Below are 144179 nucleotides of genomic sequence, written 5' to 3' on the forward strand. Positions count from 1 at the left end.
AATCAACTTCCTGTAAAAGTGCAGAAAATTCTCGCTTGTGAAGGGGTCGAGAAGCTATAAAATTCACAATTTTTGTTACAACTGACATTAAATAATTCAATCCTGAGAATCCCGATTTGGCACACAACACCTCCTGATGGATAATGCAATGAAAAGGTACAAGTGGATGTCTAAATAGCTTCCATAAACAATTTCAGGAATCCCACATTTTTTCCCACCATATTTGGTGCCCCATCTGTCATGACTGACACAATTTTAGAGATATCAATAGTTAGGTCACTGAATGTTTTTATAACAACCTTACATATTTTGTTTCCTGATGTACTTATTGGCACTGATTCCAACTTTATCAACTCTTCTCTCATTGTGAGACCATCAGAATATCTAGCAATAATGGCCAACCGAGCATTTGATGTGACATCAGTAGTTTCATCAAGAGACAACTATTTAAGTCTTTTTTTAATTGATGTACGTTTTTTTAAGATCTAGTATTCTGTCTTTGATAGTATTTCTACTGAGTGGTAACTCAGAAATTCTTTTAATAATATCATCTTTATTTTTCATATCATGAAATAGAGCTGGTACACATCTTAGAAATGTTTCCTTAATAAATTCTCCGTCACTGAGGGCTTTTTCATGCTGAGCTATGGAGTGAGCAATACAATAACTTGCTGATGTTAACTTTGTAGAGCATCTTACAAATTTAATAATGGAATTTGATTGACTTTTATAGAGGTGTAGCTGCCTAGAAATGTATTCCTTCCTTTCATCGATACTTTTTTTCAAGAGCTGACAATGATTAGTTTCAAAATGTCTCTTTACATTCCACGTTCTGCTTACTACCATTTCATTACACAGTATGAACAATGATCTGTTGTTTCTGTCAACAATCCCGTACATCTCGGTCCCTATGTCTTGAAAGGGTCGGCTACTGCTACTTCCAATTCCTTTATCATTCAATCTTGCTTTTTTATTTTTTTGATTCTCCATCATAAGGCTGCAAAAATAAATAAATATAAATCACGGCTTTCTTTTTTTTTTTTTTTATAAAAGGTTGATAGGTTTCTTACCTATTAACTTTTTGCAGTGTTGTTGCACTGACTCCTGGTGCAAAACAATTCAAAGATAGTATGTATAACCAACAAATATATGGTGCTGTAATCAATTATCCGACATGCAGAATGTCTCGTCGAGCACTGTTGCACTGTATATCTTTTTCTTCTAACCCTCCCACTCCTGTCTCCTAATGAACATGGCGATCAAGTGCGTCCGTTTGCCAAATGCACCCGAACGCACGGGAAGCTTACCCAAGGCACATGTTGACAATAATGAGGCTGTTTCCAGAACTGGACATTTTGTCACTCAAGTAAAATAAAATGTCATTAGTAAAGATTAATCTCTTTCTAGTGCAATTCTTAACCTTTTTATATTAATGTCAATATTGGAACAATGTATCTTGGATGTTTTCACTATGTATCTTTGCTACGCAACACCGATGTACATGTTTACATCTGGTTTTAGAATTGCATTATTGATCACGAGTAATGTGAGTAATAATATTACTCGAGTGATGTCCAACTCTGGCCGTTGTGAGAGACAAATATTTGAATTATGCAATTTTTTGTCTCTGTCGATGTGTGTCACCCAAAATGAGTTTGCGTGTCACCTCTGACACGCGTGTCGTAGGTTCTCCATCACTGTCCTAAGGCCTTCACCACACTATTGTCTGCGTACATAGGTTATGCATGTATGCATATAAGTTCTTAGGTTAAGGGCATTGGGCTGTTTCCAGATTTTTTTTTTTTTTTAGCCATTAAAAATTGTGCTTCTATGAACATAGTGGTGCATATATTCTCTCTATTTGGTTTCTCTGGTTTCTTAGGGTATATTCCCAAAAGTTGGATCACTGGGTCAAATGGTATTTCCATATTTATTGTTCTGATGACACTCCATACTGTTTTCCATAGTGGTTGCACCAATCTTCTTTCTCACCAGCAGTGTACCAGTGTTCCTTTTTCTCCACATTCTTGCCAGCACTTGTCATTTGTTTATGGTAGCCATTCTTACAGGTATGAGATGATACAGGTGTATAGATCAATGGAACAGAACAGAGACCCCAGAAATTGACCCAATCCATTACACTAAATTAATATTTGACAAAAGAAGCAAAAGTATAAAATGGAATTAAGATAGTCTCTTCAATAAATGGTGTTGCGGAAAATTGGACGGGAAATGCAAAAAAATTAAACTAGACCTCCAACTTACACCATACACAAGAATCAACTCAAAATGGATAAAAGTCTTAAATGTAAATTGTGAAACTATAAAAATCCTAGAAGAAAACATAGGCAGCAAAGTATCAGACATCTCTTGTAGCAATGTTTTTTTACAGATACATCTCCTAGAGCAAAGGAAACTAAGGAGAAAATAAACAAATGGGACTACATCAAAATTAAAAAAAAATGTTTGCACAGCAAAAGAAACAATCAACAAAATGAAAACAGAGCTAACTCTACAGGAGAGCATATGTGCCAATGATATATCTGAGAAGGGGTTGATATCCAAAATATATAAGGAACTCATACAACTTAACAAAAGGAAGACAAACAATCCAAATTTAAAAATGGACAAAGGGCCTAAATAGACATTTCTCAAAAGTGGACATACAGGTGACCAAGAGACATATGAAAACATTCTCAAAGTCACTAATCATCGGAGAGACATAAATTAAAACAAGTTAAAATAATAAGCATTTTTCAGAATACTCCTTTATTTAAGTTCTAAGTTAAATACATGTAAAATAGATAAAAATTGAAAACAAAATTTTAAAATAATTAAGGAAACTAGAGAAGGGACTTGGGAACTTGGCAAGAAAATTAAACCATTTATTTTATGTTGAAGTAAATTGTTGAAATAAAAAAAAGAGATGACACAGAGGAAATCAGTAATTAAATGGTAGAAAAATCCAGCTTTATTGACAATTACACTAAATGTTAATAAAATAAACATGAGTTCTGTAAGGCAGAACTTGAAACCATGAATTAAAAACAACAATATCGGAAATCAGCTTTCCAGGAGAACCAAGATGGCGGCATAGGTTAATGCCGGAGTTTGCTGCTTTGAACAACTACTTCAAAAGTGAAACCAAAAAACGGAAGGGACATCACCCAGAACCACAGGAACGCTGGCTGAGTGGAAGTCCTACAACTAGGAGGAAAGAGAAACGCACACGGACACTCAGAGGAGGCGCAGTACTGAAGTCAAATTCTGAGGTGCGGAGTGAGCGGAGCTGGCTGGCGGCGGAGGGCGCGGTCATTGTTTTCAATCGGGAGGGAGTCGCAGACTCTGAGCACCAGATCTGGGCGAGTCTTTAGGGACCCAGACTCAAACGGGAGAAGTGGGACTGTCTGGATTCGGTCAGAGCGAGTGCAGCTTTCTCTCCGAGCTTTGCAGCGGGTGCTGGGACTCAGAGAGGCAGAGCCCCTGGGGACAGGACTGAGAGCCGCCATAACTGCTCTCTCCGGCCCACCCTGTTGATCCTGTGCGACCCGCCCCTCCCAAGCCCTGCACAGAGGCATTTGCCAGATAGCCTCAGGCAAAGGCTAGATTAGCAGCTCCCTAGAGGACAGAAGTTCTCTCACCGCTGACACAACTGATTCTCATAGCCACTTGGCCTGGAGGTCAAACCCTCCCTGGAATTAGCTACAACAATCAAGATTTAACTATAAGACTGCGAACAAAGACCACTAGGGGGTGCACCAAGGAAGCATAACAAAATGCGGAGACAAAGAAACAGGACAAAATTGTCAAAGGAAGATATAGAGTTCAGAACCACACTTTTAAGGTCTCTCAAGAACTGTTTAGAAGCTGCCGATAAACTTAATGAGATCTACACGAAAACTAATAAGACCCTCGATCTTATATTGGGGAACCAACTAGAAATTAAGCATACACGGACTGAAATAACGAATATTATACAGATGCCCGACAGCAGACCAGAGGAGCGCAAGAATCAAGTCAATGATTTGAAATGCGAGGAAGCAAAAAACATCCAACCGGAAAAGCAAAATGAAAAAAGAATCCAAAAATGCGAGGATAGTGTAAGGAGCCTCTGGGACAGCTTCAAGCGTACCAACATCAGAATTATAGGGGTGCCAGAAGATGAGAGAGAGCAAGATATTGAAAACCTATTTGAAGAAATAATGACAGAAAACTTCCCCCACCTGGTGAAAGAAATGGACTTACAGGTCCAAGAAGCGTGGAGAACCCCAAACAAAAGGAATCCAAAGAGGACCACACCAAGACACATCATAATTAAAATGCCAAGAGCAAAAGATAAAGAGAGCATCTTAAAAACAGCAAGAGAAAGAAACTCAGTTACCTACACGGGAGTACCCATACGACTGTCAGCTGATTTCTCAACAGAAACTTTGCAGGCCAGAAGGGAGTGGCAAGAAATATTCAAAGTGATGAATACCAAGAACCTACAACCAAGATTACTTTATCCAGCAAAGTTATCATTCAGAATTGAAGGTCAGATGAAGAGCTTCACAGATAAGGAAAAGCTAAAGGAGTTCATCACCACCAAACCAGGATTATATGAAATGCTGAAAGGTATCCTTTAAGAAGAGGAAGAGGAAGAAAAAGGTAAAGATACAAATTATGAACAACAAATATGCATCTATCAACAAGTGAATCTAAGAATCAAGTGAATAAATAATCTGATGAACAGAATGAACTGGTGATTATAATAGAATCAGGGACATAGAAAGGGAATGGACTGACTATTCTTGGGGGGGAAAGGAGTGTGGGAGATGTGGGAAGAGACTGGACAAAAATCATGCACCTATGGATGAGGACAGTGGGTGGGGAGTGAGGGCGGAGGGTGGGGCGGGAACTGGGAGGAGGGGAGTTATGGGGGGGAAAAAAAGAGGAATAAATGTAATAATCTGAACAATAAAGATTTAATTAAAAAAAAAAGAAAAAAAACAACAATATCAACTCAATATGGTTTCTAAATAAATAAACTTTATTATTTTTTTTATTTTTTAGAATGGATGCGGTGTTATACACCCAAATTTACACAACTGAAAATGTGTTTCTTCTTTTTCTAAATTTTATTTTATTTTTTAAGGTATTACAAATAGTAGTACATATGTCTCTTTTTGTTCCCCACTGACCTCCCCCAAGCATCCCTTACCCCGGCACTTGCCCTCGTCCCCTTGGCCCCAGTATCTGTCCCCTTGCCCCCAGTATCTTGCGTCTGTTGGTTGTGCTTATATGCTTGCATACAAGTCCTTCGGTTGATCTTTTACCGCCCCTCCCCCCAAACCTCCCTTACATTCCTCTGTAATTTGACAGTCTGTTCAATGCCTCTTTGCTTCTATTTTTGTGCAACAGTTTGTAATGTTCTTTGTTATCCAAAAACGAGTGAGATCATGTGCTATTTATCTTTCACTGACTGGCTTATTTCACTTAGCATAATGCTCTCCAGGTCCACTCATGCTGTTGCAAATGGTAAAAGTTTCTTCTTTTTATGGCAGCATAGTATTCCATTGTGTAGATGTGCCACAATTTTTTAATCTACTCATTTGCTGATGGGCATTTAGGCTGTTTCCAAATCTTAGCTATTGTAAATTGTGCTGTTATGAACATAGGGTGCATGTATCCTTTCTGATTGGTGTTTCTGTTTTCTTGGGATATAGTCCTAGAGGTGGGATTACTGGGCCAAATGGCAGCTGCATTTTTAATTTTTTGAGGAAACACCATATTGTTTTCCACAGTGCCTGCACCAGTCTGCATTCCCACCAGCAGTGAAGGATTCTTTTTTCTCCACATCCTTTCCAGCACTTGTCATTTGTTGATTTGTTCATGATAGCCATTCTCACAAGTGTGAGATGATACCTCGTTGTTTTGATTTGCATCTCTCAGATGATTAATGACTTTGAGCACATTTCCATATGTCTCTTGGCTTTCTAAATGTCTTCTTTTAAAAGGTGTCTATTTAGGTCTGTTGCCCACTTTTTGATTGTGTTGTTTCTTTTGTTAAGTTGTATGCGTTCCTTGTAAATGTTGGAGATTAAACCCGTATCAGAGATAACATTGGCAAGTATGTTTTCCCATGCAGTGGGCTTTCTTGTCGTTTTTGTTGATGGTTTCTTTTGCTATGCAGAAGCTTTTTATTTTGATGTAGTCCTATTTGTTTATTTTCTCTTTAGTTCCCATTGCCCTAGGAGCTGTATCGGTAAAAATATTGCCATGACAAATGTCTGCTATTTTGTTGCCTATGGCTTCTTCTAAGATTTTTATGGTTTCCCCTCTTATTTTTAAGTCCTTTATCCATTTTGAGTTTATTTTTGTACATTGTGTAAGTTGGTGGTCTAGTTTCCTTTTTTTGCAAGTATCTGTCCAGTTTTCCCAAAACCATTTATTGAAGAAACAGTCTTGTCTCCATTGTATGTTCTTGCCTCCTTTGTCAAGTATTAATTGAGCATACTGGCTTGTGTCAATTTCTGGGTTCTCTGTTCTGTTCCACTGGTCTATATGTCTGTTCTTGTGCCAGTACCAGACAGTTTTGAGAACAATGGCTTTGTAGTATAGCTTGATATCTGGTATTGTGATCCCTCCAACATTGTTCTTCTTTCTCAAGATTGCTGCAGCTATTATTAGGGGTATTTTTTTTTTAATTCTAGATGAATTTTTGGAGAATTTTTCTAGGTCTTTGAGGTATGTCATTGGTATAATGGGGATCGCTTGTTACGGTCTTCACTTTGAGGTCTATTTTGTCAGATATAAGTATTGCTACCCCAGCTTTTTTTCATTTCCATTTGCCTGATAGACGTTTTCCCATCTCTTCACTTCCAGTCTGTGTGAGTCCCTTATTCTGAGGTGGGTCTCCTATAGAGAGTATATATATATATATATATATATATATATATATATATATATATATATATATCATGTTTTCTTATCCATTCACTCACTTGATGTCTTTTGATTTGAGCATTTAATCCATTTACATTTAATGTTATTATTGATAGGTACTTGTTTGTAGCCATTTCTGTACTTTATGCCTGTGTTCCCTCCTCCCTTTCTATTTCTTATTTTTACAGCATTCTGTTTAGCATTTCTTGCATTGCTGGCTTGGTAGTGATAAACTCCCTTAGTTGTTGTTGTTGTTGTTGTTGTTTTTTGTCTGCGAAGCTCCTCATTTCCCCTTCAATTTTGATTGATAGTCTTGTTGGATAGAGTATTCTTGAATTCAATCCTTTGCTTTGCATCACTTTGTATACCTCCGTCCATTCCCTTCTAGCTTGATGTGTTTCTGTTGAGAAATCATTTGATAATCTGATGGGGGATCCTTTGTAGGTAACTCTGCCTCTCTTGAAGCCTTTAAGATTCTCCTTTTGTCGTTAACATTTGCCATTGTAATTATGAGGTGTCTTGGTGTGGGTCTTTTGGGATTCATCTTGCTTGGGACTCTCTGTACTTGTGTAACTTTTTTCTTCCCCATATCTGGGAAGTTTTCTTTCATTATTTCTTCAAATACATTTTCTAATCCTTGCTGCTCTTCTTGTCCTTCTGGCAGCTCTATTATACGTATATTACTTTGTTTTGTGTTGCCCCAAAGCTCCCTTAGGTTCTCCTCCTGATTTTTAATTTTTTTCTCCAGTTGCTGTTCAGATTGAGCTTGTTTCTCTACCTTATCTTCTAACTTACTAATTTGGTACTCTGCTTCTTCTAGTTTACTGTTGAAACCTTCCATGGTGGTTTTGACTATAGCTATATCACTTTTGATTTCTTCCTGATTTTTGCATAAGTTGATTTTGTCATCCATCCTGTGTATGAACTTTATATCCATGAATTCTTTTTCTGTCATGTTGCATGCTTCCACTCCACTTATTTCCTTTCTTAGTGACTCCTCATTTTCTTTCCTCTGAAGATTGTGTCATCTCCCCATTCTGACTATCACCAGAAGGTTCAAATGCCGAGTTGCATGGGCCTGGGCCATGTGCAGTGGGAGCTTTGCACCAACCGAGTGTCACTGAGGAGCTCCTACACCAAAACGTGTGGCTGCTGTGTGTTGGTGGGAGCCATGTTTGCCCAGGATCAGAGTCACCGGTGCTCAGTGTGGCCTGGTGCATGCACCTAGAATCAGGGACCCTGCCTGCGGCATGCTTAAACAGAGACCCTGCCTGCGTGTGTCAAAAATCAGAGTCCCCAGTGAGGGTCAAGAGTCAGAGTTCCCCTCTGCCCGCACCAAGAATTGAGGCCTTGCTAGGTGAGGCCTTGAGCCAAGAATCAGGGTCCCTGTGTGTACATGCACCAAGAATTGTAGTCACTGGCTCTTAGTGTGAATGCACTAGGAATCTGGGATCCCAGGCGCACAATAGGAGAAAGAGAGTCAAGTCACTGGTGCTCAGTGCTGCCTCTCGTGTGCAGAGAATCAGGGTCCCCGGTCTACTTGGGGGACCAGGTTTCCCAGTAGCACTGTGTCAGCAGGAGGTCCACTCCTATGCTGTGGAAAACAGACTTCCATGTGCGCTTGCCCAGAATCGAAGTCAGGTGACACTGCCGCCCTGCGTTGGTGTGGGGTTTGGTCACCGATTGCCTTGTGGGAAACTGATTCCTAGTGTCTGCTCAAGCCCAGGCTCAAATTCCTGTAGCAGCACTGTGGCCCTGTGCAAGGGTTGGGTCTAGCAGTTCCTATGGTGCTGCAGCCAGCCTGCGGGGAGGGAGATGCGCTCTGTGACTCACAGAAATCCATGGCTGGGATGTCTGTATTCTTGGTGTATCTGGGTGTGCAACTGTGGTCACAGGTCTCTGTCCCTCAGTGGCTATAGGGACCCAGTTTGCATCTGAGACCAGACTGGGTGGTGCTGAGGCCGGGATCCAGGTCTCAAGCAGCTCTGTTTTTCAAGATGGCATGGCATGGTTAAATAAATGAACTTTAAATATAAATTCACAGAGCAGTTGAAAGTACTATCAACAAAAATATATGAAGAATGAAAAAATATATATTTGGATGATAACCTTGCCAGGTAGAGTATTCTTGGTTGTAGGGTTTTCCTTTCATCATGTTGAATATATCATGCCAATGCCTTCTGGCCTACAAAGTTTCTGTTGAAAAATCAGCTCATAATCTTATGGTCAAGCCCTCGTATGTAACTAGTTATTTTTTGTTTGCTGCTTTTAAGATTCTCTCTTTAAATTTTCACATTTTAATTATGTTGTATCTTGGTATGGATCTCTATAGGTTCATTTTGCTCTGTACTTCCTGGACTAGGATGTCTGTTTCCTTCTCCAGGTTGGAAAAGTTTTCAACCATTATTTCTTCAAAAAGATTTTCTGTCCTTTTCTCTGTCTCTTTCTTTGTGGGACTCCTATGATGTGAATGTAGTACATTTTATGACATCCCAGACTTCCCTTATGCTATCCTCATTCTATTGAATTATTTTTTCTTTGATCATCCAATTGGGTGATTTCCTCACTGATCAGAAGCAACCTGATTTTTCAGCATCATCTGCTCTGATGTTGATTTCTTCTCATGTATTTTTATTTTAGCTTCAGTTCTGGTAGGTTCTTTTTAAAATAATTTCTATCTCTTTGTTGAAGTTTTCATCAAGTTTATCTATTTGCCTGCAGTTTGATAAGCATCTTTGTGACTAGTACTTGAACTTTTAATCTATTAGACAGCTTATTTCTGTTTATTTTATTTATTTTTCTGGGGTTTTGCCTTTTTCTTGGAACATGTTCTTTGTCTCCTCATTTTACCTGTTGGTTTGTTTCTAAATATTATTTAGGTTGGCTATATCTCCTGGTTGTAAAATATTGGCAATATTTAGAAGGTGTCCTGTGGGGCCTAGGGATGAAATCACAAAAATCACCAGTGTCTGATGCTCCAGAGGTATTCCCTGTGTGGACTAGTGTGTCCTCTTGTTGTGGTTGGGCCACAGCTGCTATGACACACTGAACCTGATTGATTGTGAGGCCTGGATGCAACTGTTGCTGGTGTTCAGGTCAGGCTTTTAGTATGGCTGTACATTTGTGTGTGGCAAGGCTCAGTCTGGACTATTTCAGACACAGCACTATGTACTGGTGCTGACTGAGGTTTCTCACCAGGTGTGGCAGTGCAGTAACCACTTTCAAGGGGCGCCACTTTGGTGATTTCCTTAGGGAAACTCCAGGGTTGGGTAAAGAGTGTTAGCAAGGCTAATAAAGAGTGTCAGAAATGGAGCCTGCCAGTGTAAGACCAGCTAGGTTAAAGGTGGGGGGAAATGGCACCCTCCAGCATCTCTGACTCTGAAGAAAGTTTCAACAGATCCCTATCGCTCCAGCATATGCCCTAAAATTAGTCAATGTATCATGCTCATGTATGACCCAGGTGCTTTTAAAACTGTTGCCTCTGCTCTGAGACTTGGAAAGAATACAACCTTGTATTCCTATAGCCCTTTGGTTCTCCCAGGCATAAGCCCACTGGTTTTCAAAGGAAGGTTAATGGAGTTTTTCTTCCTGGTGCAGGTCGCACAGGCTTGAGCTTGGACACACCACTCTTTGAAGGGGTCCTCTGTGGTTATGCTATCCTTTCCCCTTATAGGTTACCACACAGGGAGTGGGGGATACAGTGGGTCTTGACTAGACTGAATCTCTGACCATCTCAAAGTAGATTTTTCTTTATATTTGTAGTTCCAAAGATTCTTTTCTGCTTGGATATATCTGTTCCTTATGTAGTTTTGGTTTTGGTATCAATGAGAAGAGATGAACTCATGATCTTCCTACTCTACTGAGTTAATGAACTCATGGCCAGGGTCCTTGCTCTAGAATTCCAATTTAGTTTGTCAGTGAAATGTTGTTCCCTGCAGTTGGTACAATGTCTCCACAACAAACGTGTCTTTAGATCACCAAATCCCTGCCTGCCCTCTAAACCTAGTAAATGTATTTATAAATATCAAAATTATTTTTAAGCCATTCAGATTTTTAAGCCATTTTTATAGTCTCATAACAAGTTAGTGAAAAATGTATTTTATGCACTTCAATAGACTTCAAATTGAAAATGATTTTTGTGAACTGTTTTCTTCAGTCATGCATTCATACCATTTACAAATGGATTTACTTTGGGTAAAACTTTGTTGCCACTTTCATGTAAGAAATATTTAGTATTTCCAAAGGAGCAAGCAAGATGTATTTTAATTACACCATAGCTTCAACTAATAAAAAATCTCTTCCAGTTTTAAAGATTAACCATTCTACTAAAAGGGAGTAAATGGGTTCCATCTGTGGCTAATGGAGCTGATTTGATTTAAAGTGGACAAAGTTCACCATACAAACACTTTAATAATGATCATATTATAAGACTACAGCATGAGAATTAGAATATCTTAGAGATGGAAACAGGCTTAGGAAGCATATCTAAACAAATCTGTGCAAGCAAGAGATTCTGTTTGCAACATCACATGAATGTTTATTCATTTATCAAACTAAATTAATAGCTTTTGTTCAATTCAAACATATTTTAAAATATGGTATAGTAATATATAAACCAAATAATAAAAATTAGAAGTGTATTAAATTAAATATTTCTAGGCTTGATTTTAGGGTTATACAGCATAAAATAAAATTTCTCTATGGTAGAACATGTACACAAATTACTCTGACATTCTTTCTTTGGAATTATGATGCTACATGGCAACTAGTTATTTATTGTAAATGATAAATAGTTTTATAATTAATAAAACTAAGCATTGCTTCTACAAAATCCAGATTTTAGTAGACTAATGCATCAATTAATGACTAGATATGTTTTGAGAAATGCATCATTAAGCAATTTTGCCAAGCAAACATAGAATATGCCTACACAAGCCTAGATGGTAAAGCCTACTGCACACCTAGACTATATGTTATAGACCAATGCTCCTAGGCTACAAAACTGTACAGCATGCTACTGTACTGTATACTGTAGGCAATTGCAACACAACCTAAACATTAAGTTGTATGAGTTCCTTGTATATTTTGGATATTAACCCCTTATAAGATGTATCATTGGCAATATGTTCTCCTGTAGAGTAGGCTCTCTTTTCATTTTGTTGGTTCCTTTTGCTGGGAAGAAGCTTTTTATTTTTATACTAGAGGCCCGGTGCACAAAATTTGTGCACTGGGGGATCCCTCAGCTTGGCCTGTGCCATCTCGCCATCCGGGATACCTTGGGGGATGTCTGCCTGCCAACTCTTAGTAGCCTCCCAGAGTGTGGCTACTATTATTTTCTTTATTTCTGTAGCCTTGGCCTGGTCTCTCTTGTTTCTCCTCTCTTCTTCCTCCTGGCCTTTATTATAGAACACAGAGGTGGCAACTCTCAAGAGGTTCTTTCAGGACTAATAGCCAATTTTTGTAACTTTCTCCTGATGGCTGGGGTCATATGAGTGATAAATTTGTCTTTTAAATTTAGTTGTCCCTCTTCTGTACCTGGGGTCATGTTAGTGTGCTTAACCAATGCCTCCCTGAGCCTCACTAAAAAAAAACACCAAGGAGTTTTCATCAGCCCCTTGATTAATGGTGTTTAGTTTAGAGTAATTAACAGGCTTTGTTTTACTACATCTGAGGCCTTCTATAATACAGAACTGGTAGTGCTTTATCTTCCACCTCTCAGTTTTAGGGTTCTATCAAGGGTCTACAGGAGGGACTGCCTCCTGTCCTATTAAGAAACTCCCTATCCTTCCCTCAATGTCCTCTACTTCCCCGAGCATAAGTAATAAAACATTCATTCCAAAATTCTCTTGCTTTTTCTAATACAACTTGCTTTTAGTGGCTGAGAGGATCAGGTCTAATATGAGCTTGATGTGTCTGTATGAGAGATCAAACATTTGAATCAGGCTTTGGAAGACCTCAATATATATCTTCAATAAATGTTTTTTACTTAACAAAATTCATCAAAAAGTTGTCTCTCTTTATGAACCTTTGAAATGTTTTACCAAATTTAGATGATGCAAAATGATATCCTTTATTTTATTCTATTAAGGTACAAAATGTAAATTTATCCAATAAAACAGGTAATCCATCAATAAAATCCAAATCAAGACACCTCAAAGTGCAATTAGAGAATTAGAGAATTTCAAAATTAAAACTTTCACACAGTTTGAGCTGCCATTATTTAATTCAGTCCCATCGTTCTTCTGTAATAATAAATTTTAACATCTTCCTGTTTTTAGTCATTGTAATTCATTAAAAGCTTGCAAAGAAAAATAAAAAATAAAATGGATGTAGCTGAACACAAACTGAAGCAAATCTGCATGGAGACATAAGAAAACCTGCAAATGGAGGATTTTTGTCATACCATATAATATACTAAATTAACATTTCCAAATATAAGAAACCTATGTTGTTATTGTCATAATTATTTATAGTCCATTATTGTAATCTGAAAGACACTTTCTAAAACTAATTCTAAAATCCTGAATCCCCCACTGACTGAAATTACAGAAGTATTTAAAAATACACAAGTTTTTGTGTCTGTGTGTATTGTGTATATATTTGAAGTAAATTTAGTAAAGTATCAATCATAGAAGGAATATTTAAGTAATTTACATTAAATTTATACACTAAAGTAAAAGATATATATTAAAATAACTACATTTTGTTTACCTGAAAAATGTCTAGGATGCTTTAGTAAAAACATTATTTTAATTAATCCAATAAAAATGACTGGATACAAAAATATGTGTGTGTGTCTGTGTGTGTGTTACAGAAACAAAGAGAAAATTTATTTGAAAAGTAATCTAAAATATTTATGTTTCAAGTTTTTATTGAAAAAGTCCCAAATTTGATTCAAAATGAACATATATAAAAACTTCATTATATACTTCATATATAATACTTCATATATATTAATAAGGGTATTAAAATAAGTGTATTATGATATAGTTTCCTTTAAGTTCTAGTTGTAGATTTTTTACTAAGTATTCAGAAAATCAGGTTTAAACAACACTTGCAAAGTTACTGAGATGATTAATTACACACAAATTATATTTTTCTTTGTGTGCAACTCAATAGATAGTTATACTTCATTGTATTGTGAGAGAATAGGAGTTGCATGACTAGAAATAGAAGCTCCTATTACATGAAATTAGAAATTTAGAAAGGTTTCAAAAATAATTTTTAAAATATTTGACTTGTAAAGATTCCAAATTAGCCAGAAAATGTTTCATTAGCTCTATCCACATTTACTAGTAATAATAATAAACATCTGCTCTTTAATTTTATCTCTGCTGAATGTTCTCTGTTAGCAAAACAGAATTTGCATGATGTAAAGGAATTTAATTAATTTTTCCAACCATCCCTATACCCAGAAAATAACCCTGTGTATTATTTTTCTCAATAATTTCTCCTTTAATTGTTTTATTTTACTCTAAGTATTAATTTACTTTAGGTCATTCATAATTTATTTTCTAGTATTTTCTTGATCTATAGACAAGTTTTAAACTTGACATTTTAGAGTCAATTTCAGAATAAATTTTGCTTCTTTCTATTAATGTGAAATAAAACAGCTTATCTGGTCTTGTGACAGAGCTCTGATTAAACTATGAAATAACTGATATTTACCTTCAAAGTCCTCATCTGAAAATTACCTTTACCTTTAGATAAAAGCATATATAAGCTAAGTTGTTGATGGAGTGGTAGGGGTGATGTAGACAGGAGGATTTTTTTTTCTACCTTTAAATATATATATATATATATATATATATATATATATATATATATATATATTTATTTATTTAGGAATACCTAAATATATTTTGGACCTTGATTAAACTGTAAATCCTGAATTAGACAAAGAAATAAACCTCATTATACAATTAATATTTTCACTCAAATTACCAGTTATTACAGAAAGTGCATCTTTCCAAATGAAGCTTTTTTACATGCAGGGTTTAACAGGGTAGTATCTGTCCCATTATCCCAATTGTCTTTATGAAATATATGCAGCCTGCTACCTAGGAAACTTGAGTGTAGGAGGAGATGTTCTGACTGCACATGGCTCCAGTTTCCAAGGAAACTCATGCCCTTTTTTTCCCCCTGTAAATGTCCAAAGCAGTTGTTTATTAGGAACTGGATTAACAGTCTTTTCAAAGGAGACTCTTTTCATACATATAAACTAAATTGTAAATTGTATTTTCTGTGTTTAATTTTTTTCAGCATGTAGGTTTCAGGTATAAAGTAAAGTCTTATGGATTATCACATATGGGTTTAATATGATGTAATTTAAAATATTAAGAATGCAAAAGCTTGCCCTTTAATAAAAATAAACCATAAATGTATAAGAAAATGTTTTTTTCTGAAAAATAACTAGCAGATACTGAATGTATACTTATCCAAATCCATATGTGTTGAATATGCACTTTTTAATTGATGCTAATGAAAATATTTTCCCTTGAATGCTTTCATATATAATAACTAGAGGCCCGGTGCACAAAAATGTGTGCACTCGGGGGGGGGGGGAAGGGAAGGTCCCTCAGCCTGGCCTGTGCCCTCTTGCAGTCTGGGACCCCTCAGGAGATAACGACCTGCTGGCTTAGGCCCGCTCCCTGGTGGCAGAGGGCAGGCCCAATCCCTATGTGCAGCGCCTGGTCAGGCTCAGAGCAGGACTGATTGGGGAGTTGGGGCACCGCCCCCTGTCATGCACAGAGCAGGGCGATTGGGAGGTTGTGATGCCACCCTCAGTCACACTCAGGGTAGGGCCGATAGGGGGTTGGGGCACCGTCCCCTGTCACACTCAAGGCAGGGTCGATGGGGAGGTTGTGGCGCCACCCTCTGTCATGCACAGAGCAGGGCCAATCAGGGGGTTGGGGAGGTCCACCCTGTCATGCACAGAGCAGGGCCGATCAGGTGGTTGAGGAGCTCCCCTCTGTCACTCACAGAGTAGGGCCGATAGGGGAGTTGGGGCACCACCCTCTGTCACACAGAGAGCAGGGCGGATCAGGGGGTTGGGGTGATGCCACTGTCACACTCAGGGCAGGGCCGATGGGGAGGTTATGGCTCTACATCACACACAGAGCAGGGCCCGTGGGGTGGGGGTTGAGGCGCTGCCCTCTATCATTCACAGAGCAGGGCCAATCAGGGGGTTGGGGCGCCGCCACTCTCACACTCAGGGCAGGGCCGATGGGGAGGTTATGGCTCTACCCTGGAACACACAGAGCAGGGCCTGTGGGGTGGGGGTTTGGGGCACCGCACCCTGTCACACACAGAGCAGGGCCGATCAGGGGGTTGGGGTGCCACACCCTGTCACACACAGAGCCGCAGGGCAATCAGGGGGTTGGGGAGCTCCCCCCTATCAGGCACAGAGCAGGGCTGATCAGGGGGTTGGGGCGCATTCTCCTGTCATGAACAGAGCAGAGTGGATAGGGAGGTTGTGGCCCCGCCCCCTGTCACACACAGAGCCACAGGGTGATCAGGGGGTTTGGGCACTGCCCCCTGTCATGCTGATCCTGGTGTCGGGAGGCCTTGCGGCTCCGCTGATCCCGGTGCTGGGAGGCATATTACCCTTTTACTATATAGGGTAGAGGCCTGGTGCACAGGTGGGTGCCGGCTGGTTTGCCCTGAAGGGTGTCCTGGATCAGGGTGGGGGTCACACTGGGGTGCCTGGCCAGCCTGGGTGAGGGGCTGAGGGCTGTTTGCAGCTGGTCACACACCCTTCAGGGTGGGGGTCCCCACTGGGGTGCCTGGCCAGTCTGGGTGAAGGGCTGAGGGCTATTTTCAGGCTGGGGGTGACTGAAGCTCCCAACCGCTCCTTTTTTTTTTTTTTTTTTTTTTTTTTTTTATTCTGGGCCAGCTTTAGCTTTGAGGCTTGGCTCCAGCTCTTAGGCCTCCGCTGCTGAAAGTAGGTTTCTGGCCTTTGCTTACAATGTTGCAATCCTGCTGACTGAAGCCCGGGACTAAAGCAGGTTTCTGGGGTTTTGTTTAGCTTCTATATTTGTTACATAGTTGCTTAGAGTTGCAGCTCAGAGGCCTGCAGCGGCAGGCGGGGCATTGGAGTCCTCCGTCACTGAAGCAAGCAAGCCTCATGTTAGTTTCAAGCTGCCTGGCTTCCGGCCACCATCTTGGCTGGCAGTTAATTTGCATATCGCCCTGATTAGCTAATGGGAAGGGTAGCGGTCGTACGCCAATTACCATGTTTCTCTTTTATTACATAGGACTAGAGGCCCAGTGCATGAAAGTCCTGCGGCGTGTGTGTGTGTGTGTGTGTGTGTGTGTCCCTCAGCCCAGCCTGCACCCTCTCCAACCTGGGGCTGCTGGCTCCCAACTGCTCACCTGCCTGCCTGCCTGATTGCCCCTAACAACTTCTGCCTGTCAGCCTGATCACCCCCTAACAACTCCCTTGCCAACCTGATCAACATTTAACTGTCCCCCTGCTGGCCCGATTGTCCCTAACTTCCCTCCCCTGTGAGTCTGATTGCCCCTACCTGAGCTCCTCTGCAGCCTGGTTGCTCCCAACTGCCCTCCCCTGATGGCTGGCCCAGTCATGCCTAACTGCTCTCCCTTGCCAGCCTGGTCACCCCTAACTTCCCTCCCCTGCCAGCCCGGTCACCCCCAACTGCCCCCCCTGCAGGCCCAGTGGCCCCCAACTGCCCCCCACTGCTGGCCTGGTCCCCCCCAACTGCCCTCCCCTGCAGGCCTGGTCACCCTAACTGCCCTCCCCTGCTGGCCATCATTGACCACATGGGGGCAGCCATTTTGTGTGTTGAAGTGATGGTCAATTTGCATATTGCCTCTTTATTAGATAGGATCAAATTACATTTTTATGCTGAATCCTCTTTATTTTCTATCACTCGATTTTATTGTGCTAAAATATCACATATTACATCTTCTACTAATATACTCCAAAATATAAAATCTTAAATCTACAAATTTCAAGATGGCTACAGAGTAGGTGAAAGCTACACTTGCCTGCTCCTGGCCCCAAACCAGATTTACAGCTGAATTATAGAGCACTCAACTGAATAATAAATTGAAAGCTAATTGAAATATTACAACCAAGGATTTACAGAAGAAGCCATATAGCCATATATACTGGTAAGAAGGGTTGAGAGGCAGAAAGGGCTAGCCCCTACACATATATGCCACACTGAGAAGCCAGAGGGATATCTCAGCTGCAAAACTTCTTCCCTCCTGGAGCATGGGGGGTCTCAACCTTATTCAGGGATCCCCAACCCAGAACAACAGAGATAAAAAGAGGAGCCCCCATAGCATCTGATGGTGAAAATCAGTGGGGATTTAGGTTGCCTGGGAGAAAAAGAAGTTGGCTAGAGACCCAAACACTAATGTCTCAGGGTTGAAAACTCCTATTGTTACAATATCAGCCTGGGGAGTGCACTGTCTGGTCTGTCAACTATTGGCAATACCACCCTGCCATAATGGTCTGCTGCATAATGCTCTGCTGACTGTACACAACAAGGACCTTTGCTGCACTCATTTTTTGGAGAAGCTCTTAGCAGAAATTTAAACAATGATTGAACTGTATAGCTTTAGAAAGGGGACGATTCATCCACCTTGAGGGCACAGCCCTCACACCACCTGTCAAATCACTTGGCCTGCTCTATGACCCTGTGGTCCTGCCCAGCTAAGTTCAGATCTGCAGGGGGAATCTGAGTGACACCCAGAGCTGGGACTTTTAAAATTCATTTCCTGGGGAAGCTTTTGTTCAGGAATCAGATGGGCAGGAACTGGGTTGTGTGGCTATATCACCACTCCTACCTCTCTTGTGAGCTTGGCATACACCATTCTGCCAATGAGATATTCATTTGACATGTCTTTCTGGCACCAGGGGCCCAGCCCTGTAGAGCTCTGTCCCTGAAGGGGACCTAAGAGGTGATCAGAGCTTGGACCTTTGGTGCTCATCTAAGACTTTTGCCTAGGAAAAGAAAGAAGTGCCCACCACCTCCTATAGGCTTTCTGGCACCACCGCCAATGGAAGACAGTTTGGATCTGCTATTCCAAGTCCTGGTGGTCCCATACTGAAGAGCTCAGCTCCATGGGGAGAAGAGAGTGCTTCTCAGAACTGGAATATTCTAGTGTGCTTAGCACATTCTGAGGGCTTGTCTAATACCACCTACCCCCAATGGAAGGCTCTTTTGACTTGTCCTTTTGAGTCCAGGTGGCTCCACCCTCCTGATCTTGCTCCTGCAGAGGGGACAACTGGATGCACCCAACTGGAACATGCAGCACACTAGTTCTTGGGGAGAAAGAGTTGGAGACTCTGGCAAGGACTGAGTGGATATGGCTTTGGAGTATGGGCCAATTTCTCCTCATTGAGTGCCTGACGGTATATCCCTTAAGTAGGGGATCCACTAATCTGTACACCTGACCCAGATTGCCTTACACTATTGAGATTGCAACCTGTGGAAGGGGCTATGAGTGGCAGCTAGCCTAGGGACACTGTAAAATTTTTATTTTTTAAATTTATATTTATTGTTGAAAGTATTAAAGATGTCCCCCTTTTTCTCCCCATTGACCCTATCCACCCCACACCCACCATTTTAGGCCTTCACCTCATAATTGTCTGTGTCCATGGATGATGCATACATGCATGTAAGTTCCCCAGTTAATCTCTCTTCCACACCCCTACCTTTCTTCTGAGATTCCTCAGTCTGTTTCATGCGTCAATCAACCTGTACCAAAATCCTGTCCAAGTGGACCCAAAATAAACACAACCAGTGGCGGGCTTCAGACCAGAGCTTGTCCCAACTAGCCACACAAGCAGCACTCCTAAAGGGGGATTGCAGAAGGCATCAGACCCTACTGGGAACAACTCTGCCTTGGGAGGTAGCTACTGCACAGCACTCATACATTGATTGAAGTTTATCTGTATCATCATTTATCTTAATCATCAGCCAGCCTGAAGAGTTAACTCCAATCAGGAAGGGACCAGCAGAATTCAAGACTCAACTACAACAGAAGAGTGCACAAAAACACATGTAACATTCCTGGAGTACCGAGCTTAAGTGATCTGGAAGATTGTGGCACTGAGCCCAACACAACACCTATATTATAAAGCCATAATAATAAGTTTTGGAATAATAGCAGATATACCTAATGCTCCAAATAAAGAAATAAGAGAAATCCACAGAAAAAAAAATTGAAATGAAGTAGAGAAAACAAAAATATCAGATGCAGAGTTTAAAACGATGGTAATAAAGATGCTCAATGACTTTAGGGAAACAATGAATAATCTTAGTGAGAACTTAAAGAGATAGGAAACATTTAAAAGGACATAAAATCATTAAAAAGAATCAATAAAAATGAAGAATATAATATGTGAAATGAAGAATACACTAGAAATCAACAGCAGGTTAAATGAAACAGAGAATTGAATAAGCAATTTAGAGAAAAAGATAACACTAAGCACCTAGGCAGAACATCAAAAAGAATAGATATTTTTTTAATTGAGGAAAGTCTAAGGGCCCTCTGAAACAGCAAGCATAACAACATCTACATAACAGGGATAATAGAAGGAGAAAAGAGTAAGCAAAGTTTGAGGCCCTGTTTGAAGAAATAATGGCTGAAAACTTCCCTAATCTTCAAAAGGAAAAAGCATATAAGTTCAGGAAATGTAGAGTTTAAATCAAGATGAACCCAAAGATGCCCGCACCAAGGTACATCATAGCTAAAATGTCAAAGGTAAAAGAGAGAGAATCTTAAAGACAGCAAATTGGTTACTTACAACAAAGCTCACATAAAACTTTCAGCTGATTTATCAACAGAAACATTTCAGGCCAGAAGTGAATGGCATAAAATATCCCAAGAGAGGAAAGCAAGGACCTACAAGCTAGACTATTCTATGTAGCAAACTTACCATTTAAAACTGAAGGCAAGATCTTGAAGAGGAGAGCAGTGGAGGCCAGGAGTGTGACCACCCCAATACCCATACTGCCTGAGGACACCACCCTGAACCCAAGCAGTGAGTCACTTACCATCCATAACTCATGAGGGACCACATCTGGGTCCCTGTAGTGAGTACCATCCTACCTTGCCACTGGCTCTGAGATACCTGCAGTGACTGCAGGCCAGAGAGATTTCTCACACTGAACCTCCCTACCAAGATCCTGGACCTTGCACTTCTGGACCCGGCACTCCTCCACCCTGTGCTCCCAGACATGGTGTGGTGAGTGCAAGTCAGAGGGACCATACACCCCACCTCACTCACCCGTAAGGATTGGGCCCAAAGTGCAGGTTGGGGACCTCCAACCTGATGCCCCACCCAGTCCCAAGGACTGTGTGGAACAGTGCTATCTGGGGTCACTCAGCCCGGCTCCCATTCAGCTCCAAAGACTGGCATAGAGGGAAAGCCAGAGAGTGCTAGGGCACAAACTTGTCATGAACACTAGGGTGACACTGAGTTGCATGCCAGAGAGCTCTTGGACCTCAAAGAAGTCACACACCAGAGGATCTGTGCAGGTGCCCTCACCAACTCCGTGTACCTTCAGTGGACAAAGGTGGAACCAGAACCATGAAGGAAGGGAATACAACTCAGAGCAGAGACATTAAAGACATGAGACTCAAGGGAGACTCAATCTTTGGGATAAGGAGTACCAGACCATTAGACCACTAGAGGCTTCAATTTCTCAGAACTCAAGCAGGTTGCCAAGAACCAAAAAGTTTCAGCAACTCACATTACATAGAAACAAATACAAAGAGACAGTGATAATGGGAAGACAAAAAAACAATGCCCTAAGGAAAGAAGATAAGGCATCACTAGAGATAAAACTAAATGAAATGGAGACAAGCAATTTGAAGGGGAAGAATTCAGAGTAATGGTTATAAGGATGCTCAAACATCTGACTGAGAAATTCACCAACATGTGTAAGAATCAAGAGGAAATGAAGAATGACATAGTTGCAATAGGGCACACAATGGAAATTTCAACAGTAGACTAGAAGAAGCTGAGGATTCAATCAGCAAGTTAGAAGACAATGTAGAAAAATAAAACACTCAATACGAACAGCAATAGGAAAAAATAAATAAAAATCAGGAAGAAAGTTTAAGGGAGATTTGAGACAACATGAAACAAGGAAACATCTGAATAATAGGGGTGGAAGAAGAGGTTGAAGTTGAGCAAGGAATAGAAAACCTATTTGAAGAAATATTGACAGAAAAATTCACTGACTTGTGGAAAACAATAGTCACACAAGCACAGAGAGTCCCAAACAAGAAGAACCCATAAGGCCCATAACAAGATAAGTTGTTATTACAATGGCAAATGTTAATGAAAAATAAATAATCTTAAGAGCTGCAAGATAGAGACAGAAAGTTACCTAAGCCTTAGGTATCTCCCATTAGACTATCAAATGCTTTTCAACAGAAACACTTTGGCCCAAAGGGAATTGAATGAAGTATACAAAGTAATGAAAAGCAAGGGACTGAATCCAAGAATACTCTATCCAGCAAGGCTATTATTCAAAATTGAAGGGGAAATCAGGAGCTTCACAAATAAAAAAAAGGCTAAGGGAAATTATTACCATCAAGCCAGCAATGCAAGAAATCCTAAAGGAATTGATGTAAGAAATAGGAATGGAAGGAGATGGAGAAACAGACATAAAGAATAAAAATGGCAACAAACAATAATTATCAATAATAACCCTAAATGTAAATTGATTAAATGCTCCAATCAAAAGACATATGGGGGCTGAATGGATAAAAATAGATGACCCATATATATGCTGTCTACAAGAGACCCACATCAGAACAAAGCACTCACACAGACTGAAAGTGAAGGGATGTGAAAAATAGTTTCAAGCAAATGAAAAAAAAGCTAGGGTAGAGATACTTAGATTGGAAAAAACGACCTCAAAGAGAAGACCATAACAAGAGATAAGGAAGGCCACTTCATAATACTAAAGGGATTGACATACAAGAGGCTATAACTCTGGTACACATATATGCCCCCAATACAGGAGCACCCAAATACATAGAAAAGCTTCTGGGAGATATCAAGAGATTGACGGCAATACAATCACAGTAGGGGACTTTAATACCCCATTGACATCACTGGATAAATCTTCTAGACAAAAAATCAGCAAAGAAACAGCAATCCTAAATGACTCACTAGATCAGATGGAACTAATTGACATCTTCAGAATATTTCACCCCAAAGCTATGGAATATACGTTCCTCTCAAGTGCACATGGTACATTTTCAAAGATAGACCAAATATTAGGACACAGGCTAAGGCACTACAAATTCAAGAAGATTGAAATCATTTTAAGCATCTTCTCAGATCACAATAGCATAAAGTTAGAAATCAACTACATTAAAAACAATAAAAAATGATAAAATACTTTGAGGATAAATAGCATGCTATTAAACAATGAGTAGATTACAAAAGAGATAAAAGAAGAAATACAAAACACCCTGGAAAAAAATGACAAAGAAGTTAATCATGCAGTCATCTGTGGCTGCAGGCGCTGTAACCCAGCACTAACTGCTGAGGGGGCTGCATATCAGGCCTGGAGAGAGACCAGAAGAGAGAAGCAGGGTCTGATCCATAGCCTGTGTGGCAGATGTTGATCAGCAATTGTCTATCTTTCTCTCCCAGTGGGGCCAGCAGCCATGCCTTCATTTCTCTCCAAGCCTACACCAGGGTTGCTGATCAGCCCCGCCTTTCTGAACAGGCCCCCTTGATAGGCTCAGAGATGCTGACTGGCATAGAAACTGACCAATCATAACCAAATCTGGGTGAAGTGTGAGGAGCCAATGGCTGCCTAAGGGGCAGAGCTTTTGACATTGACTGGCATAGAAACTGACAAATCAGAACAAAATCTGGGTCAATTGTGAGGAGCCAATAGCTGCCTAGGAGGCGAAACTTTTGACGCTGATTGGATAGAAACCGACCAATCAGAACCAAATTAGCCAGCAAAGGCGGGCAGTTGGGGGTGATCAGGAAGGCAAAGGTAGTTAGGGGCGATCAGGCTGGCAGGGAAGGGCAGTTAGAGGTGATCAGGAAGGCAGAGGCAGTTAGAGGCCATCAGGCCAGCAGGGGAGGGCCGTTGGGGGTGAGATCAGGCTAGCAAGGGAGGGCAGTTGGCAACCAGGCCAACAGGGAAGGGCAGTTTGTGGCAAGGTCAGGCTGGCAGGGGAGGGCATTTTGGGGCAACCAGGCCAACAGGGGAGAACAGTTAGGGCATCCCCCACGGGGTCCCCAATTAGAGAGGTGCAGGCTGGTCTGAGGAAACACGCCCCCTCCATGCACAAATTTTGTGCACCAGGCCACTAGTCCTATCTAATAAAAGAGAAACATGGTAATTAGCATACGTCCACTACCCTTCCCATTGGCTAATCAGTGAGATATGCAAATAAACTGCCAGCCAAGATGGCGACCGGCAGCTAGGCAGCTTGACGCTAACATGAGGCTTGCTTGCTTCAGTGACGGAGGAAACCAACATTCCCCTCCTGCCTTGCTGGCCTCTGAGCTTGAAGTTTGAAACATTGTTACAAATATAGAAGCTAAACAAAACCCCAGAAACCTGCTTTCAGCCCGCAGGGATCTCAGAGCTGGAGTTGATACAGTGTTTCGATTATAGAACCCAAACAAACCAGATACCTGCTTTCAGCAGCCGAGGCCTCAGAGCTGGAGCCAGAGCTAAAGCTGGCCCAGAATAAAAAATAAGAAAAAAAGGAGCAGTTGGGAGCCTCAGTCACCCGCCAGCCTGAAAAGAGCCCTCAGACCCTCACTCAGACTAGCCAGGCACCCCAGTGGGGACCCCCACCCTGAAGGGTATGTGACCAGCTGCAAATAGCCATCATCCCCTCACCCAGACTGGCCAGGCACCCCAGTGGGGACCCCCACCCTGATCCAGGACACCCTTCAGGGCAAACCAGATGGCCCCCACCCATGCACCAGGCCTCTATCCTATGTAGTAAAAGGGTAATATGCCTCCCGGCACCCGAATCAGTGTGACAGGGGAGCACCCAAACCCCTGATCGCCCTGCAGCTCTGTGTGTGACGGGGCAGGGCCAAAACCTCCCTATTGGCCCTGCTCTGTTCCTGACAGGGGAAGGTGCCCCAACCCCCTGATCAGCCCTGCTCTGTGCCTGATAGGGGGGAGCTCCCCAACCCCCTGATCGCCTTGTGGCTCTGTGTGTGACAGGGTGCGGTGCCCCAACCCCCTACCCCCCACAGTCCCTGCTCTGTGTGTGATGGGGTAGAGCCATAACCTCCCCGTCGGTGCTGCCCTGATTGTGAGAGTGGCGGTGCCCCAACCCCCTGATCGGCCCTGCTCTGTGGGTGATAGAGGGTGGTGCCCCAACCCACTGATCCGCCCTGCTCTGTGTGTGACAGGGGGTGGCGCCACAACCTCCCTATCGACCCTGCCTTGAGTGTGACAGGGGGCGGTGCCCCAACCCCCCTATCGGCCCTACCCTGAGCGTGACTGAGGGTGGCATTGCAACCTCCCTATCGCCCTGCTCTGTGCATGACAGGGGGCGGTGCCCCAACTCCCCAATCAGCCCTGCTCTGAGCCCAACCAGGGGCTGCACCTAGGGATAGGGCCTGCCCTCTGCCACCCCGGAGCAGGCCTAAGCCAGCAGCTCGTTATCTCCCAAGGGGTCCCAGACTACGAGAGGGCACAGGCCAGGCTGAGGGACCTCCCCTCCCTCCTGAGTGCACAAATTTTTGTGCACCAGGCCTCTAGTATACTAATAAAAGGGTAATATTTTAATTAGACTGGATAGATCATATATCTTCCGGACATCACCAGACGTCCTTCTGGACTAAGCCGCAGTGGCAGGGGCCTAGGCAGAGGAAGTTAGGGGCCATCAGGTAGGTAGGCCAGTGGTTAGGGGCGATGAGGCAGGCAGGCAGAGCCTCATGATCCATTGCTTCAAAATGGGAGACCCAGGCCGCCTGTCACAGCCTTTGGGAGGGACACTTGGTGGCTGGTGGCTGGGAGGTGGTGGCTGCGACGGGAGACGCTAGCAGCAGTGGATGCTGCAGGGTGGAGCTGGTGCCATGGAGGCTTCTTAGCAGGCATGGTGCCTGCAGCCTCTGTCCATGGCTTCTGCAGGGCTGGACTGCCACTCCTCCTGCTATAATGCCTGGGCAGATCCATGACCCTTCCATGAATGTGGGCTCTCTGCCAGGGCTTGGCCCCCTGACCACACTCCCCAGCTCAGCCCTGACTGTAGAGGAGCTGAAATATGCTGACATCCACAACATTGTTGCCATGATCACCCCTTTGCACTTCCTGGAGGTGAAACTGGGCAAGAGGCCTCATCCTGTGAAAAGTGAGCTAGATGAGGAAGAGGAGTGGAGGAAAAGGCACCAGGAAAAGAACAAAGTGGCGGCAGCCCCATGCCAGAACAAGAAGAAGGAGCAGAAGGCGTTTCTGCAGCGGGAATCTGAGTGGCTGGAGCTCATGAATGCTGAGCTGAAAAACGCAGGTGGAGGAGCTGAAGCAGGAGCAGTAGCAGCTCATCCTGATGCTCAGCTGACATTGCTCCACATTCATGTCAGGACCAATAGCATTAAGATCCCCAACTCAGAAGGCAACCCACCACTGGAGCAGCTGGAGAAGAAGTCACCATGGGCTGGGAGGAGGAAGAAGAGGAGAAGGAGATGAGCAGAGGGAGGAAGAGCAGAGTCCCAGAGGGCTCTTCCTTGCTACATGGAAAACTCTTCAATGAGGCTCAGCACAGCCAGCATTGGCCAGGCTTTTTTGTGAAACTCAGATCAGCCACACCAGGGGAAGAAACCCAGGCTGATGAAACCCAGGACCAAGTGTTGAGACCAAAGTATTCCTGAGGGTGGGCTGTTCTGCCTGGGGCCAGGATTGCAAGAGGCATCACAGAGGCTTTGGGTCAGAGAGACGCCCAACCTGGTAGCTTCTCTGGCCTCTCTGCCAGGGCACCCCCCAAAGAATCTCCAAGCAGCCAGGAAAAGCCATGACTTGCAGCCAAAATTAGGCTGAGTATGGAACTCAGAGTGAAACTGCAATCTGCCTTCCCCCAGCCCTGACCCTGATCCTGATGCAAGGCTGGAGAAGGGCATAGTGATGGACTCTGCTGTACCCACCCACCATGGTCCAGCTAAGTCCCGCCTGGAGTGGCAGCCATGGCACACCCTCACTGGCCCTGCTGGAGCTGCTGTGGGCACGAGGCACTGGTGCCCTGCCAAAGCACATATTCACTGAATGTTTACAGACTGGCTGTCCTGGCAGGGCTTTCAACTGCACAAGTTTTTTATACTTTCTTTTTTTAAAAATATTTTTTACAAAAAAAGAGTTTAGCCCTAGCCGGCTTGGCTCAGTGGATAGAGCGTCAGCCTGCAGACTGAAGGGTCCCAGGTTCGATTCCGGCCGAGGGCACATGCCTGGGTTGCGGGCTCGTTCCCCAGTAGGGGGTGTGCAGGAGGCAGCCATTCGATGATTTTCTCTCATCATTGATGTTTCTATCTCTCTCTCTCCTTCTCCCTTCCTCTCTGAAATCAATAAAGAAATGTGTTTTTTTTAAAAGAGCTTATACAAGCAATACATAAATGGATTTCTATAATTACTCAATGTGATACAGTATAAATATCCTATGGTTTGTTTGTTATGACCAGATATTCAGCAGTTATGGCCATTGCGTGTAACTTCTAAGTACTGTAGTCTCTGAGTGTTGGGGGTGGCAGAGGTGGAGGTGCAGTGCGTTTCCAACCTGGTAAACCCTTCATAGTACTCAGTTCTGTATCGTTCAGTAAACGTTACACTTACTTAAAAAGAAAACAAAGAGAGAGGGAGGCCCAGGCTACCCATCCAGTGGCACTGCAGTGGGTGGGTGGGGCCTCCCTCTGTAAGGTGATTGATCTGGACCCTCCCTCCCCCTCCATGGATTGCCCCAGAGAGGGAGGCCCAGGCCACTGTCCAGCAACACTGTGGCAGGTGTGCGGGGCTGGTCAGTGACCACCCTGCAAAGAGAGGCTCAGGCCAGCCAAGAGATCACACCCCATGCCTGTCGCCTGCAGAGTGAGGTGAGTGGGGGAAGGGGAAGGGGGGGACAGCACTGCACAGATGGCAAGCAGTGGCAGCAGTGGGGGCAGGACCAGCTGCCAGCAGCCAGGGGAAGAAAATCCCTGATAGCCCCTGATCTCAGGCCAGGCCTAGGGACTGGGTCCTTGATTGCGAGAGGGTGCAGGCTGGGCTGAGGGACACCCCCCACCCCCCACCAGTGCACGAATTTTAGTGCATCTGGCCTCTAGTATATATATATATATATATATATATATATATATATATATATATATATATATATATATATATATAATTTCCAGAGGGAAATTGGTTGATTGGTTGGGAGTAGTTGGAGGTAGACAAAGGGAATACAAATGTATACATAAAGAGACCTTTGGGTAATAGGTGTACAATGGCGTGTGCAGATAATGTTTTATTCAGTTATGCACTCAAAATCTGCATGGCACTCCAATGAGTTCAATTAAAATTAATCTTACCTAATAATAGACAAACATGTAAATTGACCATCCCTCTGCTACGCTCACCAGCCAATCAGGAGAGTATGCAAATTAACCCAACAAAGATGGCAGTTAATTTGCGTACATAGGTGCCCAGCGGCCTGGGTCCCAGGAACATCATCAGGTACCCAGGTCATTCCAAGGTAGAGCAGCCTAGGAAGGGCCTGAGCCAGGGGGCTCCTGAGCCTGTGATCAGAGCCGAGAGGTGGAGCCCACAATCAGAGGAAGAAGTGGGGGAGCTGGCATTTGGAGGGAGCTTGGGGTCCCCTGCCCAGGCCCCGAGGCTTTAGGCCTGGGCAGGGGCTGAGCCAGGGATTGGTATGAACAACAGAGGAAACACCTTTTCTGACCTCTCATTGGCTAAGCTCCCTGTATGCCACTGGTAATATTCTTAGTAACTTGGGGACTAAAAATCCAAAATGGTGATCTAGGGTTTTTCCACCACACTTCTTGAGAAAAAAAAGCAAGTCCACTGCTGGAGGGCTAAGAAATGTTATATCCTGTCCTAGCCAGTTTTGCTCAGTGGATAGAGCCTCAGCCTGCTGACCGCAGGGTCTGGGTTCAATTCTGATAAGTATATGTACCTAAGTTGCAGGATCCTCCCTGGCCAGGGCCCAGGTCAGGGCTCATGCAGGAGGCAACCAATCAAAGTGTTCCTCTCAATTTGATGTTCCTGTCTGTCTTTCCCTTTCTCTTCCACATTCTCTAAAAATCAATGGAAACATATCCTTAGGTGAGGATAAAAACAATAATAAAGAAAGAAATGTCATATCCTATGAAAGACACATCTTGAAAATGCCTAAAGAAAGTTGTCATTTTTTCATGGTGAAGGGACTGGAGTCCGTGTTGATGAAAACACCTTGGTGGCTGCAGTGACTGGCAGTGGCTGCAGCAGCAGGGTAATGGGTCTGGTGCCTTCCCCTGATCAGCCTGGTCACCTCCCACAAAGGGAGGCCAGACTGTGGTTTAGGCTCACTCCCAAAGGGGAGCAGGGAGCAGGCCTAAGCCTTCAGTAGGATATCCCCTGAGGGCTCCCAGTATGTCAGAGGGGGAATGCTGGGCTGAGGGATCCCTCCCCTCCAAGTGCACGAATTTTGTGCACTGGGCCCCTAGTAACTAAATAAAACTTATGAATTGTTAAAAATTCTATATCACATATCACAAGTATTACATCAACATGATCTATCATACTTTGTCATCATTTATTAAGCCATCAACTAACTATACTAATAAAAGAGAATCATGCAAATTAACCATCACTCCACCACTCCATCACACCCACAAGCCACGCCCACCAGCCAATTAGGAGTGAGCATGCAAATTAACCTAACTAAGATGGTGGCAGCCATGGAGCTGGAACGAGCAAGGGGCTTGGGTTGCCCCCGGTGATGGAGGAACCTAAGCTTCTCACCTGCCCTGGCTGGCCCTGGGCTCTGCTCAAGGCTACAGAATTTCATTTATAGAACATAAATAAATCCCAGATACCTGCTTCCAGCCTGCCTTGGCCTCTGCTCAAGGAGGCACTGAAAAAAAAAAAGAAAAAAGGAGAGGCTGGGAGCTTGGATCTCTGGGGGGTGTGGCCAGCCTGAAAACAGCCATCAGCCCCTCACCTAGGCTGGCCAGGCACTGCAGGAGGACTCCCACCCTATTCCGAGACACCCTTCAGGGCAAACCAGCGGGCCTCCACCCATGCACCAGGCCTCTATCCAATATAATAAAAGGGTAATATACAAATTGACCCTAAGAGCAGAATGACTGATAATGACTGCTCACTGTGACACACTCTGATCACCAGGGGGCAGATGCTCAATGCAGGAGCTGCCCCCTGGTGGTCAGTGTGATTCCACAGGGGGAGCTCTGCTCAGCCACAGCCAGGCTGACAGCTGCCAACACAGCGCTAGTGGCGGGAGCCTCTCCCACCTCCTCAGCAGTGCTAAGGATGTCCAACTGCAGCTTAGGCCGGCTCCCCACTGGCAAGTGGACATCCCCCGAGGGCTCCCAGGCTGCCAGAGGGATGTCTGGCTGCCAGCTTAGGCCTGATCCCCGGGGGAGCAGACCTAAGCCAGCAGGTGAACATCCCCTGAGGGGTCCCAGACTGCGAGAGGGCACAGGCCCCGCTGAGGGACCTCCCTGAGTGCACAAATTTTTGTGCACCAGGCCTCTAGTCAACTACATAAAACAACTTTGGTGTAAATTTACTAATAATATTCTTCAAAGAACCAAAGAAAAGAATATAATCTGAGGGGGACCAAAAATGTGAGAATATTTGCATATTTAGCAAGGAGGCCATTTCTTGGAAATACTAGCTTGTCTATATTAAAATAATAGCACTATATTCTTAGGCATCCAACCTAAATGCAGACAGTGTTTTTTCTTTTTTTTAATTAAATCTTTATTGTTCAGATTATTACATTTGTTCCTCTTCCCCCCCCCATAACTCCCTTCCTCCCAGTTCCCGCCCCACCCTCCACCCTCACTCCCCACCCACTGTCCTCATCCCTAGGTGCACGATTTTTGTCCAGTCTCTTCCCGAATCTCCCACACCCCTTTCCCCCCCAAGAATAGTCCATTCATTCCCTTTCTATGTCCCTGATTCTATTATAATCACCAGTTCATTCTGTTCATCAGATTATTTATTCACTTGATTCTTAGATTCACTTGTTGATAGATGCATATTTGTTGTTCATAATTTGTATCTTTACCTTTTTCTTCCTCTTCCTCTTCTTAAAGGATACCTTTCAGCATTTCATATAATCCTGGTTTGGTGGTGATGAACTCCTTTAGCTTTTCCTTATCTGTGAAGCTCTTTATCTGACCTTCAATTCTGAATGATAGCTTTGCTGGATAAAGTAATCTTGGTTGTAGGTTCTTGGTATTCATCACTTTGAATATTTCTTGCCACTCCCTTCTGGCCTGCAAAGTTTCTGTTGAGAAATCCGCTGACAGTCGTATGGGTATTCCCTTGTAGGTAACTGAGTTACTTTCTCTTGCTGTTTTTAAGATTCTCTCTTTATCTTTTGCTCTTGGCATTTTAATTATGATGTGTCTTGGTGTGGTCCTCTTTGGATTCCTTTTGTTTGGGGTTCTCCACGCTTCTTGGACCTGTAAGTCCATTTCTTTCACCAGGTGGGGGAAGTTTTCTGTCATTATTTCTTCAAATAGGTTTTCAATATCTTGCTCTCTCTCATCTTCTGGCACCCCTATAATTCTGATGTTGGTGCGCTTGAAGCTGTCCCAGAGGCTCCTTACACTATCCTCGCATTTTTGGATTCTTTTTTCATTTTGCTTTTCCGGTTGGGTGTTTTTTGCTTCCTCGCATTTCAAATCATTGACTTGATTCTTGCGCTCTTCTGGTCTGCTGTCGGGAGTCTGTATAATATTCGTTATTTCAGTCCGTGTATGCTTAATTTCTAGTTGGGTCCCCAACATATCATCGAGGGTCTCATTAGTTTTCTTGTAGATCTCATTAAGTTTATTGGCGGCTTCTAAACAGTTCTTGAGAGACCTTAAAAGTGTGGTTCTGAACTCTATATCTTCCATTGACAATTTTGTCCTGTTTCTTTGTCTCCGCATTTTGTTATGCTTCCTTGGTGAACCCTCTAGTGGTCTTTGTTCGCAGTCTTATAGTTAAGCCTTGATTGTTGTAGCTAATCCCAGGGAGGGTTTGACCTCCAGGCCAAGTGGCTATGAGAATCAGCTGTGTCAGCAGTGAGAGAACTTCTGTCCTCTAGGGAGGTGCTAATCTAGCCTTTGCCTGAGGCTATCCGGCAAATGCCTCTGTGCAGGGCTTGGGAGGGGCGGGTCGCACAGGATCAACAGGGTGGGCCGGAGAGAGCAGTTATGGCGGCTCTCAGTCCTGTCCCCAGGGGCTCTGCCTCTCTGAGTCCCAGCACCCGCTGCAAAGCTCGGAGAGAAAGCTGCACTCGCTCTGACCGAAGCCAGACAGTCCCGCTTCTCCTGTTTGAGTCTGGGTCCCTAAAGACTCGCCTGTATCTGGAGCTCAGAGTCTGCAACTCCCTCCCGATTGAAAACAACAACCGCACCCTCCGCCGCCAGCCCGCTCCGCGCACTCCGCACCTCAGAATTTGACTTCAGCACTGCGCCTCCTCTGAGTGTCCGTATGCGTTTCTCTTTCCTCCTAGTTGTAGGACTTCCACTCAGCCAGCGTTCCTGTGGTTCTGGGTGATGTCCGTTCTGTCTTTTAGTTTCACTTTTGAAGTAGTTGTTCAAAGCAGCAAACTCCGGCGTTAACCTATGCCGCCATCTTCGTTCTCCGCAGGCAGTGTTAATGGAAGTATTTTATTGCAAAATAAGTCAAAATGTATAAGTTTCTCTCTCTTTGGAAATAATTCATGAAGAACTATAATTATTTGTGTTGTTTGTTGGGCAGCCAAAGTATATAAAAGTAGGCACCTTCATGTATCACCAATGGAGTGCATATCTTATCAGCCTGTATAGGAAGCAATTTGGCAAAGTACTTTAAATGCCTTACAAGGTCATTAATTTTCATTGAACTCAGTAATATAATTTTAAGGCAACTTTCTGAAAAACTATATGTATAAGGAAAATCATCACAATTTTTAATTTAAAAAATCTAAATTCTAACACGTGATCATTGATAAAGTTATGGCAAAAGTGAGCAATAGATACTCTGATGATATTCTAATATTAAAAATAATCATAGTGAGAAAAATACAAAATGACATGAAAGTGTTCATTATACAATGATAAATGAAAAGTAAAAGATATGAAAAATATGATAAGAAAATACTGAAAATATAGATGTCAAGGTTTTAGAGTAGATGATTTTGTGTGTTACTTTATCTTTGCATTATCTATTTCTAAGTTATTCATATTGAATGTTTATTACTTCAGTATTTAAAAATGTTTTAAAGTATTAAAAAGAACAATATTTATGAAGAGTTTAAATGACATAGAGGATACTTATGATGTAAAATCAAATGGAGAAAGCAGGTTTGCACAATTTATAGACACAACATTACAATGATAAGAGTACCATTGTGCACCCCTATCTTGGAACAGCTGAGCAACACATTCTTCTTCTCAGCCATTATTTCCCAGAGATAAGTGGGATGCCTATAGGAAGACATTGACCTGGCTCTTAATACCAACTATAGGGCAACTACAGGAAGTTAATAAAATGGAGGCACTAAAAGTAAAGAACACAGAATCAAAGTCTAAGAAATAAACCTCCTGAAACCTCCAGTTGCGAATAAAAACTAAATGAGAAACACCCAAATTTTATTACTTGCAGATCTCCATAAAGAGGATGTCTGCATGGAAAATTCAAAAAATCAAAAGGCAGGTTTATGCTTTAGAACTTGGGGAATTATTATGTAATTTCTTATGGTACCCAACTATCACGTTGATAGATGACCCTGCTTTAGTTCTTGCAAGTGCCTTTCTCCTGAAGACTCACTCCTCACCTATCTCAAGCCACTGTTCATAAATCACCTTGAAAGCCTTCCCCAACCTCTTCCAATTTACCTTACCCTCACACTCCCTGCTACAACCCCCGTTCTACTCTGTTTCTATCAGTTTGATTTTTTTTTGAGATTTCACATATAAGTGAAACATGAAGTTCTTTCTCTGGCTTGTTATATTTAGCACTATGACCTCCAGGTCCATTCATATTTTCTTTTTTTTTAAAGTATATTTTTATTGATTTCAGAGGGGATGGAAAGAGAGAGAGAGGTAGACACATCAATGATGAGAGAGAACCATCGAGTGGCTGTCTCCTGCATGCACCCACCGGGATCAAACCTGCAACATTTGCCCTGACTGGGAATCAAACTGTGACCTCCTGGTTCATAGGTCAACGTTAAACTACTGAGTCATGCTATCTGGGCCATCCATATTTTTGCAAAGGGCAAGATTTCCTTTGTTTTTAAGGCTGATAATATTCCATTATATATAATCACATTTTATTTTATACATTTACATTCCCACAAACAATGTACAAGTATTCTCTTTTATCCATATCCTTGCCAACATTTAATTTTTTTTCTTTTTGATAATAGCCATCCTAAAAAGTGTTAGGTGATATTTAATTGGTATTAATGATTGATAAGGTTGAGCACCTTTTCATATACCTCTTTGCCATTGTACATGTTTTTAGAAAATGTCTATTCAAATAAAATTAAAAAACATTCATTCTGAAAACCAACAGAAGACTAGTTGAAGAGGAGTCTTATAATCAAGGATTTACAGAAACTGCATTGAGACTATATTAAACTGAGGATCAGGAACAGAAAGCATCTAACATTAGCCTGAATCAGAACCCTCCCTAGGATCCCCAAACAAACCTATCAAGTGGCCAGCTTCAGAAAACATCAGAGCAGAATCCAGTAATTTCACAAATAGCATATTAAAAGAGAAATTGTAGCAGGCACTAAACTCTGCTGAGGCAAATTCTTTTTTATTTTTTTCCATTTTTTCTTTCCTTTTTCTTTTTCCTCTTATTCTCCTTTCTTTGCATATTTATTTTCATTCTTTTTCTTATTATTTATTTTTTTTGGTCTGCACAGCTATTTGCACACTGTGGTTGGGATTGAGCCTCTGAGTCAAAGGAGGTAAAGCATAAAATAAATGTTACTGGGGAAATTAGACAGGTATTGTTGTAACGTACCCTGCGAATCATAGAAGGATGCCTCAAGAAGTCGAATTAGGAGAAACCAAGATGGCGGCATAGGTAAACACCAGAGTTTGCTGCCTCGAACAACCACTTCAAAAATACAACTAAAAGACGGAACGGACATCATCCAGAACCACAGGAAGGCTTGCTGAGTGGAAATTCTACAACTAGAAGGAAAGAGAAAAGCATACTGAGACTCAGAGGAGGCGCAGTACGGAAGTAATATACTAAGGTACAGAGGCGCACACGGAGCAGGCTGGCGGCTGAGGGTGTGGTTGCCGTTTACAATTCGGAGGGAGTCTCAGGCTCTGAGCTCCAGTTCCGGGCGGGTCTCTGGGGACCTAGACTCATACGGGAGAAGCGGGACTGTCTGGCATCTGTCAGAACTCGAGGGCACCTTTCTCTCGGAGGGGCTTACAGCAATTGAGAAGTGGGGCCTCTGAGAGCAGCCATAACTGCTAACCCTGCCCTGTTGATCCCATGGTACCCACCCAACCCAAGCCCTGCAGGGAGGCTTTTGCTGGATAGCCTAAGGCAGAGGCTAGATTAGCACCTCCCTAGAGATCCAGGAGCCGTGTACCCAGAGGTCAGGGTGGAACCATAAAGGACACACTCAGGGGCAGACTCAGTGAGCACCAAAGCCCCATTGAAGCAAGTCTTGCACCGGAGGGGTGTCTCCAGCACAGAAGTTCTCCCACTGCAGACACAGCTGATTCTCACAGCCAATTGGCCTTGAGGTCAATTCCTCCCAGTGATAACTACAACAATCAAGGCTTAACTACAACAAGACTGTGCACAAAGACCACAAGGGGGTGCACCAAAAGTGTCCTCCTCAGGTAATTGGGGAGGCTGAACCACTGGGCCCTAGAGGACACTTAGCACAGAAAACCACTTTATCAACACAGGGAAGCATAAAAAATGGATAGACAAAGAAAAAGGACACAAATGACAGAAATGGAGGAAAGCAAACGACTGGATATAGAGTTCAAAACTACACTTTTAAGAATTTTCTAGAAACTGCCAATAAACTTAATGAGACCTACAAGAAATCTAATGAGACCCTCGAGGTTGTGATAAAGGACCAACTAGAAATTAAGCATACACTGACTGAAATAAAGAATATTATACAGACTCCCAACAGCAGACTAAAGGATTGCAAGAATCAAGTCAAAGATTTGAAATACAAAGAAGCAAAAAACACCCAACCGGAAAAGCAAAATGAAAAATGAATCCAAAAATACGAAGATAGTGTAAGGAGCCTCTGGGACAGCTTCAAGTGTACCAACATCTGAATTATAGGGGTGCCAGAAGAAGAAAGAGAGCAAGATATTGAAAACCTATTTGAAGAAATAATGACAGAAAACTTCCCCTACCTGGTGAAAGAAATAGACTTACAAGTCCAGGAATCACAGAGAACCCCAAACAAAAGGAATCCAAAGAGGACCACACCAAGACACATCATAATTAAAATGCCAAGAGCAAAAGACAAAGAGAGAATCTTAAAAGCAGAAAGAGAAAGACACTCAGTTACCTACAAGGGAGTACCCATATGACTGTCAGCTGATTTCTCAACAGAAACTTTGCAGGCCAGAAGGGAGTGGCAAGAAACATTCAAAGTGATGAAAGCCAAGAACCTACAACCAAGATTACTTTACCCAGCAAAGCTATCATTCAGAATTGAAGGTCAGATAAAGAGCTTCACAGATAAGGAAAAGCTAAAGGAGTTCATCACCACCAAACCAGGATTATATGAAATGCTGAAAGGTATCCTTTAAGAAGAGGAAGAAGAAGAAAAAGGTAAAGATACAAATTATGAACAACAAATGCACATCTATCAACAAGTGAATCTGAAAATCAAGTGAATAATCTGATGAACAGAATGAACTAGTGATTATAATAGAATCAGGGGCATAGAAAAGGAATGGACTGAGTATTCTTGAGGGGGACAGGAGTGAGGGAGATGCAGGAAGAGACTGGACAAAAATCGTGCACCTATGGATGAGGACAGTGGGTGGGGACTGAGGGAGGAGGGTGGGGTGTGAACTGGGTAGAGGGGAGTTATCGGGGGTAAAAAGAGGAACAAATGTGATAATCTTAACAATAAAGATTTAATTAATAAAAAAAGGACAAAAAAAAAGAAGTTGAATTAAAGAGTCACATTTATTGCAATCCGGGACTATGAGGGGTCATTACTAAATCTCATAGTAGTTATTTGGACACAGTTCCAGGGTTATATAGGCAAAAAATCACAAAGTTATTGATTACATCTCAGGGTTTGGAATGAGGAACCTGGTTTGCAAAAAAAGCAGTTTGCAGAAGCAGAAATTAAGCATGTCAATTACAGTTTTGGGTCTCCAGATCACTGAATTGACAGAAAAACATCATCTGGGACCACTGGGTTGACAGAAACACATTATCTAGAGCCCTCAGGTCTCGAACCACTGAGTTGGCAGGAAATCATTAGCTAGAGCCATCGAGGCAATTTAGAGTAATTATACTGTCCTGGTCTTAGGACCACTGAGTTGACTGAAACACATTATCTGGAACCCTCGGGTCTTGGGATAATTGTGCTGTCCTGGTTCCCAGGTACAGAGGAATGTGCTTTCTAAAACCAGTAAGGTAACAATCAATGGGATAGTCATTCAATCGAATGGGATGATTTATACAATTCATAAAATCAAAGTAATTTTTCTATTGTTAAGCCAAACAACAGGGTTAGGGTTAAACTACAGTTTCAATCTGAAATGATTGCTACCATACTTCAGTATATGCAAAAAAGTGAAACTAGACCACCAACTTACACCATACACAAGAATAATCTCCAAATGGATAAAATACTTAACTATTAGTTAAAAAAAATTCTCAAAAAAATCTTAGAAGAAGCCATAGGCAGTAAAATCTCAGATATCACTGGTAGCAATATTTTGTGATGATATATTTTGTAGGACAAAGGAAACAAAGGAAAATAAACAAATGGTACTACATCAAACTAAAAACTTATGCACAGCCAAGGAAACCTTCAACAAAATGAAATGGGAGCCCATACTATGGGAGAACATATTTGCCACTGAGACATCTGATAATGAGTTAATTTTAAAAAAATATAAAGAACTTATATAACTCAATACCAGGAACAGAAACAATCCAATTTAAAAATGAGCAAAGGACCTGAATAGACACTTCTCCAAAGACAATATACAGATGTACAATAGATGTATGAAAAAAAATGCTCAACTTCACTAATCATCAGAGAGCTGCAAGCTAAAACCACAAAGACATATTACCGCATACCTGTCAGAATGGCTACTACCAATAAATAAACAGACAACAAGTGCTGGTGAGGATGTGAAGAGTTGGGAACCCTAGTTTACTGTTGGTGGAAATGTAGACTGATGCAGCCACTGTGGAAAACAGTATGGAATTTCAAAAAAAAAAAAAAAAAGGAGCTGTCTTTTGACCCAGTGATATCACCTTGAGGAATATATCCTAAGAAGCCTAAAACACCAATCACAAAGAATATATGCACAGCAGTGTTATTTACAATAGATATAGAAACAGCCCAAGTGCCCATCAGTAGATGACTGGATAAGAACAGCTGTGGTACATTTACATAATGTAAAAAAAAAAAAGGAACTCATCTTTCGCCACAGCATGAATGGACCTGGAGATTATCATGAAATAAGCCAGACATAAAAAAGACAAATACCATATTATCTCACTTATATGTGGAATCTAATAAACAAATTCAACTGATGAACAAAATAGAAACAGAGGCATGGATACATAGAGTAGACTGACAGAAGTCAGAGGTGAGGTGGGAGGGGTGACTAGATAAAAGAAGGTAAAGTAATTAGCCAAAGAACATATATGCATAACCCATATACCCAGACAATAGTTTGGTGCTGGCTAGAGCAAAGTGGGGACAAGGACCTGGTAGAGGTATGCAAAGGTGCAAAAAAAAAAAAAAAAAAAAAAAGAAAGAAAGAAAAAAAAAGGAGACATTTGTAATAGTGTCAACCATAAAAATAAGGATTGAAAAATGTCTAAGTTCTTTGCCCATTTTTAATTGGATTATTTTTGTGCTGTTGAGTTTTAAAAATTCATTGTATATTTTTTATACTAACCCCTTGTTAGATATATGGTTTGAAAACATTTCTCCCATTCCACAGATCACCTTTTTGTTAGGTTTGATCAAATAATTGAATCAATACCCCCTACCCTGGGAACTGACCTTTAGGCCACTCACAACAGACATTCCCTTTCACATAGACCACATTCCACTTGCTAAGACAATTATACTTCCCCTCTGAACCTTCCCAGGATCCAGACCTGAACAGAGAATTCAATGCCCAGAAAAAATCTGTGACTCCTCAGCCCTGGGAGCTGGCACCATTTTGGGACAGCCCATTGGTATCCAGATGACCTAATAAATTCATAATCACTCATCACTTCGGCCTCATGCATTCCTCCTTCAACAACCCTAACATTTGGTGCTGAAACTCAGGAGAGTTCCATGGGGAAGGGATGCCATCTCCTTGGCTTTGGTCACCCCAAGTTTGCTACTCAGAGAGCAGTAGGCAGCGCTAGCTGGTCCTGGGCTTACCTCCGAATCCTACTCTGGTGACTTGATTGACAGCCTCGATTAGGCCTCGCTCCCTAGTGGGCCCTCCCGAACCAGCCAAGGGGGACTCTGGATCAGGAATCTCTCCTTCTCCATTGCTGACCCTCCATTCCACACTGGCCAATCTTCTCTAGGTGAGTGACATTCTAAAATTTTCCTTGTCTTGAGTCTTCTGCCCACTCTTTCTCACTGACTTCTCAAAGGTCTCTCATCTCGAAAGTCCTAGGGCTAGGCCAGAAGATTCCTCAGACATTTGGCTGTGGGTCCTTCTGGATTGGGGATGCTCAGTTCAGAGGGTCACCCCTTCATTTTTTATGGTGATTTGTTTAGCAGTGGAAATGCCTGTCCTAAACAGTCACCTTTGGATTTGTGGTCTGTCACTCAATCTATCTCTCTCTCATGGGCCATTTTATACTCCCTCTACACCAGTGGTTCTCAAATTTCCTAATGCTGCAACCCTTTAATACAGTTCCTCATGTTGTGGTGACCCCCAATTTCATTGTTACAAATTGAGCATAATTAAAGCATAGTGATTAATCACAAACAGTATTTAATTATATATGTGTTTTCCGATGGTCTTAGGCGACCCCTGTGAAAGGGTCGTTCGACCCCCGAAGGGGTTGCAACCCACAGGTTGAGAACCGCTGCTCTACACACTTACAGGGAGATCAGGCCCAAGTACCTCATTTTCTTTTGTAATACTGTTTTGTCACAATATAAACTAAATAATAAGTCTCAATAGCCTGAAAACTGCACTTTCAATTTTAGCACATTGTACAATTTAGATAATTGCTGTCACTACAATGGAAAATGTCAGATTCCCTATATCCAGGCCTTTTTAACCTTTTGGTCCTGACCCTCTCTCAGTCAGTCCTACTCTACCCATCACATCCTTCTTCTTCATGCAAAACATCATACCCCCAACACTTCTGATTCTGCATCTACTTTGACCCAGTAGACCACCGATCTCCACTCCCTTATGCACCTCTTCCCTCACCTGCAGTAGATTCTCAAAACCGAGACCCTACTAATTAGCAACCACCTTCTACCCTAGCCCCTGAGGGCCCAAATCCTGAGAGCTCGAGCTTCAATACAGACTTTTACCACCTAACATTTGCTCTCAGACCACTGAAAGACTGCCTTCCTCAAAAGACTCTTCTATTCCCAAGCCCATTCTACCCCTGAGAGAGGTAGCAGGAACCAAGGGTATTTTCTGGGTACACATCCCAGTTTCCATGTCTGACCTCACACAGATTGTGAGGCATCTCAGCTCTTTTTCCACCAACTCATAACCTTTACTAAGAAATTTGAGTACCTGACCCAGTCCTATGACCTGACCTTGCATGACATCTAGGTCATTCTGTCCTCCTCTCTCACCCCAGAGGAGAAGGAGCTCATTTGGCTATCATCTCAGGACCATGCCCATGACCTCTCATAGACAGGACACGGCAGTCTACCTGGTTGGCACTGATGCAGTCCCCTGAACTAACCTGAGATGGGACTATCAGATTCATGCTCCAGGGTGAGGTCTCTGTAGCCATATAATCACCTGTCTCATTGCTAGACCCAAAAAGGCTGCCCATAAGGCGGTCAACTATGACAAACTTAATAAAATCACTCAGGGCCTGACAAAAACCCAGCTCTCTTCCTCTTCTGCTTCACAGATGCCTTACAGAAATTTACCACCTTAGACCCCACCTCCCCAGAGGGAATCCTTCTTCTAAACACCTATTTTATATCCCAATCAGTCCCCAACATACATCGCAAACTTCAAAAAATAGACATAGGTCCACAAACTCCTCAAAAAGACCTTTTTAACCTTGCCTTTAAAGTCTGTGATAATAGAGATGAGGAGACCAAAATCCAAAAACAATGGGGAGTTCAGGCCAAAATATGGTCATAAAAGTAGGGTTCTCAGCTCAGCCACTTCTCTCAGAAACCCCAAACAAAGTGCCAGACCCCCAACCAAGGGGAAGTCAAAGGCTAAGCTGCCTTCAGGCCCATGCTTCAAATGCAACAAAGGACACTGGACCAACTCCTGTCCAATCCTGAGATCTCTTCCTGGGCCCTGGCCAAGGTGTGGAAGGGAAGGCCACTAGAAATCAAACTGTAGTCTGCCCTCTCCAGGTAGGACTTTAGTCAGTTCTACAAGGCCACACTGTGGATGTGGTTTCAAGCCTCCATACCTCCTGTGACTGGCCACTGAGGACTGAAGCTGCCCAGTTCCTGACAAGGCCCTGCAGACTTAGATCACCAGGACAGAGCTTTGGGTAATGATTGGAGTGGCAGGTAAGCTGATCTCCTTTTAATGGACACTGTGGCCACTTATTCTGCCCTCTCCAAATTTGCTGGGACCCTTGTTCCCTCTTCAGTCTCTATTATGGGGGTTGGTGGACTAGTCTCACAACCATTAGTCACCTCACCTCAGCACTGCATTTTACTAAACACCCCCTTTATCCACCTTTCTCATTCCACCTGAGTGCCCAACCAGAGCTACTGCACATCCCCTCATAAAGCCCAGTTGCCCCAAACCGCAGTCATTTACCTCATTTTAACTCTCACCCCACAAAGCCGAGCCATTACTTTGGACCATGAATGCCTTATCTCCTCCATGACTGTCCCCTCCTCTAGTCAAGAAATATTATCCTTTCTTGGGCTTGCTGGGTACTTTTGCCTCTGGATTCCAAACTTCAGTCTTCTCACAAAGCCCCTCTATGATGAATGAAAGGATCCCTCAGTGAGCCTTTAGATCTCAAAGCCAGCATTCTCATCCCCTTTAATGCTCTGAAAACTACTCTCACCTCAGCACCTTCTTACCCGCCCTTCCCAAAGAACAACTTTCTTTACTACAAAACTGCAAACCCTTACTTACCAGTCCTGCTACTATCATAAGCTGAACTCATTATCACCCAAACCTTAGCATGTTATCTCTAAGGGAAAATGTGGCAGTTTTAAATGCAAGCTGCTGCAGTCTTAGAACAGGCTGCAGGGCCTGCTCCTTCCTTCCTCTGCCTTTTCTCCACCCTTATAGGCCATTACATAATTTTCCAAAGTCTTTGATAACTTGGAGCATTGCTGAAAACATCTAAATGTTTTAAAATAACATAAAATACTGAAACATTGATAGCTAGACAAGTTTTAAATTTGCCTGCTCTTAGCTTTTATGACAGATGGTCTCTTGTACTTCGTTGAAGATATATTTTCTTGAAAGTAAGAGTGTATTTAAAGTGTGTTCATTAATGTAAATGCTGGTTGTTTACTAAACTGGTTATTTGTGAATGGATAGATTTGTGAAACTTGTAGACAATTTTGTCCAGTGAGCCAGTACCTGATCACCCCTGATATCTGAAGGGATCCCTTCTCTCCTAGTAAGCTAAAGCAACCCTGCCCAGGCTCTCTCCTGTTGCTTATATCCTTAGATTGGAGTCTAGACTTTCTTTATTTCCAATGCTCATTCACAGTCCTTGACACTATCATTGAAAGCCTCAACAGGTCTTCTTGCTTGGTATTTAGGAACTTCTCTCCCCTTTTCTAGCCTTCTTAAAAGTCAGACACTGTAAAGGACACCAAGTAGGGAAAGATCCCATAATACAGGGATATAACAAAGCAGACCAAGAGGCCAAGGCAGTGACTCAGAGGAAGCCTCTATCTCCCCAACTCTTAGCTCTGCCTTATACAACACCCAAATAAACTCCAGAGGAACTTAAGGCCATATTAGCTCTTGAGACCACTTTTGAAGATCCATGGTTAAAATTTCAGGAAAAATATATCCTTCCCAAAGGACAGGCCCGCAATATCTTACAGGCTACTCACAATTCCTTACATATAGGATACAGACCACATGTACAACTCCTAAAGCCCCTCATAATATGGCCTACCCTAGCCTCCCTACTGCAAGATATATCAAAACCTGTTCTACTTGTTACTCAATATCTCCCTAAGGACAGGTTAGACCTCCTTCTTTCCCCACTCCTTAGACAAGGGGCCAAAGCCTTGGACAAGACTTTACTTTCCTGTTCTTTATTAAAAGAACCAAATATCTCTCTTTTATTTTATTTTATTATTTTACTAGAGGCCCGGTGCACGAATTCGGGCACCAGTGGAGTCCCTAGGCCTGGCCTTCAGGATTGGGCCAAAACCAGCTCTCCAACATCCCCTGAGGATTGTGAGAGGGTGCAGGCCAGGCTGAGGGACCCCACCAGTGCACGATAGGGGCCAGGGAGGTATTTGGGAGCTTGGCTAGCTGGGGAGGAACCATGGGAGGGCTCCAGGGTGTGCCTGGCCCGTCTAGCTCAGTCCTGATCAGCCAGACCCCAGCAGCAAGCTAACCTACCGGTTGGAGCGTCTGCCCATTGGTGGTCAGTGCACATCATAACAAGTGGTTGAGCAGCCTTAGCATATCATTAGCATATTACACTTTGATTGGTTGAATGGCCAACTGGACGACTGGACACTTAGCATATTAGGCTTTTATTATGTAGGATTTTTTAATTGTTTAAAGTATTACATATGTCTCCTTTTTCTCTGATTTAACCCTCCAACACTCCCACACCACAGGACAAGCCCTCTCCACCCCAGTGTCCATGTCCATTGGTTATACTAATATGCATGCATACAAGTACTTTGATTGATCTCTTACTTCCCATCCTGCCTTCTCTCTGAGGTTGGAAGGTCTATTCAGTGTTTCTTTATCTCTGAATCTATTTTTGTTCATCAGTTTGTGTGGTTCATTATATCCCACATATGAGTGAGATCATGTGATATTTATCTTTCTCTGACTGGCTTATTTTGCTTAGCATAATGCTCTCCAGTTCATCCATGCTGTTGCAAAGGATAAAAGTTCTTTCTTTTTTATAGCAGCACTAGAGGCCTTGTGCATGAATTCGTGCATGGGTGGGGTCTGGCCAGCCTGTCCCAATTGGGGCCGATTGGACAGGGCTGGCTAGGGAGGTGGCCACAGACGGTTGGCCTGTTGGCCCTACACCCTGGTCAAACACTTGGGCGAGGGGACACTTTGCATATTAGCTTTTTATTATATAGGATAGTATTCCATTGTGTAGATGTACCACCGTTTTCTAATCTACTCATCTGTTGATGGGCACTTAGGTTGTTTGCAAATCTTAGCTATTATAAATTGTGCTGCTATGGACATAGGTGTGCATATGTTCTTTCTGATTGGTGTTTCTGACTTCTTGGGATATATTCATAGCAGTGGGATTACTGGGTTGAATGAGAGTTACATTTCCAATTTTTTGAGGAATCTCCATATAGTTTTCCACAGTGGCTGTACCAGTCTGCAATCCCACCAGCAGTGCACAAGGATTCCTTTTTCTCCACTTCTTCTCCAGCACTTGTAGTTTGTTGATTTGTTGATGATAGCTATTATGACAATTGTGAGATGTACGTAATTGTTGTTTTGATTTGCATCTCTTGGATGATTAGTGACTTTGAGCATGTTTTGATATGTCTCTGGGCCTTCTGTATGTCCTCTTTCAAAAACTGTCTATTTAGGTCTTTTGCCAATTTTTTTTATTGGATTGTTTATCTTTTGTTAAGTTGTAAGAGTTCTCTGTAAATTTTGGAGATTAAACCATTATCTGAGATGCATTGGAAAATATGTTCTCCCATGCAGTGGGCTTTCTTCTTGTTTTTTTGATGGTTTCTTTTGCTGTGCAGAAGTTTTTATGTTGATGTAGTTTATTTTCTCCTTAGTTTCCATTGCCCTAGGAGCAGTATTGGTAAAGATATTTCTTTCTTTATTTTGCTGCCTATAGAGTCTTCTAAGATTTTTATGGTTTCCCATCTTACATTTAAGTCCTTTATTCATTTTGAGTTTATTTTTGTGTATGGTGTAAGTTGGTGATCTAGTTTCATTGTTTTGCATGTATCTGTCCAATTTTCTCAACACTTTATTAAAGAGACTGTCTCGAGTCCATTGTTTTCTTCTTTGTCAGATATTAATTAAGCATAATGGCTTGGGTGTGTTTCTGGGTTCTCTATTCTGTTCCGTTGGTCTATATGTCTGTTTTTGTGCCAGTAACAGGCAGTTTTGAGAAGAGTGGCTTTGTGATATAGCTTGATATCTGGTATTGTGATCTTTCCAACTTTGTTCTTTTTCAGAGTTGCTGTGGCTATTTGGGGTCCTTTTTTATTCCAGATGAATTTTTGGAGAGTTTGTTCTAGGTCTGTGAAATATGCAGCTGGTATTTTAATGTGGATTAAATTGAATCTATAAATTGCTTTGGATAGTATGGACATTTTAATTATGTTGATTCTACCAATCCAAAACACGGTATGTTCTTCCATTTGTTTATGTCTTCTGCTATCTTTTTTTTAATGGCCTGTATTTTTCTGAGTACAGGTCTTTTACCTCCTTAGTTAAGTTTATTCCTTGGTACCTAATTTTTTTGGTGCATGGGATTGTTTTGTAGTTTCTGTTCCTGTGAGTTCATTTTTGGTGTATAAAAAAGCCATAGGTTTCTGGGTGTTAATTTTGTATCCTAGTACATTGCCAAATTCGTTTATTTAGTCTAGTAGTTTTTGATGGGGTCTTTAGGATTTTCTATGTACAATATCATGTCATCTGCAAATAATGACAGTTTTATCTCTTCTTTTCCAATTTGGATGCCTTTTATTTCTTCTTCTGGTCTGATTGCTATGACTAGCACTTCTAGTACTATATTGAATAGGAGTGGTGAAAGTGGGCATCCTTGTCTTGTTCCTGTTCTTAGGGGAAATGGTTTTAGTTTTTGATCATTGAGTATGATGTTGGCTATATAAGGCTTTTCATATAAGGCTTTTATTATGTTGAGGTATGATTTCTCTATTCTCACTTTGCTGAGAGATTTTGTCAAGAAAGGATGTTGGATTTTGTCAAATGCTTTTTATGAATTGATTGATATGATTAAGTGAATTTTGTCTCTCAAGTTGTTTATATGATGTATCACGTTTATTGATTTGTGGATATTGTACCATCCTTGCATCTCTGGATAAATCCCACTTGGTCATAGTGTATGTCTTACTAATCTAATGCTGGATCTGATTTGCTTTAATTTTGTTGAGGATTTTAGCATCTATGTTCAAATTTTAGCATCTGTAGTTTTCTTTCTTTGTGGTGTCTTTATCTGGTTTTGGAATTAGCGTAATGCTGGCTTCATAGAAAGAGCTTGGAAGTGTGCCTCCCTCATGAATTTTTTGGAATAGTCTGAGGAGGATAGGTTTTAGTTCTTTGAAAGTTTGGTAGAACTCCCCTGTAAAGCCTTACAGACCAGGGCTTTTGTTTGCTAGAAGATTTTTGATTACAGCTTCAATATCAACAGTAGTTATCTGCCTATTCATGTTTTCTTCCTCTTCCTGATTCTGTTTTGGGACCTTTATTTTTCTAAGAATATGCCCATTTCTCTAGGTTTTCCAGTTTGTTGGAATAAAGTTGTTTATAGTATTTTTTTTACAATACTTTTTATTTTTGTGGGATCTGTTGTTACTTCAACTCTTTCAGTTCTGATTTTGTTTATTATGGTCCTCTTTCTTTGTTTCTTGGTGAGCCTGGCTAGAGGTTCATCAATCTTGTTTATCCTTTCAAAGAACCAGATCTTGGTGTTTTTGTTCTTTTGTATTTTTTTTTTTTGCTCCTATGTCATTTATTTCTGCTCTGATCTTTATTATTCCCTTCCTTCTACTTACTCTCAGTTGTTCTTGTTTCTTTCTTTCTAATTCTTTAAGTTGTAGGGTTAGATAATTTATTACCATTTTTCTTATTTTTTGAGGTAGGCCTGTAGAGCTGTGAGCTTCGCTCTCAGGACTGCTTTCACTGTGTCCCATAGGTTTTGGATTGTTGTATTTTCATTGTCATTTGTTACCAGGATGCTTTTTATTTCTTCTTTAATCTCTTTGGTAACCCAATCATTGTTTAATAGCATGCTATTTGACTCCCAGTGTTTGATTTATTTTCATTGATTTTATTGTAGTTAATTTCTAATTTTATTCAATTGTGATCTGAGAAGATGCTTGTTAGGATTTTAATCTACTTAAATTTGAAAAGACTTTGGCTGTGTCCGAATATGTAGTTTATCTTTGAAAATATCCCATGTGTACTTGAGGAGAATGCATATTCTGTAGCTTTGGGGTGAAATGTTCTGAAGATGTGAATTTCATTAGATCTAGTTAGTCATTTAGCATTGCTGTCCATTTGTTGAATTTTTGTTTAGAGGATTTATCCAATGGTGTCAATGGGGTATTAAAGTCCATGACTATGATTGTATTGCTGTTGATCTCTCCCTTGATATATTCCAGAAGATTTTTTAAGTATTTATGTGCTCCTGTATTGGGTGCATATAAGTTTACAAGAGTTATATCCTCCTGTTGAATTGCTCCCTTTGGTATTATGAAGTGGTCTTCCTTATCTCTTGTTATGGCCTTCACTTTGAGGTCTATTTTGTCTTATATAAGTATTGCTACCCCAGGTTTTTTTTTTTTTTACTTTACATTCTCCTGGAAAGTTTTTTCCCATTCCTTCACTATCAGTCTGTGTGAGTCCTTTGTTTTGAGTTGAGTCTCTTGTAGATAGCAGATAAATGGGTATTTTTTTTCTCATTCATTTAGCTTCCCTATGTCTTTTGTTTGGAGCATTTAATTCAATTATGTTTAAGGTTATTATTGATAGGTACTGGTTTGTCACCATTTTTATTCTTTATGCCTGTCTTTCTTCTTCCCTTCTTATTTCTTCTTTTTTACATCAGTCCCTTTAGCATTTCTTGCATTGCTTGCTTGGTGGTAATAAACCCCCTTAGCCTTAGCCCTTTTTTGTCTGTGAAGATTCTGATTTCACCTTCAATTTTGAATGATAGCCTTATTGGATATAGTATTCTTTGATTCAGTCCCTTGGTTTGCATCACTTTGTATATTTCATTCCATTTCCTTCTGGGCTGATGTGTTTCTGTTAAGAAATAAATTGATAATCTAATTGTAGATCCCTTGTAGGTAACTTTCTGTCTCTCTCTGGCAGCCTTTAAGATTCTTACTTTTCCATTGGTGTTTGCCAATTTAATTATATGGTGTTTTGGTGTCGGTATTTTTGGGTTCATCTTGTTTGGGACTCAGTGTGCTCCTTGAACTTGGGTGATATTTTTCTTTCCAATATCAGGGAAGTTTTCTGTCATTATTTCTTAAAACAGCTTTTCTCTTCCTTTCTCAGATTCCTCTCCTCTGGCACCCCTGTTATACAAATGTTGTTTTGTTTTGTGTTGATCCAAAGCTCCTTTGGCACTCCTCCTTCTTTTAGGTTTTATTTTTAGTTGTTGCTCTACTTAGGTGTTTTTCCCATCTTGTCTTCTAGCTCGCTGATGCGTTCCTCAGCTTCTTCTAGTCTACTGTTGATGCTTTTTATTGTGTTCTTTGTTGCAGCTATGTCTTTCTTCATTTCTTCCTGATTCTTCTTCATTTCCTCTTTATTCTTACACGTGTTGTTGAATTTGTCTTCCATCCTTTTCAGCATCCTTATGACCATTGCTCTTTATTTTTCCTCTGACAAATTGCTTACCTCCATTTTATTTACTTCCTATTCTGGTGATTCCTCTTTTTCTTTCATATAGGGACTATTTCTTTATCGTCCCATTTTTGCTCCTCTCAGGTTTTTTGGTTACATGGCTCATTCTCTACCATGTTGACCAAAAGTCACAAAATAACACTTGACAAGACACAACACAGAGGGAACAGACTAGGAATGTATTCATGACATCAATAACCCCAATAAAAGTGACCACCAGAGAAAAGAGATTGGGGGAAAGAAAAGAGTGCAAAAATGATATTGAGAAAAGGAAAAAAAAATAAGAGATAAAAAAAGAAGAAAAAAATAAGGGTAGAATGTATGTATATGGGGAGAAAACTCCAAAAAACCAATAAATAAACCAAAAAATGCAAACAACAAACACCCAGAAAAGAAGGTGGGCGGGGACTAAATCTGAAGAGGCAGAGCTTATTTCCAGAAAGTAAGGTAAAGGAATTGAATGAGTGAGGGAATAGCCATTGTTAAGTATAGAGGAGATATAAAGAGAATGAGTGAATAAGAAGAAAAGTAAAAAAAAAAATGAAATAATCAATAAAAATTCCCTTTTCTTTAGTCTATCTATCTATATATTCATCTATTTTTGGAAAAGGAGAATAGAGTAGAGAGCAAATAGGTTTCAGTTTGGTGTGTGAAACTGATTAAGCAATTAGGAGAAGAAGAGAGCAAGCAAAGAGATGGAAAAAAGCATAAAAAATTGGCTAGCGAAGAAAGAGAAAAGAAAAGGGTGCATTTTAGATATATGAGTAAGCCAACTGAGACTACTATAACAGTAATGCATCAATAAAGCAGATAAAGAAGATCAATTTTTAACAAGGAGTAAAAAGAAAGGAGAGAGAAAAAAACTAAAGCAGGAACAGGAGAAGAAAAGCAGGATGAAAAAGGGAGAAGTAATGAAGGGTTGGCAAAAAGGATAAAATTATATAAAATAAAATAATGATAACAAAAATAAAAATAGAATGTATAACAGTAATGCAAGAAAAATAAAATGTTAAAAAAATAAGATAAAATAAATTTTTTTGAAGTAAAAGTTAAAAAAAAGTGAAGTAATGAAGTGTCGTTCACTTCAGCTGTGTTTTAATGTCCCATGGGGGCTGGTTTAAAACCCTTCTTTACTATTCTCTCTGCCACTTCTCAGTTTCCTGTTTTGGTATTCAGCACTTTGTTGAAGTTCCCAGTGATCCATCACTCCTCTGTGTCTGTCTCCACGGCCTTGATTTCCAGCAGGCAGGACCAATCTGCCCACTTGTTTGTCTGCCTGCTTTTAGTCATATTTACACAAGTGTCTTTTTCTGACACAAGCTCTAGTTGGGGATGTTGCTGTATTAGTTTCTGGGACCAAATGACCCCTCAACCCAGTCCCGAAGAGCTCCCTGGGGTATTCAGAATGCTTCTTTTCCTGCAGAGCTTGAGGCTGGATGTGGCTGCGCTGCTAGGAGGGGTTGGCTCTTTGGGAGAAAAGTGGCTGTTTAAGGTTGGAGGGACTGAACTGTCCCTGAGCTGGATTCCTGGTTGCCTCTTGCTGTTTTGCTCCCCAGCCTCCACAAAACCAGCTCCACCTGCACCACAGCCTCAGTGAGTGTTTGTTATCGAAAGATCCTATGTACTGGGTTTAGCAAGTAAAAGCAAGAAAAATATAAAGACAGGGCAACTTTGCCACTGCATGTTTCTCTCCCCCTGGCACTGCATGGTCAATGCAAAACTTCAGGCTGCCTTTCTGGTTGCAGCCTCCCACAGCTGTGGACATAGATCTGGATTTCTGACTGCCAGCAGCCCTGTGGACCCCATTCTATATTTGAGTGTTAGGTGTGTTCCCAAGGAACGCAGACTTGGTATAGTACCTTTTCCTTCTGACCTTCTAGTCCCAGTTGCATATGTCTCTATCTCCAGCCCAGATCCCTGATCCTACCATTTTCCAGGCATCCTCTGTCCTTTCCAGCCACAGCTTGTCTCACCAGCTGTGTTTAATTTTCCAATTCCAGGTGGATGTTATTCCATTTAGTTGTTTCTTTTATCTGCTCCATGAGAAGCTGCAGGACACATCTGCCTATCCGGCTGCCATTATGTCTCCCCCCCCCCCCCAGACAAACTTTAGGAGACAGTGTCTAGGGAGGATGGAGTCTCAGTGTTCATGGGTTCACAGCCGAGGCAGCAGGTCCCCAGCTGGTGTGGCTGTAGTGTCCTGGTTGGTGTCTGAGGGCTCCCAGGATGGAGGTGAGGCTGGGCTCCCCATGACAGCAGCTCTCCCCTTCAAAATGGCACAGCCTCTGCAGCAGAGCCAGCTGCTTCAGGAGAGATTGCAGCGGTAGCGGAGGATACCTGGCTAGGGGAGCCTGGTCTGCCAGGCCAATAGTCCTGTGGAATATAACTGTCACACACACACACACACACACACATACACACACACACCACACGTCCACACACTCCCCTTTCACTCCTTCACTCACTCACACTCTCTTCCTCAGTGCTGTCTTGTCAGCTGCCATCTTGGATCTCTCCTTGTCCCAAATATCTCTTAACCCTAGTAGATACCTTTTCAGGCTGGGTAGAAGCATTCCCTGGTATGTCTGTAAAATCCTCTGAGGTCACTCAAACTCTCATTCTTCATTTCATTCCCAGATTCTACTTCCCCACCTCATTACATTCAGATAATGGACCTTCTTTCATATCTCAAATAACTTAACAGGTCTCCTCCACTCTGAACACCCAGTGAAACTTAAACCCCCTACCGGCCCCAACCTTAAGACAAGGTAGCAAATACAAATTTCTTAATTAAGTCTCACCTAACTAAATTAACTCTTGAAACTAAAGAACTTTGAACTACTCTCCTACCTCTAGCCCTTATGCATATCAGGGAAACCCCTCCCCTCATGCACCCTTTTTTCTTAGTCATTTTGAACTCATGTATAGAAGGCCTTTCTTATTAGGAAATATTCTTTCCACAGAGACCCCTTTAGGTTACTATGTCCCCATTTTTAAATCTCATTTGAAAATTATTGAGAGAACATGCAGATCAGGTCCTCCCTCAATCTTTTTATGGGAGACATCCCCGTACTCTTCTTTAGCCAGGGGACTGGGTCCTCCTAAAGGAAATCCATCTGTTAAATAATTTATAGTCCCAATGACAAAGCCTAACTACTCCAACTACAGCTAAATTATCAGAGAAAACTCCATGGTTCCACCTTTCCAAATTAAAAACTGTCCCAGGAATACCTCCATCACATGAACTGGAGTCCCCTAAATATTACAGCCATCAGATCAGGCTCATCAGACTCTTCCTTACCGGCATCCCAGAAGAAGAGGATGAATAAATGATCATCTCTGCATGTGCTCCCTGTATACTGAGCCTATCAACCCTGACTTCCCTGAAAGCCCATCTCCTCTCCCAATATCAATCCTCAAGGTCCAAGCTACTGCCCCATCTCCCTTTGCATTAGGATTCTCACCTTTAGTCAAAAGTAAACAACCAGCATTTCTATGAGCACACCCACTTTAAACACACTCTTACTTTTAAGAAAATATATATTCAACAAAGTACAAGAGGAGACCATCCTACATAATAATAGACAAACATTGTAATTAACTGTAGCTACAACATGCTTCCCATTGGCTAATCAGGGCGATATGCAAATTAACTGCTAACCAAGATGGTGGCCGGCAGCCAGGCAGCTGAAGCGAACAGGAGGCTTGCTTGCTCTAGTGATGGAGGAAGCCAAGGTTCCTCGCCTGCCACTGCTGGCCTCTGAGCTTGCACTTTAAGAAACAATGTTGCAATTATAGAAGTTAAACAAAACCCAGAAACCTGCTTTCAGCCAGCCGGGCTTCAGCCAGCAGGATCGCAAAAGGTGTTTCAATTATAGAATCCAAACAAACCCAGATCCCTGCTTTCAGCAGCCAAGGTCTCAGAGCTGCAGCTGGGCCTCAGAGCTAAAGCTGGCTCTCAGCTTCAGTGACAGCCATAGAAGCTAAATACATCTCAGAATAAAAGAAAAAAAGGAGAAGTTGGGAGCTTCAGTCACCCGCCAGCCTGAAAACGGCCCTCAGCCCCTCACCCAGACTGGCCAGGCACCCCAGTGGGGACCCCCACCCTGAAGGGGGTGCGTCCAGCTGCAAACAGCCATCATCCCCTCATCCAGGTTGGCCAGGCACCCCAGTGGGGACCCCCACCCTGAAGGGGGTGCAGGCAGCCTAAAAACGGCTCACAGCCCCTCACCCAGACTGGCCAGGCACCCCAGTGGGGACCCCCACCATGAAGCAACAAGATGGTGGCTAATTTGCATACTGAAGGAGGCTGCAGCGGGCAAGGCTGTCTGAGGTCTGGGACCAGATCTGTGACCCTGCCAGGCGGGGGGCAGTGCTTGAGGCTGTCCGCAGTCTGGGACCTGGATCCATGACCTGGCTGGCGGGGGGCAGCGCTTGTGGCTGTCCGTGATCTGGGACTCAGATTCGTGACCTGGCAGGCGGGGGGCAGCGCTTGAGGCTGTCCACAGGACCAAGACACAGATCTGTCACCCTGCTGGGCGGGGTCAGTGCTTGAGGCTGTCCGCGGGACCAAGACACGGATCTGTGACCCTGCCGGGTGGGGGGCAGTGCTTGAGGCTGTCTGTGGTCCCAGGACTTGGATCCATGACCCTTCCCTGCGGGGCGGCAGCTCGCACAGGGGCAGATAGGCCGGGGTTGGGCAGGGCAGGACGACTGCCTTCCACCCAGCCCCAGTCACTTTGGGCAGGTGAACAGCGCAGAGAGCCTCTGGATAGGGGAGGCATGCTGGCGGAGGACAGCCTGTACTCTCCAAATGGCGGTGATGACAGCTGTGAGCGCACCAAGCGGAGCCTGCAGGCTGAGCTGAAGTAGCGCCTGCAGGCCATCAGCGCTCAGGAGTGGCTGCACAAGATCCGCCTCCTGGTCAAGAAGGTGCAGGATCGCAGGGACAGCCACCGTGGCAGGCCAGACTGATGTCCTCCTGGCCGCACCACAAGGGTTTGCGGATCTGCAAAGCCAGAGGCCTCCGGTGTGCACATCCCCCCCTGGCGTGTGAACATCCCCCAGCACACTGTCACCCTCCCGCACCTGCAACAGTTGCAAACCAAGGCGTGCACAAGTTCCCCCTGCCTCTCCACCACACTTCCATCAACTCAGCATGCCTAACACCCCCACAGGATGTGCACACATCCCCTCTGATGCGCTCACGTCCTTTGGAGAGTGTCTGGGTGTTCTGGGTGCTGAGGGTGGGCACCTGTGAGATGACAGTGAGAGGGCGGAGTGGTGATGCCCTGTTCCCATGGAGGCCAGTGCAGCTATGAGATAACCTCTAGGGGGTTAATGCAGGTGCTGAGGTGGGAGCAGATGAAGGCAGACATACCTGGTAGGCGAGGGCAGCTCTCGCTGAGGTGCCTTCGGTCAGCATTCAAGATCAAGAACCCAGAGGTGGAGAGGAATTCCATCCTCTCAGTGAAACAGTGGGATAGTCGGGGCAACTGTAGAGGAGGAATGTGCACTTTGGGTGCCAGCACCCATGAGAGAAGGCTGCCCTGACTGAGCCTCGCTTGCTTGGGGCCTAGTGCACTCCTGCTGGGCAGCGGGTGATAGGACGTGCTTTTCCAAATTAATGAGAAAAAACGTTGATTCTCCTGCTGCCCACGAAGGTGGAAAGTGAAGTGGGGAGACATGTGGGGAATGAGCAAGGTTCCCTGTCTGGGGGTTCCAAATATGCTGTTGGTTTCTTTCACCGCTGACTAGAGATATACAGGGTGTCCCCCCCAAAATGTATACACACTCTGAATACCTACTAATTCCAATGGTTTTAAGCATAAGAAAGAAACAACAATGGAGCTGTTATCTGTTAAAAGTGTGGGCACAAACAGGTAGTTGGACATTCCCTGAGGGGTCTCAGATTGGAGAGGGTGAAGGCCAGACTGAGGGGCCCATCCCCCCCCACCCCAGTGCATGAATTTTGTGCACCGGGCTACTAGTCTATAATAAAAGCTAAGAGCAGAAAATTTTAAAACTTTTCTTGCTATCAATGTTTCAGTATTTTATGTTATTTAAGTCTTTCTACAAGGGGACTTTGATTACCCATGGGACAAAATTTTCTTCTTTCTAGATCCCAAACATACCCTTTCTCCCCTTGGGACAATCCCAATCCTAGAAGTGGGGATTAGCTCTCCTTCTCATCCTATTCCAGCCCTCCTCTCCTACACCCATAAGCTACACCCATAAGCAACTTTCTCACCTCTACTCATCTCAAACAAACACTTAACCTCACCCATTCCCTCCTAAACCAGAAATTTCTGGCTCTGTCTTTACCACACCTCTTTAGCATATACCACCATTCTTATACCAATCAAGAGATGGAATCAGGCAAAAATCTCTCTACCTTGAAAAAAGGGTTTCTCAAAAAGCAGACACACTTCTAGGTAATTATCTTACAGCACAGGAAAATAAAGCTTCCCCTCTTTTTTGTCTCTATAATCAGGGAATTTTCTTTCTCTGTGGGGAGAAAACATACATCTGCCCCTGACCAAATGAAGAGCAGCCTGTACTCTCATCTATCTCTCACCCAATAGATATAGCCCCTAATAATAAATCTTTACCTGTCCCCATACCCCGTCATATCCGACATAAAAGGGCAGTCCAGATAATTCCTCTCCTAATAACCCTTGGCATCAAAACAAGGGTTGGAACTGGCATAGGGGGCCTAACCACTGCAACATCCTATTTTGAAATCCTGTCTCAGTACCTACAGGAAAGCTCTGGATGCCTAGCAAGGGGAAAAACTGGTTAAACAAGAACCTCATCCCCAGAGTAACCTATCCTCCCCTTTCATATCACTAGTCAGGAAACTCAGACCCCTGATCTTTTTCTCCCTAAAGATAACTTCTACAAGATCCAAGATAGTGGCCAATGGGATGGCAGTAAGCAAGATAGTGTGAATGAGTGAAAGAGCGAAGGATAGTGAGTGGATGTGTGGGGAGTGTGTGTATTTGTGAGTGATGGACAGTTATATTCCACAGGACTGTCGGGGACTGGTGGACCAGATTTATACTATCACTGAAATCTCTCCTGGAGTGGCTGGCTATGCCACAGAGATCATGCCATCTTGAAGGGGAGAGTGGCTGTGATCAGAAGCCCAGCCTTACCTTAACCTGGGGAGACGTCAGATACCTCCCAGGACTCTATAGCCACAACGTTCAGGGACCAGCTGCCTCAGCATGAACCCACGAACACTGAGACTCCAGCCTCCCCAGCCATGGGCGCATAAAAAGTTTGTCCAGGGGGAGACAAGGTGGCGGCCAAATATGCAAATGGGTCCTGCACCTTCACACAGAGCAGATAGAAGAAACAGCTGAATCCAATAACATCCACCAGGAATTTGCAAGTTAAACACAGCTGGTGAGGCAATCCATGTATGGAAAGGTCAGAGATTGCCTGGAGAGAGGTGGGATCTGGGATCCAGGTGGAGGGAGAAACATACCCAGAGGGGACTAGAATCTCAGAGGGGAGACTGTGCTGCACCAAATCCGCAGCCCTTGCGGTCAGTGTAGCCCTCGAATGTGGAAAGGGATCCACCTTGCTGCTGGCAGTGAGAGACTCTAGATCTAAGCTGTGGGACTGTGCTCAGAAAGGCAGCCTGAAGTTCTATACCAGCCATGCAGTGCTGGGGGAAAAAGACGAGAGATGGTGTGGTTGCATTGTCTTTATAATTTCATTGCTTTTATTTGCTAAACCCAGTGCATGGGCTTTTTCAATGAAAAACACTCACCAAGACTGAAGAGAAGATGGTTTTTGTGGAGACTGGGGAGCAGAATAGGGAGAGATGAGCAGGAAACCAACTCTGGGACAGTCCATTCCTCCAACCCAGTCCTGAGTGTGGCAGGGAAAGGAAGAGTCTATACACCCCCAGGGAGCCCTGGGGGGATGGATTAACAGGCCATTTGGTTCTGGAAACTAATACAGAAACACCACCATCCAGGGGATGTGTCAGAAATAGACACTTGTGTAAATACAGTACAACTGAAGGCAGGAAGAGAAACACACTGAGCAGAGTGATCACACCTGCTTGAAACCAAGGTTGTGGTTTGTGACACAGAGGAGCAGTGGATTGCTGGGAACTTCAACACTGTGCTGACTATCTGACAGGAAACAGACATGCCAGGTAGAACAGTAGAGATGGGTCTTAAACCATTCACCATGGGTCATTGGAGCTCTGCTGAAATGAACAAATTTCACTACTTCACATTTTTATTTTTTATCTTTTACTTAAGAAACTAAACATTTTTCTCACTTTATTTTACTATTTATTATTATATTTTTATTTTACTACTATTATTTTACATTTTTAACTTTTATTTTGTTTTCTTTTATTAGTGTTCTACATTCTATTTTATTTTTTAACATTATTTTACTCTCTCTTAATTTTTCCTTTATGCCAACACTTCCTTACTCACATTTTCCCTTTTTCATCCTGTTTCTCTTCCCCTGTTCCTGCTTTAGTTTTTCACTATCCTTTTTTACTCCCTTTTAAAAATTGATCTTACTCATATACCTAATTTCCTCTCCCCTTATCCAAGTCCATGCACACTTCTCTTTTTCTCTTTCCTCACCAGCCAATTTTTTCCTTTTTTTCCTTTATGGTTGTTGTTTGATTGTTTGTTAGCTTGTTATTTTCTATGCTTCTGTTTTTCCTCTCCTCACTTTTTCTCTTCTTCTACTAATAGCTTAATTAGTGTCAATCCCCAACTCAGGCCTGTCTGCTCTGTATTCTCCTTTTCCAAAAATAGATGAATACATAGATAAATTAAAGAAAGGGAAAATTATATATGTGTATATATATTCTTTTATATATATTAATATATATTTTTTCAATTATTTTTAATTTTTTATCTATTTTATTTTTAGTATTTTGGTTTTTTTACTTTTCTTCTTATACACTCATTCTCTTTCTATCTCCTCTATATTGAATCATGGTCATTTACCCATTCATTCAATACCTTGACCTTACATTCAGAAATAAGCTCTGCCCCTTCTGATTTAGCTTCCCTCCTAATCTTTTCTGGGTGTTTGTTTTTTGCATTAGTTGCTTCTTTTTTGGAGTTTTCTCCCCATATACATATCTATTTTTACCCTTCTATTTTCTTCTCTTTCTTTTCTCTCTTACCTTTTTTACTTCTCTCAATATCATTTTTGCACTCTTTTCTCTCTCCTAAACATTTTTCTCTAGTGGCCACATTTATTTGGGATTATTGGTATCATGAACACATTTGTGTTTGGTACACTCTGGGTGTGTCTTTTCATGTATTTTGTGCCTTTAAGTCAATGCAGTAGAGAGTGAGCTACAAAACCAGACACCATGACAGGAGCGAAAATGGGGAGACAAAGAAACAGCCTCCATATGAAAGAAAAGGAGGAATCACCAGAAAAGGAAGCAAAGAAAATAAAGGTAAGAAATATCTCAGAGAAATAATTCAGAGCAATGGCCATAAGGACGCTGAAAAGGATAGAGGACAAATTCAACAACATGTGTAAGAACCAAGAAGAAATGAAGAAAAACCATGAAGAAATGAAGAATGACATAGATGCAACAGAAAGCATCAAGAGTAGACTAGAAGAAGTGGAAGACCACATCAGTGAGCTAGAAAACAATGTAGAACAGAATACCCAAGCAGAGCAGCAACTGGGAAAAAAACCCCAACAACTTAAAAATCAGGTGGAGCCAAAACTGCTTTGGCTCAGTGGATGTAGCGTCAGTCTGCAGACTGAAGGGTCCCAGGTTCGATTCCGGTCAAGGGCATGTACCTGGGTTGCGGGCACATTCCCAGTGGGAGATGTGCAGGAGGCAGCTGATCAATGTTTCTCTCTCATCGATGCTTCTAACTCTCTATCTCTCTCCCTTCCTCTCTGTAAAAAATCAATAAAATATATTTTTAAAAAATCAGGTGGAGAACATAAGGAAGCTTTAGATCAACATGAAACAAAACAACACCCACAAAATATGGGTTCCAGAAGGAGAGGAATCTGAGCAAGGAACAGAAACCCTGTTTGAATAAACAATGACAGAAGGAGGGTGCGCTGATATTGGGAAGAAAAAACTACACAAGTTCATGAAGCTCATGGAGTCCCAAATAAGATGAGCCCCAAAAGACCAACACCAAGACACATCATAATTAAATTGGCAAACATCAATGACAAAGTAAGAATCTTAAAGGCTTCCAGAGAGAGACAGACAGTTACCTACAAGTGATCTATAATTAGACTGTAAACTTATTTCTCAACAGAAACACACCAGGCCAGAAGGGAATGGAATGAAATATACAAAGTCATGTAAAACAAAGGTCTGAATCCAAGAATAATTCACTCAGCAAGGCTATAATTCAAAATTAAAGGTGAAATCAGGAGCTTCACAGACAAAAAAGGAGCAAGGGAGTTTATTACCACCAAACCAGTAATGCAAGAAATTGCCCCGACCCGCGGGACAACAACGGGGGAACGAAGAGACACCCTAGGAGAATGAAACAAACAAGGGACACGAAAGAATGGAGGCAAGACAAGTCCTGATCAAGCCTCCAACTTTATTCTCACCACGGCAGAATATATACTGTTTTAGGGAAGGGGGGTGGGTAAAGGGGTCTATGGGCAGTAACCTATTACTAGAGATTTATTAGGCTCCTGATGGCTGTGCTTATCAGCGGGTGATATAGCAGGCTCCGGATGGCTGTGTGCTTATCAGTGGAGATGTGTGATTTAGCGGCTGTGGGAGGGTAGTTTATCTTTAACTGCTGGCCAATTTGCAAGACACAGGTGGTTTCTGGTAATTAGGAGTTTCTGGAGGAACCAGAAACTTATAGTTTTTAAGATGGCTTTGTCTAAGCCAATATCTCTAATGGCTCCCAACAAGAAATCATAAAGGGACTGTTGTAAAAGAATAAATAGGAAGGGAAGAAGGAACACAGGCATAAAAATTAAAAATTGCGACAAACATGTACCTATCAATAATAACTTAAATTGTAAAAGAATTAAATGCCCCAATCAAAAGATATAGGGTACTTCAATGAATAAAAAAATGACCAATATATCTGCTGTCTACAGGAGACCCACTTCAGAACAAAGAACTAACACAGTCTGATAGTGAAGAAATGAAAAAAAAATTTTTTTCAGGCGAACGAAAATGAAAATAAATCTGGGGTAGCAATACTTGTACCTGACAAAATAGACCTCAAAGTGAAAGCCATAACAAGAGATAGCAAAGACCACTTCATAAGAATAAAGGGAGCATTCAACAAGAAGACATAACTCTGGTAAATACATATGCACACAATATAGGAGCACCCAAATACATAAATAAACTTCTGGAAGATATAAAGGAAGAGGTAGACAGAAATACAGTCATAGCAGGGGACTTTAAAACCCCACTAACACCACTGAATAAATCCTCTAAACAAAAAATTAGCAAAGAAACAGCAAACCTAAATGACACACTATATGAGATGGAATTAATTATTATCTTCAGAACATTTCCTCCCAAAGCCACAGAATATATATCTTCTGAAGTGCACATGGTTAATTTTAAAAGAATGACAACATATTGGGACACAGGCAAAGTCTCTTCAAATTCAAGAAGATAGAAATCATATCAAGCATCTCAGATCACAATGATATAAAATAAGAAATTAACAACAATAAAAGCAATGAAAAAAATCAAACACTTGGAGGGTAAATATCATGCTATTAAAAAATGTTTGGGTTACCAAAGAGATCAAAGAAGAAATAAAAAGCATCCTGGTAACAAACGACAATGAAAACATAATAATCCAAAATCTATGGGACAAATGAAAGCAGTCTTGAGAGCAAACTTCATAGCTCTCCAGGCCTACCTCAAACAACAAGAAATAATGGTAATAAATTATCTAACCCTACAACTCAAAGAGTTAGAAAAAGAGCAACAAGAAAGCCCAGTGTAAGCAGAAGGAAGGAAATAATAAAGATCAGAGCAGAAATAAACAACATAGATACAAAAAACCAAACGCAATACAAAAGATCAACAAAGCCTAGAGTTAGTTCTTTGAAAGGATAAGCAATATTGATGAACCTCTAGCCAAGAAACCAAGAAACAAAGAGAGAGGACCGTAATAAACAAAATCAGATGAAAGAGGATTCCATAAATATACAAAGTATTGTAAAAACATACTATGAACAACTCTATTCCAACAAAATGAACAACCTAGACAAAATGGACATATTCCTAGAAAAATAAAGATTGCAAAACAGAATCAGGAAGAATAAAGAAACCTGAATGGGCCAATAACTACCAAATAAATTAAAGCATTAATCAGAAGTCTTTCAGCAAACAAAAGGCCTAGTCTGGATGCTTTACAGGGGATTTCTACCAAGCATTCAAAGAAGGACTAAAACCTATCCTCCTCAGACTATTCCAAAAAATTCAAGAGGAAAGCACATTCCCAAGCTCTTTCCCTGAAGCCAGCATTACCCTAATTCCAAAACCAGTTAAAGACAATACAAAGAAAGAGAATTACAGGCCAATATCCCTCATGAATATAGATCACAAAATCCTCAACAAAATACAGGCAAATCAGACTCAGCATTACATCAGAAAGATTATACATCATGACCAAGTGAAATTTATTCCAGGGATGCAAGATTGGTACAATATCCACAAATCAATAAACATGATACATCACATAAACAATGTGAAATCCAAAAATCACGTAAACATATCAATCTATGAGAAAAAAGCATTTGACAAAATCCAACACCATTTCTTGGTAAAAACCCTCAGAAAATGGGAATAGAGGGATCATACCTCAACACAATAAAAGCCTTATATGACAAACCTACAGCCAATATCATACTCAATGGGCAAAAACTAAATCCATTTCCCCTAAGAACAGGAACAAGACAGGGATGCCCACTGTCACCACTCCTGTTCGATATAGTACAGGAAGTGCTAGCCATACCAATAACACAAGAAGAAGAAATAAAAGGCATTCAAATGGGAAAAGACAAAGTAAAGCTGTCAATATTCACAGATGACATGATTCTGTATTTTGAAAACCCCAAAGACTCCATCAAAAAACTACTTGACCTAATAAATGAATTTGGAAATGTAGCAGGATACAAAATTAATACCCAGGAATCTATGGCCTTTTTATACACCACTAATGGACTCACAGAAAGAATAGAAGAACATACCATTTTCAAGGATTGGTGGAATCAATATCATTAAAATGTCCATACTATCCAAAGCAATCAACAGGTTCAATACAATCCCCATTAAAATACCAAAATCATATTTCAAAGATCTAGAACAAACTGTCCAAAAATTTATCTGGAATAAAAAAAGACTCCGAATAGCTCCAGCAATCCTGAGAAAGAAGGAAAAAGTTGGAGGGATCACATACCTGATATCAAGGTATATTACCAAGCCATGGTTCTGAAAACTGCCTGGAATTGGCACAAGAACAGACATATAGACCAATGGAACAGAACAGAGAACCCAGAAATCAACACAAACCATTATGCTCAATTAATATTTGACAAAGGAGGCAATAGCATACAATGGACTCAAGACAGTCTCTTCAATAAATGGTGCTGGGAAATTTGGTCATATACATGCAAAAAAATGAAACTAGATCACCAACTTACACCATACACAAAAACAAACTCAAAATGGCTAACGGACTTGAATGTAAGATGGGAAACCATGACAATCCATAGACAGCTAAATAGCAGACGTATGTCATAGCAATATCTTTGCTGATACAACTGCTAGGGCAATGGAGACTAAGGAGAAAATAAACAAATGTGACTACATCAAAATAAAAATCTTCTGGGAAATGAAGATGGCGACATAGGTAAACACCTGAAATTGCTGCCTCGCACAACCACTTAAAAACTGCAACTAAAATACAAAACAGACATCATCCAAAACCACAGGAAGGCTGGCTGAGTGGAAATTCTACAACCAGAAGGAAAGAGAAAAGCACACTGAGACTCAGAGGAGTTGCGGAAGTAAAGTGCAGAGGTATGGAGGTGCACTCGGAAAGGGCTGGCAACTGAGGATGTGGTTATCTTTTTCAATAGGGAGGGAGACACAAGCTCCTGACTGCTCTGAACTGCAGTTCCGGGTGAGTCTCTGGAGACCCAGACTCATACAGGGAGAAACTAGACTGGCATTGGCAGAACTCGAGGACGGCTTTCTCTCAGAGGTGCTTGCAGTGATTACCACAGGACACTGAGACCTGGGGCCTCTTAGGGCAGGGCTGAGGATCAGCCATAGCTGTTTGCTCCACTTGGTTGATTCCCTGAAACCTTGCCCCACCCAAGATGTGTGCAGAGACTTTTGCATATGAATGGCCTGGCCCTTTGCAATCTAAAATTACCTAACAAGCTGCAGCTGGGTCAGAGAGACCCAGAACATCCAAAAGAAGGCCCAAAGCCCCACAGCAGCTTGCATCGTTTCACAGCTGGGCCTCATCTGGGCACCTCCAAACCCCAAACAAGAAAGAGGAATCTGCAGATCTCTTTGTAGCTCCTGCAGGGTAGCCTCAGGCAGAAGCTAAATTAGGACATCCTTAGAGATCCAAGAGCCAGTGTACCCAGTGGTCAGAGTGGGACCATCCAGATTACAACTCCTCAGATCCATAAGGGACACACTCAGAGGGAAGATTCAGTGAGCACCAAAGCCCAACTGAAGCTAGTCGTGCCTCATAAGGGTGTCTTCAGCACAGAAGTCCTCCCACTGTAGACATAGCTGATTCTCACAGCCAATTGGCCAGGAGGTCAATTCCTCCCAGTGATACCAACAACAATCAAGGCTTAACTACAACAAGATTGTGCACATAGCCCACAAAGGGGTGCACCAAGAGTCCACCTCAGATAATTGGGAGGCTGAGCCACTGGGCCCTATAGGACACAGCCAAAATGTAGAGACAAAGAAACAGGTCACAAATGACAGAAATGGAGGAAAGCAAACTACTGGATATAGAGTTCAAAACCACGGTTATAAGGTTTTTCAAGAATTTCCTAGAAACTGCTGATAAATTTAGTGAGACCCTCGAGGATATGAAAAAGGACTAACTGGAAATTAAGCATACACTTACTGAAATAAAGAATAATATACAGAGATAAAACAGCAGACTAGAGGATCACAAGAATCAAGTCAAAGATTTGAGATACGAAGAAGCAAAAAACACCCAACTGGAAAAGCAAAAAGAAAAAAGAATAAAAAAATATGAAGATAGTGTAAGTAGCCTCTGAGACAACTTCAAGAGTACCAACATCAGAATTTTGGGGGTGCCAGAAGAAGAGAGAGAACAAGATATTGAAAACCTATTTGAAGAAATAATGACAGAAAACTTTCCCTACCTGGTGAAAGACATAGACTTACAAGTCCAGGAAGCACAGAGAACCCAAACAAAAGGAATCCAAAGAGGACCACAAGACACATCATAATCAAAATGCCAAGAGCAAAAGACAAAGAGAGAATCTTAAAAGCAGCAAGAGAAAAACAGTTAGTTCCCTACAAGGGAGTACCCATACAACTGTCAGCTGATTTCTCAACAGAAACTTTGCAGGCCAGAAGGGAGTGGCAAGAAATATTCAAAGTGATGAATGCCAAGAACCTACAACCAAGATTACTTTACCCAGCAAGGCTATCATTCAGAATTGAAGGTCAGATAAAGAGCTTCACAGATAAGAAAAAGCTAAAGGAGTTCATCACCACCAAACCAGTATTATATGAAATGCTGAAAGGTATTCTTTAAGAAGAGGAGGAAGAAGAAAAATATAAAGATAACAATTATGAACAAATACATATCTATCAACAAATGAATTTAAAAATCAAATGAATAAAAACTTTGATGAACAGAATGAACTGGTGATTATAATAGAATCAGGGGCATAGAAAGGGAGTGGACTGACAATTCTTGGGGGCAAATTTGTTTCTGGGGTTGGGGGAAGAGACTGGACTAAAATCGTACACCTATGGATGAGGACAGTGGTGGTGGTGGGGGGGGGGTAAGGGCAGAGGGTGGGGTGGGAACCAGGTGGAGGGGAGCTATGGGAGGAAAAAAGACGAACAACTGTAATAATCTGAACAATAAAGATTTATTAAAATTAAAAAAAATTAAAAAAAAATAAAAAGCTCCTGCACAGCAAAAGAAACTATCAACAAAACAACAAGAAAGCCCACTGCATGGGAGAACATATTTGCCAATGCTATTTCAGATAAGTGTTTAATCTCCAAAATTTATAGAGAATTCATACAACTTAACAAAAGGAAGATAAAAAAAATCCAATTAAAAAATGGGCAAAGGACCTAAATTGACACTTTTCGAAAAGAGGACGTACTGAAGGCCCAGAAACATATGAAAACATGCTCAAAGTCACTAATCATCTGAGAGATGCAAATGAAAACAAAATGAGATACCTTCTCACACCTGTTAGAGTGACTATCATCAACAAATCAACAAATGACAAGTGCTGGTGAGGATGTGGAGAAAAAGGACCCCTTGTGCACTACTAGTTCAAATGCAGACTGGTACAGCCATTGTGGAAGAAGTATGTAGTTTCCTCAAAATGTTAAAAATGGGGAGGGGAAGATGAGGGATAGCAGGATTGAGGTGAGGGAGAGGGTGTGAATGAGTTAAGGATTGAAGGGAAAGTGTGTGAACGAGTGAGGTATATTTGTGAGTGAGTGTGGGACACTTAAATCTGGCAGGAGTATCAGGGTATGGTAGACCAGGCTCTCTTGACCAGGGAGCACCTACCACCACCGTGGGTACTCCCCAGGCTGTGAGGGTCAGGCCCGAGCCCATGCCATCTTGAAGGGGAGAGCAGCCTCTTTTAGGAACTCATCAGTACCACCACCCAGACTGGCCTTGGACACTGCCTGCGACCCCTGCAGAAACTCCAGCCAAAATTCTGCTGTGCTGCCAACCTGCAGATCTGCAGACCTGCAGACACTAGGATGTCCACCTCCAAGGCTGCACAGCTCCTGCAGCAGTAACTTCAACTTCCCTCTCCCCGGCTGCCAACCTCTGGACACCTCAGTTGCGCCTTCCTAGAGTGCAGGCCTCCTGAGCCCACCGCCCCACAGGCTGTTCTTGGGTGCCTCTGTTAGCCCCTGCTGGGTGTGCTCGTATCCAAACAAGGGCACATGGCCCCTGCAACAGAAACTTGGTCTTACACCTTCCCACCTACCTGTACACAGACACTGCAGTCATGTGGCTTCTGCCCCTCTGAGTGTGCTGCCCTGGCAAAGGACTCCTGGGTGTGTCTGTGAGCTGCTGCTGGGTGTGCACAAATCCAACCAAGGTGCAATGCCCCAGCAGAAAAAAACTGAGTCTTCCCCCTCCACAGCTGCTGACTGCTGGACACTGCAGTCATGCCTTTCCAGTGCACAGGCCTACTTAGCCTTGCCACCCCTACAGGTAGATCCCAGGATCCTCTGTGAACCCCCACAGAGAATGCATAAATTCAACCAAGGATGCAAGGCAGCAAAAATTGGAACTTCCCTCTCCCAGGCTGCTGACCTCTGGGCACCACAGTTACAACTTTCCAGCATGCAGGCAACTGAGCCTGCTGCCCCTATAGATAGTTCCTGGGTGCCTCCTTGGGCCCCCACTGAACGTACTCATATCCAAACAAGGGTGCATAGCCCAGGCAGTAGAAATTGGAACTTACCCCTTCTCAGCTGCCTACCCAAGGGCACTAGAGTTGTGTGGTTTTAGCACACAGGCCCCTTGAGGCTGCCACCCTGGCAGATGACTCCTGGGTGCCTCTGTGAGCCGCTACTAGGTGCACTCATATCCAACCAAGGGCACAAGGCCCCAGCATCAGAAACTCGGACTTCCCACTCCTTGGCTGCCCACCTCTAGTCACTGCAGTTGTACCTATCCAGCACCCAAGCTCCCTGAGCTTGCTGCCTTGGCAGGCAAAACCCAGGTGCTTTACTGAGCTGCCTTAAGGCACAACCCAGGCTTCCGGCATCCAGTGGCCACAATAGCACTGCTCAAGCACATAGGACCCCAGTGCCCATTGTCCCAGCAGACAGCTCTTGGGTGCCTCTGTAAGCAGCCACTGGGCATGTGTAGCCAACCAGGGATGCACATCTCCCAAAGCAGAAACTGGGACTCTCCCTCCATGGGACCGGTGGCACACCACAATTGCTCTTATCCAGCATGTGGCCCCCATGAGCACCCACCCATGGTAGATGCTCCTGGGCACCTCTGTGAGTTGCCACTGGGTGTGTGCCTCTCCAACCAAGGATGCACATCTGCCTCAGCAGGATCCACAACATTACCCTCTAAGCTACCTACCTTTGGACAGCTTGGTAAGTTACTGAGGACTCACCTCACTGGATAGGTTCGCATTGTTTCAGCCACACTCCAAGATTCCCACATCCTCAGCTGCTGGATCCTGAACACCTTCATGATTCAGAGAGGGAAATCACTTTTGTTAGAGTCCCACTGCCTCAACCACAGACTATGAGACATCCTCCCCCCACTGTCACAGGCTTTGGGACCCTTGTAGTGAGTTGCAGAGTGATGCTAATCCAGCCTACATCTACACAATGGAACACTATGCCTCTATAAAAAAGAAGGAACTTTTACCATTTGCTATAGCATAGATGGAACAGGAGAGCATTATGCTAAGCGAAATAAGCCAGTCGAAGAAATATAAATATCACATGATCTCACTCATATGTGCGATATAATGATCAACATAAACTGATGAACAAAAATAGATCCAGAGACAAATGGCTGGGGAGGTGGGGGGTTAGTGATCAACCAAAGGACTTGTATGCATGCATATTAGCATAACCAATGAACACAGACACTGGGACAGTGGGGGCTTGCCCTCAGGGGTGGGAATGGCTGAGGGGGGGGTCAATTGGGGGAAAAGGATACATATGTACAATTTTCAACAAAAATAAATAAATAAATAACATCTAGGCCTCAGTTGTCTTTAAGCTCCAAGTCCAGGAAAGCAATAAAACTAGACAAGTGACCTGTGGCAGCCTCAAGACCAGCTTTTATCTCCCAAGTCACTCAACAGGAATGCTTTCAAGCTTTCTCCAACCAGTCTCTCAGGGAAATTATGCTGTTGTGACCTTCCACCCAACCAGGAGAAATATATACAGTGTTCCAGCCAACTACAATAAAACTCCCTCCCCCTATTATCTTTATGTCCCCCCTCAGCAGGAAGTAACTATGGAAGATATGACCTTCATCGCTATTCCATAAAACAAAAAGGCTAGAATGTTAGGTTTGATCAAATAATTGAATCAATACCTATCCCCTGGGAACTGACCTTTATGCCACTTCACAATGGACATTCCCTTTCACTTAGACCATATTGCATTTGCTAAGACCATTATCTCTCCCCTTTGAACCTTCCCAGAATCCAAACCTGTGTAAAGTTTCCCCCCCACCCCCTGCCACATCCCGTGTGGTTCAGGGTTCAGGATCTGGAAGAGGAGCCACACACAAATGAAAGAGAAGAGACAAGAGATAATTTGGAAATACTGGGGGGCAAGGCGGGCAAGTCCAACTCAAGGGGAAGGACTTCCACTGGTGCTCAGGCCTCACCCACCTTTTATTGGTTTGGGATACACCCATAGCCCTTAGTCAGGCAATTTCCAGTAACAGGCAGACTAGCCCATCAGCAAGGATTTACAAAATAATAAATGGGGAAGTTGCTTCAGCTACTATTGTCTGGACTAACAGTGGGTGCACAGCCCCGACCTTTGCCAGGCCTTCAAGGGTCACCAGCCTTCCGGGTTCCGTGTCCACACCTCTCTGCTAGTGAAGACAATAGGTGGCTTCCCACACAGACCTGCACAAAGAATTCTCCACCCAGAAAAATCCCACCTAGAGTCCTTTAAAACCTCTGACTCCCCATCCCTGAGTGCTGGCGCTCTTTTGGGGCTCAGCCCATCTGGTATCCACATGACCTAATAAATTCATAATCGCTCACCACTCAGCCTTATGCATGAGTGACCCTACACTTTTCATTTTACTCATTGTTTCCTTTGTTATGGTGAAATTTTTTATTCTGATGAAGTATCAAATTTTATTTTTGCTTCTTTTGCCTTCATTTTTGGTGCCAACTCCAAAAAAATCATTGTTTATGATATACACTAAATTATTTTTCATTACTAGATTATTACTAAAATATGTGCCTTAGTTGCTTTTATACCACCCTAATTCTCCTAAATCTCTTAATTATCTTGTCATATATACTCCAAAATATTTATTGAGAAAAACTAAGAAGAGATTAGAGAAGATCCTATATAATAAAAGGGTACTATGCAAATAGAACAAAAGGCAGAACAACTGAATAATCAATCAAAGTGTAATATGCTAATGATATGTTAAGGCTGCTCAATAGCTGCTATGAGGTGCACTGACCACTGGGGGCAGACAGTCAACTGGTCAGTCAGTCGCTATGAAGTGCATAGACCACCAGGGGTTATGCTCCAACCAGTAAGTTCATTTACTGCTGGGGTCCAGCTGATCAATTGGGACTGAGCAAGATGGGACAGAAATGCCCTGGAGCCCTATGGCGGTCCCTCTCCAGCCCGATCATGCACTGGTGTGGTCCCTCAGCCTGGCCTGCACCCTCTCACAATCTGGGACCCCTTGGGGGATGTCAGAGAGCTGATTTCAGCCTGATCGCAGGCCACTCCTCTTGGGAGGGCACCAAACACAGGGCTCATGGGAGGGAGCCAGATGCAGGGCTCATGGCTGCAGCAGTGCAAGCCACTCCTGATTGGGACTGATTGGGCATGAGCCCACAGCAAGCACAGTGGGGCCAGGATGAATGGGAGTGGCAGGTAGTAGCTGCAGGCAGCATTGGACTGTGAGGCCACCCAGAGGGACCCCACCTGTGCACAAATTCTTACACCAGGCCTCTAGTTTAATAATGAAATGATATAAGTACTATAGGAGAAAATTAGTTTTTCTACTTACAAATCTTCATTAAATTAAAAAGCATGGGTTTATATGAGTAGTTTCAGTGTTTACATAATTATTTCAATGGCATAGTATTTTACCTTAATATTTGTGTCTGCTCTTTTGGAGGTTATTTTGTTTACATTGATATTGTTTTCTAAAAGGTTTCTTTTTTTCTCGCATACCTTATATACACAGACATTGCCTTCATTTTACAGTTAAACTTTTATTAATTTATGGAATAGCAATTCCAATATTCCCCAAAAGAAATACCAGTTTCACAAATACAGCATTGCAAACACCTGGTTTAACAACCCATCACCTTGTGAATTATTCTTCTGCTATGGTAGACAGAATTCTAAGATGAGTCACCTTCACACCCCACCCAATATTTCTACTCCTTGATGTATAAACCTATTTATCATTCTCTCCTCTTGAGTGTTGGTGAGGACTGTGTTGGTTACTAATTAGTTGGCTTGAGGTAGTCATAATAGAGACCTAATCTTACCTAACCTACCTTTTTTTTTTTTTTTTATCCCATTCAAGTTGTTGCTGGGACTTAGTTCCTTGCTGTTTGTTGGGTGAATGTTTCTGTTTTTTTGGTGTATGTCGATAGAAGGCCAATTTGTAGAGACTGTCTGAAATTTCCATGAACCTAGCCACAATGTGATGATGATAGGTATAAGATAGAGAGATAGGTTATGTACAGGTTACACATCACTTCAAACACTCAAAGAAAGTTCCTAATGTCACCCTTTTATAGGCATAGTATCTGCCCAACCTAAATTTCTGGCAACATATGATCTATTTTTATCACTATGATTTTGTCATTTTTGAGTATAATTTATAAATAAAATAATATAGTACATAACCTTATGGTATTGTATTTTTGTGGGTATTTTCACTCTTTTAATTTTTAGTAATTCTAAAATTACTAAATTCTCGTTTATCATGACTTTAAATAGCATTTCCGTAATAAATAATGGTGCTGAATATGATTTTATATGGCATTGCCATCTCTATATCCTCTTTGGCAATGTGTCTGTTCAAGTCTTTCTTCTTACTTTCTAAAGAAATTATTTTATTTCAGATTAGTTCTACTATTTAAATGATATGAACTGATTTTTCAAAATCCACAAAGAGAAGAATACAAAATCTTTTCTCCAGGATGAATCAGACAACCAGAAAAATTATCTAACTATTTATTGAATTTATTGTCAAAATTGAGTTTATGATCAAAGAAATTGACTCCACATTATAAAATGTTCTGGAAACAAACAAACAAACAAACAAACAAAAACAGCTACAGTTTCAGATGTTTTCATGGGTGAATTCTACACAATCTCTTTCAGAAAAACAGAAAGGAGGAAATATTTCCCAACTCATTTTATGAGGCCAGATTTATCCTAATATCACAAACAGATAGTTCCAAACATAAGAAAATGAAAGAGCTTCACAAATATAGATAAAAAAACAAAATATAAAAATCCCTCATGAACATAGATGCAACAACCCTCAATCAAACATTAATCTACTTATATAAAAACCCTGGGTGTAACATCACCACCTGAGGCACGACCAACCAGAAGGAAGTCAGTCCTGCAGAGGTTATCTTGGAAACGGCTACACCCTCTCCTGAGCTGTTTCCTGGAGCTGTTTCCGGTAAGGGTGAGGTTTGAGGCAGGAACCCACCTTTGGAGCATGGAGGCATAAAGTGTGCCGCGCCAGCATGGCCAAGGGTGAACCTGAGTGGGGGTGGCTGAAAGGCTTAGAAAAGACAGACAAGAGAATGAAAGATGGGTCTCGGTGGGATGCTGCTTCTCTGAGAGACAGCGACCACACCCACAGCCATGTCTTTATTTTATAGCAGATGCCACAAGGCCAAGTAAGAGCATGACCAAGATGTTTACAACATTCTCCTGGGTTTCAATCCTACTCAACTACATGCACCTGAACTCTATCAAGCCTACATCACTCAGGCACATGGGGCCATGTGTTTGGACCATAGGTTCAAGCTTACAACTATAACTGTTGGTTATAATTGTGCTGGTAGAGCCCTGCCCTCCAAGCTGGGACTTGCATGTGACAATGAGAGGACTGCGCACTCTCATCAGTTCAAGGCTTGACCCTGTCCAAAACACTGTAGTGGCTCCCCACAGTAAAGTTTTAATACATGATATTAGAGGTTGTGGTGGTACTGTTTTACCCACAGTGTCTACAGGAATTGCTGAAAATTTACTTCTTGGTGGAAGAACCTTTCATTGCCAATATAAACGACCAATTCCATTAAATGAAACTTTAATTTCTAGACTTGATATAAACAGTGAAGTTGCTAAAACTATTAAAAAGGCCCAACTTCTCATTATTGATGAATGCATCCAGTCATGCTATAAATGCCATAGACAGATTACTAAGAGAAATTACGAATTTGAATGTTATATTTGGTGAGAAACTTCTTCTTCTTGGAGGGGATTTTTGACAATGTCTCAGTATTGTACCACATGCTATGGGATCGGTCATAGTACAAACGAGTTTAAAGTACTGTGATGTTTGGGGATGTTTCAGAAAGTTGTCTCTTAAAACAAATATGAGATCAGAGGATTCTGCTTATAGTGAATAGTTAGTAAAACTTGGAGATGGCAAACATGATAGCAGTTTTCATTTAAGAATGGATACTATTAGAACCAAGATGGCTGCATAGGTTAACGCTGGAGTTTGCTGCTTTGAACAACTACTTCAAAAGTGAAACTAAAAAACGGAAAGGACATCACCCAGAACCACAGGAACGCTGGCTGAGTGGAAGTCCTACAACTAGGAGGAAAGAGAAACGCATACGGACACTCAGAGGAGGCGCAGTGCTGAAGTCAAATTCTGAGGTGCGGAGTGCGCGGAGCGGGCTGGCGGCGGAGGGTGCGGTTGTTGTTTTCAATCGGGAGGGAGTTGCAGACTCTGAGCTCCAGATACAGGCGAGTCTTTAGGGACCCAGACTCAAACAGGAGAAGCGGGACTGTCTGGCTTTGGTCAGAGCGAGTGCAGCTTTCTCTCCGAGCTTTGCAGCGGGTGCTGGGACTCAGAGAGGCAGAGCCCCTAGGGACAGGACTGACAGCCGCCATAACTGCTCTCTCTGGCCCACCCTGTTGATCCTGTGCAACCTGCCCTACCCAAGCCCTGCACAGAGGCATTTGCCGGATAGCCTCAGGCAAAGGCTAGATTAGCACCTCCCTAGAGGACAGAAGTTCTCTCACTGCAGACACAGCTGATTCTCATAGCCACTTGGCCTGGAGGTCAAACCCTCCCTGGGATTAGCTACAACAATCAAGGCTTAACTATAAAACTGTGAACAAAGACCACTAGGAGGTGCACCAAGGAAGCATAACAAAATGCGGAGACAAAGAAACAGGACAAAATTGTCAATGGAAGATATAGAGTTCAGAACCACACTTTTAAGGTCTCTCAAGAACTGTTTAGAAGCCGCCAATAAACTTAATGAGATCTACAAGAAAACTAATGAGACCCTCGATGTTATATTGGGGAACCAACTAGAAATTAAGCATACACGGACTGAAATAACGAATATTATACAGACTCCCAACAGCAGACCAGAGGAGTGCAAGAATCAAGTCAATGATTTGAAATGTGAGGAAGCAAAAAACACCCAACTGGAAAAGCGAAATGAAAAAAGAATCCAAAAATGCAAGGATAGTGTAAGGAGCCTCTGGGACAGCTTCAAGCGCACCAACATCAGAATTATAGGGGTGCCAGAAGATGAGAGAGAGCAAGATATTGAAAACCTATTTGAAGAAATAATGACAGAAAACTTCCCCCACCTGGTGAAAGAAATGGACTTACAGGTCCAAGAAGCGTGGAGAACCCCAAACAAAAGGAATCCAAAGAGGACCACACCAAGACACATCATACTTAAAATGCCAAGAGCAAAAGATAAAGAGAGAATCTTAAAAACAGCAAGAGAAAGTAACTCAATTACCTACAAGGCAATACCCATATGACTGTCAGCTGATTTCTCAACAGAAATTATGCAGGCCAGAAGGGAGTGGCAAGAAATATTCAAAGTGATGAATACCAAGAACCTACAACCAAGATTACTTTATCCAGCAAAGCTATCATTCAGAATTGAAGGTCAGATAAAGAGCTTCACAGATAAGGAAAAGCTAAAGGAGTTCATCACCACCAAACCAGGATTATATGAAATGCTGAAAGGTATCCTTTAAGAAGAGGAAGAGGAAGAAAAAGGTAAAGATACAAATTATGAACAACATATATGCATCTATCAACAAGTGAATCTAAGAATCAAGTGAATAAATAATCTGATGAACAGAATGAACTGGTGATTATAATAGAATCAGGGACATAGAAAGGGAATGGACTGACTCTTCTTGGGGGGGAAAGGGGTGTGGGAGATGTGGGAAGAGACTGGACAAAAATCGTGCACCTATGGATGAGGACAGTGGGTGGGGAGTGAGGGTGGAGGGTGGGGAGGGAACTGGGAGAAGGGGAGTTATGGCGGGGGAAAAAAGAGGAACAAATGTAATAATCTGAACAATAAAGTTTTAATTAAAAAAAAAAAGAATGGATACTATTGGAGAGAAAAATGGCGACCAGCAGGAAGGTAGGGAGGGAGAGAGTGTGAGAGCGCAAGGAAGTGATAGAGGAGTGTGTGGACGTGTTTGGTGTGTGTGTATGAGCTAGGGACAGTTAGATTCTGCAGGTCTTCTAAGGGGCTGCTAAACCGGGCAATCTTAGGCGGCGGAGTCCCGCTCCCTGCATGAACACTCCTGGGTGGCCAGCACAGGCATAGCGACCACGCCATCTTGGGAAACAGAGCTGCTTGAGACTAGGATCCTGGCCTCAGCACCACCCAGTCTGATCTCAGATGCATACCAGGACCCTGCAGCCACTGGGGACAGAGACCTGTGACCACAGCTACAGACCTGCAGACAACAAAAGTTCAGAAATCCCCGTGGGAGATCAGTGAGTACCAGAGCCCATCCCCCCTTCCCGCAGGCTCGCAGGCAGCCCCAGAGTAACTAACTAATAGCCCCACCCTTTGCCGGGGCCTCAGCACTGCAGGAACTTTGGCCTGGAAGTGTGTGACCACCTTGGAACTGATCCCGTGTAGGGCCTGGTTCAGGAATCCTGGGCTGGGAGCAATCACGCTAACACCAGGAACTGGTCCTACGCGCACTGCCAGCTTCAGAGCTGGAGCCCTGGGCTGGGAGAAAATGCGTGAACCCCAGGAACTGATGTTATGCTCACTGCCGGCTTTGGAGCCCTGGGCTGGGAGCAATCACACGAACACCGAACACCGGGAATTTGTCCCGCGTAGCACAGGCCCAGGGACCCCGATTCTCTGGGCAGGAGGCAGCACCAAGCACCAGTGACTTGGCTGTGTTTCTTATCACCTGCGCCTGAGATCCTGATTCCCTGTGCATTCATACTAAGAGCCTGTGACTCCAATTCCTGGTGCAAGGGCACACAGGGAACCTGATTCTCAAGGCAAGGTTGCACGAGGCAACAGAGACTCTGATACTGGATTCTTGGGGAACTCTGACTCCTGGCACACGCTAGGGGGCTCTGGTTTTCAACACGCTCCAGGGGGGTCTCTGTTTCAGAACAGTGCAGGCAGGGTCCTGATTCTAAGGGCGCGTACGAGGCCACATTGAGTGCTGACAACACTGACTCTGAGAGAGCCTGGTTCCCACCAACCCACAACAACCCCACATCTTATTGTCAGAACTCTTCAGTGACACTAGGGTGGTGGGAGGATCCCACTGCACACGGCCAGGGCCACGCAACTTGATGTTTGAACCAATGGGAGATAATCAGAATGAAGAGACCACACAACACCCAGAGGAAAGACAATGAGGAGTCGCCAAGAAAGGAAATTAATGAAGTTGAAGCATGCAACATGACAGAAAAAGAATTCAGAATAATGGTTGTACAATTCATTCACCGGATGGATGAGAAAATCAACAACATATGCAAGAATCAGGAAGAAATGAAAAGTGATATAGCTACAATGAAAAACACCATGGAAAGTTTCAACAGCAGACTAGAAGAAGCAGAGGACCGAATTAGTGAGTTAGAAGATAAGGCAGAGAAACAAGGTCAATCTGAACAGCAACTGGAGAAAAAAATTAAAAAACAGGAGGAGAGCCTAAGGGAGCTTCGGGACAACATGAAATGAAGTAACATATGCATAATAGGGCTGCAAGAAGGACAAGAAGAGCAGCAAGGATTAGAAAATCTATTTGAAGAAATAATGTCAGAAAAATTCCCAGATATGGGGAAGAAAAAAGTTACAAAAGTACAGAGAGCCCCAAGCAAGATGAATCCCAAAAGACCCACAAAAAGACACCTCATAATAACAATGGCAAATGTACAAGACAAAGAGAGAATCTTAAAGGCTGCAAGAGAGAAACAGAGTTACCTACAAAGTATCCCCCGGAAGATTATCAAATGATTTCTCAACAGAAACACATCAGGCCCGAAAAGAATGGACAGAAATTAACAAAGTGATGCAAAGCAAAGGACTGAATCCAAGAATACTCTATGCAGCAAGGCTATCATTCAAAATTGAAGGGGAAATAAGAAGCTTCACAGACAAAAAAAGGCTAAGGGAGTTTATCACCACCAAGACAACAATGCAAGAAATGCTAAAGGGACTGGTGTAAAAAGAAGAATTAAAAAGCCCAGAAAGAAAACAGCCACAAAAAAATAGAAATGGCTACAAACAAGTACCTTGGAATAATAACTTTAAACGTAAATGGACTAAATGGTCCAATCAAAAGACATTGAGTGGCTGAATGGATAAAAAAACATGACCCATATATTTGTGGTCTACAAGAGACCCACCTCATTAGAAGGGACTCACACAGACTGAAAGTGAAGGGATGGAAAAATATCTTTCAGGCAAATGGAAATGAAAAAAAAAAGCTGGGGTAGCAATACTTACATTGGACAAAACCGACCTCAAAGTGAAGCCTATAACAAAGGATAAGGAAGGCTACTTCATAATACTAAAGAGATCAATACAACAAGAGGATATAATCCTGATAAACATATATGCACCCAATGCAGGAGTACCCACATACATAAGAAAACTCCTGGAAGAAATCAGGGGAGAGATCGACAACAATACAATCATACTAGGGGACATTAATACACCACTGACATCACTGGATAAATCAGCTAGACAAAAACTCAGCAAAGAAAAAGCAATCCTAAATGACTCACTAGATCAGATGGACTTAATTGACATCTTCAGAACACTTCACCCCAAAGCCACAAAATATACGTTCTTCTCAGGTGCTCACGGGACATCCTCAAAAATAGACCAATATTGAGTCACAAACAAAGTCTCCCCAAATTCAAGAAGATTGAAATCATACCAAGCACCTTCTCAGACCACAAGGGCATAAACTACAATAAAACGAACACAAAATACTCAAACACTTGGAAGCTGAATAGCATGCTATTAAATATTGATTGGGTTAGCAATGAGATCAAAGAAGAAATTCAAAACATCCTGGAAACTAATGACAATGAAAACACAACAATCCAAACCTTTGGGACACAATGAAAGCAGTCCTGAGAGGGAAGTTTATAGCTCTACAGGCCTATCTCAACAAACAAGAAAAAATGGTAGTAAATCATCTAAATCTACAGGTCAAAGAATTAGAAAGAGAGCAACAAGAAAAGTCCAGAGTGAGCAGAAGGAAGGAGATAATAAAGATCAGAGCAGAAATAAATGACATAGAGACCAAAAAACCAATACAGAAAATCAATGAAACCAAGAGCTGGTTCTTTGAAAGGTTAAACATAATTGACAATCCTCTGGCCAGGCTCACCAAGAAGCAAAGAGAGAGTACCCAAATAAACAAAATCAGAAATGATAGAGGCGAAATAAAAACAGACCCCACAGAAATACAAATGATTGTTAAAAAATACTATGGACAACTCTATTCCAACAAACTAGACAACCTGGAGGAAATGGACATATTACTAGAAAAATACAACATTCCAAAACTTAATCAAGAAGAGTCTAAAAACCTTAATAGGCCAATAACTATGGAAGAAATTGAAGCAGTCATCAAAAAGCTTCCATCAAACAAAAGCCCAGGACCAGACGGCTTCACAGGGGAGTTTTACCAAACATTCAAGGAAGAACTAAAATCTATCCGCCTCAGACTACTACAAACAATCCAAGAGGAAGGAAGACTTCCAAGCTCATTCTATGAAGCCAGCATCACCCTAATACCAAAACCAGGTAAAGACAACACAATGAAAGAGAATTACAGGCCCATATCCCTCATGAACATAGATGCCAAAATCCTCAACAAAATCCTAGCAAATCAGATCCAGCAGTACATCAAAAAGATCATACACCACAACCAAGTAGGATTTATCCCAGGGATGCAAGGATGGTACAATATCCGCAAATCAATAAACGTGGTACATCACTTAAACAAATTGAAATTAAAAAAAAACACATAATCATATCAATTGATGCAGAAAAAGCGTTTGACAAAATTCAACACCCATTTTCGATAAAAACTCTCAGTAAGGTGGGAGTAGAAGGATCATAACTCAACATAATAAAAGCCATATATGACAAACCAACAGCCAACATCATACTGAATGGACAAAACTAACACCATTTCCCCTAAGAACAGGAACAAGACAGGGATGCCCACTCTCACCACTCCTGTTCAACATAGTACTGAAAGTATTTGCCATTGCAATTAGACAAGAAGAAGAAATAAAAGGCATCCAAATTGGAAAAGAAGTAAAACTGTCCTTATTTGCAGATGACATGATATTATACTTAAAAAACCCTAAAGACTCCATCAAAAAGCGATTAAACTTAATAAAAGAATTTGGCAATGTATTAGGATACAAAATTAATGCCAAGAAATCTATGGCATTTCTATACACCAATAGTGAATTTGCAGAAAGAGAGACTAAAAAAGCAATCCCAATTACCATCGCACCAAAAAAATTAAGCTACCTAGGAATAAATTTAACTAAAGAGGTAAAAGACCTCTACTCAGAAAACTACAGGACATTGAACAAAAAGAGATAGAGGAAGACATAAAGAGATGGAAGAACATACCATGTTCTTGGATTGGTAGAATCCACATCATTAAAATGTCCATACTACCCAAAGCAATCTATAAATTCAGTGCACTTCCCATTAAAATACCAATGGCATATTTCACAGACCTAGAACGAACTCTCCAAAAATTCATCTGGAATGAAAAACGACCCCGAATAGCTGCAGCGATCCTGAGAAAGAACAAAGTAGGTGGGATCTCAATACCAGATAACAAGCTGTATTACAAAGCAACTGTTCTCAAAACTGCCTGGTACTGACAAGAACAGACATATAGATCAATGGAATAGAATAGAGAGCCCAGAAATCAGCCCCAACCAAAACGCTCAATTAATATTTAACAAAGGAGGCAAGAACATACAATGGAGTCAAGATAGTCTCTTCAATAAATGGTGTTGGGAAAACTGGACAGATACATGCAAGAAAATGAAACTAGACCACCAACTTACACCATACACAAAAATAAACTCAAAATGGATAGAGGACTGAAATATACGACGGGAAACCATAAAAATACTAGAAGAATCCTAAGGCAACAAAATCTCAGACATATGCCGAAGCAATTCCTTCACACATACAGATCCTAGGGCATTGGAAACTAAAGAGAAAATAAACAAATGGGACTACATCAAAATAAAAAGTTTCTGCACAGCAAAAGAAACCATCAACAAAACAACAAGAAAGCCCACTACATGGGAGAACATATTTGCCAATGTTATCACTGATAAGGGTTTAACCTCCAACATTTATAGGGAACTCATACAACTCAACAAAAGGAAGATAAACAATCCAACCAAAAAATGGGCAAAGGACCTAAATAGACACCTTTCAAAAGAGGACATGCAGAAAGCCAAGAGACATATGAAAACATGCTCAAAGTCGCTAATCATCTGAGAGATGCAAATCAAAACAACAATGAGGTACCATCTCACACCTGTCAGAATGGCTATCATCAACAAATCAACAAACGACAAGTGCTGGAGAGGATGTGGAGAAAAAGGAACCCTCCTGCACTGCTGGTGGGAATGCAGACTGGTGCAGCCACTATGGAAGACACTATGGAGTTTCCTCAAAAAACTAAAAATGCAACTCCCATTTGACCCTGTGATCCCACTTCTAGGAATATATCCCAAGAAAACAGAAACACCAGTCAGAAAGGATACATGCACCCCTATGTTCATAGCAGCACAATTCACCATAGCTAAGATCTGGAAACAGCCTAAATGCCCATCTGGAGATGAATGGATTAGAAAACTGTGGTACATCTACATGATGGAATACTATGCTGCTGTAAAAAAGAAGGAACTCTTACCATTTGCAATAGCATGGATGGAACTGGAGAGCATTATGCTAAGTGAAATAAGCCAGTCAATGAAGGAAAAATACCACATGATCTCACTCATTTATGGATAATAAAGACCATTATAAACTTATGAACAAAAATAGATACAGAGGCAGAGCTGCCTCGAACAGATTGTCAAACTACAGCAGGAAGGCCGGGGAGGGTGGGAGGGCAGGAGGGGTTGGTGGTAAGAGATCAACCGAAGGACTTGTATGCATGCATATAAGCATAACCAATGGACATAAGACACTGGGGGGTAGGGGAGGCCAGGCGATTGTCATGGGCAGGGAAAGAAAAAGGAGACATATGTAATACTCTTTGTAATACTTTAAGATATATATATATATATATATATATATATATATATATATATAATCAAGTTAGGAGACAAAAATCACATAAACATATCAGTCTATTGCGGGCGGGGGGGGGAAGCATTTGACAAAATCCAACACCCTTTCTTGGTAAAAACCATCAGCAAATGCGAATAGGGGGTCATACCTCAACACAATAAAAGCCGTAAATGACAAACATACAGCCAACATCGTACTCAATGGGCAAAAACAAAAATCTTTCCCTTAAGAACAGGAACAAGACAGGATGCCTGCTTTCACCATTCCTGTTCAACATAGTACTAGAAGTTCTAGCCATAGCAATCAGACAAGAAGAAGAAATAAAAGGCATCCAAATTGGAAAAGAAGTAAAATTGTCATTATTCGCAGATGCCATAATACTGTATATAGAAAATCCTAAAGACTCCATCAAAAAATTATTATACTTAATAAATGAATTTGGCAATGTAGCAGGATATAAAATTAATACCAAGAAATATTTGGCATTTTTATACAACAATAGTGAATTTACAGCAAGAGAATTTACAAAAACAATCCCTTTTACCACTGCACAAAACAAAAATTAAGATAAACTCAACTAAGGAGGTAAAAGGCCTGTCCTCAGAAAACTACAGGACACTGAATAAAAAGATAGAGGAAGACATAAACAGATGAAAGAATATACCGTTTTCATGGATTGGTAATATCAACATGATTAAAATGCCCTTACTACCCCAAGCAATCTATAGATTCAATGCCCTCCCCATTAAAATACCAACAGCATATTTCACAGAGCTAGGAAGAACTCTCCAAAAATTCATCTGTAATAAATAAAGACCACAAGTAGCTGCAGTGATCCTGAGAAAGAAGAACAAAGTAGGAGGGACCTCAATACAAGATATCAAGATGTATTACAAAGCCACTGTACTCAATACTGCCTGGTACTGGCACAAGAACAGAAATATAGACCAACTAAGGCCCGGTGCATGGAATTCATGCAGGGGATTGTCCCTCAGCCCAGCCTGCACCCTCTCCAATCTGGGACCCTTTGGGGGATGTCCGACTGCCTGTTTAAACAGGCAAGGCAATCAAACATCCTTCTCACAATCCAGGATTGCTGGCTTCCAACCACTCGCCTGCCTGCCTGATTGCCGCTAACCACTTCTGCCTGCCAAGCCTGATCACCCCCTAACCACTCCCATGCCAGCCTGATCGACGCCTAACTGCTCTCCTACAGGCCCGATTGTCCCTAACTGCCCTCCCCTGCTGGCCTTGTCGCCCCTAACTTTCTTCCCTTGTAGGCCTGCTCGCCCCTAACTGCCCTCCCTTGACAGCCTGGTCACCCATAACTTCCCTCTCCTGCTGGCCTAGTTGCCCCTAACTGTCCTTCCCTGCCGGCCTGGACACCTACAACTACCCTCCCCTGCTGGCCTGGTCCCCCGCAACTGCCCTCCTCTGCAGGCTTTGTCCCTCCCAACTACCTTCCCCTGCCAACCTGGTCTGTCCCAACTAACCTCCCCTGCAGACCTGGTTACCCCTAACTGTCCTCCAATGCAGGCCTGTTCACCCCCAACTGCCCTCCCTTACAGGCCTGGTCCCTCTCAGCTGCCCTCCCTTGTAGGCCTGATCACCAAGAACTTGCCCTCCCCTGCTGGCCATCTTGTGTCCACATGGGGGCAGCCACCTTGTGTGTTGGAGTGATGGTAAATTTGCATATTACTCTTTTATTACATAGGATGGAATAGAATAGAGAACCCTGAAATCGACCCAAACCATTCTGCTCAATTAATACTTGACAAAGGAGTTAAGAACATAAAATGGAGTAAAAACAGTCTCTTCAATAAATGGCGCTGGGAAATTTGGTCAGATACATGCAAAAAAATGAAACTAGACCACCAACTTACATCATACACAAAAATAAACTCAAAATGGATAAAGGACTTAAATGTAAGAGGACAAACCATAAAAATATTAGAGGAATCCACAGGCAGCAAGATCTCAGAAATATGCTGAAGCAATATCTTCACCAATACAGCTCCAAGGGCAATGGAAACTAAAGGGAAAATAAACAACTGGGACTACATCAAAATAAAAAGCTTCTGCACACCAAAAGAAACCATCAACAAAACAACAAGAAAGCCCACTGCATGGGAGAACATATTTGCCAATGATATCTCTGGTAAGGGTTTAATCACCAACATTTACAGGAAACTCATGCAACTTAACAAAAGGAAGACAAACAACCCAATCAAAAAATGGGCAACAAACCTAAATAGACACATTTTGAAAGAAGACATACAGAAGGCTGAGAGACATATGAAAACAAGCTCAAAGTCACTAATAATCCAAGAGATGCAAATCAAAACAACAATGCACCATCTCATACCTGTCAGAATGGTTATCATCAACAAATCAACAAATCACAAGTGCTGGCGAGGAAGCAGAGAAAAAGGAACCCTTGTGCACTGCTAGTGGGATGCAGACTGGTGCAGCCTCTGTGGAGAACAGTATGGAATTTCCTCCAAAAACTGAAAAAGGAACTCCCATTTGACCCAAAGATTCCACTTCTGGGAATATATTCCAAAAAAACAGAAACACCATTCAAAAGGATATATGCACCCCTATGTTCATAGTAGCACAATTTACAATAGCTAAGATTTGAAAACAGCCTAAGTGCCCATCAGCAAATGAGTGGATTAAAAAACTTTGGCACATCTACACAATGGAATACTATGCTGCTATAAAAAGGAAGGAACTCCTACAATTTACAACAGCATGGATGGAGCTGGAGAGCATTATGCTAAGAGAAATAAGTCAGTCAGAGGAAGATAATTATTCATAATCTCACTCATCTGTGGATTATAATGAACAACATAAACCGATGAACAAAAACAGATCCAGAGGCAGAGAAGCATCGATCAGATGCTCAAACCTCAGAGGGGAGTTAGGGGAGGGAGGGAGAGATCAACCAAAGGACTTTTATGCATGCATATAAGCATAAGCGATGGATGCAGACAACACGGGGTGAGGGTGCGGGCAGAACTGGGGGGATGAGGGGACAATGGGGGGATAAAGAAACATTTGTAATACCTTAATCAATAAAAATTAATAAATCCTGTCTAATAAAAGAGAAACATGGTAATTAGCCGTACCTCCGCTACCCTTCCCATTGGCTAATCAGGGCGATATGCAAATTAACTGTCAGCCAAAATGGTGGCCGGCAGCCAGGCAGCTTGAAGCGAACATGAGGCTTGCTTGCTTCAGTGACAGAGGACTCGAACGTTCCCCGCCTGCCGCTGCCGGCCTCTGAGCTTGCAGTTTGACACATTGTTACAAATATAGAAGCTAAACAAAACCCCAGAAACCTGCTTTCAGCCAGCTGGGATCTCAGAGCTGGAGTTGAAACAGTGTTTCGATTATAGAACCCAAACAAACCAGATACCTGCTTTCAGCAGCCGAGGCCTAAGAGCTGGAGCCAAGCCTCAGAGCTAAAGCTGGCCCAGAATTAAAAAAGAGAGAAAAAGGAGCAGTTGGGAGCCTCAGTCACCCGCCAGCCTGAAAAGAGCCCTCAGCCCCTCACCCAGACTGGCCAGGCACCCCAGTGGGGACTCCCACCATGAAGAGTGTGTGACCAGCTGCAAATAGCCATCATCCTCTCATCCAGGCTGGCCAGGCACCCCAGTGGGGACCCCCACCCTGATCCAGGACACCCTTCAGGGCAAAACAGCCGGCACCCACCCACGCACCAGGCCTCTGTCCTATATAGTAAAAGGGTAATATGCCTCCCAGCACAGGGATTAGTGGAGCCGCGAGGCCTCCCAGCACCGAGATCAGCATGACAGGGGGCAGCGCCCAAACCCCCTGATTGCCCTTTGGCTCTGTGTGTGACAGGGGGCGGGGCCACAACCTCCCTATCCACCCTGCTCTGTTCGTGACAGGGGAAGGCACCCCAACCCCATGATCAGCCGTGCTCTGTGCCTGATAGGGAGGAGCTCACCAACCCCCTGATCGCCCTGCAGCTCTGTGTGTGACAGTTGTGGTGCCCTAAACCCCTGATCGGCCCTGCTCTGTGGGTGATAGAGGGCGGCGCCCCAACCTCCCCGCACCGGCCCTGCTCTGTTTGTGATGGGGTAGAGCCATAACCTCCCCATTGGCCTTGCCCTGAGTGTGACAGGGTGCGGCGCCCCAACCCCCTGATCCGCCCTGCTCTGTGTGTGATGGGGGCGGTGCCCCAACTCCTCTATCGGCCCTACTCTGTGAGTGACAGAGGGGAGCTCCTCAACCCCCTGATCAGCCCTGCCTTGAGTGTGACAGGGGACGGTGCCCAAGCCCCCAATCGGCCCTACCCTGAGCGTGACTGAGGGTGGCATCGCAACCTCCCGATCTTCCCTGCTCTGTGCATGACAGGGGGCGGTGCCCCAACTCCCCAATCAGCCTTGCTCTGAGCCTGACCAGGGGCTGCACCTAGGGATTGGGCCTGCCCTCTGCCACCAGGGAGCGGGCCTAAGTCAGCAGGTCGTTATCTCCTGAGGGGTCCCAGACTCCGAGAGGGCACAGGCCGGGCTGAGGGACCTCCCCATCCCCCCCAAGTGCACAAATTTTTGTGCACCAGGCCTCTAGTAAATATATAAAATATAAGCATAATATGCAAATTGACTAGACTGAGGAACGGCCAGTCGCTATAATGAGCACTGACCAGTTGCTATAGTGCTTCCTCCTGACCACAGGCCCCAAGCAACAGGTCAGAGCCTGCTGGGCAAACTCTGGGCACCTACCCCAGCCAGCAGGCTCTTATCACCTGATGGTGAATGGGGAACTGGGGGTGGGTGACGGCATACCCATGTAGCACCAGGCCAAGGCAGGTGTGAGCAGGGCCCTGATCGTTCCACCACTTGCCCCACACACAGAGGGTGACCGGAGGTGGTGGCAGCAGGGGCGGTGTGGGGGAGTGGAGGGCTGCAGCAGCAGGGGGGCTGGGCCAGCTACCAGCAGTCTTTTCAGATCAACCCTGATTCCAGGCCAGGCCTAGGGACCCTACCCGTGCACAAATTTTGTGTGCTGGGCCTCTAGTATAAAGAATAAAAATTTATATTAAGGTGAGGTAAAATTTCTGATAAGTAAGACCAGAAATAATTCACTACCACAGATTTGCACTATCAGACACACTAAATAAATTAATTTGAAGGAACAAAAGATATATATAAAAAAGGAAAAGAACTAGAAGTTGAAAGCATGTAGAGAATATGTATATAAATATATGTCCATGAATCTATATTGTATACACTTTATTATCTTATTTTTTAAAAGTATGAAACTATTTAAAATAATATAGGTATTATTTTAATTATATATATTAATTAATATATATTACATTATTGTGGAAAATTTCTCACATTGTTTATCATGAATAGGTATTGTATTTTATCAAATGACTTTCCTGCATCAATTGATATACTTATCTGTTGCTTTAATCTAGACTGTAAATATGATAGAATATAGTAGTTGACTTTCAAAATTGAACTCATTTTCCATTCTTGCAAAAAATGCCATTTCCTAATGGAATATTACTCTTTAATACACTGTTATATTCTAATAGTAGCCCGGTGCACAAAATTTGTGCACATTAAAAGGGAATTAATTAGCAGAAATATTTTAATATTGCTATTTGCCCTTTCTCTATAATAGAAGTGTGAGAGATGAAAGGAAATTAGTAAAATGTATATGAAATAATATATAAATTTATTAATAAATAGTAACAAAAGGATATAAAAGCAACAGAGGCATGATATAAAAACGACAAAAACATGAAATGAAAACAACAAAAACATGATATAAAAACAACAGTGATGCAAACAATGACTGATAAAGTGATTCATCTTATTCTAATATCTCCCTGTACACCACATTAAGAGTGAAAACACTTTCAGAGTGCTGGATTAATTTCAATAGTACCCATTCTTTTTTTTGTTGTTGTTTATTGTGCTATTATTTTTTATTTATTTATTTATTTTTATTGCTTAAAATATTACAAAGAGTATTACATATGTCTCCTTCCCCCCCCCCCCCCACGCTTGACAATTGCCTGGCCTCCCCTACCCCCCAGTGTCTTATGTCCATTGGTTATGCTTATATGCATGCATACAAGTCCTTCGGTTGATCTCTTACCACCAACCCCTCCTGCCCTCCCACCCTCCCCGGCCTTCCTGCTGTAGTTTGACAATCTGTTCGAGGCAGCTCTGCCTCTGTATCTATTTTTGTTCATAAGTTTATAATGGTCTTTATTATCCATAAATGAGTGAGATCATGTGGTATTTTTCCTTCATTGACTGGCTTATTTCACTTAGCATAATGCTCTCCAGTTCCATCCATGCTATTGCAAATGGTAAGAGTTCCTTCTTTTTTACAGCAGCATAGTATTCCATCATGTAGATGTACCACAGTTTTCTAATCCATTCATCTCCAGATGGGCATTTAGGCTGTTTCCAGATCTTAGCTATGGTGAATTGTGCTGCTATGAACATAGGGGTGCATGTATCCTTTCTGACTGGTGTTTCTGTTTTCTTGGGATATATTCCTAGAAGTGGGATCACAGGGTCAAATGGGAGTTGCATTTTTAGTTTTTTGAGGAAACTCCATAGTGTCTTCCATAGTGGCTGCACCAGTCTGCATTCCCACCAGCAGTGCAGGAGGGTTCCTTTTTCTCCACATCCTCTCCAGCACTTGTCGTTTGTTGATTTGTTGATGATAGCCATTCTGACAGGTGTGAGATGGTACCTCATTGTTGTTTTGATTTGCATCTCTCAGATGATTAGCGACTTTGAGCATGTTTTCATATGTCTCTTGGCTTTCTGCATGTCCTCTTTTGAAAGGTGTCTATTTAGGTCCTTTGCCCATTTTTTGGTTGGATTGTTTATCTTCCTTTTGTTGAGTTGTATGAGTTCCCTATAAATGTTGGAGGTTAAACCCTTATCAGTGATAACATTGGCAAATATGTTCTCCCATGTAGTGGGCTTTCTTGTTGTTTTGTTGATGGTTTCTTTTGCTGTGCAGAAACTTTTTATTTTGATGTAGTCCCATTTGTTTATTTTCTCTTTAGTTTCCAATGCCCTAGGATCTGTATGTGTGAAGGAATTGCTTCGGCATATGTCTGAGATTTTGTTGCCTTAGGATTCTTCTAGTATTTTTATGGTTTCCCGTCGTATATTTCAGTCCTCTATCCATTTTGAGTTTATTTTTGTGTATGGTGTAAGTTGGTGGTCTAGTTTCATTTTCTTGCATGTATCTGTCCAGTTTTCCCAACACCATTTATTGAAGAGACTATCTTGACTCCATTGAATGTTCTTGCCTCCTTTGTTAAATATTAATTGAGCGTTTTGGTTGGGGCTGATTTCTGGGCTCTCTATTCTATTCCATTGATCTATATGTCTGTTCTTGTCAGTACCAGGCAGTTTTGAGAACAGTTGCTTTGTAATACAGCTTGTTATCTGGTATTGAGATCCCACCTACTTTGTTCTTTCTCAGGATCGCTGCAGCTATTCGGGGTCGTTTTTCATTCCAGATGAATTTTTGGAGAGTTCGTTCTAGGTCTGTGAAATATGCCATTGGTATTTTAATGGGAAGTGCACTGAATTTATAGATTGCTTTGGGTAGTATGGACATTTTAATGATGTGGATTCTACCAATCCAAGAACATGGTATGTTCTTCCATCTCTTTATGTCTTCCTCTATCTCTTTTTGTTCAATGTCCTGTAGTTTTCTGAGTAGAGGTCTTTTACCTCTTTAGTTAAATTTATTCCTAGGTAGCTTAATTTTTTTGGTGCGATGGTAATTGGGATTGCTTTTTTAGTCTCTCTTTCTGCAAATTCACTATTGGTGTATAGAAATGCCATAGATTTCTTGGCATTAATTTTGTATCCTAATACATTGCCAAATTCTTTTATTAAGTTTAATCGCTTTTTGATGGAGTCTTTAGGGTTTTTTAAGTATAATATCATGTCATCTGCAAATAAGGACAGTTTTACTTCTTCTTTTCCAATTTGGATGCCTTTTATTTCTTCTTCTTGTCTAATTGCAATGGCAAATACTTTCAGTACTATGTTGAACAGGAGTGGTGAGAGTGGGCATCCCTGTCTTGTTCCTGTTCTTAGGGGAAATGGTGTTAGTTTTGTCCATTCAGTATGATGTTGGCTGTTGGTTTGTCATATATGGCTTTTATTATGTTGAGTTATGATCCTTCTACTCCCACCTTACTGAGAGTTTTTATCGAAAATGGGTGTTGAATTTTGTCAAACGCCTTTTCTGCATCAATTGATATGACTATGTGTTTTTTTTCTTTCAATTTGTTTATGTGATGTATCACATTTATTGATTAGCGGATATTGTACCATCCTTGCATCCCTGGGATAAATCCTACTTGGTTGTGGTGTATGATCTTTCTGATGTACTGCTGGATCCGATTTGCTAAGATCTTGTTGAGGATTTTGGCATCTGTGTTCGTGAGGGATATGGGCCTGTAATTCTCTTTCATTGTGTTGTCTTTACCTGGTTTTGGTATTAGGGTGATGCTGGCTTCATAGAATGAGCTTGGAAGTCTTCCTTCCTCTTGGATTGTTTGTAGTAGTCTGAGGAGGATAGGTTTTAGTTCTTCCTTGAATGTTTGGTAAAACTCCCCTGTGAAGCCGTCTGGTCCTGGGCTTTTGTTTGATGGAAGCTTTTTGATGACTGCTTCAATTTATTCCATAGTTATTGGCCTATTGAGATTTTTAAACTCTTCCTGATTAAGTTTTGGAATGTTGTATTTTTCTAGTAATATGTCCATTTCCTCCAGGTTGTCTAGTTTGTTGGAATAGAGTTGTCCATAGTATTTTTTAACAATCATTTGTATTTCTGTGGGGTCTGTTGTTATTTCGCCTCTATCATTTCTGATTTTGTTTATTTGGGTCCTCTCTCTTTGTTTCTTGGTGAGCCTGCCTAGACGTTTTTCAATTGTATTTAACCTTTCAAAGAACCAGCTCTTGGTTTCATTGATTTTCTGTATTGTTTTTTTGGTCTCTATGTCATTTATTTCTGTTCTAATCTTTATTATCTCCTTCCTTCTGCTCACTATGGGCTTTTCTTGTTGCTCTCTTTCTAATTCTTTGATCTGTAGATTTAGATGATTTACTACCATTTTTTCTTGTTTGTTGAGATAGGCCTGTAGAACTATAAACTTCCCTCTCAGGACTGCTTTCATTGTGTCCCAAAGGTTTTGGATTGATGTGTTTTCATTGTCAGTAGTTTCCAGGGTGTTTTTAATTTCTTCTTTGATCTCATTGCTAACCCAATCAATATTTAATAGCATGCTATTCAGCTTCCAAGTGTTTGAGTATTTTGTGTTCGTTTTATTGTAGTTTATGCCCTTGTGGTCTGAGAAGGTGCTTGGTATGATTTCAATCTTCTTGAATTTGGGGAGACTTTGTTTGTGACTCAATATTGGTCTATTTTTGAGGATGTCCCGTGAGCACCTGAGAAGAACGTATATTTTGTGGCTTTGGGGTGAAGTGTTCTGAAGATGTCAATTAAGTCCATCTGATCTAGTGAGTCATTTAGGATTGCTTTTTCTTTGCTGAGTTTTTGTCTAGCTGATTTATCCAGTGATGTCAGTGGTGTATTAATGTCCCCTAGTATGATTGTATTGTTGTCGATCTCTCCCCTGATTTCTTCCAGGAGTTTTCTTATGTATGTGGGTACTCCTGCATTGGGTGCATATATGTTTATCAGGATTATATCCTCTTGTTGTATTGATCTCTTTAGTATTATGAAGTAGCCTTCCTTATCCTTTGTTATAGGCTTCACTTTGAGGTCGGTTTTGTCCAATGTAAGTATTGCTACCCCAGCTTTTTTTTTTCATTTCCATTTGCCTGAAAGATATTTTTCCATCCCTTCACTTTCAGTCTGTGTGAGTCCCTTCTAATGAGGTGGGTCTCTTGTAGACCACAAATATATGGGTCATGTTTTTTTATCCATTCAGCCACTCAATGTCTTTTGATTGGACCATTTAGTCCATTTACGTTTAAAGTTATTATTCCAAGGTACTTGTTTGTAGCCATTTCTATTTTTTTGTGTCTGTTTTCTTTCTGGGCTTTTTATTTCTTCTTTTTACACCAGTCCCTTTAGCTTTTCTTGCATTGCTGGCTTGGTGGTGATAAACTCCCTTAGCCTTTTTTTGTCTGTGAAGCTTCTTATTTCCCCTTCAATTTTGAATGATAGCCTTGCTGCATAGAGTATTCTTGGATTCAGTCCTTTGCTTTGCATCACTTTGTTAATTTCTGTCCATTCTTTTCGGGCCTGATGTGTTTCTGTTGAGAAATCATTTGATAATCTTCCGGGGGATACTTTGTAGGTAACTCTGTTTCTCTCTTGCAGCCTTTAAGATTCTCTCTTTGTCTTGTACATTTGCCATTGTTATTATGAGGTGTCTTTTTGTGGGTCTTTTGGGATTCATCTTGCTTGGGGCTCTCTGTACTTTTGTAACTTTTTTCTTCCCCATATCTGGGAATTTTTCTGACATTATTTCTTCAAATAGATTTTTTAATCCTTGCTGCTCTTCTTGTCCTTCTTGCAGCCCTATTATGCATATGTTACTTCATTTCATGTTGTCCCGAAGCTCCCTTAGGCTCTCCTCCTGTTTTTTAATTTTTTTCTCCAGTTGCTGTTCAGATTGACCTTGTTTCTCTGCCTTATCTTCTAACTCACTAATTCAGTCCTCTGCTTCTTCTAGTCTGCTGTTGAAACTTTCCATGGTGTTTTTCATTGTAGCTATATCACTTTTCATTTCTTCCTGATTCTTGCATATGTTGTTGATTTTCTCATCCATCCGGTGAATGAATTGTACAACCATTATTCTGAATTCTTTTTCTGTCATGTTGCATGCTTCAACTTCATTAATTTCCTTTCTTGGCGACTCCTCATTGTCTTTCCTCTGGGTGTTGTGTGGTCTCTTCATTCTGATTATCTCCCATTGGTTCAAACATCGAGTTTAGTGGGCCTGGGCCATGTGCAGTGGGAGGCTTCCACCACCCTAGTGTCACTGAAGAGCTCTGATACTAAGATGTGTGGTTGTTGTGGATTGGTGGGAACCAGGCTCGCTCAGAGTCAGTGTTGCCAGCTCTCAATGTGGCTTCGTGCGCGCCCTTAGAATCAGGACCCTGCCTGAACTGTTCTGAAACAGAGACCCCCCTGGAGTGTTTGAAAATCAGAGCCCCCTAGCGTGTGCCAGTAGAGTTCCCCAGAATCTAGTATCAGATTCTCTGTTGCTTTGCTCGATCTCGCCTTGAGAATCAGGTTCCCTGTGTGCCCTTGCACCAGGAATTGGAGTCACTGGCTCTTAGTATGAATGCACAGGGAATCAGGATCTCTGGTGCAGGTGATAAGAAACACAGTCAAGTCACTGGTGCTTGGTGCTGCCTCCTGCCCAGAGAATCCTGGTCCCTGGGCCTCTGCTATGCAGGACAAATTCCTGGTTTTCGCACGATTGCTCCCAGCTCAGGGCTTCGAATCCGGCAGTGTGAGCAAGACCAGTTCCAGGTGTTTGTGCCCAGGCCAGGACTCCTGGAGCAGGTAGTGTGTGTCGGACCAGTTACAGGTGTTTGAGCATTTGCTCCCAGCCCAGGACTCCTGAACCCTGCCCTACGTGGGATTAGTTCCAAGGTGCTCCAGCACTTCCAGGCTAAAGTTCCTGTGGCACTTAGGCCCCGGCAAAGGGTGGGTCTATCAGTTACTATAGCGCTGCCCATGAGACTGCGGGAAGGGGGAATGGGCTCTATTACTCACGGATCTGCCATGGGGATTTCTGAAATTTTGGTGTCTGCAGGTCTGTGGCTGTGGTCACAGGTCTCTGTCCCCAGTGGCTGCAGGGTCCTGGTATGCTTCTGAGATCAGACTGGGTAGTGCTGAGGCAAGGATCCTAGTCTCAAGCAGCTCTTTTTCCCAAGATGGCATGGTTGCTGTGCCTGTGCTTGCCGCCTAGGAGTGTCCACGCAGGGAGCAGTACTCCGCTGCCTAAGACTGCCCAGTTTAGCAGCCCCTTAGAAGACTTGCAGAATCTAACTGTCCCTAGCTCATACACACACACCACACACGTCCACACACTCCTCTATCACTTCCTTGCACTCTCACACTCTCTCCCTCCCTACCTTCCTGCTGGTCGCCATTTTCTTTCTCTCTCCTAATTTGTTTATGTGATGTATCATGTTTATTGATTTGCAGATATTGTACCAGCCCTTCATCCTTGTAATAAATCCCAGTGGGTGTATGATCTTTCTAATGTAATGCTGGATCCGGTTTGCTATAATTTTGTTGAGGATTTTGTCATCTATGTTCATGAGGGATATTGGCCTATAATTCTCTTTCTTTTTAGTGTCTTTATCTGGTTTTGGATTAGGGTAATGCTGGCTTCATAGAAAGAGCTTGGAAGTATGCCTACCTCTTGAATTTTTTGGAATAGTCTGAGAATTTTTTTGTTTTAGTTCTTTGAATGTTCAGTAAAACTCCCCTATGAAGCCATCTGGTCCAGGGCTTTTATTTGCTTGAAGCTTCTTGTTTACTGTTTCAACTTCATCAGTAGTTATCGGCCTATTCAAATTTTTTTATTTTTCCTGATTGAGTTTTAGAAGCTTGTATTTTTCTAGGAATGTGTCCATTTCAACGAGGTTGTCCAGTTTTTTGGAGTTGAGTTGTTCATAGTATTTTTTTTTTTAAATCCTTTGTATTTCTGTGGGATTGGTTGTTACTTCACCTCTTTCATTTCTGATTTTGTTTATTTGAGTCCTCTCTCTTTGTTTCTTGGTGCGCCTGACTATCAATCTTGTTTATCCTTTCAAAGAATCAGCTCCTGGTTTCATTGATCTTTTGTATTTTTTTTTGTCTCTATGTTGTTTATTTCTGCTCTGATCTTTATTATTTCCTCCCTTCTGGATATTGAGGGTTTTTTTTTTTTTGTTCTCTTTCTAATTCTTTAAGTTGCAAGGTTAGTAGTTCATTACCAGTTTTTTTTTTGGTTTTTGTGATAGGACTGTAGAGCTATGAACTTGCCTCTCAGGACTGCTTTTATCATGTTCCATAGATTTTGGATTGCTGTGTTTTCATTGTCATTTGTTTCCAGGATGCTTTCGATTTCTTCTTTGATCACTTTGGTAACCCAATAATTGTTTAATAGCATGCTATTTAGCCTCCAAGTGTGTATTTTTTCATTGTTTTTATTGTAGTTGATTTCGATTTCTAGTTTTATGCCATTGTGATCTGGAAGATTCTCGTTATGATTTCTATCCTTTTGAATTTAAAGAGACTTTTCCTGTGCCCTAACATGTAGTCTATCTTTGAAAATGTCCAATGGTACTGGAGAAGAATGTATATTCTCTAGCTTTGAGGTGAAATATTCTGAAGATGTCAATTAAGTCCACCTGATCTAGTGAGTCATTTAGGATTGCTGTTTCTTTGCTGAATTTTTTGTTTAGGGGATTTATCCAGTGGTGTAAGTGGGGTATTAAAGCCCCCTACTCTGACTGTATTGCTATCTATATCTCCCTTGATATCTTCCAGAAGTTGTTTTATGTATTTGGGTGTTTCTGCATTGTGTGCATATATGTTTACCAGAGTCATACCTTCTTGTTGAATTGCTCCCTTTAGTATTATGTATTGGACTTCCTAATCTCTTATTGTGGTCTTCATTCTGAGGTATATTTTGTCAGATATAAGTATTGCAACCCTAGCTTTTTTCTCATTTCCATTTGCCTGAAAAATTTTTTCCATCTCTTCGCTCTCAGTCTGTGTGAATCTTTTGTTCTGAGGTGGGTCTCTTGCAGACAGCAAATATATGGGCCATGTTTTCATATCCATTCAGCTACCTTTTGTCTTTTGATTGGTGCATTTAATCAATTTATGTTTAATGTTATTATTTATAAGTACTTATTTGTTGTCATTTTTATTCTTAATGTTTGTGTTTCTTCTTGCCTTTCTGTTTCTTCTTTTTACAGCAGTCCCTTTATGATTTCTTGCATTGCTATCTTGGTAGTAATAAACTTTCTTAGCCCTTTTTTGTCTGTGAAGCTCCTGATTCCACCTTCAATTTTGAATGATAGTTTTGCTGGATATAGTATTCTCGAATTCAGTCCCTTGTTTTGCATCACTTTGTATATTTAATTCAATTCCCTTCTGACCTGGTGTGTTTCTGTAGAGAAACCAGTTGATATTCTAATAGGAGCTCCCTTGTAGGTAACTTTTTGTCTCTATCTGGCAGCCTTTAAGATTCTTACTTTGTTGCTGGTGTTTGCCAATTTAATTATGATGTGTCTTGGTGCTGGTCTTTTGGGGTTTATCTTATTTGGGACTCTATGTGCTTCTTGGACTTGCATAGTTTTTTTCTTGCCAATATCAGGGAAGTTTTCTGTCATTATTTATTCAAACAGGTTTTCTATTCCTTGCTTCTCTTCCTCTCCTTCTGGTACCCCTATTATGCAAATGTTGTTTTGTTTTGTATTGTCCCAAAGCTCCCTTAGGTTCTCCTCTTGCTTTTTAAGTTTTTTCCTGTTGTTCCTGTCTTTGTGTTTATTTTCCTACCTTGTCTTCTAATTCGCTGATGCGGTCCTCAGACTCTGGTAGTCCACTGTTTAAGTCTTCCATTGTGTTCTTTATTGCAGCTATGTCATTCTTCATTTACTCTTGGTTCCTTTTGATGTTGGTGACATTCTCATTCAGCTCCTTGCAATTCTCATTGAGTTGTGTGTATTTGTCATTGAGTTGTGTGTATTTGTCATCCGGCCATTTGAGCATCCTTATAACCATTACTCTGAATTCTTTCTCTGAAAAGTTGCTTGTCTCAGTTTCATTTAACTCCCATTCTGGTGATCTTCTTTTTCTTTCCTTTCGGGATTGCTTTTTTGTCTTCCCATGTTTTGCTGTAAGGTTTTAATTGTAGATCCAATTGCTTTGCTAACCAGGTTCTTTTGGGAATGGTGCTACTGGTGTGATCTCTCAGGTCTCCTGGGCTTGGTAATCTAGTGTAGCTCCCTACTTGAGCTATTTGAGTTCTCTTGATGTAGGCCTGCGAGCAGGAAAGGTGCAACTGTGGTGTCTAGAAGTCAGCAGCCGTGGAGTGGGGTCCCAATTTTTGCTGTCTTGGACCCTTGGTTGAAATCACCCATGCCCAGCAGGGACTCACAGTGGCACCCAGGAACCACCTGTTGGGGTGGTGGGGCTCAGGAGACCTGCACTCTGGAAAAGCGTGACTGTGGTGTCCAGAGTTCTGTAGTTGTGGGGTGGCCAGATTCAGCTTTTGCTGCTGCTTCTGTGATTAGATACACGTTCCCCCAGTGGCAGCTCAGAGGGACATCCATGGTGCGTTTGCCAGCAGGTTGTACTGATGCACTCTGAAGGGCCCTGGCGCTGAAGCCATGGGATTGTGTTGTCTGTGGGCTGGTATTCCAGAAGAGGGAATTCAGCATGTTTACAACCCAGCAGTGCTCCCTGTTTGCATAAGTGTGTGCCAGTGGGGGCTTACAGAGGTGCCCAAGAGCTGCCTGTGGGCTTAGGAGGCTTGTGCTCTGGAAAGGTGAGACTGTGGAGTCCAGAGTTCTGCAGCTGTGGGGTGGGAAGACTTAGTTTTTGCTGTTGCACCTGTGGTGGATAGGTGCGCACTCCCAGTGGCGGCTCACAGGGGCACCAGCTGTGCGTTTGTCATCACAGCGCACTGAAGCACTCTGAAGGGCCCTGGCACTGAAGCCGCATAATTGAGGCATTGTGGGCAGGTATCCAGGATGAGTGAATTCAGGATTTCTACTGCCCTGGCAGGGGTGGGGGGGTGGGGGGTGGGGGAGGGGAGTGCGTCCCTGTTTGTCCAAGATCGCACCCAGCAGGGACTCACAGCGGCTCCCAGGAGCGCCCTGTGGATAGATGGGCTCTGGGTGCCTGCTTGTTGAAAATGCATGACTGTGGCAGTGCCTTTGCCAGTGCAGAGCTCTGAATCACTCTGGGAAGCCCTGACACTGAAGTTGCACAGCTTGGTTGTCTGTGGGCAGTTATTTAGGAAGCGGAAGTTAAGAATTTCTACTGCAGGGCAGCATGGCCTTGTCTGTACAAAATCACACTCAGCTGGGGCTCACAGCAGCATTCAAGAGCTACCTACGAAGTGTTGTGCCCTGGATGCCTGTGAGCTGGGAACACATGAATGTGGTGTCTGGAATTCTACCGCTGGGGAGAGGGGATGTTGCACTTACTGCTGCAGAAGCAGTGCACCTTTGGAGGTGGAGGTCCCAGGGTCCACAGGTCTGCGGGTGGGGCAGCAGGATTTTGGCTGGAGTCACTGCTGGGTCACGGGCAGTGTCCAAAGCCTGTCTGTGTGGTGGTGCTGATGAGTTCCTAGAAGAGGCCCCTCTCCCCTTCAAGATGGCGTGGGCTCTGTGCCAGAGTCCTGCAGTCTATAGAGTGCCTGCAGTGGTGGTAGTCTCTCCCTGTTCAAGAGAACCTGGTCTGCCAGCCCCTGCTGCTCCTGAAGGATTTAACTGTCCCTTACTCACTCACACACACACACACCACACACATCCACACACTCTCCTTTCATTCCCTCACTCACTCACTTTCTCTCCCTCACCTCACCCTGCCAACCACCATCTCTTAAGGCTATGCTTTTATATATATAGACTAGAGGCCCGGTGCACAAAAATTTTTGCACTTGGGGTGGTCCCTCAGCCCGGCCTGGGCCCTCTCACAGTCTGGGACCCCTCAGGGGATGACCACCTGCTGGCTTAGGCCTGCTCCCCAGGGGACTGGGCCTATGCTGGCAGTCAGACATCCCTCTGGCAGCCTGGGAGCCCTCAAGGGATGTCCACTTGCCAGCCGGGAGCAGGTCTAAGCTGCAGTCAGACATCCTTAGTGCTGCTGAGGAGGCGGGAGAGGCTCCTGCCACCACCACTGTACTGGTAGCCAGCAGCCTGGCTTGTGGCTGAGCAGAGCTCCCCCTGTGGAATCACACTGACCACCAGGGGGCAGCTCCTGCATTGAGCATCTGCCCCCTGGTGGTCAGTGTGTGTCATAGTGACCAGCCATTCCCAGTCATTCTGCTGATAGGGTCAATTTGCATATTACTCTTTTATTATATAGGATAGAGCCCTGGTACATGGGTGGGGGCTCGCTGGTTTGCCCTGAAGGGTGTCCCAGATCAGTGTGGGGTTCCCATTGGGGTGCCTGGCCAGCCTGGGTGAGGGGTTGATGGCTGTTTTCATGCTGACCATGGCCTCCAGCCACCCAAGCTCCCAGTGGAGGCTGGCTGGAAGCAGATATCTGGGATTTATTTATCTTCTATAATTGAAACTTTTTTGCCTTGAGCGGTGATCACAGCCGGCCAGGGCAGGCAGGAAGCTTGGCTTCCTCCATCGCTGGGGCAACCAAGCCTCCTGCTTGCTCCAGCTCTGTGGCTGCTGGTCACAATCTTGGTTGGGTTAATTTGCATATAGTTGCTCTGATTGGCTTGTGGGCGTGGCTTGGGGCATAGTGGAGGTGTGGCCAATTTGCATGTTTCTCTTTTATTAGGTTAGATCATTTGGAACTGATGTTTTGTCCTTTTTTATTATTTCAGAACTTTAAAGATTTTTTTAAATGTTTTTTTGCTCTCTTTCTTTCTGATAATAAAATGCAGTAATTCCTATTGCTATTTTACTACATGTAATGTCTTTTTACTTTGGCTTCTTCATATTTTTTTGTCCTTGGTCATCAGTAATTTTAACATGATGCACCTGTTTGTAATTTTTGCTGTCTTTATCTTATTTGACATTTGCTGAACTTCATAATATGGAAGATATGTGGCCATTATTTACTTGCATATTTATTCTGCCTGGTATTCTTTTTTCTCCTTTTAGTAATTCCAATTACATATATGTATTAAACAGTATTGTCCCACAATTTACTAAGACTACTTATATTTCACATCCTATTTTTTTTCTATTTGTTCTTCTAATCAAAGAATTTCAAACTATAATTTGAAGTTCACTTCTTTTTTCTTTTTATATCCCAGTCTGCAATAACCTCATCCAGTACTGTTTTTTTAATATAACTATGTTGTTTTGAAATTTCTCATATTTTTGTTTTTCTTTTTCATATTTTCTATCTCATTGTGTATTATTACCATAAGTTTAATTGAGTCCTTAAAATATTCATAGTTTCAGCTTTATGCTATATATTTTTCTTCTGCTCCTTCTAATATCTGAAGTATCTGCTTTATCTTTTGACAGAATGTTACTTAATCATTATTTTTCTTTGCACATTTGGTAATTTTGTATTCTAAGCTGGACACCAAGTATGATAGTTGTATGGCTTCTGGATAACGTTAAGTTCCCTTAAAGTATGTTGAATTTTATTTTGGCAGATAAGTTGTTGGTAGATAACTAAGACTTGAATTCATTTGTTACTGAGGAATATTTATTTTGTTTTCATTCTTACTTAATACTAAGGCTTTACCCTTACTCTTGCATATGGCCTTTACAAAAATGTATGATCTTTTTGGGTTTCCATTGAAGACCAATGAGCTGCATAATTTCCTCCTACTTTAGACAAAATGTCATTCCTTTCACAGGTCAGCTCCACAATAACTATTTTCTTCTAGGAATCCCAGACAGATCTCAACCCTTTGCTTTTTCAACCAAATCATTTTAAAAATGAAAGAGTAGAAATATCCTTTCCATCTTACATACTTTTCCTACAATTCCAACTGCCTCAGTAGCCTGTAAATCTAGACTCTGTCTCCACAGTTAAGCAAGACTTTCACTCAAGTTTGTTTCTATTTCTATGCTCTCTGTCAGTAAAGTACTCTAGACAAAGTTGTGGCAATTGTTGAAATACTGGGGCTCACATTATATTCTTTTCTTTCCCCAAGGATAGTTGTCCTCAACTGCCTCTTTTACAATGTCTGAAAATATTGATTTCAAAATTTGATACAATTTTACTGGAGTTAGTGTTGGAATGCCAAGTCCTATACTAGCTACTCTTTCAAAACAGAAATACATTTTAACTGTTGTCAAAATAAGAAAGCTTAAATGAAGAAAAGCTGTTATTTGCTTATTGTGACAGAGTGATAAAAAAGATGAATTTTAACTCAGGTCTTCTGATTTTATATCTAAAGTATTTCTACTGCATATATCTGCTTTGCAAGTGAATAGTTCTAGAAAAATATAGATTGGGGTAGGTTTTCTAACTCAGTGGTTTATCAACTTTTCAGTTCATAAAATTTTAAACACTTTATATGAAATACATTTTGTAATGCTGCTTTTTTCTAGATATTAAGTGCATATATAGCAATAATAATAATAATGATTTCTACTTAGGATTAATATTTCACAAAAAAGCTTATGCCATGTAGTCACCAAAATGGCATAAGCTAGCATATCTTTCTATCTCTTTGTATATTATCACCATAAGTTTAATTAAGTTCTTTAAAACATTCATAATAGCAGCTTTATGTTTTATATTTTTTCTTCTGCTCCTTCTAATATCTGAAGTATCTGCTTTATTTTTTGACAGAATGTTATTTATTCATTTTTTTGCACATTTGTATTCTAAGCTGGACACTGAGTATGATAGTTGTAGAGCTTCTGGATAATGTTAAGTTCCCGTAAAGTATGTTGAATTAAAGATCTTAGCTTATGCCATGTGGTCACCAAAATGGCATGAGCTAACATATCTTTCATAATAAAAGAGAATTCTAGCTAATGAATTAATAATTTTGTTTTACAGATGATGAATCTGATGTGTAGAAAACAAAATATTATGCCCAAGGTTACACAACTGATAAGCAATAGAGCTAAAATTGCCACCCAGGGGATAAGAATCTTAAACTTTGCTCCTTTTCTCCAATTATTCCTTTTGAAATGGGAGGCTGAGTAGAAATGTACACATGTGTTATGAAAATATTTTCAAAAAGTATCACTCCAAAATATATCTTCCCATAATATACAATTGTGTTAAAAATTGTGATTTTCAAGTCTTAAAATTTTATCTCAGATGAAATAACAATACACTATATAGGAAGAATACACCATTGAATAAAAAGCACATTGCAAATAGATGTAATTCAGAAGGTTAAAATTCTACTTAAGGCTAGTTTTTAAAATGCTAACCAATATTTTAAAAATTTAATCAAAATAAATGTATGGTACAAAGAAGTAGATAAAATACTTCCCCAAAATGAAGGAAGTCATGCATAAAAGAGCACCATGATGTAGTGCTCTAATGCAAATAGAAAGTATTGATTCAGGGTAGCAGCTCAGAATAGGAAGAAAAGAAATAAATGTTACTCTTTCAGGTTTGATTTTATAAGAAAATAAAATGTATTTCTTAATCAAAATGTACTTACAGTCATTCAATGATTTATATAACAATTTTAAAATAATTAAGCATATGTGGCAGTTTATTATTAAAATTATGAGCATTAAGAATAGGAGCAAAGAAAATTTTTTATTTTTTATTTTTATAAAAGGGTTTTTTTCAAGAGGAAGGTTGAAGCTTTGGCTGTCCCTGCTATTGGCAATAAGCCGGCTTTGCCATCATGTACTGCACCCTCTTGGCCTAACAACACGTGCAGGGTGCTCTGCCCAGACTGCTGGTCTTGAGCAGGCCACTGTGCCAGTGGTCAGCCACCCTCCCAGACAGGCAGCACCACCCTATGGGACCTACTGCATCTGGCCCTGTATTCTGTGGTCCCAAAAAGCCTGTCTGGAGTTCTAATGGAGGGAATGAACTGTTGGGTACACCGCCCTGGTCCAGGCCTAGGAGGGTGGGTAGCATGTGGAGTGATTTGTCAGGCAGGGCCTAAAGTCACTGGTCAGGGTGGAATCCCAGCTGCACATTTCATGGCTGCCTGTGGCTCAGTGTCTTCGACCCAGTCTCCTCTTTCACAAAATGGGCTTCAGTGACCCCCCTGGACTGTTGAGGGCAGTTGGCCCTATGTGTCAATCATAAAATGCAAAGTGGAATGAGCAGTGGCTGAGGAGCAGCCAGTGGAGAGTGTGCCCGCACCATCTTGTTCCCATGTCTCTGCCTTCCAGGCCACCTGACAGATCAGCACCTGGCCGAGTTTCTGCGGTGCTGCAAGCAGGGCCTGCGCCCCAACAGCATCATCATCATCATCAAAGACAACATGGCCCAGGAGGGCGTGATCCTGGACGATGTGGGCAGCAGCCTGTGCTGGGACCTCGAGGTGGTCCACGGCATCGCCCGCAGTGCAGGCCTCAGCCTCCTTGCCCAGGAGCGGCAGGAGAACCTCCCCAATGAGATCTACCACGTCTACAGCTTGGCCCTGAGATGAGCAGGGCTGCAGGGCAAGAGGGACTGGCGGGGGCGGACAGCTGGCAGCCAGGTGCCATCAGAGGCTCATGCCGATGGTTCGCAGGAGTTGAGTGATGCCAGTAAATGTACCTGCCTGCCATCCACTGGCTATACAGGCTCTTTTTAACCACAGGACCCACCGGGGAGGAGTGCCATCCAATGGGCAGTGAGGCAAGCGCCTGGCTCCTCTGCCCTCAAGTGGGGCCTGGGCAGTGCAGGTCTGTGGGGTATGGCGACCCATCAGAAGCGGAGACTCCTGGTTTCCATCACCAGCCACAGGCCTGGTGGCCTTAAGAGGAAGAGAACCCTGACCGCAGCTGAGGACATGACATCTGGGGAGAGGCGCGGCCGCTGTATCACAGCTGGTGGCAGGTTCATGCTCCAAGTCCTCTGGTGATGGGCCCTCATGTCCCTAATGTGGTGGTCACAGCAGCCAGCAGCCAGAAGAGGCCCACAGCTCACTCTTGGCCATGCCTTGTGGTTCCTCCTTGGCGGACGTTTTCAGTCAGAAATAAAAAGGGTGAATACCTGTGTTGGAAGGCCCCACGGTCTGGAGTGGCGTTTTTGTTATGGGACAAGTGTTACTTGAGCCCTAATGCACTGTCTGCTCGTGCTGACCCCCTCTTCCAGGACACTGTGAGGTTCCTCATCCTGAAATGGGGGGCAGAGATGTTATCAAGGACCTTTTAAGTCCAGAGAAGTCAGTCTAATTGGGTAATATAAATATGCTTTTAGTTGCCTTAGCTTATATCTGAGGCATTTACACAATTCACAAGGACCATCGTGACAGCTTTGTGAGGCTCAGCACCAGGCAGGAGTCAGCCTTCAGTCCTGGTAGCTTTCGTCCTCAGGGGAGACATTTTGGAATGTCCCTGGTCATGCATGATTGATTTTTAGCAGAAGGCATGGTCCCCAAGAGCTGGGTTTGGCACAGCCCTGTGCCCTGGTGGGCGGGGCGGCGACACCAGCAGGAAGCAGCTCCGCTCTCTCCCCGCCCACCAAAGCCCTTCTGTGGAGTAAAGGGCTGCACCCACAAAGGCCCACTCAGTTCCTTCTGGCTTCAGCTCTGTCCATGCAGCTCACAGGAGTCCTGTGCTCAGGAATGCCCACCAGTCCTTTCACGCCTGTCCCAAAGCCCTGTCATTTTCTGCCATGTGGGTTGAGAACTGGGTCACTGTCAAAGGGATGGGGGCCATCTTCCTGAAGACACAGCCTTTCCCACAGGAATGACCGCAGCTGCCGGCTCTCCTGTACCAGCCTACACCTTCTGACAGGCAGCCTGCGCCTTCTCACAGGTGGGACCGAAGGTTCCCCCAAGACCGCCGGGACTTTAGTCCACCAGCGGGCTGGCTGAGGGGCCCAGACTGTCCTTTCGGTCTGGAGTGGTCAGATGTCAGCCTCCAACGGGGCTGCTGTGCTCACTGAGGAGGTACCACTTCAGCCTGTCAGGCAGAGGCAGGGCTTGGACCTTCTCATCCACCGGGCTGAAGGTAGAGCCGGATGTGAACATGACACAGGTGCTTGAGGGGCGGGGGGTAGCTCTCCAGCTGCCTCAGGGCGGAGTGAAGGGCCTGAATATTTTCTGCCAGGCTGCCCACGGGATGGATGTCGAAGTTTTCCGGCAGCTTCAGTTTTGGGGAATTAGTCACCATGAGATCCAGGATGGTCTCGGCTTTGCGCAGGAGGTCCCCGTGGCTCTCGTCCTCGGCGCAGCCTGGGTGGGAGCAGAGCCTATCGAAGACCACGTGGAAGCCAGACTAGCAGGATGCTCCGTGGAGGGAACAGTTATAGGCGGCTCCGGACTCAAGCAGGAAGTGCAGGAGAGGGAAGTGCACTTGGAAGCTCTTGAGGCAGATGTGCGTGAGCGATTCGTGGGCTGGGCACTCGCTGGGGTCGGCCCCCGTGAGCCAGAAGCAGCTGCGTGACTTGGAAGCAGAAGTGGTTGATCATCTGGGCCTCCTTTTTGTCCCCTCCAACCATCTCCCGGAACAGGAAGATGATGCAGGTGAACATGGTGTCCCTGTCTTTGGTGGTCGCCTTCATGTTTGCCCCTCCCTCCAGCAGCAGCCGGATGTTCTTGGTGTTGTGGATCTGCACACCATCACTGCTGGCCAGAGCGTGGAGCAGAGCAGTCTTCCAATTGACGTCTGCCCCAAGGTCCAGGAGGCGCTGCAGGCAGGGCAGACGCTCCGGCTCCTCGCTCGCCAGGTCCAGGAGGCTGTTCTCATGGATCCGGTCCCTCCGGTTAATGTCGGCCCCGTGTGGCGCACCAACAGCTCCACCATGTCAGGCTGGTTTCGCAGGACAGCGATGTGCAGGGCCGTGTAGTAGGTGTCCGGGTCTTCAAAGTTGAGGTTGGCCCCGTTTCGCAGGAGAACATCGGCCGCCTGGGTCAGCCCCAGCTCGGCCATCTTCAGCAGCGCATTGCTCACGCCCTCCTGGTAAGTGGGCCTTTCTCTCCAGAAGCTCGGTGAGAACAAGGAGCCGGCTCTCCTCGCTGGGCACATAGCTGGGCCCCTCCAGCGGCTCCTGGCCCCCGGGTCCTGGATCCCCAGGGAGCCCAGAATCGCATCCACCAGCGGCTGGTACTCGAAGATGATCCTCCGGAAGCCATGCAGGAAGAGCATCCCGGCGGCCGCCCCTCCCGCCAAGGGGACCCGAGAGGGTGCGCGGAGCTGCTGTGGGCCTGGCCTCCCCGGTGCCGGTCCAGCCCCCGCACCCGCTGGTTCCGCCGCTGATCCAGCTGCTCCGCATCGGAAGTGACTGACTCAGGAGCAAAGAAAAATTTGCAGAGATATATCTGTAAAGTTAGAAACTTTATATTATTTGTAGTTTATTCATATTCCTATTCTCTAGGAAGAAAACATAATTTGGATAAACTTAAGTTGAAAATGTAAAAGTAAATTACTTAGACTATTTTGCTGCACATTCTTTTATGGGAAAAACAAATAAAAATTAAGCTGGCAACAGAGAAGCCAGAAATAGCCCCAAGCTATTATGCTCAATTAATATTTGACAAAGGAGGGAAAAAGCATATAATGGAGTCAAGACAGTCTCTTCAATAAATGGTGCTGGGAAATTTGGTCAGATAGATGCAAAAAAATGAAACTAGATCACCAACTTACACCATACACAAAAATAAACTCAAAATGGTTAAAGGACTTAAATGTAAGACTTGAAACCATAAATACCTTAGAAGACTCCATAGGCAGCAAAATACCAGACATGTCATAGCAATATCTTTACCGATACAGCTCCTAGGACAATGGAAACTAAGGAGAAAATAAACAAATGGGACTATATAAAAATAAAAAGCTTCTGCACAGCAAAAGAAACCATCAGCAAAACAACAAGAAAGCCCACTGGATGGGTGAATATATTTGCCAATGTTATCACCGATAAGGGTTTAATCTCCAACATTTATAGGGAACTCATACCTTAACAAAAGGAAGATAAACAATCTAATCAAAAAATGGGCAAAGGACCTAAATAGACACTTTTCAAAAGAGGACATTCAGAAGGCTGAGAGACATATGAAAACAAGCTCAAAGTCCCTAATCATCCAAGAGATGCACATCAAAACAAGGCACCATCTCACACCTGTCAGAATGGCTATCATCAACAAATGAATGAAGGACAAGTGCAAGCGAGGATGTGGAGAAACAGGAACCCTCATGCAATGCTGGTAGGAATGCAGACTGGCGCAACCAGTGTGGAAAACAATATGGAGTTTCCTCAAAAAGTTAAAATTGGAACTCCCATTTGACCCAGTGATCCCACTTCTAGGAACATATCCAAAGAAACCAGAAATACGAATCAGAAAGGATATATGCACCCTTATGTTCGTAGCAGCACAATTTACAATAGATAAGATTTGGAAACAGCCTAAGTGTCCATCAGCAAATGAGTGGATTAAAAAACTGTGCCACATCTACACAATGGAATACTATGCTGCTATAAAAAGAAGAAACTTTTGCCATTTGCAACAGCATGGGTGGACCTGGAGAGCGTTATGCTAAGAGAAATAAGCCAGTCGGAGAAAGATAAATATCACATGATCTCACTCATATGTGGGATATAATGATCAACATAAACTGATGAGCAAAAATGGATCCAGAGACAAGGTGCCACTGAGCAGACCGTCCAACCTCAGGGAAAAGGCAGGGGAAGTAGGGGAGTGTTAGAGATCAACCAAAGGACTTGTACGCATGACCAATGGACACAGATACTGGGGCGGCGGTGGCTTGCCCTTGATGGTTGGAGTGGCTAGGGAGTCAATCGGGAAAGAAGGAGACATGTAAGACTTTAAACAATAAAAAAAATTAAGTTGCAGATATCAGGATTTTAACAATTGGTAAAATAAAGTCTATATACAGAAAGCTATCTTTCAAATATATTTAGTAGTACAAGACTATCAGTATGGCTTTAATAAAAATTCCATAGCAGAAAGATGTTATGGTTGAATTTTAGCCCCTAAATAAAACCTGTGTTAGAGCTGAACTATGCAACTCCTCTGAGATGTTACCTTCCACCTTTTGTACCTATCCCTTCAGAACCTGGCCTAGTGTATTTTCTAGTCAATCAGGAATGAGACTTAATTGAGTAAATTAAGATGCATTGTGATATGTGATTAACTTGATTCACCTGCTCTTTCAGATTCTGAATTAAAATCTACCAATATTAATGCAACATTTTCCCCATAGAATAATAATTGATAAACATTTACTTTTAGGTGCCGGAGTCCATTCATTGTCTTCACTAGCTGAGTTTAGACAGAGACCCCCAAAAGCTAGTAACCTTTGAAGTCCTAGCAAAGGTCAGGACTGCGCACCACCCAGTTAATCTAGGAACCACCCAGTTAATTTAGGTAATAATAGTTGAAGCATCATCCCCACCTTAGTTCACTTAATTCCTTAGATACTTATGTGGATCCTTGTTGATTATTGTTGATCAGATACTCTGCCTATTCCTGGAAATCATCTATTGATGAGCTAATCAGATACTTTGTCTATTCCTGGAAATTGTCTGCTGATCTGTGTGTCATTGAAACCTCCTTACCCTAAGGGCTACTCCAGATCAATAAAAGATTGGAGCGGCCTGAGCCTGGGTGGAAGTCCTTCAGGACTTGCCCGCCTGGTCCCCCAATATTGCAAAATTATCTCGTGTCTTTTTCTCTCATTTGTTGTGCGGCTCCTCTTTCAGATACCGAACCCTATTCCACGCAGAATGTGGAGGGAGTGTTACTTGACAGTTAGGTGTATCTTATTTTCTTGTTTTTGGGAAATTCAATATTTCAGATACTCAAACTCCCAGTCTAGCAAAGTGGCCAATGAAAACCACTTTTGAACACTCTTTTTAAGTGGAAACTAGTTTGTAAGCATTATGTGTCTTGAAATAACAGTTTCCTGGATCTCAATTAATATCCACTTTCTCAGTTCCTTTGCCAGCTCATTGACCTCTGTCAAGAAGTTAAACAAAAAGTAATCTCAATATTTATCTAGAAACTTTTCTTTTTTTACTTTACATTCTCAACCTAGACAATGTTATCAACTAGTATGGTTGTGATTATTTGGTGTATGTTGACAAATCCCAAATTAATATATCCCCCCAAAATTCCATTATGAGCATCAGACTCTTACATAGAAGTATCTATTAAACATCTTTGCCTAGATATCTCAAAAGTATCTTACTCTCAACTTTGTCTAAAGTTCAAAAATATTAATGTAAACATACTCTATGCATTCCTTCAGGTGTGAGGATCATCTGGTCATGGGCTAAGGACTCAAAATAATTTGGTGAGGCCCTGCCAAGGCATTAGGGGTGAGTTCATTAAACTTTTGACAAAATGTAGCTGGCTAATTTTTAAGTTGGTAATTTTATATGGACTGAGAATGATGTTATAAATATCCAAATGGCCCTTGGCAGAATAAAGATTCCTATCCTTGTAACCCTCCCATCTTGTAGCTGCTATGGAAGAATCTGAAGCAGACTACTTTTTTTCTTGGGGCTTATTTAAATTAAAATAAGGGGAAAAGAGTCCAACCAATATGGCTCAGTTGGTTGAGCATCGTCCCATGCACCAAGAGGTTACCTGTTTGTTTCCTAATCAGGGCACATGCCTTGGGTTGCAGGCTCAATCCCCAGTAGGGCAATTGCAAGAGACAACCAATTATTTCTCTCTCATTGATGTTTCTGTCTCTCTCTCTCTCTCTCTCTCTCTCTCTCTCTCTCTCTCTCTCTCTCTTCTTGTCCCTTCCTCTCTCTCTAAAAATCAATAAAAATATTTAATTTTTTTAAATTAAAAGAAAAGGGAGGAAGAGCAAGACCAGAAATAAAGGTTGGAAGTAAAGATTATTTTACATTGTGTAACAGATGTAAGAGAATTAGGGGTGGTGGAGACAGAGGACACAAAAAAACACAGACCCATTTTTGGGATAAAATATTATTTGGAACTCAATAATGAGTTTGAGAAAGGTTTGGGGGTAGTGACAACTATTTCTGTGGAGGATATAATGTATGGCACAAATCTCAGTAAAAGAGATATTTGTGTGTTTTCCTGGACATTATAAAAGCATGCTTCTCCATTAAATTAAAAGTTAAATTTTCTTTACATTATTTTTAGAAAGTGTTTTCTCTTCAAATCCATAGTTTATAGGGATGATTATATATTTGAATCACATGCTCTATTAGTTATGCTCTATTTTAAATTCATATAAAAGAAAAAATAGCAATATCAAAAGAAGTCAGGATAAGGGGATCTGGGGTTAAAGCTCAGAGCAGATAAACATTTAATTCTCTGTTATGAAAAAATAAGTCCAGAGGTATGCAGTCTTAAACTGTTTTTGGAAAATCTAGATATATCAAGGATTGGATTGAGGCTGCTTCTTCCTCCCTCTTCTACCATACTAATAGTAACTGTAACTCCAGCCACAATAACCTCATTTCAGACAAAAGGAAGGGATAGAGCTGACATGCACCTTCCCTTTTAGATAACCCTATTAGAAGTCCTATTCAAAATTTATGATATCATTTCATTGGAAAAATCTATTCAACATGACCACACTTCTGCAAGTAAAATTGAAGCATCTAGTCTTATTCTAGGAGGAAAGATGCTCACCTAAGAATTAGGGTTCAGTTTCTAAGAAAAGAGATAACAGATCTTTAGTGTATAACAGGTTGATTCTGCTACATATTCACAAACCTGAATCATTATCTCTCCTATTCTCAAAGTGACTTTTCTAACTTTGGTTCCTATCTTAAGAAACTACGAAATTGCTGAAGACAAAATCCCAGGAATTATCACTGGTTAACTTTGTATTATCCATCTTCATCACTTCTATATCCAATTAAGCAGTATAACTTATTCAATATCTCTTTTCATATTCCTTCTTCATTATAACCATTGACTCTAGGTTATAATACCTATTCTCTCATCTAAATTTAGAATGTAAGCCTTGAAATTGAATTTTGTGTTTGTGAATTTAGCCTTTCTCTCTCCATGCTCAAATACATCGTGAATACCACAGACTTTGTGCCTTTATATAAAGCAAATCTGATCACTTTGCTGCCCATATAAAATTACTGAGGGACATCTCAACGTTTTAAGATAGAGCTCCAAACCATAAAATGTACTAGATAGTCTTGCATAGTATAAAACTCATTGTTTTAGTTAATATGTTGCTCTGTAACAATTATCTTTCAAATATGCATAATTTCTTTTCTTTTTCTTGACTTACTATAATCCAAAGGTTTTAACATGGATGTTGAGTAAAACTGATAAAATTGAAAATCTTGTTTACAAATCAAAGTGAGAAGAAACTTTGGAAGAAGAGGTGGAGGGAGAGGAGGAAGAAAATGAGTAGGCTCAATTCACCACCTTAAAATATTCTCATCTCTCTCAGTATTTGAAAATTGCTTTTGAGAAACTATTTAGGAGATATTAAAAATGGCAGTGGAGTAATTGGATGCTGTATGAACATGCTCCCAGGACCAAACTGGAATTACAACTAGAATACAGAAAAACTTCCTGAATAATCAACAGAAGACTTGCTGGAGAGAATCCTGATAACCAAGGACAGAAAGTGGAGACCCCATAGAGACTGGTAGAAGGGGCAGAGGCACAAAAGGGCTGGCCTGGCTCTCACAGACATTAACTAAAGCTCTGGAGAGATATATCAGCTGTGGAGGGTTTCCACTGAGAACTCTGGAGTCTATTCCCCAAGCTAGACCCCCAGCAGAGAACACCAGAACTGATAAGAGTACCCACAAACATCTAGCTATGAAAAGCAGTGGGGCTGCTGTCTGCCAGGGAGAGACTGTTGGAAAGCAAGCACCCTCTTAAAGGACCAGCACACAAAATTCCCTGTGGAACCAATCATCTTAGGGCAGACTGGACTGGAGCTGTGTGAGCAGAAGTCAGGATAAGGGACCTGGGGTAAGAGGTCAGAGGGCAGACACCCCCTTTCCTGTGCTGAGTAATTCCCTGATGCTGCTGAGATCATTTTCTCAGGCAGAATTTTACTATACAGGCAACTTTACCTGGGGGGAAGAAGTTGACTCATCCTATTGGAAAACATCTTGCCCCATGGTACAGAGTTTCTGAGGCCCAATAAGAGACTGAGAATAACAGTTTACAAGCAGAAGCAATGGCCCACCCTGTTGAAAAAACTCTTACCTCACTTATAGACAATTGCTTGAGGGTTATTAAAGACTAAATCCAATCAGTCTGCCAAACGAGGTGATCTCTGGAGGCTTTGAGACTTTGCCTGACCTAATTAGTCAGAAACAGCATTTGAAACCTTCCTGCACTAGAAATTAGAGGCATAACAGATCTACCTAATACACAGTCACAAACTCAAGCAGGCAGCCAAAGTGAGGAGACAAAGAAACTACCCCCAAATGAAAGAACAAGAAAATTCTCCAGAAGAAGAGATAAATGAAATGGAGATAAATTTATCTTATGAAAGAAATGCTAAAGGGACTGGTGTAAAAAGAAGAAATGAAAAGGGAAGAAGAAACACAGGCACAAAAATAAAAATGGCTACAAGCTAGTACTTATCAATAATAACTTTAAATGTAAATGGACTAAGTGCTCCAATCAAAAGACATCGAGTTGCTGAATGGATAAAAAAACATGATCCATATATATGCTGTCTAAAAGAGACCCACCTCATAACAAAGGACTCACACAGACTGAAAGTGAAGGAATGGAAAAATATCTTTCAGGAAAAGGGAGGTGAAAAAAACACACAAAAACTGGGGTAGCAATACTTATATCTGACAAAATAGACCTCAAAGTGAAGGCCATAACAAGAGATAAGAAAGGCCGCTTCATAATACTAAAGGGATCAATATAACAAGAGGATATAACCCTGATAAACATATATGCACCCAATGCAGGAGCACCCAAATACAAAAACAAACAAACAAAAAACTCCTGGAAAATATCAAGGGTGCTATCAACAATACAATCATAGTAGGGGACTTTAATAACCAATTGACATCACTGGATGAATTATCTAGAAAAAAATCAACAAAGACACAGCAATCCTAAATGACTCACAACATAAGATGGACTTAATTGACATCTTCAGAACATTTCACCCCATGCCATGAAATATACAGTCATCTCAAGTGCACATGGGACATTTTCAAAAATAGACCACATATTGGGTCACAGGAAGGGTCTCTCCAAATTCAAGAATACTGAAATCATATCAAGGATATTCTCAAACAACAATGGCATAATAATATAAATAAAATACAATAAATGCAACAAAAATTCAAACACTTAGAAGCTGAATAGTATGCTATTAAGCAATGACTAGGTTACCAAAGAGATCAAAGAAGAAATTAAAAACACCCTGGAAATGAATGGCAATGAAAATATAACAATCCAAAATCTACGGGACACAATGAAAGCAGTCCTGAGAGGGAAGTTTATAGCTCCACAGGCCTACCTCAAAAAAAGAAACAAACAAACAAAACAAAACAAAAAAAAACAAGAAAAAATTGTAGTAAATCATCTTCTCTACAACTTAAAGAAATAAAAAGAGAGCAACAGTAAAAGCCCAGGGTGAACACATTGTAGAAGGATACAAAATCAACACTCAAAAAATGATGGCTTTTTAATACAACAATAATGAATTCTCATAAATAGTAATGAAAAAAAATCCCATCTACCATTGCAACCAAAAATTAAGATATTTAGTAATAAACTTAACCAAGGAGGTAAAAGACTTGTACTTGGAAAGTTACAGGATTTGGGGGGAAAAAAGATAGAAGATGTGAACAAGTGAAAGCATATACCGTGTTCAGGAATTGGTAGCATCAACATCATTAAAATGTCCATACTACCCAAGGCAATCTACAGATTCAATGCAATCCCTACTAAAATACCAACAGCATATTTCACAGATCTAGAACAAATACTCCTAAAATTTATATGGAGCCAAAAAGACCCAAATAGCTGCTGCAATCTTGAGAAAGAACAAAGTTGGAAAAATCACAATGCCAGATATCAAGTTATACTACAAAGCCACTGTACTCAAAACATCCTGACACATGAACAGACATATAGATTAATGAACAGAACAGAGACCCCATAAATTGACCCAATCCGTTATGCTCATTTAATATTTGACAAAGGAGGCAAAAACATACAATGGAGTCAAAACAGTCTCTTCAACAAATGGTATTGGGATAATTGAACAGATATAAGAAAAAAAAAATTAAACTAGACCACCATACACCAAAATAAACTCAAAATGGATAAAAGGCTTGAATGTAAGTTGGGAAACCATAAAAATCCTAAAAGAAAAATCTCAGACATCTCTCATAGCAATACATTTGTGGATACATCTCCTAGGGCAGTGGTTGGCAAACTCATTAGTCGACGGAGCCAAATACCAACAGTACAACGATTGAAAATTCTTTTGAGAGCCAATTTTTTTTTTCTTTCACTGCCTGGTTTATTTCACTTAACATAATGCTCTCCAGTTCCATCCATGCTGCTGCAAATTGTAAGAATTCCTTCTTTTTTATAGCACAGTAGTATTCCATTGTGTAGATGTACCACTGTTTTTTTTTATTGCTTAAAGTAATACAAAGGGTATTACATATGTGTCCATTTCCCCCCCCCCCACCCTAGACAGTCCCTTAGCCTCCCCTATCCCCCAGTGTCCTATGTCCATCGGTTATGCTTATATGCATGCACACAAGTCCTTCGGTTGATCTCCTACCCCCCTACCTCCTGTCCCCCAACCCTCCCCGGCTTTCCCGCTGCAGTTTGACAATCTGTTTGAGGCAGCTCTGCCTCTGTATCTATTATTGTTCAAAAGTTTATAATGGTCTCTATTATCCGTGAATGAGTGGGATCATGTGGTATTTTTCCTTCATTGACTGGCTTATTTCACTTAGCATAATGCTTGAGAGCCAAATTTTTAAAACTTAAACTATATAGGTAGGTACATTGTTATTAACTTAATTAGGGTACTCCTAAGCTGGCCTTTGCTAAAAACGTCCTCAATCTGATTGAGGTTGACCCCTTCCAACTCTCCCATCCACACTCGTCTTGTATACTTGTTTCATCTAACTCCTTTCGTTCATCGTCTCTATATATCCAAACCATCTCAACATACCTTTCTCAATCCTCGACACTACATTTTTTCACTCCACAACGTTCCCTAAAATTAACTTAATAAACTTTACTTAAAGTTTTAAGTCTTAGTTAAACTATAGGTATGTTGAGTAAAACTTGATATCATAGTTAATAATTATATTATTTATTGATAAAATTAAATTCCTTACAATATCCATAAAATTAAATCATGACAATGACTGACAAACACTAATGTGAACAATGGCCTTGCATCTCCTTGGAAAGTTTGGGTAAGTCAGGTTTGTATGTTGTTGTTTTTAATTTTAGGCACGATTCCAGGTTCTCATCAATAAGACGACTTCTCAATTTACTCTTGATAAGGTTCATGCTTGAAAATGATTGTTTGCATAAATATGTAGACCCGAATAAGGAAAGAACAGCAAATGCTGGTTTTTTCAGTTGATTATATGAGTTAGGAATACTATTCCAGGTGTTAAAAATCAACATATCTTCCTTCTCCAGGTCTTTCAAAGCAGACCACTTGTGCTGTGAACTAAGTTCACATTTGTTTTTCTCCAATATTTTTATATCAGCACAAAGACGTTCAAATTTCGAGCTCCAGAGTTCTTTGTTTTTTTAAATCCAGCAATTGCATTTCAAAGTTGCCAATGTCAATATTAACGGGAGAAAACTTTAATTCTGTTACAGTAGCATTGAGAGGTTTTTTAACAAAGGCTAACATCACTTTGCTGTTTCTGAATTCCTGAAACCTGTTGAGAAAAGCTTCCCTCATATTTAAAAGTGTTGTTTTGAAATAGCAAATGTCAATATCAGAATTATTTTCTTGGTGATGTTTCAACAGCCTTGGAAAGTGAATCAAAGTTTCTCTTTCAAAATCTTGAGCAAAAAGAGATAATTTGTTTTCAAATGAAATAACTTATTCTAACATCGAAAAAATTGTGTTTCCTTTCCTCTGTAGTGTGGAAGAGCTACACTCAAGGGACCAAAGAGCTGCATGTGGCTTGCGAGCCATGGTTTGCAGACCACTGTCCTAGGGCAAAGGGAACTAAGAAAAAAATAAACAAATGGGGCTACATCAAAAGTAAAAGATTCTGCACAGCAAAAGAAACCATCAACAAAATAATAAGAGAGCCCATTGTATGGAAAAACATATTTGGCAATGATACATTTGATAAAGGGTTAATATCCAAAATATATAAAGAACTAATGCGCCTAGACCGGTTTGGCTCAGTGGATAGAGCGTCGGCCTGCGGACTGAAAGGTCCCGGGTTTGATTCCGGTCAGGGGCATGTACCTTGGTTGCGGGCACATCCCCAGTGGGAGATGTGCAGGAGGCAGCTGATCGATGTTTCTCTCTCATCGATGTTTCTAACTCTCTATCTCTCTCCCTTCCTCTCTGTAAAAAATCAATAAAATATATTTTAAAAAAAAGAACTAATGCAACTTAACAAAAGGAAGACGAACACTCCAATATTTAAATGGGCAAAGCACCTAAATAGACACATCTCCAAAGTGGACACACAGATGACCAAGAGGCATACGGAGAAATACTCAAAGTCACTGACCATCAGATTGTTTAAAATGAAAATGACAATGAGGTATGACCTCTCACCTGTCATAATGGCTACCATCAACAAGGTAACAAATGACAAGTGCTGGCGAGGATGTAGAGAAAAGAGGACCCTAGTACACTGCTGGTGGGAATTCAAACTGGTACAGCCATTTTGGAAAACAGTATGAAGTTTCCTCAAAAAATTAAATATGGAACTGCCATTTGTCCCAGTGATCCCACTTCTAGGAATGTATCTTAAGAAACCCAAAACACCCATCAGAAAGAATGTATGCACCTCTATATTCATAGCAACACAATTTACAATAGCTAAGATCTGGAAACAACCTAAGATGAGTGGCTAAAATAGCTGTGGTACATTCATACCATAGAATACTATGCAACATTAAAAAAGAAGAATCTCTTATCCTTTGAGACAGCATGGACAGACCTGCAGAGGATTATGCTAAGTGAAATAAATCAGTCAGAGAAAGACAAATATCACATGATCTCACTCATATGTGGAATCTAATTAACAAAATAACCTGATCAATGGAGCATACCCAGAGACATGGAAGCATGAAACAGAGAGCAGAATCTCAAATGGAAAGTGGGGTAGGGTGGGTAGGTGGGAGGTAATCAATCAAAGACCTTGTATGCATATATGCATAATCCATGGACACAGAGAGTGGGGTGGTGAGGGCCAGAAGTGGACTGGAGTGGGGGAAAAGGTGACATATGTAATACTTTCAACAAGACATATTTTTTTAAAAAAGATAAACTATTAAAAAATAAACAAACACACACATACCAAAACAAACAAATAAACAAAAAACCCACAAACAAAAAAACAAACAAACAAATCTAGATGGGAAGCATTCAGTTTTCCAAAATTAACTGTGATGTTAGCTCGAACTTTTATTTTTAATAGAAGATCTTTATCATGTAAAGAAAGTTCCCATGTATGCATAGCTTACTGTGTTTTTTCATTAATGGATTTTTAATTTTCTCAAGTCCATATTATTGTGTTTATCTAGATCAGTGATGGCGAACCTATGACACACGTGTCAGAGGTGACACATGAACTTATTTTTTTGGTTGATTTTTCTTTGTTAAATGGCATTTAAATATATAAAATAAATATCAAAAATATAAGTCTTTGTTTTACTATGGTTGCAAATATCAAAAAATTTCTATATGTGACATGGCACCAGAGTTAAGTTAGGGTTTTTCAAAATGCTGACACGCCAAGCTCAAAAGTTTCATCATCACTGATCTAGATGATCTTATGTGTTTTTTTTTTCTTCTTTAACTGAGTATTTTGGCAAATTACATTAATTATATTCCAGAATTTGGGTAAGCATTGCATTTCCAAAGTAAAAGCAATTTGGTCATGATGTGCTTTCATTAATTGCTAGAGGCCCAGTGCATGATTTATTCACGGGTGGGGTCTGGTTGGTCTGCCCTGCTCAGGCAAATGGGGCTGGGGAGAGGGGATGCGGGAGGTTGGTGGGCCGGCTCCGCTCCAGATCGGGGTGGAGGAGGCCGAACGGCAATAGAGTTGGCCTGGGGGGAGGAGCCGTGGGTGGTTGGCCAGCCGACCTCACCCCTTGGTTGAACTCCTGGTCAAACTCCCTGTCTAGGGGAAAATTTGCATATTAGCCTTTTAGTATATAGGATTAAATGGATTCAGTTCCTGACTTAATTTACTCATGTTTTTAAGTACTCTTGCATTTGTACTCTTGAAGGCTGCTGCTGTATTGTATTCTTTTCTCTTATTAAATTTTTTTGGTGATATTGGTTAATATGATCATACCTGTTTCAGGTATAGATTTCTATGTTACAATATTTGTATATTATATGGTGTGCCCACCACCCAAAGTCAAATCTTCTCCCATCACCATATATTAGGACCCGTTTTCCCCCCCTACCCTCTTTCCTTGGGCAATCACACTGCTGTTTGTGTTCATGAATTTTTGTTTTATGTCTCACATATGAGTGAAATCATATGGTTCTTAGCTTTTTCTGACTGACTGACTTATTTCACTTAGCATAACATTCTCTATCCATGTTGTGGCAAATGGCAGTATTTCATCCTTTCTTATGGCTGAGTAGTATTCTATTGTGTATATGTGCCCCATATTTTTATCCAGCTCTTTATTGCAACACACTTTGGTTGTTTCCATGTTTTGGCTACCATGAATAATGCTTTATTGAACATAGGGGTGCATATATCTTTACAAATACATGTTTGTTTGTTTTTAGTTTTTTGGCTATATACCCAGGAAAGGGATTGCTGAGTCATATGGTAGCACTATTATTAATTTTTTAAGGAATTGTCAGGATGCTTTCCATAGTGGTTATGCCAATCTGCATTTCCACCAGCAGTGAATGAGGGTTCCCTTTTTTTTCCACAACCTCCCCAACACTTGTTATTACTTATCTTGTTGATAATGGCCACCCCAACAGGTGTGAGGTGGTATCTCATTGTAGTTTTGATTTGCATTTCCCTAATTGCTACTGAGGTTGAACATCCTTTCATAAATCAATTGGTTTTGTATGTCTTCTTGAGAGAGATGTACTTTAAGGTCCTCTGCTGAATTTTTGATTGAGTTGTTTGTTTGGTGTTGAGTTTTATGAGTTCTCTATATATTTTGGAAATTAAGACTTTTCAGAGCTTCTTTTTGCAAATATTATCCCCTATATGGTTGGCTGCCTTTTTGTTTTGTTATTAGTATATGTTGTGCAGAAGTTTTATAGTTTGACTAGTGGCCAGGTGCATGAAATTCATGCATGGGGAAGGGGGTGTTCCTCAGCCCAGCCTGCACCCTCTCCAATCTGGGACCCCTCAAAGGATGTCCTATTGCCGGTTTACAGGGATCGGGCCTAAACCAGCAGTTGGACATCCCTCTTGCAATCTGGACTGCTGGCTCTTAACCACTCACCTGCCTGTCTGCCTGCCTGATTGTTCCTAACCACTTTGCCTGCCAGCCTGCTCACCCCCAACTGCCCCCTGCTGCTGGCCTGCTTGCCCCCAAATGACCCCCCCGCCAGCCTGATCATACCCAACTGCCCCCCATGCCAGTGTGCTTGCCCCCAACTTCCCTCCCTGCTGACCTGCTCATCCCCACCTCCCCTCCCCAATGTCCTGCTTGCCCCCAACTGCCCCCTGCTGGCCTGCTCACTACAAACTGCCTCTTCCCCCGCTGTCCTGATCACCTCCAACTGACCCCCACTGATGGCCTGCTTACCCCCAACTGGCCCCCCTGCTGGTCTGCTTATCCCCAAATACCCCGCCCCCCACCAGCCTGATCATCCACAACTGCCCCCCCCCCCCTTGGCCTCTAACCACCTCTACCTCAGCCCTGCCACCATGGCTTTGTCCAGAAGAACATCTGGAAGGTCTCTTGGAAGGTCTCCCAGTCTAATTAGCATATTACCCTTTTATTAGTATAGAGGCCTGGTGCACGGGTGGAGGCCGGCTCATTTTCCCTGAAGGGTGTCCCAGATCAGGGTGGGGCTTCCCTTGGGGAGTGGGGCAGCCTGGGTGTAAGGCATGTGGTGATTTGCAAGCCAGACAGGCCCCCAAGGGGTTAGGGTCCCAGCTGGGGGTGTGTGGACAGCCTGGGTGAGGGGATTAGGGCTGTTTTTAAGCTGGCCACACCCCAATCAGGGTGGGGGTCCCTGCTTGGGTGCCTGGCCAGCCTGGGTAAGGGGCTGATGGCTGTTTGCAGGCTGGCCACACCCCCTTCAGGGTAGGGGTCCCACTGGGATGCCTGGCCAGTCTGGGTGAGGGGCTGATGGCCATTTGCAGACTGGCCACACCCCCTTCAGGGTAGGGGGTCCCACTGGGGTTCCTGGCCAGCATGGGTGAGGGGCTAATGGCTGTTTGCAGGCTGGCCCTACCCCCTTCAGGGTGGAGTCCCCACTGGGGTGCCTGGCCAGCCTGGGTGAAGGGCTGATGTTTGTTTGAAGACTGGCCATGGCCCCCGGCTACCCAAGCTCCCAGCCCCTCCATTTTTTCTTTTTTTTTTTAGCACCTTCTTGAGTGGAGGAAAGCAGGTATCTAGGATTTATTTATCTTCTATAATTAAAACTTTGTAGCCCTGAGTGGAGGCCAGGGATGGCCAGGGCGGGCAGGAAGCTTGGCTTCCTCCATTGCTCGGGGCAACCCAAGCCTCCTGCTCTCTCCAGCTCCGTGGCTGCCGCCATCTTGGTTGGGTTAATTTGCATGATCACTCCTGATTGGCTGGTGGGCATGGCTCATGGGTGCAGTGGAGTGACACCAATTTGCATGTTTCTCTTTTATTAGTGTAGATATAGTCCCATTCATTTATTTTTGCCTTTACTTCCATTACCTTTGGGGTCAAGTTCATAAAATGTTCTCTATGATCAAGATTCATAAGTTTGGTACCTATATTTTCTTCTAAGTAACTTATTGTTTCAGGTTTTATATTTAGGACTTTGATCCATTTTGAATTAATTTTTGTACATGGGGACATATTATAATCCAGTTTTATTTGTTTGCATGTGGCTTTTCAGTTTTCCCAGCACCATTTATTGAAGAGTCTATCTTTACTCCATCGTGTTTCTGGCTCCTATGTCAACAATTGTCTGTTCAGATACATATCGTTTTATAGCTGGACTCTCTATTCTGTCCTGTTGATCTGTGTGTCTGTTTCTCTGCCAATATCATGCTGTTTTCATTATCATGGCTCTGTAGTAAAATTTGAAGTCAGGTAGTATGATACCTCCAGCTTCATTCTCTTTTATCAGTATCGTTTTTGCTATTTGGGGTCTTTCTGGTTCCATACAAAGCTGATGATTCTCATTCTATTTTTTTTTAAAAATGACATTGGGATTTTGATGGGGATTCCATTACAACTACATATATTACTTAGGGTAATATGGCCATTTTAACTAGATTGATTTTTTTTCAATCCATTAACATGGAATATTTTTCCATTTTGTTGTATCTTTTTCAATCTATTAATAATGTTTGTGGTTTTGGGCATACTATAGGTCTTTCACATCCTTTGTTAAGTTTATTACTAGCTATCTTATTCTTTTGGTTGCAATTACAAAATGAATTATAATTTTCATTTCTTTTCTGAAGTTTTGTTGTTAGTATACAGGAAGGGAATGGATTTTTGCACATCAATTTTGTATCCTGTAACTTGTCTGTATTTTTTTATTGTTTCTAATAGTTTTTTTTGTGTGTGGAGTTTTTATGGTTTTCTGTATCCAGAATAATGTCTTCCACAAAAAATGACAGTTTGATTTCTTTCTTCTGTATTTGGGTACCTTATATTTCTTTCTCCTGCCTTTTTGCTCTGGCTAGGACTTTCAGCACTATGTTGAATAAGAGTGGGGAGAGTGGCTTCCTTGTCTTATTCCTGGTCTTAGAGGAAAAAAAAAAGTCCTTTATCATTGAGTATGATGTTAGCTGAGGATTTATCATATATAGTCTTTATCATGTTGAGGTACTTTCCATCTATTTCCTCTTTTTATTTTAACTGTTTTATTGCTTAAAGTATTACAAAGAGTCATCTATTCCTCTTTTTATTGGGTATTTTAATCATAAATGGATGTTGTATCTTATCAAATGCTTTTCCCACATCTATTGATAAGATCATATGATTTTACCCTTTATTTTGTTAATATGGTGTGTGATATTGATTGATTTACATATGTTGAACCATCCTTGTGTCCCTGGAATGAACCCAAATTAATTGTGGTGTATTATTTTTTGAAGGACTGTTATATTTGATTTGCTTGTAATATGTTTAGGATTTTTGCATCAGTATTAATCAGATATATCAGTCTGTGGGGTTGTTTTGTGTGTGTCTATCCTTGCCAGGTTTTGTTATCAGAGTTATATTGACCTCATAAAATATATTAGGAAGTATTGCCTCTTCTTGAATTTTTAGATGAGCTTGAGAAAGATAGTTTTTTTTTGTTATTTTTAAATAAAATTCACATTTTATTTACATCAAAATAAACTGTAAAAATTGACTTTCTTCACCAAAAATAACAGCAATATTTTCTGTATTATTTATAGATAAAGCACAAAATACATTTTTGTAGGTTTTCCAGGTGTTGCTTATAAACCAAGATGAGACAGTAGATATAATCATGGAAAAAGACAGAATAAAACAGACAAATTTGTTGTCAGTATCCATGGATTCTGATCCTGTCTTGACCATGAAACAGAAGTGTTCAACATGTACTTGCTAAAAAGCTTATGAATATATAGGCTCAACAAAGAAATGTAAACAGCAATATCCAGATGTGGAACAATAGCAGGTTCTTCCTTCAATGTTTAACAGTAACTTGTTTCTTTAAGATCATCAAATAAAGACAAAATCTACACTGTTTGACAAGCTCACATTTCTTTCACTATCTGGTAATTCCCTTAACTGTTCATTACAGATTTTTAATAGTATACTTAAAACTCCTGCTATTCAAATGTTAGTCGTGAGCTTCACTGTAAAATTTTATGAAACCTATTCCTTCCTCCCACAACTCCTCAAAATTTATTTCTTCAAAGAACCGATAACTCAATACCTGACAACTGTATCCACAGTGATAATAAATGTTACGTTTAAAATGATTTAACTAGAATAATTCCAAAGTGCCGTCAGCATAGTCCATGGTCGGCAAACTGCGGCTCGCGAGCCACATGTGGCTCTTTGGCCCCTTGAGTGTGGCTCTTCCTGAGCCTTAGGAGTACCCTAATTAAGTTAAGAACAATGTACCTACCTATATAGTTTAAGTTTAAAAAATTTGGCTCTCAAAAGAAATTTCAATCATTGTACTGTTGATAGTTGGCTCTGTTGACTAATGAGTTTGCCGACCACTGGCCATGCAGAAATGCAACATGGCACTTTCACTGCTACCTTCTGGCAACATGGCACTTTCACTGCTACCTTCTGGAAGAATAGTTAGTTCTTCAAAGCATGAGAGTTCAAACAGGGGTAATTTAAACAGTCAGATTATCAATGGTTAATGTACTCAAGATAGTCAGTGATTAAGTGGCCTACATATACATTATAGCTTTTATATGTTTTCCAATTTCTTACGGATTTTTTCAATATCAAATATAAGAGAAAACCTCTTTTAAAAGTGTCTCAGGTATTTTCGATAGTTTCAGAATTATCTGTAGGAAGCTCTGACTTAGTTGTATAGAGTTTGATATATGTGTACACCATTAAATCCAAATCATGTTTTATATCAAAATTTGTGTTAAGCAAAGCTACTAATAAGTTACTTGGCCTTTGGTCTGTAAAAATTTTCCTCAGGTATGCTTTGAGATGCTTTTGCCTTTTCCATAGCGCTCATTCTCAACCTTCATCACAGGAAGAATACATAGGACCTTCAGCAATGCATAAACATTAGGAAAAAACTTGATGCCTAGCAAGTGGAAGGCTTCATAAATAGCATATGGAAGCTCTATATCTTTTCTTCTGTGTTTCCACTTGATTCTCCAACAACGCAGCTCAGCTGAGAGTGTATCAGGATTGTGTAAGTCGCTTCTGTACATGTCAGCATGGTGCTCCTCCAATGTATTAAATTTGAGCTGTCCCATGACAGAGGGTACAAGAGATGAGCATTTAAGAGCTTTGAGGTGCTGAATAATGTGTTCTTTCAGTTCCTGAATAATGTGGCCGACTGTTGGAACACTTATAGCTTCTTTATAGTAACTCTCAGAGGCTAGTTGAGATTCCAGGTTCCCTTGCTGATCTCTGTGGAATTTCCCAGGGAGCTTCATCTGAATGTCTAATTTGGTTGCCAAATTGGTGGCTTACTCAAACCAAAATTCATAATAAACTTCAATATTTTCCATCACTTCATTTAGTGAATGCAGCACCACAGTCAAGCTACTGGCTGCAAAGAAGACACCAGAAGTCTGCCCCTGGAGATTCTCCCCAAAGGCTCTTGTAAAAGATATAATGTTTTTATGAATGACAATGGTAACAACAAATTCAAAATCTGTTACTGCACTACAGAGTACAAATGCTCAGCCCATTATACAGTTATTCCATCTAATATTTGTATCATTAATTATACTGTCTAAACATAAAACAAGTGCTTGTAGGAGGTCCACTAAAATTTCAAAAGCTCATGCCTGCCTATCCATCAAGAATGGCAAATTTACTTCAATTCTTTACCCCTTTCTTTATTGTTCTGAAGAAGGGCAGAAATTACATTGGCAAGCTCTAAAAGCAATTCTGATGACCAATAGAAAAAAGAACAAACTTCCTCATGTCCCTAACGCAACAGACACTCCCATAACAGGCACAGATTTGACCAACCACATATTTAAGGCAGAGGAAGAGCAGAGTGTGTAGATAGCTTGGGGATATTTTTCCAAAAGTCTAGGAGCAACTATTTTCATTTTGGAAGAAAATCCACTGTATACAATGTAAACCTGGCCACGACAATATTCCAAGTTTAATACCTACTTCTCAATTATCGCAGTGTGAAATTTCATAGCAAAATTTCAACATTGGCTTTATAAGGCAGGAAACCCACAAATTCATCTCTCGGTTATGAGCTTCATCAACAAGCCGCACCAACACAGGCAAGTGTTCTTTCCCTCCTTTGTCGACTATGTCCTCAGTGATAATCAAAAAGAAGTGAGAGTCTCTCACTTCCCTGAGCATTTCTTCCCGGATACAGCTCTCACATATTTCTAGCATCTGTTTCTGCTGTGCTTTTGAAAGAATGGTGTGTTGACTGCTGTTGTCTCAAAGAGATTTCTCAGAAACTCTTCACCAGAATTTATCCGGCACTCCAACAGTGCCTGAAAGTTATCAGGAGTAAAGAGACCTTCTGGGATTTCATCAGCTTCATGTTCATTTAGAGGTCTGTTTTGTTTTTTCATAAGAATCAAAATTTCAAATAAAGATTTTGAGTATTTTTTGTTTTCCTTCTCTTCAAGGATTAAAGGTAAATGTCTTCATTCTGTTCTTCACCCCCTTCTGCACTGGAATTCTGAGCATTGCTGTTGTTGATTTCTTTATGTTTTTGTTCCTGTTAATAAATTTCAACAATTTTTTTTCTGTTTCAACTGTCCTGATTTCATCTTCACTCAATTATTTTATTTGTTTTCTATGTATACTATGTAGATTGTTCAAATGACTTGTAAGATCAAATATTGTTTGTATTGCATTATCTCAAAAAACTGTCTTATAAGGAATTCCAATGACTTCAAAAGTATCTGCTACAAATAATTTTGAGAAATAAATAACCCAATCATTCTTTAGTTTTCTGGTGCCTCTGCAAAATGTATAGTTCTACAGATCATAGAGGTCTCAAAGTGTTTGGCACATAATCGATAATGTTTATTTAGTTGATCAGGTGTTTTATCTTCTAAGTCTGCCCTATTACAATTTCCCACCCACTTCTGGCATCTGGCCAGACCCCTTGGGAACTGGAAGAAGGCCAAATCCAACTGTGTGCTCTTCTGCCTGCAGTTGGGATCCTCAAAGAAGTTTGGCATCCTTGCCCACCCCTGGGCCAGCCCAGCCCTCCTCTCCCTGCCTCCTCAGGGCAGCCTGCTTGCCTGTCTGGGCCCAGGGAGAGGACCCTGGCGGGTAGCTGGCTTGGCAAGACCAGAGCACCATGGGGAGAAACAGGCAAGTAGAAAACTGCAAGGGGCAGAAGGGGGCACCACAGTCTGAGGTGGAACTGGGGATGTGGCTCCACAGTGCTGTGAGGGGCTGGGAGGATTTACCACTGCCACATACACTGGTGAACCTCCCGCCACCTGGAGAAAGATAGGTTTTAAGTATTCTTTGACTATTTGGAAGAATTCATTGGTGAAGCTATCTGGTTCTGGAGTTTTATTTTTGGGGGAGATTTTAGGTAGTTTTTTCAAATTCCTCACTGCTGATTGGTCTATTTAGATTTTCTAATTCTTCATGATTTAGTCAAAAAAGGTTATATATTTCTAGGACCTCATCTATTTTTTTTAGGTTATTGAATCTGGTGGCATATATCCTATATAATAAAAGCCTAATATGAAAATTGACAAAACTGCAGAACGACTGGTAGCTATGATGCACACTGACCACCAAGGGGAAGATGCTCAATGTAGGAGCTGACCCCTGGTGGTCAGTGCACTCCCACAGAGGGAGCACCACTCAGCCAGAAGCTGGACTCATGGCTTGTGAGTGCAGCAGCGGTGGTGGGAGCCTCTCCCGCCTTGTCCTTATGCCGGCTTAGGCCCGCTCCCCCGGGCAGCAGTTGAACATCCCCTGAGGGGTCCCAGACTGTGAGAGGGTGCAGGCCAGGCTGAGGGAACCCCCTCCTCCCAGTGCATGAATGTCATGCACCGGGCCTCTAGTTTTTTCATAATATTCTAATTCCTTTGTGTATCTGTGATGTCTATGGTGACTTCTTTGTTCTCAATTCTGATTTTGTTTATATGGGTCTTTTCCCTTTTATCCTTAGTGAGTCCAGTCAGGGATTTGTCAGTTTTATTGATCTTTTCAAAGAACTAGATCTGTTTTATTGATTTTTTTGTATAGTGTTTTTTTTTCTCTATTTTATTTAATTCTGCTATAAATTTTATTATTTTTCTTTCTGCTTCTGACTACATAAAAAAGGTCAATATTTATTTTCTTTTTCTTTTTGAATTAAATGGTTTTATTATAGAATATTTTCTTTTTTATTTTGTTTAAAGTATTACACATAGTAGTACATATATCTCCTTTTTTTCCCCATTGACCTTCCCCAGCCTCCCCTACTGCCTGTCGCATGCCCTCATCCCACCCCCCTTACACTCCCGTGTCTTGTGTCTATTGGTTGTGCTTATATGCATGCATACAAGACCTTTGGTTGATCTCTTATCCCCCCACCCCACAACACTCCCCAGCCTTCCTGCTATAGTTTGACAGTCTGTTTGACACTTTACTGCCTCTGTATCTATCTATTTGTTCATCAGGTTATAATGTTCTTTATTTTCCATAAATGAATGAGATCATGTGGTATTTTTCTTTCATTGCCTGGCTTATTTCACTTAGCATAATGCTCTCTAGTTCAATCCATGCTGCTGCAAATTGTAAGAATACCTTCTTTTCTATAGCAGCATGGTATTTCATTTTATAGATGTACCATAGTTTTCTAATCCATTCATCCGCTGATGGGCATTTAGGCTGTTTCCAGATCTTAGGTAGGGTAAATTGTGCTGCTATGAACATAGGGGTGCATATATCCTTTCTGATTGGTGTTTCTGGTTTCTTGGGATATATTCCTAGAAGTGAGATCACTGGGTCAAATGGGAGTTCCATTTTTAGTTTTTTGAAGAAACTCCATACTGTTTTCCACAGTGACTGCACCAGTCTGCATTCCCACCAGCAGTGCACGAGGGTTCCTTTTTCTCCGCATCCTCACCAGCACTTGTCGTTTGTTGATAATTGCCATTCTGACAGGTGTGAGATGGTACCACATTGTCATTTTGATTTGCATCTCTCAGATTATTAGTGACCTTGAGCATGTTTTCATATGTCTCTTGGCCTTCCTTCTGTCTTCTTTCAAAAAGTATCTATTTAGGTCCATAGCCCATTTTTTAATTGGATCATTTATCTTCCTTTTATTAAGTTGTGAGTTCCCTGTAAACGTTGGTGGTTAAATCTTTATCAGAGATAACGTTTGCAAATATGTTCTCCCATAAGTGTGCTCTCTTGTTTTGTTGATGGTTTCGTTAGCTGTGTGAAAGCTTTTTTATTTTGATGTAGTCCCATTTGTTTATTTTATCTTTAGTTTCCATTGCCCTAGGAGTGGTATCAGTGAAGAAAATGCTTCAGCATATGTCTGAGATTACACTGCCTGTGGATTCCTCTAGTATTTTTATGGTTTCCTGTCTTATGTTAAAGTCCTTTATCCATTTTGAGTTTATTTTTGTGTATGGTGTAAGTTGGTGGTCTAGTTTTATTTTTTTTGCATGTATCTGTCCAATTTTCCCAACACCATTAATTGAAGAGACTGTCTTGACTCCATTGTCTGTTAATACCTTCATTGTCAAATATTAATTGAGCATAGTGGTTTGGGTTGATATAAATGACACAGAGACCAAAAAAAAAATACAAAAGATCAACAAAACCAAGAGCTGGTTCTTTGAAAGGATAAACAAGATTGATGAACCTCTAGCCAGGCTCACTAAGAAGCAAAGAGAGAGGACACAAATAAACAAAATCAGAAACAAAAGAGGCTAAATAACAACAGACCCCACAGAAATACAAAGGATTGTTAAAAAAAAATACTATGAACAACTCTATTACAACAAACTAGAAAACATAGAGGAATTGGACATATTCTTAGAAAAATACAACCTTCCAAAACCTAATCAGGAAGAATCTAAAAATCTCAATAGGCCAATAACTATGGAAGAAATTGAAGCAGTAATCAAAAAGCTTCCAGCAAACAAAAGTCCGGGGCCAGACGGTTTCACAGGGGAGTTTTACCAAACATTCAAGGAAGAACTAAAACCTATCCTCATACACAGACTATTCCAAAAAATTCAAGAGGAAGGAACACTTCCAAGCACATTCTATGAAGCCAGCCAGCATCACCCTAATACAAAAACCAGATAAAGACAACACAATGAAAGAGAATTACAGGTCAATATCCCTCATGAACATAGATGCCAAAATCCTCAACAAAATTCTAGCAAATCAGATCCAGCATCACATCAGAAAGGTCATTCACCATGACCAAGTAGGATTTATCCAAGGGATGCAAGGATGGTACAATATCTGCAAATCAATAAACATGATACATCACATAAACAAATTGAGAGATAAAAACCACACAGTCATATCAATTGATGCAGAAAAAGCATTTGACAAAATCCAACACCCATTTTTTATTAAAACAACTCTCATCAAATGGGAATAGAAGATCATACCTCAACATAATAAAAGCCATATATGACAAACCCACAGCCAACATCATACTCAATGGGCAAAACCTAAAACCATTTCCCCTACAAACAGGAACAACACAGGAATGCCCACTCTCACCACTCCTGTTCGACATAGTACTGGAAGTATTAGCCACTGCAATTGGACAAGAAGAAGAAATAAAAGGCATCGAATTTGGAAAAGAAGAAGTAAAACTGTCCTTATTTGCAGATGACATGATATTGTACATAAAAAACCCTAAAGACTCCATCAAAAACCTATTAGACTTAGTAAATGAATTTGGCAATGTAGCAGGATACAAAATTAATGCCAAGAAATCTGGGCCATTTCTATACACCAATAGTGACCTTACAGAAAGAGAGACTAAAAAAGCAATCCCATTTACTATCACACCAAATAAATTAAGATACCTAGGAATAAACTTAACTAAGGAGGTAAAAGACCTATATGCGGAAAACTACAGGACACTGAAAAAAGAGATAGAGGAAGACATAAACAGATGGAAGAACATACCATGTTCATGGATTGGTAGACTCAACATCATTAAAATGTCCATACTCCCCAATGCAATCTATAGAGTCAATGCACTCCCCATTATAATACCAACAGCATATTTCACAGACCTAGAAAGAACTCTCCAAAAATTCATCTGGAATAAAAGAAGACCCCGAATAGCCCCAGCAATCCTGAGAAAGAAAAACAAAATAGGTGGAATCTCAATACCAGATTTCATGCTATATTACAAAGCCACTGTTCTCAGTACAGCCTGGTACTGGCACAAGAACAGACATATAAACCATTTGAATAGAATAGAGAACCCAGGTATAGACCCAGGCTGCTATTTCTTTATTGATCTTCTCTTTGGTTTATCTGTTTATAGCTTTCAAAACTATGATTGTGTTTAATCTGTTTTTCCCTTTAGTTCTGTGACTATCCTATCTAATAAAAGACAAAAAGGGTAATTAACCATACCTCCGCTATGCTTCCCATTGGCTAATCAGGGTGATATGCAAATTAACCACCAACAAAGATGGTGGTTAATTTGTATACTAGGCTTCAAGGGGTGGAGCGAAGTCAAAGGACCCCCAAGCTTGCAGAGCAGCGAGGCCTCCCTGAGGCAAAGCCTAATGGAAGCCCTGTGTGTTTATGCACCCTGGGGGTGCAGAGGTCCCATCCTAGGCAGAGGCCAGATGGTGCAACTTCCGACTCTGAGAAGCAGCCTGGGGGCTTGAAGACGACTTCTCTGACCCGGCTCCACCAGGAGAGGAGCAGAGAAAGGCCCAAGCCTCCCTCAAGGTGACCCGAAACCCCCACCCACACCAAGCAGGCTGCTGGGACTGTGCGAGGAGGACTCACCTCCAAGCCCAGCTGGTGGCCCTGCTGCAGCCATGGCATTCCTGGGTGCAGGCCCCAGCAGGACAGGGGGTGGAGGTGGGGGCACCTTGAGTCCTGGTCTTCCTCCTGCTTCAGGGCCTCACCCTCCGCAGGCCTCCTCCTCCCCAGCGCCCAGAGCAGCGGACCCACCGATGTTGCTCCCCGCTGGCCAGGGGGTGAATGGAGCAGGGGACTCCCAGGTGAAGGGTCACCCTGGAGAGGAGACCCGACACCTCCATGCCCCGCTCCTGTTCAGGAACATCCCGGAGATCGCGAGTTTGCACCACGGGCATTGGGGCAGCGTGATGGCACCGATGGTGGAGAAGGCACTGTGCATGCAGGCGCTGCTGCAGCCCGGGACCTCCTCAAAGGCTTCGAGATGTTCGGTCCCTCTTCAAGCCCTACATCCGGTACTGCATGGAGGAGGAGGGATGCATGGAGTACACGCGCAGCCTGCTGCGCGACAACAACCTCTTCCCGGCCTAGGTGATGTGGGCCGAGAAGCAGCAGCAATGCCAGAGGCTGAAGCTGAGCGACATGCTCGCCAAGCCCCACCATCGGCTCACCAAGTACCTGCTGCTGCTCAAGTCAGTGCTGAGGAAGACGGACGAGCAGCGTGCCAAGGAGTCCGTCATCACCATGATCAGCTCCGTGGAGCGCTTCATCCAACTCGTGAATGCGTGCATGCGGCAGCGACAGGAGCAGCAGCGGCTGGTGGCCGTGGTGAGCCACATTGACTCCTAGGAGGTGGTGGAGGGTGGCAACAATGAGGTGGACAAGCTCCTGAAGGAATTTCTGCACCTGGACCTGACCGGTGCCCATCCCTGGTGCCTCCTCAGAGGAGACAGGTCAGCTGCTGTTGGAGGGCAGCCTTAGGATGAAGGAGGGAAAGGACAGCAAGATGGATGTGTACTGCTTCCTCTTCACGGACCTACTCTTAGTAACCAAGGCAGTGAAGAAGGCTGAGAGGACCAAGGTCATCAGGCCACCACTGCTGGTGGACAAGATCGTGTGCCGGAGCTGCAGGACCCTGGCTCCTTCCTCCTCATCTACCTGAACGAGTTCCACAGCGCCGTGGGGGCCTACACGTTCCAGGCCAGCGGGCAGGCTCTGTGCCGAGGTTGGATGGACTTCATTTACAATGCCCAGAACCAGTTGTGCAGCTGCATGCGCAGGAGCACGCGGGCAGCTAGCAGCACCTGCAGAGCCTGGAGGAGGATGAGCAGGAGGAAGAGGAGGAAGATGAGAAGGAAGAGGAAGGTGGGGAGAGTAGCACTTTCACTGCCAGCTCCCCCACCATCCTGTGCAAAAGCAGCAACAGCCTGGACTCCCAGCACTGTGCCTCTGACGGCTCCACAGAGACCCTGGCCATGTTGGAGCCCGGGGAGACGCTCTCCTCTCCCGAGTTTGAGGGTGGCCCCTTCAGCTCCCAGTCGGACGAGATGTCCCTCAGTACCACCACCTCATCTGTCACACTGACCAGCGAACTGCTGGCCCTGGGCCCCGGGAGGGCAGCTCCTGCTCCATGGACTCCGCCTATGGCACCCTCTCCTGCACCTCCTTGCAAGACTTTGCGACCCCAGCCCCTGTGGTGGAGCCAGTGCCCCGGCCCCTACATTTACCACAGGCCCCTTCAACCCCGCCCTAGCCCTGCCTCCGCCACGGCACCCCTGTCCAGCTGCTGCCCCACCTGCCCTACCTGCTCAAGTCCAAATCTGAGGCCAGCCTCCTGCAGCTGCTGGCAGGGGGCACCCCCAACCGCAGCCTGTCAGAACTTTGATTGGCTGCCACAGCCACCGGCACTAGGACTCAGGGCTCCCCTCACGAAGCTGGGCCCCCGCTAGAATTGCGGGGGGGGGGGCGCCACACCAAGCCCTGGCAGTGGCTCCCAGCTATCAGAGATGGAGGGCAGGACCACCTGCCTGGCGGGGGAGCCCAAAGGGCCCGCCAGAAGGAGCAGAGAGCTGCCCTCAGGGGTCACCCGCAGGGTCCAGCCTGAGCTTCCCCCCCCCACCATCTCTGCCCAGCACAGGAAGCTGATGCTGGCCCAGCTCTACGGCACCAGGACCACCCTGCTGCTTAACTCCCAGGCCCTGAGCACAGCGTGGAGCCGCCATGCCTGGAGGGCGCGGTGGGCGGGGGGTGGGGGGAGGGGGGGGGCGAGCGCACATGTGCCTGGTGTAGCGGGACTTGCTGGGGAGTCCCCCGCCCCGCTCGCCCTCCCCCCCCCCCCCCCCCCGCCTTCCCCGGGCGGGCCTCAGGCCCAGAGCCCAACGCAGAAGGGCTGCAGTGCAGCCACCAGGCCCTGAAGGCTGCCCTGAAAGCCACACAAAGACAAGCTGCTGCTGGAGGGCAGGCATGTGGTGCTCTGAGAAGATGCCGGAGGTAGGGAAGGAAGGTCATGGAAGGGAACAATTGCAAGCGGAGATCCGAAGGTTCTGAAAGCAGAGGACCAGCTCCCTGCAGACCTGAGCTCCGTGTGGGCCTCTTTCTCGGCCTGTGGAAGTGGTGCAGACACAGGAGGAGGTGATGGACCGGGACTGCGCCCAAGGAAGACTCACAGGAAGCAATGTGTGGACAGGGCCAGCCGGAGCAGGCAGGCCCGTGCGGAGCTTGCTGGAGCGCAGCCAGACCCCAAGGCAACCACCAAGCCAGGCCCCAGGGAGAAGTGAGCAGATGCCACTCCACTTGCTGGAGAAGACCATTGAGCAGAAAACTAAATAAACTGATTTTACATCATTTCCCAGGTGGAGAACAGTTGGTATGTAAGCCCCTGACCAGTTCCCAGCCTCTCCTCTGTCTGTCTATCTCACTCTTAGGTACCATGTTCTTTGTTCTCTCTTAACTGCAACTCATTTTTAAACTAGATTGCTTTTAAAAGAAGACTAAATAAAGTTCCCCTTAAGTTATTTAGGTGGTGCTGGGGCTGCTGGGGGCTGGATTAGAGACACAAACAGGCAGGGGAGCCCGGCACCCAGCAGCTCCAAGGCCTGCTGAGGCGATGTTGGGGCTGCTGGGGGCTTGATTGGAGACACAAACCAGCAGGCCTGGCACCTAGCAGCCCCAAGGCCCACTACCTTGGTGCTGGGGCTGCTGGGGGTATCAGAGACACAAACCCACAGGCCTGGCACCCAGCAGCCCCAGCACAGCAACCCAAACCCTGCCATCACGGAGCTGGGGCTGCTGGGGGCAGAATCAGAGACACAAACCTGCAGGCTCAGCACCCAGCAGCCCCAAGGCCCACCACCTCGGCGCTGGGGCTGCTGGGGGCCTGATCAAAGACACAAACATGCAGGGGAGGCCCACCACCTTGGTGCTGAGGCTGCTGGGGCCCTGATTGAAGACACAGATCCACAGCCTCAGCACCCAGAAGCCCCAAACCCCGCCATCAAGGTGCTGGGGCTGCTGGGGGTATCAGAGACACAAACCCGCAGGCCCGGCAACCAGCAGACCCAAGGCCTTGGCGGCAGCGCTAAGGAGCAGCAAGCCAAGTGGTAGGAAGCAGCAAGCAAGTGAGCAGTAAGGAGGGAGGGGTCTCGGACTGCGAGAGGGCACAGGCTGGGCTAAGGGACCCCCCACTTATCCCCAGTGCACGAATTTCATGCACTGGGCCTCTAGTTTGTTTATATAATTCAGTGCTCCCTGGTTGGGTGCATATATATTGAGAAATGTTATGCTTTCTTTATGTAGTGTCTCCTTTATCATTATAAAGTGTCCATCTTTGTCTCTTGTTATCTTGTAATCTATTTTGTCAGACACAAGTATGGGTACACCTGCTTTTCTGTGGATATTATTTGCTTGGAGAATCACTTTCTATACTTTTTCGTTTTATCTACCTTTGTCTTTGCAACTTAGATGTATCTCTTGTAGGCAGCCTATGGTTGGGTTTTGTTTCTTGATCGACTCTGCTACTCTGTCCCTCTTTATTGGTGAATTCAGACCACTTACATTTGTGGTAACTATCAATGTATGGGGATTTCCTATATACATTTTTCTTTTGTTTTCTAATAGCTCTGTTCCTCCATTGTATTTTTTCCCCTTTCCGTATCTGTCTTTTTTGTTGTTGTTTAGAGGTATCCCATATATCTTTTCTATTTCTTCTTTTTTAAAGCTATATGTCCTGGTTTGAAAATGTTTATATGTGGTTACCATTAGATTTATAAAAAATGAAGTTGCATGTATACTGTAGTATTTTTGCTTTTGTTTTTGTCTTTTCGTGTTTTGTTTTGTTTTCATTTGAGTGCATCTGATCTTCATGCTCCTTTGCCAGTTCAGACTGTTGCCCCCTACCCTTTTATGTTTTTGTTGCCACATATTATCCTTGTTTATGATGTAAGGTTTTTGGTGATCTTATTCTTAGTGTTGTGACCTTATGTTCTTTGTTTCATGTAGAATAACTCCCTTAAATATTTCCTGCAATGGAGGTTTTATGCTGATAAAATCCCTCAGTTTCTATGTCTGGAAATGTCTTTATTTCTTCTTTATAATTAAAAGGATAATTTTGATAGATATGTCATTTATGGCTGGTAATTTTTCTCTTTCATATGTTGGCATCTTTAATTCCACACTATTCTGGCTTGTAGAGTTTCTTCTGAGACGTCAGATTAAATCTTTATGAGTTTTCCTTTGTAGATCACTTCCTTCTTTTCCCTGGTTGCTTTGAGAAATTTTTCATTGTCATTATTTTTTGGCAGTTTTAATACAAAGTGTTTTTGAAATGACCTCTTTGAATTGAGGTAACTAGATGTTCTGTTTATTTATTTTATTTGAGGATCTAGTTCTTTCCATAGATTTGGGAAGTGCTATCCACTATTTGTTTGAATTTACTCTCCATTCCCTTCTCACTCTCTTCATCTTATGGAATTTCTATTATTCTAATAATATTGTGTGTGTTTTGTGGAGTCAGATAGTTCTCATAGAGCTCTTTCATTTTTCCTTATACTCGAGTCTCTCTCTCTTCTTTTCTCTGTGTCATTTCTAGATTCCTGTTTGATATCACTAATCCCTTCCTCCCTCTGGTTGACTCTGTTTTCTATACTCAGTAGTTCACTCTTAATCTCTGATTACATGCTTCATTTCCAGGATTTCTGATTGGTTCTTTTTTAATGTTTCAATCTTTGGTAAAGTACTCGTTTTTTTCATTGATTTGATTTAGGAGTGCATTGAATTGCCTCTTTGGAGTTTCTCATATCTCATAGAATATTTTCAGAAGTGCAATCTTGAAATCTCTGTCATTTATGTCACATCTTTCCATGTGTTCCTGCTTGCTTTCTGGTGATATTTAATTTTTGTTCTGATTATCCTCACTACCATTGCTATTCATGGTATTTTCTCTTCTTCTTTGTCTAGGCCAATGGTCGTCAAACCGCGTCTTGCGAGCCACATGTGGCTCTTTGGCCCCTTGAGTGTGGCTCTTCCACAAAATACCAGATGCAGGCATGCACATACAATGCGATTGAAACTTTGTGGCCCATGCGCAGAAGTCAGTTTTCGGCCTGGGAGAATCTATTTTGAAGAAGTGGCGCTAGAAGTGGGGGGTGTCGGTCAGCCGGGCAATGGTAGACGCGTCGCAGGCAGGCCGCAGGATACGTTGTGGGGGGCGGGGAGGTGCGCTTGCCGTGCACGAGTTGAGTGAACCAGTCAGTCAGCAGTCTCATTGTGCAATGGTTAGTGCTAGTCATGTCCACAAATCGTGCACGGGTGACAAAAGTACCTACTCGCAGCATAAAGTTACCTGTATTTCTCCAACCAGCTGCAAATCCTACAGGTACTTTCGTCATCAATTTAAGAATTGTAATTATTTTGTGATGGTGGCTTTATTACTATAAAATGAAACATTTTTTAAGGTATGTTGAGATGGTTTGGACATATAGAGAGGATGAATAAAAGGAGATAGATGAAACAAGTATACAAGACGAATGTGGATGGGAGAGTTGGAAGGGGTCGACCTCTGCGAACGTACCTCAATCAGATCGAGGATGTTTTTAGCAAAGGCCAGCTTAGGAGTACCATAATTAAGTTAATAACAATGTACCTACCTATATAGTTTAAGTTTAAAAAATTTGGCTCTCAAAAGAAATTTCAATCGTTGTACTGTTGATATTTGGCTCTGTTGACTAATGAGTTTGCCGACCACTGGTCTAGGCATATCTATCTGTCTGTATTAGTGGTCTCTAGCAGCTTTCTCTAATGAGGTCTTTCTACTCTTTACCAATAGATAATGTTGAATCACAAGATTTTTCCTTTGTTATCTCCTAGACTTACCTCCATAGCTTCCATAAGACAATACAGTGGGCTGCTTCAGGGTGGGGTTCTTTTTGCCTCACCATAATGATGACCCCTGACCTCCATGGGGTCCTACCCCAACCATCTCACTGGGGGAAAAGTCACAGAGGGAAATGCCATTTTACTGCAGTAGCTCTTACTTTATAGATGATATGTTCCTCCACACAACTTCAAGGGCAACATGAGGATAATTTGCTCATCATTGGGGAGCTGCATGGAAGAACATGCTCTGTTATGAGTCACTGTTGGCTCAGTCACATGCTGAGTCACATGCTGGCTCAGTCACTGTTCACTCTGCTTGCCCTGCTGTCCTGCCTCCCACAGCTTTCTGTTCCTCCTGGTTAAAGAAAGTATTTACTACCACTGGCTTCCTCCGCTCTCCAGGCTAATCCATGAGCTCCTGGATGTGGCGCTGTGTCTGCAGGCTCTCTGAGCTGTCACCCTTCTCATCTCCTCATTTACTCCAAATTTTCCACCTTTAGATGTTTCAATATGTGGGTCTCTCAGTCATGCCTCTTTATTGAGTAGGGATTTTTTAAAAAATTATATTTGGTTATCTTGCTGACATTTTAGGAGAAAGGCCAAAGGGATTTCTTATGCTACCATTCCTCTGATGACACTATAGTTTTCTTTCCTTGTAAGATAACTGCTTGAATTCCATGATAAAGTATTGCTGGCCACCTAAAGTTGGGAAGTAGTCACTTTTATTTTATGGGGAAATTATGTGGAATTGGTTTTAATACCAGTATACCTAGAATGTCTCGCAAAATATTTTGATGACTATGAACTAGGAGGTCATGGTTTGATTCCAGGTCAGGGCATATACCCAGGTTGTGTACTCAATCCCCAGTATGGGGCATGCAGGAGGCAGCTGATCAATGGTTCTCTCTTATTATTGATGTGTCTATTACTTTCTTCCTCCCCCATCCTCTCTGAAATCAATAAAATATATTTTAAAAATATTCTAATGAAAGCATCAAGGTTCAACATTTTATAGTTGTAATATTTTTAATCTGAATTCAGTATTTTTGATTGATAGATAACTATTTAGATCATATATTTTTTTCTGAGCAGTTGCAATACTCAGGTATCTTACTGTTAACTACTTTTGGAGTTTGTGTCACTGAAGCTATTGTTTCATATTATCTAAGTTGTCAAATTGGTGAGAATAAAATTGTTCGTTGGGAGTTTGAAAATGGCAGCAGAGTAAAGTGGAAGCTACATTGAAACTCTCCCAGGACAAAACTGGAATTACAACTAAAATACAGAAAAATCATCCTGAATAATCAAATGAAGACTACCTGGAGAAATTCCTGATGTCTAATGATGGAAAGTGGAGACTGTATAGAGATGGTTAGGAAGTGAAGAAGTGAGAAAGAGCTTCCAGGCTCCCATAGGCAATAGCTCCAGTTCTGGAGAGATAACTCAGGTGTGGGGTGCTCCCGCTGAGAACTCTGGAGACTAAACATCAAATTGGACAACCCAGCCCAGAGCACCAGAACTGAGAAAGTTGCCCACATAATATCTGGCTGTGAAAAGCAGCAGGGCTCTGTCTGCCAGGAAGAGATGGCTAAAAATGCAGGCATCCTCTTAAAGGGCAAACACACAAAAAATTTTGTGCAGCCATTCACCTTCTGCTCCAGCAGAGGGAGGGAAGAGTGGACTAGAGCTGTGTGAAGAGAATCCAGGGTTGAGGGCTCTTGGGTTAGAGCTCAGAAGGCAGCCACCCTGGTTTCCTGTGCTGAGTAATTTCCAAATACCATAGAAAACTTCTTTCTCCATCAGGTCTTTATCATCAAGGCAGTGTTTAGAAGGTGGGGTAGGGGAGCAGCAATTGCCCCACTCTGTTGGAAAAACTCTTGCCCCACCCTGTACTCGATAGCCTGTGGTTAATTAAGACTGCATAACAATAAGAATGCAGTTAGAGGTGAATCTATGGAGTCTTTGCCTGATCTTCTTCTGAGCCTGGGGCTATGAAAAGTGGACCTTGGTGCACATCTTGTCTTTTCCAAAGGCACAGTCTCCAGCAGAGGGAGTCATAAGCTGTGGAATGCAGATAGCTCCAGAAAAGGTACTCAGGGCCAGTCTCAAACAGAGTCTGCCTTTGTCCTGCACTAGAGATTGGGAGTACTAGCAGATCTATTAGACACAAAAACAAACAGGCAGCCAAAATAGAGAGGAAAAAGCAAGCCAAGGATTAAATGAAAGAACATGAGAATTCTCCAGAAGAAGAGCTAAATGAAATGGAAATTTAAAAATTTATCAGATATAGAGTTCAGAATAATGATGGCGAGGATTCTCAACAGCATGAGAAAAGATATAGTAACTATGAAAAAAGACCAGTTGGGAATGAAAAATGACTAATAAAGAACACATTATAAAGAATACACAGCAGATTAGAGGAAGCTGAGGATCATATCAGTGAATTAGAAGACAGGGTAGAAAAAAGAACTCAATCAGAGGACAAAAAAGAAAAAAAACACCCAGCAAGACAGATTAAGGGAGTTGTGGGACATGACACATAACAATATTCACATCAAAGGAGTACAAGAATGGGAAGAAAATAAGAAAGGGATAGAGAACCTGTTTGAGGAAATAATGGCAGAAAGTTTCCCTAACTTAGTGAAGAAAAAAGACATGCAAGTTGAGGAAACACAGAGAGTTCCAAGCAAGAAGAATGCAAACAGGCCCACATGCAGACACATCATAATTAAAATGACAGAAATTAAAGACAAAGAGAGAATGTTAAAAGCAACAAGAGAAAATCAATTTGTTACCTACAAAGGGGCTCCCACAAGGCTGTCAGATGATTTCTCATCAGAAACTCTACAGGTCAGAAGAGAATGGCATGAAATACTCAAGGTAATGAAAAGCAAAGATCTGAAACCAAGATTACTATATCCAGCAAGGTTATCATGCAAAAACAGAGGGTGAAATGAGGAGCTTCCAAAACAACAACAAAAATATGGCTAAAGAAGTTTGTCACCAACAAACTAGCACAGCAAGAAATGCTAAAGGGACTGCTGTAATGAGAAGAAGAAACAGAGACAGACACATAGACATAAAGAATTGAAATTGCAATAAATAACTACCTCTCAATAATAACCTCAATTGTAAATGTATTAAATGCTCCAATCAAAAGACACAGGATAGTTGAATTTCTATGAAAAAATGAACCAAATATATGCTGTGTACAAGAGACCAACCTCAGAACAAAAGACTCACACAGATGAGAGTGAAAGGATGGAAAAATATTTCCCATGAAAATGGGGAAAAAAGGCTGGGGTAGCAATACACATATCTGACAAAATAGACTTCAAAATAAAGGCCCTCACAAGAGACAATAAATATTACTAAATAATACTCTAATGATCCATCCAACAAGAAGATATATCCCTGGTAAACATATATGCACCCAATACTGGAGCACCTAAATATATAAAACACTTCTGGAGAACTTTAAGTGTGATTGACAGCAATAAAGTAATAATTCAGGAGTTTATTACCCTTTGACTTCATTGGGTAGGTCTTCCAGACAAAAAATTAACAAGAAAATAGTGACTCCAAATGACACACTGGATCATATTGAATTAATTAATATTTATAGAACATTTCACCCCAAAGCTGCAGAATATATATGCTTCTCAAGTTCACAGGGGTCATTCACAAAGATAGACCACATGTTAGGACACAAAACAAGACTCTACAAGTTCAAGAAGATTGAAATCATATCAAACATCATCTTAGATCACAATGGAATAAAATTAGAAATCAACGACAGTAAAAATACCCCAAAACATTTCAACACATGGAGGCTAAACAGCGTGTTATTAAATGAGATCAAGAAATAAATAAAAACTTGTTTGAAATAAATGAACACAAACACACCACAACTCACAATCTCTGGAACACAGCAAAAGCAATCCTGAGAGCCAAATGCATAGCATTACAGGCTTACCTCAAAAAACAACAACAAAAAATTAATAATATACTATTTAATCCTACAATTTAAAGAATTAGTAAGAGAACAACAATAAAAGCCCAGAGTAAGAGGAAGGAAAGAAATAATAAATATCATAGTAGAAATAAATGACATATTGCACCTCACAAATTGAAGCAATAATGAATAAATGCCCATCCAGGAAATGCCCTGGGACAGATGCCTTCACAGGGGAATTTTACCAAACACTCAAAGAACTAATACCTATGCTCTTCAAATTATTCCAAAAAAAAAAAACCCAAGAGAAATAACACTTCCAATATTTTTTTATGAAGACAACATTACCCTAATTCTAAAACAAGATAAAGCCAATACATAAGCCAATATCCTTGATGAATATAGATGTTAAAATCCTCAACATAATATTAGCAAATCAGATCCAGGAATATATTAACAAGATCATGGATGGAACTGGAGAGCATTGTGCTAAGTGAAATAAGCCAGTCAATGAAAGAAAAACACCACATTATCTCACTCATTTATGGATAATAAAGACCATTATAAACTGATGAACAAAAATATACAGAGACAGAGCATCATCAAACAGACTGTCAAACTACAGCAGGAAGGCCGGGAAGTGTTGGGGGGGGGGAGCGGGGGGTAAAAGATCTACCGAAGGACTTGTATGCATGCATATAAACATAACCAATGGATGCAAGACACTGGGGGATAGGGGAGACCGGGGGAATGTCAAAGGGGTTGGGGGGGGTGGGGAAAGGAGACATACGTAATACTCTTTGTAAGACTTTAAGCAATAAAACAAAATTTAAAAAAATAAAAAGATCACATTCCATGACTATGTGAGATTTATTCCAGGGATGCAAGTTTGGTACAATATTCACAAATCAATAAAGGTGATACATCACATAAACGAAATGAAAGACAAAACCACATGATCATATCAATAGACACAAAAAGCATTTGACAAAATTGAGCACCCGTTTTTATAAAAACTCTCAGCAAAGTGGAAACAGATCATAGCACAGCATAATAAATGCCATATATGGCAAACCTACAGCCAACATCAGACTCAATGGGCAATAACTAAAACCATTTCCCCTAAGAACAGGAACAAGACAGGAATGTCTGCTTTCACCATGCTTATTCAACATAGTACTGGAAGTCCTAGTCACAGCAATGAGACAAGAAGAAAACATAAAAGGCATTCAAAATGGAAAGGAAGAAGTAAAACTGTCATTATTTGCAGATGACATGATATGTTACATAGAAAACCCAAAAGACTCCACCAAAAAACTACTAGTTTTAATTAATCAATTCAGTAATGTAGCAGCTTACAAAATTAATAACCAGAAATCAATGGCATTTTTATATTCCAATAATGAATTATCAGAAAGATAAACAAACAAAAAGCAACAACAATCCCATTTACCATTGCAACAACAAAAAATAAGATATTTAAGAATAAACCTAACCCCGGTGGTAAAAAAAATTGTACTCATAAAACTACTAATAGAGGAAGATATAAACAAGTGGAAGACTGTACTGTGTTCATTGATTGGTAGAACTAAAATAATTAAAATCTCATACTACCCAAAGCAATGTATACATTTAATGCAATCCCTATTAAAATACCAATGGCATAATTCACAAATCTAGAAAAAATTCTCCAAAAATTTATATGGAACCAAAACAGACCTCGAATAGGAACAGCAATCTTCTGAAAGATAAACAAAGTCAGAGGGATCACAGTACCAGATATCAAATTTACTATAATGCCACTATAATCAGAACAACCTATTACTGGCACAAGAGGAGGCATGAAGATTAATGGAATAGAACAGAGACCCCAGAAGTCTGTCTAAGCCATTACTCTAAATTAGTATTTGACAAACGAGGCAAGAGCATACAGTGGAGTAAAGATAGTCTCTTCAATAAATGGTGTGGGAAAATTGGACAGATACATACAAAAAAATAAAACCACACCACCAACTTACACCATACACAGGAATAAACTCAAAATGTATAAAAGACTTAAATGTAAGTCGTGAAACCATAAAATTTCTAGAAGAAACCATAGGCAGCAAAATGTCAGATATCTCTTGTAGCAATATATTTGTGGATACATCTACTAGAACAAGGGAAACTTAGGAGAAAATAAACAAATGGGACATCCAAATAAAAAGCTTCTGTACAGCAGAAGAAACCATCAACAAAATGAAAAGGGAGCCCACTCTATGTGAGAACATATTCGGCAATGGTATATCTGATAAAGGGTTAATATCCAAAATATATAAGTAATTCATGCAACTTAACAAAAGACAAACAATTCAATTATGAATGGGCAAACAACCTAAATAGACTATTTATCCAAAGTAGACATACAGATGGCCAAGAGACTTATGAAAAGACTAGAGGTCTGGTGCATGAATTTGTGCATGGGGGGGGGCCATGGGAGATTGGCTGGCCAGGGGACAGGGACTGTGGGAGGTTAGCCGGCAGGCCCCAAGGAGGGAGCCGGCCCTTGGCCCCCCTGGGAAAGGGGTCATATCCACTGCTACCCACCCCCAGTTCCCCGTCCTAGCCTTGGGCCTAGAGGCCCCAGCAGGGTTGGGAAAAGATGGGAGCAAGACAACACCTTGTTTCGAGGGCTGACTTTCAATAGATTACTGTGAGGGAGCTGCTGTGCTACTTATGAAACCCAGAAGCAGGTCTCTACCATAGGTTTAGCACCAGGGACCGATGAGGGCCGGCCAGGGGGAGGGGCAGCAGGAGGTTGGCTGTGGAAGCACACTGACCACCAGGGGGCAACTCCTCCATTGAGAATCTGTCCCCTGGTGGTCAGTGCATGTCATAGTGACTGGTCAACCGCTTCTGATCTTTCCAGTCGTTTGATCATAATGGTCGCTTAGGCTTTTATATGTATACTAGTGGCCCGGTGCATGAAATTCATGCACATTAAAAGGGAATTAATTAGCAGAAATATTTTAATATTTCTATTTGCCCTTTCTCTATAATAGAAGTGTGAGAGATGAAAGGAAATTAGTAAAATGTATATGAAAATAATATATAAATTTATTAATAAATAAACAAACAGTAACAAAAGGATATAACAACAACAGAGGCATGATATAAAAACAACAAAAACATGATATAAAAACAAACAACAGTGATGCAAACAATGACTGATAAAGTGACTAAATTTATTCTAATATCTCCCTGTACACCACATTAAGAGTGAAAACACTTTCAGAGTGCTTGACTAATTTCCCTTGTGCTGAAGTATTTAGAACTTTAACTTTAACGTCACATGCTCTTTGAACTCTAGAGAAAGCAACATATAACTGACCATGTGAGAAAACGGATTCAGGTAGGAATATGCCTACTCTGTCTAGAGTTTATCCTTGTGATTAATTAATAGTCATCACAAATGCTGGCATCACGGGAAACTGTCGTTGAATCAATTTAAATGGGAGGCCAGTATCAGATGGGGACAAATCAATTCTTGGAATCAGAACAACCTCTCCCTCTGCAGATCCTGTTAATACTTCAGCTTCGATAATGTTAGGTCGTAATCTTTTGGTAATAAATCTGGTACCATTACAAAGACCCCATTTACTATTAAGATTTCTCAATAGCATGATGATTGAACCCACTTTCAATTTTACTTTATTACATGGCATTCCCAAAGGAGTAATACTATTAAGAAATTCTATGAAAAAATTTTCCTTTTCAGCAGCATCAGTTGAATCAATGGAATCATTACTCAAATATGTGTGAAAATCGCCATCAAGTATATCCAAAATTTTTTCATTTAATTTTTGAATGTGCTCATTTTTTGGACAAAGAATTGCACATTTAGATATATTTTTAATATTATCTATAGATATAGTATTCCCAAAAGTAGCTTCAATAATAGATCCATTACAAATCATTTCTCAGGGGATTTCAATAATATCCATTCCTAAATGAAAACTATCAAGTTTGCCATCTCCAAGTTTTACTAACCATTC

At 42.0% G+C, this 144179-nt stretch overlaps 4 pseudogenes; 2 read left to right on the top strand and 2 right to left on the bottom strand.

Moving 5' to 3' along the window:
- Window positions 1-21140: 21140 nt before the first annotated feature.
- LOC132226656 (jun dimerization protein 2-like) lies at window positions 21141-102431 on the top strand (annotated as a pseudogene).
- On the bottom strand, window positions 101751-105151 carry LOC132228245 (ankyrin repeat and SOCS box protein 6-like; annotated as a pseudogene).
- Window positions 105152-122693: 17542 nt separating this feature from the next.
- LOC132226304 (52 kDa repressor of the inhibitor of the protein kinase-like) lies at window positions 122694-125125 on the bottom strand (annotated as a pseudogene).
- Window positions 125126-130075: 4950 nt separating this feature from the next.
- Window positions 130076-133421, top strand: LOC132226657 (pleckstrin homology domain-containing family G member 5-like; annotated as a pseudogene).
- Window positions 133422-144179: the final 10758 nt, after the last annotated feature.

This window comes from Myotis daubentonii, chromosome 2, assembly GCF_963259705.1.
Source record: "Myotis daubentonii chromosome 2, mMyoDau2.1, whole genome shotgun sequence".
Taxonomy (NCBI): domain Eukaryota; kingdom Metazoa; phylum Chordata; class Mammalia; order Chiroptera; family Vespertilionidae; genus Myotis; species Myotis daubentonii.